This window comes from Acinonyx jubatus, chromosome C1 (genome assembly GCF_027475565.1).
Source record: "Acinonyx jubatus isolate Ajub_Pintada_27869175 chromosome C1, VMU_Ajub_asm_v1.0, whole genome shotgun sequence".
NCBI lineage: Eukaryota > Metazoa > Chordata > Mammalia > Carnivora > Felidae > Acinonyx > Acinonyx jubatus.
The window spans coordinates 167,640,427-167,784,605 of record NC_069381.1 but is presented as its reverse complement, the minus strand read 5'-3'; the positions used below and the strand labels follow the sequence as shown (position 1 = coordinate 167,784,605).

The 144,179-nt window shown below is 37.0% G+C and overlaps 1 protein-coding gene across 2 annotated transcripts; it reads right to left on the bottom strand.

The window, feature by feature from the left end:
- Nucleotides 1-77,351: 77,351 nt before the first annotated feature.
- Nucleotides 77,352-129,838, bottom strand: DNAJC10 (DnaJ heat shock protein family (Hsp40) member C10). 2 transcript variants are annotated; one of them, XM_027055234.2, is made up of 23 exons: nt 129,379-129,838; nt 127,559-127,907; nt 125,956-126,121; nt 124,316-124,366; nt 111,095-111,177; nt 110,674-110,805; nt 110,190-110,283; nt 109,050-109,127; nt 105,749-105,792; nt 104,960-105,097; nt 101,286-101,375; nt 100,419-100,532; nt 97,873-97,987; nt 92,923-93,050; nt 92,513-92,629; nt 89,363-89,464; nt 88,184-88,339; nt 87,097-87,230; nt 85,967-86,020; nt 85,557-85,704; nt 82,147-82,266; nt 80,209-80,313; nt 77,352-78,661 (listed from the first exon to the last, which is right to left on the bottom strand). In XM_027055234.2, the coding sequence occupies exons 2-23, from the start codon at nt 127,760-127,762 to the stop codon at nt 78,650-78,652; spliced, it is 2,385 nt and encodes a 794-aa protein (XP_026911035.1). In that variant the 5' UTR covers nt 127,763-127,907; nt 129,379-129,838; the 3' UTR covers nt 77,352-78,649. The 2 variants fall into 2 exon arrangements, with proteins under 2 accessions (XP_026911035.1, XP_014942396.1); XM_015086910.3 differs by lacking the exon at nt 129,379-129,838 and adding an exon at nt 128,645-129,357.
- Between the last annotated feature and the right edge of the window lie 14,341 nt (nt 129,839-144,179).

Sequence of the window (144,179 nt, the reverse complement as noted above, 5' to 3'; positions counted from 1 at the left end):
TTGTGCTTAAATAGGACTTTGCCTTAAAATTTTACCATTAGAGAGTAATCTATTGGGTAGAATATTGTTCTCTTCAGGAATAAAATGCAAGGGCTTGGGAAAGATATCAAATTACCATTTCCTAGTATCAATCTAGAACTGAAAGAGGCCCTAGAAGTTGCCTAGAGAATAGGGGATTGAAGGAAGCCAGAAAAGGGAGACGTTAGTTGCCCCATTTAAGAAGTTATTCATAGGGCCCATTTGACCACCCAGTAATATTTCGTTGTTGTTGTTTGCCTGCAAAGGCACATTCTTTAGGATGATCCAGCAGGGAAAATCCATGTATAATACAAGATGGTAGAATCTACGAAAGAAATAAGAACAAAGAGTAATTCTTTTAAAAGTCCCTCAAACTGCTGGTCTCATTCCTCTCTTACCTCCCCTCCCATTCATTCTAGTTTAGTGTATTGAAATGTATTCCTACTGCTAATTAGCCACTATTTTTAAAGCTGGCATGCTTGTAATAATGAAAAACTATAAATATGGTTGGCAGTTGCTATTTTAAAAATATTATTAAAAAAAAAAAGGATACTAGGAAGAGTTGCGCATGTACTAAAACCCTCTTGTGTGCTTAACCCATTCACCAGAAGCTTGATTTACAACTGCGTTCCCTGCCTGATGAATCCCACATGCCCCATAACTTAAACATCTTAATGTGCCTCTCACTGGAGTCCCTTTTTATTTGAATGTAAATTGATTCTGAAACTGCTCCCAGCCAGAAGTTTGTGTTTGAAATACTGTAGCTTAGAGGCGAATATAGTTATACTAGGTTCAATCTGCAAGGCATAGGAATGAGGTTCAATTGCCAGCATAATTAACCTAGCTCAGGTTAATTTAACCATGAAATAGCCAGCTGACTGCTGAACCTGTCATAAATAAATGGCATAGATCCTGAGCCATTCAACAAATGGAATGTATCGTATAAATATAAAAGAACCTTGAGTTCATTTCTAGGTTTGTGCAGTTTATTCTTTTTTGAGGACTTTTAGGGACTTTCAGTGGAAGGCAGACAAGATTTTCAGGCATTCTAGACCTAAGAGCAACCTCACTAATTCTTTTTTTTTTTAATTTTTTTTTAACATTTATTTTTGAGACAGGGAGAGACAGAGCATGAACAGGGGAGGGTCAGAGAAAGAGGGAGACACAGAATCTGAAACAGGCTCCAGGCTCTGAGCTGTCAGCACAGAGTCTGACGTGGGGCTCGAACTCATGGACCACAAGATCATGACCTGAGCCCAAGTCGGCCGCTTAACTGACTGAGCCACCCAGGCGCCCCCTCAACCTCACTAATTCTTATCTTGTCCAGGTAAAACCTAATATAATCTATGTAAGATAGTGGTTTATCTATCATCTATCTATCCCATTAAAAAAGAGTATTCTGGAAGACATTAAATCATCTCTTTGTAAGATAATTCTAGAATTTAATAATAATTTCTGCTATTGGCAATTTCCACTGCAGGTTTTAGCACAATAAAATGTCAAATTACATGAAATATTTAGCTACAATTATAAAGGTTATACTTTTTTAAAAGTACTTGTTCAACACCTCACACTTAAATAGGCAGATCTAGAAGTATTTTAGACTTAGATTGGATATTATCTTAATAAGTCTTGGTATCTTTAGAAGTCCTACTCTTCTCCTTTCCACTCAGGAAGGAATGTGATAGCTTCAAATATGCCTGGGTTCAGGTGTTAGCCCTCCTTGGAGACAAACCACAGGCCCTTGACTTGATCCTTTTCTCAGAGCCACAGCCTGGACAGTGGGAAAATGTCTTGTGTGATGAGGCCAGGCTGACTAAAAAAACCTCATGAATAAATGAGACAATGGCACGCAACTGTATGCAAAGATAGGCTTGAGCCTAGAAAAAGTCCAGAGCTCCATGGAGAATGCTAATACCCTGGCCCCTGTTTAGTGTCAAATAGTCAGAAGCCATGTTGAAGGAGAGATCTTCCTCCAAAACACAGAGGATGGTGATTTTGACCCAGGTTACCAACCCTCTTGGAAAACTGCCTTTTTTTTTTTTTTTTTTTTTTGTCTCTGGAAATTAGGTTGTGGTCTTAAAAATTCCTGAGGATTTCTATAAAGTTGTAATTATCACGACAGTATGGTATTGGCACAAAAACAGACACAAAGACCAATGGAATAGAATAGAGAATCCAGAATTGGACCCACATATGTATGGCCAACTAACCTTTGACAAGGTAAGAAAGAGCATCCAATGGAAAAAAGTCTCTTTAACAAATGGTGCTGGGAGAACTGGACAGCAACATGCAGAAAGATGAAATTAGACCACCTTCTTATACCCTACACAAAAATAAACTCAAAATGGATAAAAGACCTATATGTAAGATAGGAAACCATTAAAACCCTAGAGGAGAAAGCAGACAACAGTCTCTTTGACCGCAGCCACAGTAATTTCTTACTTGACACATCCCCAAAGGCAAGGGAATTAAAAGCAAAAATGAACTATTGGGACCTCATCAAGATAAAAAGCTTCTGCACTGCAAAGGAAACAATCAACAAAACTAAAAGGCAACCGACGGAATGGGAAAAGATATTTGCAAATGGCATATCAGATAAAGGGCTAGTATCCAAAGTCTATAAATAACTTGCCAGACTCCACATTTGAAAAACAAATAATCTAGTTAAGAAATGGGAAGAAGACATGAATAGACACTTTTCCAAAGAAGACATCCAGATGGCCAACAGACAGATGATGCTCAACGTCACTCATCATCGGGGAAATACAAATCAAAGCCACACTGAGCTAACACCTCACACCGGTCAGAGTGGCTAAAATGAACAAATCAGGAAACTATAGATGCTGGTGAGGATGTGGAGAAACGGGAACCCTCTTGCACTGTTGGTGGGAATGCAAACTGGTGTAGCCTCTCTGAAAAACAGTGTGGAGGTTCCTCAAAAAATAAAAAATGACCTGGCAATAGCAATACTAGGAATTTACCCAAGGGATACAGGAGTGCCAATGCATAGGGGCACGTGTACCCCAATGTTTATAGCAGCGCTTTCAACAATAGCCAAATTATTGAAAGAGTCTAAATGTCCATCAACTGATAAATGGATAATGAAGATGTGGTTTATATATTCAATGGAATACTACTTGGCAACGAGAAAGAATGAAATCATGTCATTTTCAGCAATGTGGATGGAACTGGAGGGTATTATGCTGAGGGAAATAAGCCAGTTAGAGAAGGACAGATGTTAGATGTTTTCATCCATATGTGGGTCTTGAGAAAATGAACAGAAGACCATGAGGGAAGGGAAGGGGAAAAAATAGATACAGTGAGGGAGGGAGGCAAACCACAAGAGACTATTGAATACGGTGAACAAACTAAGGGTAGATGGGGTGTGGGGGAGAGTGAAAAATGGGTGATGAGCACTGAGGAGAGCACTTGCTGGGATGACCACTGGGTGTTGTATGTGTAAACCAATTTGACAATACAATTATATTCATAAAAAAATTCCTGAGGCTTGTTGCAGATGAAAAGGCCATAACAATTGTTTCCTCTGCACCAGGAATTTTGCGATGCTGTAAACAGTTCTTATAAGGGAAGAAAGAGAAGGAAAACAAGCCTTCTTTAATAACATGCAAATTTAAATTTATCTAGTACTTTACATTGATCTAGCACTGTTAATCTTAAAGGACACTTTGTCATTTATTCATTTAAAGGCAAATTTTTACTGAGTGCTACTGTGCCAGATGCTGTTTGGTGGTGGGCATTCTGGACGGTCTCTGTCCTGTTGTACCATCGGATACAGGAAGCAGATAAGGCAAGTGACATATTGTGAGAAGTGCTAAAAGGAAAAATAAGATGCAATAATATTAGGGGTGCAGGTGGAGGTGGAGAGGGAGGTGGCAGGGAGTAGGTGACTTTCTGCTGAACAAGGGTAGTCATAAAGGTAGAATCAGTGTGAAGCTAACAAGACTAAGCTTCAGCATCCTTCACATGTCCTGGCCTCTCCCAAGGTCCTGAGGCATCCCATGATCATATGTTTTTGTAAAGTTTGCGAATTTAAGATTAAAAAAAAATTACTTTCCATAAATAGATTCTTCCAAACTGCATAGGTTTTAGGGCTCAAAAAACATGAATTAGTGGTTGGTGGTTAGGGAAATGTTCTCTGTGGAAGAAATATTTGAATTGATTCCAACAGGATAAGAAGGAACCTGCTCTGCTTGACTTGGGGCTAGCGGTCCAGTGGGGTTGCAGGGTCATTCAAAAAGTCTCAAGCTGGAAATTACCTTGCCCGTTGGAGGACCTGTGGAGGTAGTAGAATGGGGAATGGAGAGAGAGGTGGGCAATAGGTTAAAGAAGTTAGCAGGGCATGTATGGAGAGTCGTGGTGGCCATATAATGCAGTTGGGTTTATGCAATGTGATATGCAAAACCATTAGCATGTTCAAAGCAGGAGAATAACAGGATCAGATTTGTTTTTAAAAGATGACTGATTCTATAAGAACGATTGGTATGAGGTTGGGAGCATGATTAGAGAAAGGAGCCTGTTGCAATATTCCAGGTGAAAGATGATGGTGGTTTGGATTAGGGTGGTTATGGAGGGAAGTGGACAGACTTAAGATGCATATTAGATTTTGGAACCATAGGACTAGCTGATGGGTTGGATGTATGGAGCTGGAAAGAGACAAGAGTCAACAGTAACAAGTAATTTTCTGACTTGAGCCACATTGATAGGTTTATTTACTAGGACGAGGAGGGCCTAGGAAAAGAGGAAAATTGGGTGGGTGGTTGTGGGGAAATAAAAGTTCTGATTTGGCTGTATTGAGTTTGAAATACTTATTACTCAACAGGAAGATGTTGAATAGGTGGTAAGCTACATAGTCCAGAATTTAGGAGAAAGCTATATACCAAATTTAAATAACAAATACAGGAGTACAACAAACAAATAACAAGTAAATAATAAATTAAAATAACAAATTTAGGAGTCACCAACACATATTTGATAAATAACATATTTCCAAACTATATAAGATTCCTATTTCTGTTCCTTTTAGTGGTTCTTCATCCCATAACTTACTTAAATGAGACAGGACAAAGCATCTAAACAAGATTAAGTAGAAATGCTCAGTTGAGAAGTTACTATATGTGGAAATACAGGATTCTTGTTGAAAGATGTTGGAGTCTGGGCCAAAGTACTGCCAGAAGTTTGCAATAATCACAAAAGTTGTATTAGGAGTATCTAGAAAGGCATTTATTAGTATTATAATGGATATGGTTTCATATGTGTAAATATGTCAATGTTGACATCTCTTTGAAGGTGATATCAAAGCAGGATTACAGAGTTAACGGTGATGCTGCATTATTTAATCCCATTTGAGTGTGCAGGAATGAGTTAGGTATGTGAAATATGTATGCCGTCTTAATAAATCAGACTTTAACTTTGTTACCAGAGTTAGTTTACATTTCTTAGTGGCCTGTGAGAAACAATTATATGGCTACCACTGAATCATTCCAATCAATGAACAGACCAGGCTTTTAAAACATACATGAAATGTGGCCAAACGTGGTGTTTGCCTGTGGATTAAGACCTTGACTTTAGGTTTCAGCTGGGAGATGTTTTCCCAGAGTTAAAATCACATTTTTGCAAATAAGCAAGGAACAGAAGTGCTGGCTAATCTGGCTGAAAAGTTCTAAGTGTCAACTATAATTAGACACAATCTGAGGGTTTAGGATCCTGACAAGACCATATTTATGCATGGTGTCAGCCACATTAGAGACAATTTCAACAAGGTGTGAGAAACAGATACTGTACTGTAAGGGGAAAGTAATTTGTTATGCTGGCCTTCCAAAATTTTTTACCTGTTCCTTATGGAATATAGATCAGTATACATAATCAGTACTTGCAAATGCAGTGAAAGTTGTATTATTCTTAAACAATTTCATTCATTCATTCAGCTTTTAAAAAATACACAGGTATTGAAATAACTTTGGAATTCAGGAAGGAGATTATTAGGCTACAAGGTAAGATTTGTAGGAAATGACATCTGTAACTACGCAATGTGAAGAATGCCAGAGTCAACTCAGCAGTCGACGCTATAAGAAATTTTCCATGAGCAGATTTTGTATGAATGAGTTTCCATCTTATTTCAGACCGCTTTCTTCAGATTCTTCTGTTTTTAACAAGGGTCAGTGACCTAGAAGTTTTTGTATCTTATCTTTATGGGATTTCTGACCTCTACTACCCTCATACATATAATTCCTGAAATACTTCTTTTGAAGCTTGGTAGTATTTGAGTAAAAATCTAATCCAGGGAAAAAAAGGTAGGCATGAAGAAGGTAGCAGAAAATGATAAACAAAACAGATGAGCCAACATAAGCACTTTAAGGGTTGAAAAGAATACTTTTTGGTTGCTTGACATTAGAGTGTTAAGCCCTAAAGGCCTACATTAATGATAAAACAAAAACATTTTAGAGAAAAAGAGGCAAAGACTAGATTAGGATTATACTGGGATGATTCAAGAGACCTTGCTGATAGCGCCGGAAGAAAATGTCATGGCAAATTCTTCTCCTTGTAAAATTTTTGGTAGGTAAATGAAATAGGGCAGGTGGAACAGTCGGCAGGACAGCTGTTCACTTATGAAGTCTGCTTTCTGCAGTCCTCGGCCAACAGCGATGTCCACAATCAAATCTAAGTCGTTAAGAAGTGTTATCATGCGGGAGGTCCACAGTGCCAAGCCTGAACTCTGCAAAGTGACCCATCCCTTCCTCCTTCTGGCTGGGACATGCCAAGCGGCTGCCATACAGACCCATCCCTCCTGCCGTGGCTCATCTCATGGCCCAATTCCTGGAGGTGCCACGGTGAGCTCTGAGCTGTCACAGGCACTGGTGCCAAAGGGCTCCAGGGAAAGACTGTGTCAGCAGGACAGGGAGCCTGTGCCTGGGAATTGCCTCAGAACTGCCTCTTACAGAGCCAGAGTCCACCCCAAGACCTTCTTGCACTCTGCCCTCCCGGTCCCATCAGTTTACCTGTGTGTCGTTATTCACACGTTTGGGGTTGTCTCTTACCAGTTGCATTTGAACTACGATGAGCAGCTAAGCAATTGAGTATGCTGTGGCTGCCCAAATACCGTTGTTGACTATGTCACCCACAAAATACCCTTGTTTGATACTTAGCTTTGTTTGCCTGCCTTTGGTTAAAAAAAAACAAAAAAAGATGACCTTTAAATAAGAAAACCTTGAATGAATATGAGGTGGAAGAAAGTCTTTATTTTACTGTTACCAACCAAGTATTGTTTTGTGAAAGTTTGCAGAGTTGAGAAAATGGATAACTTTTCATCAGCCACTAATGGAAAACAAAATAGCTTAAATGTGTGACTTTCCACAAGATTTAACTCAACTTCGGGAAAACTGGCTAGACTTTCCCATCCCTCGTGTTCTGCTGTAAGTACACAAGGCAAATACATCACAACTAATTTCGCCCTTCTGTTGCGTATACTGATAAAAGTAGTTGTGCGTGCAGTTTGGTTGACCCTGCCTTCTATGGCCCGAAGCTGCTTTGGCATGCTCATGGAATTGTCAACAGTAAACACAGGAAAGGGGGCACATTCGGCTTACCATTTCCACAAAATCTTCACTTAAAGGCCGCCTGCTATTTCTTCCAACTATGCATAAAAAGCAATTAAGAAAAGTCTTGTATAACTGTCATCTGCTAAATTAAGTATAAGCTGTATGTTGGAACGCACGAAAGACACAAAAAAATCTTACAAATCTTCTCAGAACCAAACTGTGTGCAGTGGTGCTTATAAGAATGTGTGGCCCAATTAATGGAAAACCACTTAACTAAAAGTTAAATTGCTCTGTTGCCTTTTGCCCTATAAACTGGTGTCTAGCCTTGAGCATGAGAATCCTAGCTGCATGCTTATTTTACTAAGGCGGTAACACAGTGAACCAGATATGAACCAGTCTAATAACTTTAGCAGTCCTGGGCCAACTATTAATGCTAAGAATTTATAAACTGAGTGAATACATACCTCTTTGTTATTTCTAATTGTGGCGGTGAAAAGGTTACTAAATTCCCATACCTGATGGTACAAAAGACACTGTACCAACACAACGACTCCATTTGACACCCGTGGAGGGAAGGGACGGCGGGTGTGCAAGCTGAGTTTAAAAAAAGTAACATAAAATAAAGGTTGCATTTGCAGGCAAGTAGATGTGCCGTGGTAACACGAACCTAAGTTACCAGATTTTAAAGTTGTGTGAAGTTATTCTCTTGTTACTAAGAGCTTACAGTTTTGACATCTATTTTACCTCTTAAAATTATTCACACATTTTTTTAAGACCCAAGTGACATTGCAGTTTGAAGTGTTATTAAAACAATCTCTGGGATAAAATACCTACAGATTCTTTTGCCCCTAAAGCCCTTGCCCTTCCCTGGTGGTACAGTGTGTGCAGAAGTGACATCCACCTTAATCCAGGAGGGGCCACAAAAAATGGGCCCATGGAATCTGGAGGCATATTTAAAGGCATCTGTCAACATTTTGTGAAAAGTAAGATTTTGAAAGGAAAGTGCGAATTCATCAAATAGACATCGTAAAGTAAAAGCTTGAAGACTACTCAAATAGTTCATCAAATAGACATCGTAAGCGTACATTATAAAATGGAAAGTAAATAATAATAGTGAAAATATATACAAGCTCTAAAATGCTGATTTATCCGTTTTAAAATCAACATCATAGCAGGCTAGAGTTTGGGAAGTGTATGTGTGTATATTCACATATGTATATGGCTATTTATTATAAGTGAAAATATTTTCATCAGCTGATTCCAATTGATCCCTAATTATGTTTTAAGTTAGGGTATGCCATACTGTATTATTTTAATTTTTTAAGGATTATTTTTGTTATTTCAAGTGTGGACCGTAAGTGCCTTTACTGTAGACAGCAGCATCCTTTGTTCTGTCGAGTAGAAAGCAGCTGTCATAAGACTGGGTTCTTTGCTTCTGTCTCTATTTTTAGTAAATCAAGGATGTATCCTAGAAAATATTTCCTATGATCATTTTTTTCCCTTTTGCTTACAGTGCCTAGTGAAAACCAATCACTGGAAATTTAGGAAAATTAAAATCGAAATCACAGAATAGCTTGATTCAAATTCTATGGATTGTGAGGCTCGAATGGATTTGACATTTCTTTCTAATAATGAAACTATTGCAGCTACGAATGCGGAATGGATAAGCATGATATTAATAAAGCTGCACCACACACACGTTCCCTCATGGAACACTTTTGTGTTTAATCAGTTAACTCGAGTAAAATATGGTGACTATCAGGAAGAGGTTGTAAACCTACATGGTAGGAAAAGTTTTTATTTCTTTTTTGCTCTTCTCATTTTTTATTTCATTCTTGTTTATAAAAATCTTGTGGCAAGAATTACTGGTATTCAAAACATCTACTCTGAAATGACTGTCCTTGCTTACCGATTTGAAGCAGCTGTAAAACCTGAGGGGATCAAATGAGTTTCCAATTTCCATAGGCATTTAGAAATGCCTATGATATATCCCACATGATCAGGATTGTTTTGCATTCTTGGAATAAAGCTAGTTGGGCTCCTGGGTTCTTCTTGGGCCTCAGTAAAGGCTATGTGATTCCTCTGTGTACTTTTGAAAATATTCAGATACCAAATGGAAAGTTAGCAAAGAAGTTAGGCAGCACAAGACATTGCCCCTAAATGTTTGCAGTCAATTAAAGCCCTGTTCAAGGTTAGGCTGGCATTCCTCCAGCTGTGGTGCTCCATGTAAAATAAAATATTGCCAGCTGTGGTCAATTATTTGCTTTCTCTCTGAAACTCGAGAAATGTGTAATTACTGTTAATATGGTAAAAATTGATCAAGTGTGACATGCTATATAATTCACTGATTGCAATAGCCTTTTAGGTACCAACTCTGAGAGCAGTACCCAGTGATTAGTTCCTAGGTCTCTAGAGCTGAAGTAAGATTTAGGTTAACCTTTATACTTCAAATGTAGCTTTAGTCACATGATGGTGAGTTGGTTACAGACCTATGATTTATCCACCTGAGAGAATAGAATGAACTATTAAATGTTTTTGTAAGTGTGTTTAATAATGTCAGAAATGCTTATAATTTGAGTGAATAAAGCAGGACTCAAAGTTGTATATATAATGATTATAGTTGTATAAAAAAATCTGAGGTTAAAAAAAAGTTTAGAACATCAAAACATCTTTTTTTTTCTGGTTTCCATTTCTACTAAGCCCAACGTATAGATTCAGAAAGTACAACTGGCAGTCTGCATACGATCTGGGGAAAATGAAGAGGAAAAAATAAAGGATTAAAAGCACCAAAAATTGGGACCACCTGGGTGGCTCAGTTGGTTAAGCATCCAACTTCAGCTCAGGTCATGATCTCATGGTTTGGTTCGTGGGTTCAAGCCCCGCATTGGGCTCTCTGCTGTCAGCACAGGACCTGCTTCAGATCCTCTCTACCCCTTACCCTGCCCCCCCCAAAGTAAATAAAAAATTTTAAAAAGCACCCCAAATTGTAAAGAACCAAAACAAACATAAACATTAAAAAAAAATTTAAAAAGGGGTGCCTGGGTGGCTCAGTTGGTTGGGCAACTGACTTTGCTCAGGTCATGATCTCTCGGTCGGTGAGTTCGAGCCCCGTGTCGGGGCTCTGTACTGTCAGTTTGGAGCCTGGAGCCTCCCTTGGATTCTGAGTCTCCCTGTCTCTCTGCCCCTCCCCCATTCACAGTCTGTCTCTCTCAAAAATAAACATTAAAAAAAAAAGAAAAGAGGGGCGCCTGGGTGGCTCAGTTGGTTAAGCGGCCGACTTCAGCTCAGGTCATGATCTCGCGGTCCGTGAGTTCGAGCCCCGCATTGGGCTCTGTGCTGACAGCCCGCAGTCTGGAGCCTGTTTCAGATTCTGTGTCTCCCTCTCTCTGACCCTCCCCCGTTCATGCTCTCTCTCTGTCTCAAAAATAAATAAATGTAAAAAAAAAAAAAAAAAAGAAAAGAACCAAAACAAACAGAAAACCCAAAAAGCAAAAAAGTGAAAAAGATCTGAGAGCCCAGATACACACTTTTACAACTTGTGCCAAGACGTTAATTCTGGGAAGACGTTTATCTCTCCTTCTATTCTAAATAACAGACTTGCTGGATAAAGGATTTTTGGCTGCATATTTTTTTCTGTTCATCACATTGAAGATCTCCTGCCATTCCTTTCTGGCCTGCCAAGTTTCAGAAGAGAGATCAGTCACGAGTCTTATAGTGACCTATAGGTCACGAGTCTTATAGGTCTCCCTTTATATGTTAGAGAACGTTTAGCTGTTTTCAGAATTTTCTCTTTATCCTTGTATTTTGCCAGTTTCACTATGATATGTCGTGCAGAAGTTCAATTCAAGTTACGTCTGAAGGGAGTTCTCTGTGCCTCTTGGATTTCAATGCCTTTTTCCTTCCCCAGATCTGGGAAGTTCTCAGCTATTATTTCTTCAAGTACACCTTCAGCACCTTTCCCTCTCTCTTCCTCCTCTGGAATACCAATTATGCATAGATTATTTCTCTTTAGTGCATCACTTAGTTCTCTAATTTTCCCCTCCTACTCCTGGATTTTTTTATGTCTCTTTTTCTCAACTTCTTCTTTTTCCATAATTTTATCTTCTAGTTCACCTACTCTCTCCTCTGCCTCTTCAATCCGAGCCATAGTTGTCTCCATTTTATTTTGCAGCTCATTTATAGCACTTTTTTAAGCTCCTCCTGGCTGTTCCTTAGTCCCTTGATCTCTGTAGCAATAGATTCTCTGCTGTCCTTTATACTGTTTTCAAGCCCAGTGATTAATTTTATGACTATTATTCTAAATTCACTTTCTGTTATATTGTTTAAATCATTTTTGATCAGTTCGTTAGCCGTTGTTATTTCCTGGACGTTTTTCTGAGGGGAATTCTTCCGTTTCGTCATTTTGGATAGTCCCTGGAGTGGTGCGGAACTGCGGGGCACTTCCCCTCTGCTGTCTTGAATAACTTGCGTTGGTGGGCGGGGCCACAGTCAGACCTGATGTCTGCCCCCAGCCCACCGCTGGGGCCACAGTCAGACTGGTGTGTACTTTCTCTTCCCCTCTCCTAGGGGCGGGATTCACTGTGGGGTGGCGTGGCCCGTCTGGGCTACTTGCACACTGCCAGGCTTGTGGTGCTGGGGATCTGGCGTATTCGCTGGGGTGGATCGGCAAGGTGCACAGGGGCGGGAGGGGCAGGCTCAGCTCGCTTTTCCTTCGGAGATCCGCTTTGGGAGGGGCCCTGCGGCACTGGGAGGGAGTCAGACCTGCCGGAGGGATGGATCCGCAGAAGTACACGTTGGGTGTTTGCGTGGTGCAAGCAAGTTCCCTGGCAGGAACTGGTTCCCTTTGGGATTTTGGCTGGGGGATGGGCGAGGGAGATGGCGCTGGAGAGCGCCTTTGTTCCCCACCAAGATGCACTCTGTCGTCTGGGGCTCAACAACTCTCCCTCCCGTTGTCCTCCAGCCCTCCCGTTCTCCGAGCAGAGCTGTTAGTTTATAACCTTCCAGATGTCAAGTCCCACTTGCTGTCAGAACACACTCCGTCCGGCCCCTCCGCTTTTGCCAGCCAGACTCGGGGTCTCTGCTTGGCCGGTGGGCTGCCCCTCTGCCCTGGCTCCCTCCCGCCAGTCCGTGGAGTGCGCACCGCCTCTCTGCACTTTCTACCCTCTTCCGTGGGCCTCTCCTCTGTGCTGGGCTCTGGAGACTCCGTTCTGCTAGTCTTCTGGCGGTTTTCTGGGTTATTTAGGCAGGTGTAGGTGGAATCTAAGTGATCAGCAGGACGCACGGTGAGCCCAGCGTCCTCCTATGCCGCCATCTTCCCAGGATCCTCAAGACGTTAATTCTGGTATTTTATGTGCTTTGGTGATAAATATTCTTGGGGATCTTAATATGTTGATTATCTTTGGAGAAAGTGATATCTATGAGGCCATGTAATGATGTATAATCATAGTCACGAGGGTGAGTTCAGGAGCTAGTCATAAATCCAGCATCAAGTCTGTCAGATTTCAGCTTTCTCATTCAGAGTGGGGGAGTAATAACGTTATTTACCTAGCAGGACCACTAGACAATCCAGTGAGGCAACTCATGGAAAACATTTAACGTGCTGCCTGGCCACTAGTAAAAGTTCAGTGTTACCTATTTTTATGATTTTCAGAATGTCTACATTTGTATTTTTCAACTTATAAACTATAATCTGTAGGTTTTGTTTTTGTGACACAATATATAGTCAGCATTAAAAGATACTTTTGTGAGCACAAAATATTTTTACATCTCTCTGATGAAGATCCCGGGATATTATCTTTTATGGCCTCTCTGGGTCTAAGTAATCCTGCCCTTTGTTATCCTGACTAGTTTACACACATCCTTTGGGATTCACTCCAGCATTGCATCCTCTGTGTTCTGCTTTTGGCCCTTTAATTCTACCAAATTCAGAAAATCATTTTGTTGTATTCAACGATCATATAATTTTGGAGCAGAAAAAGTCCAGTTTTTACTTTGGCTCAATATATCTAATAAACAGGCTTCTGAGAAAAGGGCTAAGGATTAAGGCTGAAGTTCATGTTTCATCTTCTAGGGGTGACAGTGCCATTCAACTTCAGTAGAGGCTCCTAAAAATCCATCATTGTTCTTTTCTTTTTATGTTTATTTACTGAGGTGAAATTGACATGTAATATGATAGTAGTTTCAGGGGTTCTATGTAGTGATACATTGAGCAATGTTCACAAGAAGTCTAGTTACCATCTATCACCTTACAAAGTCAAGTAAATGTTTTTGACTATATTGTGCATACTATACATTGCATCCCCATGCTGTATTTATTCTATAATTAGAAGTTTGTACTTCTCAATCCCCTTCACCTGTACTCCCCATCCCCTGTGCTAACCACTAATCTGTCTGTATCTATGCATCTGAAGCCCACCATATTTTAAATTCTATTTTTTACTATTTTATCACTCCTTACACCTAGAATTTTATTAGTAATAATTATTCAAAAGGGGAGTAGGGGGCACCAAGTCTTTGAGCTTCTTGTGCATAAGTGGTCCTTTTTAAGAAGTCAAACAAAACATCTCCGTTAGAGTTCACAGGCCCTCAGTCATGCCTCAGAAGATGGCTAGAACAAACCGTCTGACTACAGATGCTTTTACATGTCTAACAAAGATCACCACCTTGGTGCTACTTCAGCCAAGAGGGTTCCTCACAGAGGTCACCTCTCTGGGTCAGGTCAAGGACTGGAATCTGCCACCATCGTGGCCTAGAAGCTCTGTCTCTCTTTGATGACTGGGCTGGGTGCAGTGGCCATGCTCCTCATCTGGTCTCTCTACTACCACAGTGTGTGTTTGATTTCCTACCGCTGGGCCTTTTGTCAAGACTTCCTGGGTCCTCTGACAGGGGTTGGTCACCTGCCAGCTCAGAAGGGGTTGGAATCACTGTGTGCAAATTTGTCCACTTCTTGCCCAGCTACTTTCAGGCTCTGCACATCAAGAGTGTGAGGGGGAGGGGTGCCTGGGTGGCTCAGTGGGTTAAGTGTCCGACTTTGGCTCAGGTCATGATCTCACAGTTTGTGAGTTTGAGCCCCATGTCGGGCTCTGCACTGACAGCTCAGAGCCTGGAGCCTGCTTTGGATTCTGTCTCCTCCTCTCTCTGCCCCTTCCCACTTGTGCCCTCTCTGTCTCTCAAAAACAAATAAATGAAAAAAAAAAAATAAAAAAAACCAAAAGAGTGTGTGGGGGAAAGTTCAAGGTGAGCACTCTAGTACATGTCTAAAAACACTGACAGCTTGGTGACACTTTTAAAGGTGTATGACAGTATGCGTCAAACATGGACCAGCGTTCCAGTTGCCTCCACAGTGTTTCCTTCCACTTTTGTTTTCCCCGAGTTTTGCAAATAACTTCAAAGACGAGAGTCAAGGTTTTAGGGAATTCTCAGCAGGTAGTTTTTGCAGTGAGTATCCATTCCCAGCAAGAGTTTAGAATATCGTGAACAGAAGAACAGATGTGTTTTCCCTTGGAGGATACCCATAGTGCCCGTCTCATGTATTTCCTTTATGCTCATTCAGCCTCTTGCAAGCACAAAATAAATATTTAAAATATTTTACTGTTGTTGGGCATAGAGACAAGCTGGCACTCCAGTTCCTTATAAATACCACATGCCTTTTGGTGATTTTTGCTGAACTGTAGGTAACTAAATGTTCCTGGGGTAACCAGATAACACACTGGATTTTTGGCTAATTGTAATTGATTTTCTAATCAAGGTAATTCATGCGACCAAGATGAAAACAGTGAAACTTGAATATGTTGGTCAATCTTTTCTACCACTTCCAACTACATGCCATATGATTACTTAAAAGAAACCTCCCCAATCCAATCAGCTGGTGGTAATGAGGGCAAATTATACCAGAAAAGGTAGAGATTTGTGTGATTGTGTTATTTTATCTAAACATAAACTTTCCTGGTGAACCCCCACAGCAGTGCCTCATTTCCATTTGGAAAATTGCAATTGGTGTTTTTCCCATTGTCTATTTTGGTCCTTATGAAAAGAAAGTGGAAAATGGCCTGATGAGGTGGCATAATGCTTAAATCCACACACGGTCTCTGACTTGTCTCCCCACCGGGTTCAGTCTACAAAGTCTCCAACACTTGCTGCTATTAATAAAAACGGAATAAAATGATGCCTTTGTCTGAAGACATTAGCAGAATTGCAGTCGTGTTCCAAAGCATTGGGGGCAGAGAGGAGGGTGTGAGGAGGCCAGTCGCCCAGGGTGCAAACCAAAAGGGCCCTGCTCTATTTGTTAAGGGGAAAGGCACCCCGCCAGCCCTCCGTGAACCACAAGGGCTCTGTCGTCCAGCTAGGTGTCCATGCTGCTCAAACAGCGCTGCTTGCTTTAAGCAGTTCTACCACATGTGCTCAGAGATTCTAAAGACCATTTATATATTTTACTGAAACAAGTTTTAAAAAGTTGGGCAGGCAGTAGCGCTCTATGCTCATGTGAATGACTACTTTAGAGTTAACGTTATAAAAGTATTAAACATGTTGGACTTAAACCAGGAAACTAGCACCATATCCTCCCTCCCCACACCTCCCCACCTCCCAAACCCTCCACAATAGAAAAATTCTTGTCCTATTCTTATTTGAGGATACTGCAGTGGTGTCGCACCCTGGCTGAATGGTAAAATCCGGTGATTTTACTCTGGGCAAACTCTGGGCCCCATCAGAGCCCACCTAAATCTGCCTTTTAGGTTAGTCTCCCAGGAATCTCTACGTCGTAAATGTTCCCCAGGTGATTCTGATCTACAGCGAGGATGCAATGAGAACCACGTGACAGTGCTTACTGTTATACCCTCAAAGTTTCGCTCTCATCAGAAACACCCAAAGAGCTTGGGAAAACAGATCTCTGGGCTCTCCTCCCAGGGTTTCTGACCAAGTCTGGGGTGAGTTCTGAGAATTTCCTTTCTATCAAGTTCCAATGCTTCCTGATGCTGCTTCAGGGATCACACTGGAAAAAACCACTGCTCTGATATGAATCCTGAATTCATTCTGCATATCCTAAGGTATTTTCAGCCCTAGAAAACATCTAGAAGTGCTACTGTTGTTCATAATGGAGTTTTGGAGAAGGGGATAGAGTCAGTGCTACAGGGAAGGAGGTGGAGGAAAGGGAGTTTAAGGGGAAAAAAGGGTGAGAATGTTATAAAAATTGAAGAGAGGGAAGGTTTGAATTTGAGAAGTACTAAGCTTTTTTTTTTTCTTTTTTAAGATTCAGATTTTATTTATTTTTATATTAAATATAATTTATTGTCAAATTGGTTTCCATACAACACCCAGTGCTCATCCTAACAGGTGCCCTCCTCAATGCCCATCACCCACTTTCTCCTCTCCCCTGCACCCCATCAACCTTTAGTTTGTTCTCAGTATTTAACAGTCTCTTATTGTTTGCCTCCTTCCCTGTCTGTAACATTTTTTTTTTCAGAGAAGCTTTATCAGAGAAATTTGATGGGAGAAAACTAGGGGAAGCTATAATGGATGTAAGAGGATTTAAGGGAAACTTTTAAAAAGTGTATTGGGGCCTCCCTGTCTCTCTGAATGTGCCCAGAAATATAAGAACAACAGGGTTTATGATTGTGTCACCTAACATCAGTGCCACCCTCTCTCGGATGAACTATGAGGCACACTTTTATAAGCATTGAATTCTCCACACTTTTTTCCTTCCTCATTCTCCTCTCTAGAAGAACAACAACAAGCTAGCTTCAACAACTCCCCAAGAAACAAGAATTAGAAGGAATGGGGTTTCAAAGACTCTAAAGACTGAGCTTTTGGGGCCTAAGCAGAATGAGATTTGCTTAAGTCTATGCAAAACTGTGTTCTGGGCGATAATGGGGATGAAGGAAAATGTGGAAAAATTTATCCAATGGCTCTTCATCTCCATTTGGTCAAAAGAAATCTTGGGGTGTGAGAGTCCCCTGCACTTCAGTTGTGTGTGTGTATGGCGTGGGTGGGAATGAAGAGGTGCCCAGGAGGGCCTTATATAGGCAGGGTACCTCAGGTGGAGGTGACTGCTCCAACCATAGGCAGGCTATCCCCAGGGAGTTGTCAGAATTGACACAGGGCTGGGACAAGATACATGAGGGCTGAGAGAATCTAGGGGGTGCAGAAGAGGCTGTGATTTGGTCATTGGGGTCGGGGCACGGATGCTTATGGAGTGGCACATGGTACCCACCCACAATTGCTCATATGACAAGAATCTACACATGAAACAAAAACAAATCACAAAATCTCAATAGACCATTTGTCTCAAAGTTCTATCTAGATTCAAAGACTCTGCAAATTCACCAGACCAAGGTAGTCTTCCCCTTTGTTTGTAGTGCCCATTCTCACTACAGGAAGCATTAATAAATGATATAGAATGACTCAAAAGCAAAATGGGAACATGGTCTCTGGTTATCAATGAACAGGTTCACTGATTTCTGAATTAGTGAAAGAGGGTGACATTGAGTGGGAAAGAAGTGGAGTTTGAAATTTACTTCAGACGAATCGGATTGGATTCACCTTACCTTTGTATCACAGTTAATTTCGTATCCACAAATATTTGCAAATGCTTTTGGCACTCCATGGTTAGTAGGAAATGAACTGGTTTAGCAGTCACAAAACCTGAGATCTAGTCCTAATTTTGTTGATATTGAGTGGTATGTAACCAAGTTCCTTTGACTTCCTGAGCCTCACAGTCTTCTTACAAAATGGTGATCTCTAGAGGGCAACCCTGACACGGATCCTATGAAACAGAGAGAAAGAATCTCATGTTGTGTCCTAGTTACGCATGAAATAAATTTATCCACTTTGCCTGTCTTCAGCTAAGATTCAAATTAGAGAAAACTCCGATTTCTTTCCTTGGGTTGGGGGGTGAGGCCAAAATAAGGTTTAAGAGAGCACAAAGAAATCAGTAGAGCCTTGTTCTCTAGGTAGGAACATACGGGACGAATGTTATGACAGTCGAATTTTGGTAAACAAGAAATTTGGCTACATTACTACAACACCACATTAGAGTTTAGTAACTACTTAGTTTCTTTTTCTTTTCTGGAAGTGGAGGGGAGTTTACATTCCTCAAAGGACATTGACTAAAATAGATGAGACTTAGGCTGGAAACTTTTTTTTTAAATAACAAACAGCAAACCTTATTTCTTTCTTCTGTCTCCCTCTATTCCTTCTGATACTGGCAAAGCAAAATGACAGTTGTTTTTTTTTTTTTTTAGATTCAGCCATTTATTTGATGTGAAAATTAAATTTTCTTTTCCTTATTCTTGGTCCTATTTCTACCTCACCTTCATAGGTAATGCATTTTATAGCTAAAGAAGAAATTTTTTTTCTAAAAAATTAAAATTCTAATGGAACAAGTACAAACTCTAACTGGGTTTTTAAAGATTTAATCAAGAATTTAAACTCTGATATTAATGTTAGCTATATAATTGCATTATCAAGCCAATCAGAAAATGATAATAGTATTATTAAATAATTGAAAGTTATCCTGTACAGATCATTTGTGATTTATCAGTGACATTCTGCCAGTTTCACTGAGACTTAATTTTTGTTGGATTATCAATATAAAATTTATCCTTTGACTAGTTCCTGGTCCTACCTCCCACCCTCTCACAGAGCTTTCTTTTCTTTTTCTCTTTCCTGTGTCTTAACACTCTCCCTATGGGTTATTTTTGCCTCCACATATAACCATACTCAAGATGTTCCCAAACTGAAAACCTTTAGATCCTGTCCACTCACTGCTGTATCTTACCTTGTCTTGCTTTCTCTTTTTTTTTTTTCCCTTCCTGTCTCCATTTCTCTTTTTCTCCACAGCCCCCCTTTCCTTTCCCCCTTCTCTCTTCTCCCACAATGTCTCCCTTTAATTCACTCATTAGGTAAGTACTGTTGAAGGTAGGGGTGCTGACAAGGTATCTACCATTGTAGTGAGTTCTAGAAAACAGGAATATACTGGAAAGACTGGGCTAATTGACATCATGGGGCCTAATTGACAAAGAAGACAAACATTCCATAAAGAAGCAGTCGAAGATCCTCGCTTCACTTCTTACCTCATATCTGTTGCAACTTGGCTTGATGCTCCAGCCATCAATGACCTCTCAGTTCCAAAAGCAATGAACCCTTTTTGTTCCACTTAAACTCTGCTATGAAATTAAAAGTTTATCACTTTATTCTTCTGGAAACTTCTTTCTCCTTTGCTTTGCATCGCCATTTGTCAATGGCTTTCTTATTCTTTCTTATCCCCCAGGGCCTTTCGGTAACTTTTCCTATGCTCATCAATAAAATGGGTCGCATTTCATGATGTTCTATGATTAGTCCTTTTATAATATTTCTTTTCTGATTTCCTGAGGCAAACCTTTCATTCATTCTGCTGCAAACAATGCACTGGGAATTACATATTCAACCATACCTCTTTCCTAAAGACGAGTTCCATCAATTTAACTGCTTGGTAGCATCCTGTCTCAAACTCAGCAGGTTATAAGTTGAACTCATTTTCTTTAAAACTGTGTTTCCTGGGGTGCCTGGGTGGTGCAGTTGGTTAGGCCTCTGATTCTTTGTTTTTTAATTAAAAATATTTAAAATTTTTATTTATTTTTTTTTTTGAGAGAGAGAGAAAGAGAGAGAGAGTACATGTAAGTGGGAGAGGGGCAGAGAGAGAGAGGGAGACATAGAACCTGAAGCAGGCTCCAGGCTCTGAGCTGTCAGCACAGAGCCTGACATGGGGCTTTAACTTGTGAATTGCTAGATCATGACCTAAGCTAAAGTCAGCTGCTTAACTGATTGAGCCACCCATGTGTTCCAAGCCTCTGATTCTTGATTTCGATTCATGATCCCATGGTTGTGAGATCGAGCCGACATCAGGCTCTGTGCTGAGCATGGAGCCTGCTTAAGATTCTCCCTCTCCTCCCCTCTTTACCCCTTCCCCAACCCATCTCTGTCTCTAAAGAAAACAAAAACAAAAACAGAAAAACCCCTGTGCTTCCTGTCTCATTTTAGAGAATCACTGTACACACAATCACCTAAACTAGACTGGGTTCTTGTAAAGAAGAGCAGCAAGATTTTCAAGAACAGACTTTTATAGGTAAGACTCAGACTGAGATTTAAATGACAAGAAGGAGCCAATTACATAACTACCTGAAAGACAAAGTATTCTAGGCAGAAGAAACACAGTGCAAAGGCCCAGAGGTTGAGAGGATGATTCTGAGGAATTCACAGGACAGAAAGAAGGCCAGGGTGGCTGGAGAGTAGTGTAGAAGAGGGAGGCCAGTGCCAGAGGAGGTTGAGAAATTGGCAGGGATTGCATCAAAGTTGTTCTCAATCGCTGAAAAGGTTTAATTTTATTCTACATAAAATGGGTTGCCATTGAGGGATTCTTCAGCCAGAGAATGACATTTGATTATGCTTTATGAAGATTACTTCTACTCAACAAATAACAAATTGTGGAAGGGTAAGAGTACAAACATGATGTCCAGTTAAGAGGCTGTTCAGTAATACAGGCAAGAGATGCTGAGAATTGTAACTAGTAGTACAGTATTTCCTTTTCTTCCAGGGAGGAGGAGGCAGGATATATTTGGGAAGTAGCATTAAGAAGATGTGCTGACAAATTAGACAATAGAACCTGAAGTGAACATAGGCATCAAAGATTATTCCTGGTTTTTAGCATGAGCAGCTGTGAAGCCATTTTGCTGAGATAAAAAGAACATGGGAGAAATAAGAATTTGGGGCAAGGGGAAGGGAGATAGAGTTTTGTTTTGAATATGTAAAGTCTGAAATACCTTTAAGATCTCCAAAAGGAAATGTCAAATAGGCGGTTGGATAAATGAATCTGGAGCCTGGTAGAGAAGTGAGAGCTGGAGACCTAAACAAGAGAGCCATTGACAAATAGATGGTATTTGAAGTCCTGGGAATGTATAAGATTGTGCAACAAGTGAATGTAGGCAGAACAGAGGACAGAAGGACTGAGGATGGAGTCGTGTGTTACACTGATGTTTAGAGGTTTGGTAGGAGAGAAGCAGGTGGACTAGAGACAGGGACAGTGAGGAAGCAGAACAGGAGAAGGTAGGGTCAATGAAACCAGAGAGCAGTTTGCTTTACTGGAGAGTCATCAGTGCTACTGAGAGGTTAAGCAAATGGAGAGCAGAAAATGGAGAGCAAATGGAGACCATAGGATAGTTTGTCAGTGACCTTGACAAAGCAGTTTTGGAAAGAGGTAGTCCCACCTTTGAAAGTGAGTTCTTCAAATTGCCCTGATATACTTCACTTGTATTCTTCTTCTCTAAGTTTACAAAAGGTTGTATTAACATTGTTATAGTCCTTTAAATAGCTAATAATAGAATTAATGAAAGCTTATTAGAATAGTGTGTGCAAAGGCATAGACACCTAGAAATTGGTATGGTCTTTCAGGAGCTGAGATGAGGTGAATATGGCTAGAGGCTATAATATGTAGAGGAAAATGAAGGTGGAAGAGGATCAAAAAGAGTGAAAGTGAGGTTGGAACATGTAGAGAGGACAGATAAAAAAGGATAAAGTTTTATAGTTTTTCATTGTTTTGTCATTTTCCTCCTATAGATCTTCTGTATATTTTGTTAGATTTATACCTAAGTATTTCATTTTTAGAGTGTTAATATAGATGATATTGTGTTTTTTTTTAATTTTTTTTTCAACGTTTATTTATTTTTGGGACAGAGAGAGACAGAGCATGAACGGGGGAGGGGCAGAGAGAGAGGGAGACACAGAATCAGAAACAGGCTCCAGGCTCTGAGCCATCAGCCCAGAGCCTGACGCGGGGCTCGAACTCACGGACCGCGAGATTGTGACCCGGCTGAAGTCAGACGCTTAACCGACTGCGCCACCCAGGCGCCCCGCTATTGTGTTTTATTTCAAATTCGACTTGTTCACTGCTGGTATATGGGAAGTGATTTACTTTTGAATAGTAACCCAGTATTCTGCAACCTTGCTATAATTGCTTATGTGAGCTTTCTATAAGAAGGTATTATTTGTTGATTTTTTAGGATTTTATACATAGATGATCATGTCATCTGCAAACGAAGGTGTTTTATTTCTCCCTTCCCAACCTGTATGTCTTTTCTTATTGCATCACTAGGACTTCCATTACAGGGTTGAAAAGCAGTAGTGAGAGGGGAAATCCTTGCCTTGCTCCTCATCTTAGTAGGAAAGCTTTCAGTTTCTCACCATTGAGTATGTTAGCCATACATTTTTTGTCTAATTTTAAAAATGAGGTTGAGGAGCTTTCCCTCTATTCCTAGCTTACCAAGACTTTTTATCATGAATAGGTGTTGGATTGTTTAAGATGCTTTTTTTTTCCCCTGCATCTATTGATAAGATCTTGTGATTTTTCTTTTTTAGCCTTTGATGTGATGGATCACATTTACTTCTTTAACTTTTAATGTTCATCCTTAACTTGATTTTTGAATGTTGAACTAACCTACCTGGGATAAATCATATTGGGTTATGGTGTATAATTCTTTTTTATACATTGTTGGATTTGGTTTATTAATGCTCTACTGAAGATTTTTATATCTATGTTCATGAGAAATATTGGTGTGTAGTTTTCTCTTTTAAATATTTTTTAACATTTATTTTTTGAGAGACAGGAGACAGAGTGTGAGTGGGGGAGGGGCAGAGAGAGACGGAGTCACAGATTCCAGAGTAGGCTCCAGGCTCTGAGCTGTCAGCACAGAGCCTAACGTGGGGTTTGAACTCACAAACCGCAAGATTATGACCTGAGCTGAAGTCAGATGCTTAATCAACTGAGCCACCCAGGGGCCCCATTGGTCTGTAGTTTTCTTATAATGTCTTTGGTTTGGTATTATGGTAATGCTGGCCTCACAGAATGAGTTGGAAAAGTGTTTTCCCTGCTTCTATCTTCTGAAAGAGATTGTAGAAATGGCATAATTTTTTTTTCCTTTCATGTTTGGCAGAATTCACCAGTGAACCTATCTGGGTCTGATGTAATCTGTGTTGCAAGGTTATTGATTATTAATTATTGATTCAATTTCTTGAATAGATACAGGGCTAGGCAGTTTATTTCCTCTTGTGTGAGTTTTGGTAGATTGTGTCTTTCAAGGAATGGTCCATTTCTAGGTTATCAAATTTGTGGACAAAAAGTTATTGATAGTATTCTTTATTATCCTTTTAATCTCCATAGGATCTGTAGTGATGTTTCCTCTTTTATTTCTTATATTATTAATTTTGGTTTTCTTTTTATTTTAGTCAGGTTGGAAGCTTATCAACTTTATTAAATTTTCAAACATATTTGGCTTTTGAATTTTAAATTTTCTTTATTTTGTGTGTTCAATGATTGCTGCTTGAATTTTTAATGTTTCTTCTGATTATTTTAAAATTAATTTTCTCTTCCTTTTGTAGTTTCCTAAGGCAGAAGCTTAGATGATTGATTTGTAGATCTTCTTTTTTAATGTGTACATTCAATGCTATAAATTTCCAACCACTGCTTTTGCTGCATCACACACATTTTATGAAGTTGTGTTTGCATTTTCATTTAGTTCAAAATATTTTAAAAACTCCTCTTGAGATAACTTCTTTCATTCATGTGTTGTTTAAAAGTGTGTTCTTTAATTTTCATATATTTCAGAATTTTTCAGTTATCTTTCTGTGACTAATTTCTAGTTTAATTCCATTGGGGGTATGACAGAAGATATTGTGTGATTTATATTGCTTTAAATTTGTTAAGGTGTGTTTTATGACCTTTAATATGTTCCATCTTGGTGAATGTTCCATGTGAACTTGGAAGGTGTATTCTGCTGTTATTGGATGAAATAGTCTATAAATGTTTATTATATTTAGTTGATTGATGGTGCTTAGTTCTACTATTAGTGATTTTCTCTCTGCTGGGTCTGTCCATTTCTCTCTTTTTAAAAAAATTTTTGATGCCTATTTTTGAGAGAGAGAGAGAGAGAGACAGACAGAGTGTGAGCTGGAGAGGAAGAGAAAGAGAAGGAGATACAGAATCCGAAGCAGGCTCCAGGCTCTGAGCTGTTAGCACAGAGTCCAATGCAGGGCTTGAACTCACGAGGCCTGAGATCATGACCTGAGCCAAAGTCGGATGGTCAACCAACTGAGCCACCCAGGCACCCCTGTCCATTTCTAACAGCAAAGTGTTAAAATCTCCAACTCTAATAGTAAACTCCTCTATTTCACCTTGCATTTCTATCAGGTTTTGATGCATGTATTTTGATGCTTTGTTGTTATGGCACATACATATGAAAAATTACGTTTTCTTAGAGAATTGAACTCTTTGTCATTATGTATTGCCCCTCTTTATCCCTGATAATTTTCATGGCCTGAAGTCTGCTGTGTCTGAAATTAATAAATGACTCCTGCTTTCTTTTGGTGTTAGAATGGTATATTTTTCTCCATCGCTTTACTTTTTTTCCCCCATCAATTTATTTTTAATCTATATAGAATTTTATCTTTAAAGTGGGTTTCTTGTGCACTTAGCTGGCTCAGTCGATAGAGCATGTTACTCTCAATCTCAGGGTTGTAAGTTTGAACCCCAAGTTGAGTGTAGGGATTACTTAAACATAAACTCTTTAAAGTGGGTTTCTTGGGGTGCCTGGGTGGCTCAGTCGGTTAAGCGTCCGACTTCGGCTCAGGTCATGATCTCGCGGTCAAGCCCCGCGTCGGACTTTGTGCTGACCGCTCAGAGCCTGGAGCCTGTTTCAGATTCTGTGTCTCCCTCTCTCTCTGACCCTCCCCCATTCATGCTGTGTCTCTCTCTGTCTCAAAAATAAATAAACATTAAAAAAAATTTTTTTAAAAGTGGGTTTCTTGTCCGGTCATTATGATGTATATCTTAAATTTCTATAGTGCAGTGTGTCAATTACATCCCAATAAAATGAAAAAACAAAAAACCAAAAAGAACAAGTGTTCAGGATGTGGAGAAAAGAGAAAAGGGGGGTGTCTGGGTGGCTCAGTCAGTTAAGCATCCGACTTTAGCTCAGGTCATGATGTCACAGTTTGTGGGTTTGAGCCCTGCATCGGGCTGTGTGCTGACAGCTCAGAGCCTGGAGCCTGTGTCAGATTCTGTGACTCCCTTTCTTTCTCTACCCCTCCCCTGCTCACGCTCTGTCTCTCCCTGTCTCTCAAAAAATAAATAAACATTAAGAAAAATTAGGAAAAAATAAGAAAAGAGAAAAGGATGTGCAGTGTTGGTCAGAATGTGAATTAGTGTAGCCACTGTGGAAAAACTGTATGGACTTTTCCACAAAAGTTACAAATAAAACTACTTTATGACCCATTAGTCCCATTTATGGGTATATATCCAAAGGAAAAAAACCCCACTATCTCAAAGAGGGGAGAGGAATAATAAAGTGAATTTCTTGTAGACAACCTATAGAATATTTAATTATTGCCATAACTTTGTCTTTAACAAATTTAAGTCTCAGCCATTATTAAAGCATGTTAAGTGCTTAATGTGAGAGTTAATGAGTGATGTTATTGAATTGTCATCGAAAATTTTGAATATCATTTTGAATGAATGTCATTACTGAATGAATATTATTAATGAATTACAAATGTCTTTAAAAATACTGTTTTTTTTAATTGCTAGGTAAAAAAAAAGGTATTGTGGTTATATTAATGAAAAGGACTCCCTACATGAAAAACATGTCAAAATATAGTTGATTATTTGTGGATTCATATTTATGTATTTGCCTACTCACTAAAATGGGTTTGTAAACCCAATATCAATATTCATCATGGTTCCATGGTCACTCCCAGACATGTGCCGAGTAGCACAAAATTAGAGAGGTCTGATGCACACATTTCCAGCTGTCGTTGAACAAGGTGGTTCACTGCCTTGTTTCAGTTCTCATACCATAAAGAAGTGTCCTCATAGTCTATTTAGTGCCATGTTTTTCACATTTAAGTGTTTTTAGTTATTTTGCTGTTTCAAATGGCCTCCAAACATAGTGTTAAGGTGCTGTCTAGTGCTCTGAAGCACAAGGAAGCTGTGATGTACTGTACAGAGAAAATACACCTAAAATAAGGTCATATATTGACCAGTTGTCAAAAATGTGACCTGAGGCTCTCAGGAACCTAATCCTATGTTCCCCTGGGAAGAATAGTTCAGTACTAGGTAATACAATGTGATGAATTTATAGAAAAAAAAACTACACAGAAAAGAGAGAATTGACTGTATTTACTGATGAAGTGTGAAGTGATGGGGGTTGCTTAAAATAATTCAGGAAGTACAGGCAATTGTGTTGAGGCATAGATGAAACACACAGGTAATGGGTTGAAAATTGGTAAAGCTGTGTGATGGTACCTGAGGACTCAATACATTATTTCCTTTCTCTTGGTATATGTTTGGCAATTTCAATCAAAAAAAGTTGTCTTTAAATTTCATTATAAGTATTTAAAGACTGGAATTACAAATATTTTCATGAACATTTGATGTTTCCAGTCAATATCAGTACTTAACAAAATTTTCATAAAATTTTTTTGTCATCCTGTTTCCTCCAGCTTTATCCCATTGTGCTGTTAAAAGAGAAAGTGAGAAGAAGTTAGAATACAATCTGAGGTCTTTGAAAATAGTGTAACTGAATTGCACAGACCCAAAAAATTATGTCTTGTAAGGTTCTGTCTGGCTCTCTAGAACAGTTGACACATTAAACAAGGTGCTGCCACAGCTGTTGTTTACGTAGCTCTTTTGCCTACCAAGGGCTTGGTGACATGCTGTGTTCTTTTGCTTTTCTGAGAATACAGAGTCTCTAAGGGAACTCTCCTAGTAAGCATTAACCCTTCCACACTGGGTCCAGCAATAACTGACTGAGAGAGTTTGTTTAACTTAAACTACAGAACATTTTCTTCTTAGTTTTTTGTGGACCTTGACCAAAAGTATAGAGGACAATCTCAGGACTGTCCTTGATAGATGAAGAATGTATAAACTAACCTGTAAGGTTGACTCACAGAGAGGGAGAGGGTTAGGCTACCAGTTCTGTTTGTTTGTTTGTTTGTCAATCGTCATCATCATCATCATCATCATAATACAGAACTGAGAGAAACAGAGAAATACAGTGGAGAAAACCTGTAATTACACCTTGTGCTTTCTAATGTTTCTTGCCTGTAGGGTTCAAAATAATCTCTAAACATTAACTCAAACTTCAGTAGCTCTGAGGTACAGACAAGACAAACATTATTACCTTCATCTGAAAGATGAGGTTAAGCAGGGCGGGGAATTGATAGCCAAGATTAGGACTCAGAACTTGGTTGCTGTTCAGCAACCAGCAAAGTTAACTCCAGAGCCCCTACTCTCTGGGTGGTTCTTCCTTCCTCTCCTTAGTTGTAATCCAACCCTCACCACAGGCCTCTTGTGATCTCTCTTCTCTCATCAGTGAGGCCTTCCCAACTACCCTAAGTAGTGTCCCTCCATCCCTCACAGCCTCATCCCTCTCTCCCCTTCTCCAGCTTTGATTTCTTTTTGCCTTTATCATCTGGTACATTGTTTATTCCTTGTTTCCCTTCATTAACATGCTCTATGAGGGAATACTGCAATAGTGTGCATCCAATACCTGCAGAGCCCAAAGTGGGTGCTGAGTAAATATTTATTAACTCCCTTCTTTTATTAAAACCTGTTTTTAGTTAAAATGCAATAGTTACCTCAAGGTGCTTGAGACAACTTAATATAAGGCCTCTTCTGGGGATAGCTTTCATCATAGTAGGAGAAATCTTGCTGTGAGTTAGCCAAAGGAACAAAGCTCTAATTCGTAGCAACTGATAGTTTCAAGAAAGTATTTTTGCACAGCAAGGGATCCTTTTGATAATCTCTGGGCAAAGCCCAAGGCTAGTGTTCCCAATAGCTATCATCAGAGACAGAGTGAGAGGAAAAAAGTAGACGATAAATAGACTTTGCGTAATGCACATCAGCGGTGCTGAGAAATCAGAGGGATGCTCCTTTAGAGGCCCAGACCCTCACTCATCAAGGATAAAGCAAAGAAATCCTTTTCCTATGGCTTATGTACTGATTAAGAGTTTCATGCAGTTTCCCAGTGGCAGTCTTTGAACAGTTAGGTGGTAGAAAGGGTGAATCTTTTCTCACAGAAACTCATCAGGACAAATTGTAATTAGGAGCAAATCAGAACATGATCATACTTCTAGCAGCTTCTAAAAGGTTGACGTGCCAGGTTCAAGCCTACTTAGATGCTAATCCATACTATGGTTACTGTGTAAGTTTATTTTTCTAAAAATTAATACTTTCATATTGATTACTTGTAATTGATTCTTAATTGCTACATACATGTTGGCATTTTGTGTTCATCTGCTTTTGTTTACACCCAGCTTTGTTCAAGGAAGCATTTAAAAAGGCTTACATACAATAAAAATTTTAAATTGGTGAAAGAGGAAACCAGTATAAAGGAAACCCCACATGATTGGTACTATTATTCTCTCCATTTTATGGATGAAGTAACTGAGGCACACAGAAGTGATGGAGACTATACAGGTAATAAGTGGTAGAGCTCTGGAGCTCAAACTCAGCCATTCTGGCTCCACAATACTTTCCTGATTTAACAATGAAGCTGCAAGTGAAGATAATACACAAAGTAGAAATTGTAAGATCCTGCAGTCCTGCTAGAGACCAACCACAAATTTACCTCTAAGATTTTTGGCAGACAAGATCGAGAAGGAAAAATGATCAGTTACATGATTCACAGTGTTTAGGAGATAAAAACAAGCTAGTTGCTCAAGGGTAGCATAATTATTTCTGGTTGGGAGACCAGGAAGAAAATTCTCTTACAAATTCTCACAAAGAAGTCACTATGTAATGAAATGGACACTATTCTCCAGAAAGGCTGTCATATTTTCATAGGGCTGTTTCTTACAACATCCTTCACTGTGTCATAATGTATAACTAACACCAAAGCCAAGTTCAGTAAAAAGCAATTCTACAGGGGTGCGGATTTCAGAAGATGTGGTCAGGTTTGTGGAGCTCTGCTGGTCTGGCTTAATTTAGGAAAACATTTTAGACTATTTAGAGGGAAGAATGGACCGTAGATCCTGCAGGCCACTGTCCATAATTATTATTTCTCTCAATTGAACTTTTGTAAAATTTTGAGTGGTAGTGAGTTGGAGGTTATTTCCTGACCAGGACCTGACTGCAGCTCTTCTGTGCTGCTGGTTAAGTGTGGAGCTTTACCAGCCAATGGAGTTGGGTGAGGAAAAGATTTTTTGGTAAAAGCTGGGGACATGCAAGAATACTGTTGAAATAAAGGGCCACCCAGTCTGCACAGGACCAGATTCAAAGGAATAGAATCTGAGGCCTTGACCACCCCCAAAATATTAGAGCCAGAGTGACTTTGTGGAGATCAAAAAATTCCTCATAGAGAATTTCAATCTGGAATTCTTGAAAAAAAGTTTTATTGAAGAACCATTGACATACATTATTGCGTTAGTGTTAGGTGTGCAGCATAGTGATTTGGTATCTTTGTGTATAATACGATGGTCACCACAGCAAGTCTGGTTACTATCATCATATTACAATATTGTTATGTTATTAACTATTGCTCACTATATTCCCTATATTCCTTATGCTGTATATTACATCCCCATGTCATAGTTATTTCATAGCTGGAAGACTGCATCTCCTCTCCACTTATTTTGTCATCCCCCATCCTACTGTCCTCTGGCAACCATACACTTCTCTGTATCTATGATTCTGTTTCTGTTTGTTTGTTCATTTGTTTTTCAGACTCCACATATAAGTGAAATCATAGGGTATTTGTCTTTCTCTGTCTCACTTAATCCGCTTAGCATAATACCTTCTAGGTCCATCCATGTTGTCAAAGTGACAAGATTGCACTCTTTTTTTTTATGGCTGAGTAATATTCTGCTGTGTGCATATACCACATCTTTATTCATCTGTTGATGGGCATTTAGGTTGCTTCCATATCTTGGCTATAGTAAATAATCTTTCAATTAACATGGGGGTGCATATACATTTTTGAATTAGTGTTTTCATTTTCTTTGGATAAATCCCTAGAAGTAGAATTGATGGATTGTATGGTATTTCCATTTTTTGTTTTTAGGGGAAGCCTCACACTGTTTTCCACAGTGGCTATGTCAGTTTACATTCCCACCAACAGTGCAGGAGGGTTCCTATTCTCCACATCCTTGCCAGTGCTCATTATTTCTTGTCTTTGTGATACTAGCCATTCTGACAGGTATGAGGTGATAACTCATTGTAGTTTTGATTTGCATTTCCTTGAAGACAAGTGATGTTGAGCACCTTTTAATGTGCCTATTTGCCATCTGTGCATCTTTGGGAAAAAAAATGTCTATTCAGGTCCTCTGCCATTTTTAAAAATGGAATTGCTTGGTTTTTTGTTTGTTTGTTTGTTTTTGGTGCTGAGTTTTAGGAGTTCTTTACATATTTTGGATGTTAACCCCTCATTGGATACATCATTTGCAAATATCTTTTCCCATTCTGTAGGTTGCCTTTTGATTTTATTGATGGTTTCCTTGACTGGGCAAAGTTTTTAGTTTGGTGTAGTTTCATTTGCTTATCTTACTTTTTTATCCTTGTCTGAGGAGACCTATCCAAAAAAATATTGCAAAGACCAATGTCAAAGAGCTTACTACGTATATTTTATTTCAGGAATTTTATTGTTTCAGATAATTAAATCTTTAATCCATTTTGAGTTTACTTTTGTGTATGGTGTAAAAAAGTGGTCCAGTTTCATTCTTTTGCATGTTGCTGTCCAGCTTTTCCAACACTGTTTATTAAATAGACTGTCTTTTTCCCATTCTACATTCTTGCCTCCTTTGTTGTAGATTAATTGACCATAGAAGCAAAGGTTTATTTCTGGGTTCTCTATTCTGTTCCATTGACTTATGTATCTATTTTTGTGCCAGTACTATACTGTTTTTATTACTGTTGCTTTGTAGTATAGTTTAAAATCTGGGAGCATGATATCTTTAGCTTTGTTCTTCTTTCAGTTGCTTTGGCTCTTCAAAGTCTTTTGTGGTTCCATACAAATTTTACGATTATTTGTTCTAGTTTTGTGAAAAACGTCATTGGTATTTTGATAAGAATTGCAATGAATATGTAGATTGCTTTGAGTAATACAGACATTTTAGCAATATTAATTCTTCCAATCCATGACAAAGCATTTCATTTATTTGTATCTTTTCATCAATCTCATAGTTTTCAGGGTACATGTCTTTCACTTCCTGGTTTAAATTTATTTCTAGGTATTTTTTTCTTTTTGATGCAATTGTAATTGTGATTATTTTCTGAATTTCTCTTGATAGATTGTTATTAGGTTGTAGATATGCAATAGATTTCTGTATATTGATTTAATATCCTGGAACTTTACTGAATTCACTTATTCTAATAGTCTTGGGTGGAGGCTTTAAGGTTTTTTATATATAGTATCATGTCATTTGTGAATAGTGACACTTAAAAATTTTTTTTTAATGTTTATTTTTGAGAGAGAAAGAGACAGAGGGGCAAGGAGAGAGGGAAACACAGAATCGGAAGGAGCTCCAGGCTCTGAGCTATCAGCACAGAGCCTGACATGGGGATCAAACTCAAGGGCCATGAGATCATGACCTGAGCTGAAGTCAGATGCTTAACCAACAGAACCATGCAGGTACCCCATGAATAGTGACACTTTTACTTCTTCTTTTCCAATTTGGATACCCTTTATTTCTATTACTTGCCTAATTTGTGTGTCTAGGACTTCTAATACTAAGTTTAATAAAAATGGTAAGACAATCCCTATCTTTTTCCTGATCTTAGGAGCAAAGCTTTCAACTTTTCACTGTTGAGTATGTTAACTATGGGTTTGTCATTCATGGACTTTACTATGTTGAGGTATATTGTATACCCAATGTATTGAGATTTTATCATGAATGGATGTTGTACTTTGTCAAATACTTTTTCTACATCTACTGAGATGATATGATTTATATCCTTCATTTTGTTAATGTGGTGTATCATGCTGATTGATTTCCAGATATTAAATCATCCTTGCATCTCTGGAATAAATTCCACTTGATCATGGTTTATGATTATTTTAATGTATTGTTGAATTTGGTTTACTAATATTTTGTTGAAGATTTTTACATTATGTTAATAAGGGATACTGGGCTCAAATTTTCTTTTTCTATAGTGTTTTTGGCTAGTTTAGGTGTCAGGGTAATTCTGACCCCATAGAATGAATCAGAAGCATTAGTTCCTTATCAATATTGTGAAATAGTTTGACAAGGATAGGTATTATTCTTTAAATGTTTGGTAGAATTGACCTGTGAAGCCATCTGGTCCTGGAGCCATCTGGTACTGGACTTTTGTTTCTTGGGACTTTTTTGCTTATTGATTCAATTTCATTACTAGTGATTAGTCTGTTCACATTTTCCATTTCTTCTTGATTCAGTCTTGGAAGATTTTATGTTACCAGGAACTCATACATTTTTTTCTAGGTTGTTCAATTCATTGGCATGTAATTGTTCATAGTAGTCTTCCATGATCCTTTGCATTTCTCTGGTTTCATTTGTAACTTCCCCTCTTTAATATCTGATTTTATTTATTTGGGGTCTTTATTTTCCTTGGGGAGTCTTGCTAAAGGTTTATCAATTTTATCTTTTCAAAAAATGATCTTTTAGTTTCATTGATTTCTATTTTATTTATTTCTACTCTGATCTTTTTTTTTTTTTTTTTTTAGTGTTTGTTTATTTTTGAGAGAGAAAGAGAGCATTGGCAGGGGAATGGCAGAGAGAGAGAGGGACAGAGAATCTGAAGTGGGCTCTGCATTGACAGCAGATGGCCCAGTGTAGGGCTTGAACTCACGAACTATGAGATCACGACCTGAGCCAAAGTCAAACAGCCTCAAACCAACTGAGCCACCCAGGTGCCCTCTACTCTGATCTTTATTATTTTCTTATACTAACTTTGTGCTTTGCTCTTCTTTTTCTAGTTCCTTCAGGTGTAAGTTTAGGTTGTTTATTTGAGATTTTTCTTCTCTTTTCATGTAGGTGTCTGTTGCTATAAACTTCCTTCTTTAAACTGCTTTTACTGCATCCCATAGATTTTGGAGGATTCTGTTTTCATTTTAATTTGTCTCAAGGTACTTTCTTTGTTCCTTTTTTGATTTCTTCATTGGCCCATTCGTTATTTAATTCCATGTTGTTTAGTCTGCATGTGTTTCTTTTTATTTTCCAGCTTTCTTCTTATAAATTGATTTCTAGTTTCATAGTGTTGTGGTCAGAAAAGATGCTTGATATGATTTCAATCTTCTTAAATTTATTGAGACTTGTTTTGTGCCTCAACATGTGATTTATCTTGGAGAATGTTTCATGTGCATTTGAGAAAAATGCTGCTTTCAGATGGAATTTTCTGTATATTTCTTTTAAGCCCATCTGGTCTAATGTGCCATTCAAAGCCAATACTTTCTTATTCATATTCTGCCTGGATAATTTCTCCATTGATGCAAGTGGGGTGTTAAAGTTCCCTATTATTGTATTGCTGTCAATTTCTCCCTTTGCAACTGTTAATATTTGCTTTATATATTTAGGTGTCCTATGGTGGGTGCATAAATATTTACAAGTTTTATCTTCTTGCTGGATTGATTCTTTTATCATTATGTAATTCTCTTCTTTATCTTGTTACAGTCTTTGTTTTAAAGTTGATTTTATATTATATATTACTACCCCAGCTTTCTTTTTACTTCTATTTTCATGGACTATCTTTTTCTATCCCTTTACTTTCAGTCAATGTGTGTCTTTAGATCTTAAATGAGTCTCCTGTAGGCAGCATATACATTGACTTTTTTTTTTTTCATCCATCAGCCACTCAGTCTTTTGTTTGGAGAATTTTGCCTATTTACGTTTAAAGTAATTATTGACAGGTATGCATTTATTGCCATTTTGTTAATTGTGTTCTAATTTGTATAGCTCTTCTTTCTTCTTTTGTTCTCTTGTGATTTGGTAACTTTCTTTAATGTTTGGATTCTTTTCATTTTTTATGTATCTATTACAGGTTTTGTGTATCAAACCACAGGTTTTGTGGTTTCTGTGAAGTTCATATATAACAACCTATATGTATAGAAGTCTATTTTAAGTTGGTGGCTCTCTAGTTTGGATGCATTCTAAAAGCATTACATTTTTTACCCCCGACACACATTTTATGTTTTTGATGTCATATTTTATATCTTTTAACTAATTATTGTAGATAAAGTTTATTATACTTCTTTTGTCTTTTTTAATCCTTATACTACCCTTATAAGTGTTGACCTGTTACCTTTTCAGTAGGTTTGCATTTACCGTTGAGATTTTTCTTTCATATATTTTCTTTTTATTTTTTAAGAATATTTATTTATTTAGAGAGAAAGGGAGAGAGAGAGAGCATGCAGGGGAGGCGCAGAAAGAGGGAGAGAGAAAGAATCCAAAGCAGGTTCTGCACTGTCAGTGCAGAGCTCGACATGGGGCTTGAACCCATGAAGCAGGAGATCATCACCTGAGCTGAAACCAAGAGTCTGATGCTTAACTGACTAAACCACCCAGGTGCCACTCTTCCACGTATTTTCTTATTTTTAGTTGTGACCTTTTATCCATTTAAAGAACTCTTTTTAATTTTTTTTTTTTTTTTTTTTTTTTTTTTTTTTTTTGTAAAGCTGGTTTAGTGGTGATACCCTCATTTAGCTTTTGCTTGTCCGGGAAACTCTTTATCTCTCCTTCAGGTCTTAATAATAACCTCATCAGGTACTGTATTCTTGGTTGTAAGTTTTCCCTTTCAGCACTTTGAATATATCATGCCACTGCCTTCTGGCCTGCAAAATTTCTCTTGAAAAATCAGCTGAGAGTCATATGGGGAAATCCCTTATATGTAACAAGTTGCTTTTCTCTTGTGGCTTTCAAAATTCTCTATCTTTAATTTTTGATATTTAAATTATAATATGTCTTGGTGTGGATTTCTTTGGGTGCATCTTCTTTAGTACTCCCTGTGCTTCCTGGACGTGGAAATGTGTTTTCTTCCTCTGGTGAGGGAAGTTTTCAGCTATTATTTCTTCAAACAACTTTTCTGCCTCTTTCTCTCTCTCCTCTTTCTGGGAGAAGAAAACTTTGCTAAGAAAGCTTTAGCTGAGAACTTTGCTAATCTGGGGAAGGAGTAGACATCCAAATCCAGGAGGCACAGAGACCTCCCATTAAAACCAACAAAAGCAGGCTGAGAGCAAGATACATTGTAATTGAATTTGCAAAATATGGCAATAAAATAAACAGACTAAAAGCAGCAAGACAAAAGAAGTCCCTAACTTACGAGGGAAGATCCATAAGGCTAGCTGCAGGTCTATCCACAAAAACTTGGCAAGTAAGAAGGGAGTGGCACATATTCAATGTGCTACCTGGGAAAAATATGCAGTCAAGAATACTCTATCCAGTAAGACTATCATTCAGAATAGAAGGAAAGATAAAGAATTTCCCAGACAAACAAAAACTAAAGGAGTTTATGACCACTAAACGAGCCCTGCAAGAATTATTAAAGGGCACTTTTTGAGTAGAAAGGAAAGACCAAAAGGGACAAAAGAACAGAGAAAAATCTCCAGAAACAATGACAAAACAAGTAATAAATGGCACTAAATACATAACTTTCAATAATTACTGAGTGTAAATAGACTAAATGCTCCAATCAAAAGACATAAAGTGTCAATAGATTTAAAAAAAAGCCCATCTAATGCTGCCTACCTGAGACTTATTTTAAACCTAAAGACACCTGAAGATTCCAAGTGAAGGGATGGAGAAACATTTATCATGAAAATTGATGTCAAAAGAAAGCCAGAGTAGCCACACTTACATTCGACAAACTAGATTTTAAACCAAAGACTGAAAAAAAAAGAGTGTCTCAATCAAAGACAGTGCCAAGAGATGAGGAAGGGCACTATATTTTAATAAAGGGACTATACAACAAAAATATCTAACAAATGTGAATATTTATGTCCCCAACATGAAAGCACCCAAATATATAGAACAATTAATAACAAACATAAAGGAACTAATTGATAATGTCCCCTACTATTTTTGTGTTATTAACACCACACTTACCGTAATGAACAAATCATCTAAGCAGAAAATCAACAAGGAAACAATGGTTTGAATGACACACTGCACCAGATGGACTTAATATATTCAGAACATTACATCCTAAGACAGCAGAATATATATTCTTTTCAAGTGCATATGGGACATTCACTAGAACAGATCACATACTAGGTCACAAATCAGGCTTTAACAAGTACAAAAAGATTGAGATTGTACCATGCATATTTTCTGATCATAACACTATGAAACTTGAAGTCATCCATAGGAAAAAAAAAAATGGAAAGACCACAAATAAGGAGATTAAACAACATGCTACTAAATAATGATGGGGTGCCTGGGTGGCTCAGTCGGTTAAGCATCTGACTTCAGCTCAGGTCATGATCGCATGGTTTGTGAGTTCAAGCCCCGCGTCGGGCTCTGTGCTGACAGCTCAGAGCCTGGAGCCTGTTTCAGATTCTGTGTCTCCCTCTCTCTCTCTGACCCTCCCCCGTTCATGCTCTGTCTCTCTCTGTCTCAAAAATAAATAAACGTTAAAAAAAAAAAAAGAATGAATGAGTCAACCAGGAATCAAAGAGGAAATAAAAAAATACATGGAAACAAATGAAAATAAAAACACAATGGTCCAAAACCTTTGGGGTGCAGCAAAAGTGGTCCTAAGAGGGAAATAACTAGCAATATAGGTCTCCCTCAAGAATCAAGACAAATCTCAAAAAAAAAAAAAAAAAAACCAACCCTAACTTTACATCTAAAGGAGCTAAAAAAAGAACGAACAAAGCCTGAAGCCAGTTGAAGAAGGGAAATAATAAAAATTAGAGCAGAAATAAATGATACAGAAACTAAAACAACTAATAGAACAGATCAATGAAACCAGGAACTGGTTCTTTGAAAAAATCAATAAAACAAATTAACCCTTAGCCAGACCCATCAAAAAGAAAAGAGAAAGGACCCAATAAATAAAATCACAACAGAGGGAGGAGAAATAACAACCAACACAGCAGAAGTAACCATTATAACACAATATTATGAAAAACTATTTGCCAATAAATGGGACAACCTGGAAGAAATGGGTAAATTCCAAAAAGCAAATTCAGCAAAACTGAAACATGAAAATACAGAAAACTTGAAATGACTTATAGCCAGCAAAGAAATTGAACTAGTAATAAAAAATCTCCCAACAAACAAAAGTCCAGGACCAGATGGCTTCACAGGTCAATTCTACCAAACATTTAAAGAAGAGTTAATACCTATTGTTCTCAAACTATTCCAAAAAATAGAAAAGGAAAACTTCCAAATTTATTCTATGAGGACAGCATTATCAGCAAAGCCAAAGACTCCACTTAAAAAGAGACCTATGCAACCAACAGAATGGGAGAAGATATTTGCAAATGACATATCAGATAAAGGGTTAGTATCCAAAATCTGTGAAGAACTTATCAAACTCAACACCCAAAAACCAAATAATCCGGTGAAGAAATGGGCGAAAGACACGAATAGACACTTCTCCAAGGAAGACATCCAGATGGCCAACCAACACAGGAAAAAATACTCAACATCATTCATCATCAGGGAAATACAAGTCAAAACCACAATGAGACACCACCTCACACCTGTCAGAATGGTTAACATTAACAACTCAGGCAACAACAGATGTTGGCGAGGATGCAGAGAAAGAGGATCTCTTTTGCATTGTTGGTGGCAATGCAAGCTGGTGCAGCCATTCTGGAAAACAGTATGGAGGTTCCTGACAAAACTAAAAATAGAACTACCCTATGACCCAGCAATTGCACTACCAGGCATTTATCCACATGATACAGGTGTGCTGTTTCGAAGGGATACATGCACCCCCATGTTTATAGCAGCACTATCAACAATAGCCAAAGTATGGAAAGAGCCCAAATGTCCCTCGATGGATGAATGGATAAAGAAGATGTGGTATATATATACAATGGAGTATTACTTAGCAATCAAAAAGAATGAAATCTTGCCATTTGCAACTACACGGTTGGAACTGGAGGCTATTATCCTAAGTGAAATTAGTCAGAGAAAGACAAAAATCATATGACTCCACTCATATGAGGACTTTAAGTGACAAAACAGATGAACATAAGGGAAGGGAAACAAAAATAATATAAAAACAGGGAGGGGAACAAAACAGAAGAGACTCATGAATATGGAGAACAAACTGAGGGTTGCTGGAGGGGTTGTGGGAGGGGGGATGGGCTAAATGGGTACAGGGCACTAAGGAATCTACTCCTGAAATCATTGTTGCACTATATGCTAACTAATTTGGATGTAAATTTTAAAAAATAAAAAATAATAAATAAACAAATAAAAAGAAGTAAAAACCAAAAAAAAAAAAAAAAAGAGAGAGACCTATGGACCAACATCCATGATGAACTGATACACGAATTCAGTAAAGTCACAGGATGCAAAATCAATATACAGAATTCTGTTGCATTTCTTACCAATAATGAATTAGCAGGAAGAAAAATCAAGGAATTGATCCCATTTACAATTGTACCAACAATTATAAGATACCTAGGAATAAACCTAACCAAAGAACTGAAAGATCTGTACCCTGAAAACTGTAAAGCACTGATGAAAGAAATTAAAGATGACATAAAGAAAGGAAAGAGAGGTGCACCTGGGTGGCTCGGTCGGTTGAGCATCTGACTTCAGCTCAGGTCATGATCTCATGGCTTGTGGATTTGAGCCCTGCATCAAGCTCAGTGCTGACAACTCCTAGCCTGGAGTCTGATTCGGATTCTCTCTCTCTTTCTCTCTGCACTTCCCCTACTCACACTCCTATCTCTCTCTTCTTCAAATATAAACAGATATTTTTAAAAATTTTAAAGAAATTAAAAAAGACATTTCATGCTCATAAATCAGAACAACAAATATTATTAAAATGTCTATACTACCCAAATCAAAATACCAACAGCATTTTTAACAGAGCTAGAACAGACAATCCAAGAATTTGTATGGAACCACAAAAGATTCTGAATAGTCAAAGCAATCTTAAGAAAAGTGAAGCTGGAGGCATCACAATTACGGATTTTGATTTATACTACAAAGTTGTAGTGATCAAGAAAGTATGGTACTGACACAAAAATAGACAAATAGATCAGTGGAACAGAATAGAAAACCCAGTAACAAACCTGAGAGTATACGTAAATTAATCTTCAACAAAGCAGGGAAGAATCTCCAATGGGAAAAATCTCTTCAAAAAATGGTATTGGGAAAACTGGACAGCAACATGTCAGAGAATGAAACTGGCCCCCTTTCTTACACCATACACAAAAACAAATACAAAATGGATGAAAGACCTAAACGTGAGACAAGAAATCATCAAAATCCTAGAGGAGAACGCAGGCAGTAACTTCTTCAATATTGGCTGTAGCAACTTCTTACTAGAAACGTCTCTTGAGGCAAAGGAAATAAAGGAAAAATATACTACTGGGATAAAAAGCTTTCGCACAGTGAAGGAAACAATCAACAAAACTAAAAGAAAACTGATGGAATGGGAGGAGACATTTGCAAACAACATATTTAATAAAGGGTTAGTATCCAAAACCTATAAAGAACTTATCAGACTCAACACTCAAAAAATAATCCAATTTAAAATTGATAGAAGACATGAATAGGCATTTTCCCAAAGAATATCTATAGATGGTCAAAAAAGCACATGAAAAAATGCTCAACATCATTTATCAGGGAAATACAAATGAAAACTATAAGATGTCACCTCATACCAGCAAAATGGCTAAAATTAGCACAGGAAACAGCAGATGTTAGTGAGAATGTGGAGAAAGGTGAACCCTCTTACACTGTTGGTGGGAATGAAAACTGGTATAGTTACTCTGGAAAACAGTATGGAGGTTCTTCAAAAGTTAAGAAAAGAACTACCCTATGACCCAGCAATTGCACTACTAGGTACATACCCAAAGGATTAAAAAATACTATTTTGAAGGGATACATGTACCCTAATGTTTATAGCAACATTATCAACGATAGCCAAATTATGGAAAGAGCCCAAGTGTTCATCAACTGATGAATGGAGAAAGAAGATTTGCACACACACACACACACACACACACACACACACACTGGAATATTACTCAGCCATAAAAAAGAATGAAATCTTGCCATTTGCAATGACATGGTTGGAGCTAGAGAGTATTATGCTAAGAGAAATAATTCACTCAGTAAGACAAATACCATATGAATTAATTCATATGTAGAATTCAAGAAACAAACAAAAAAAATGAATATAGAAGGGGAAAAAAAGAGGAAAACCCAGAAACAGGCTCTTAACTATAGAGAACAAACTGATGGTTACCAGAGGGGAAAGCAGTAGGGGAATGGGTGAAATAGGTGATAGGAATGAAGGAGTATACTTGTGGTGATGAGCACTGGGTACGGTATGGAAGTGTTGCATCACTATGTTACACATCTGAAACTAATATTACACTGTATGTTAAATAACAAATTTCAATAACAATGTAAATAGAAAAAGTATGGCTAAAAGTAAGTGACAATCCAATAAGATAAAGGGATTCCAAATGAAGACATTTTCAATGCATGAATCTTCTTCATACAGAAATTAAATTTATAAAATAAAAAATAAAAATAAAACCAAAGTAATAAATATATCAGAATTTTAATAATAAAATAGTGTAAAGAAGCTTAACCAAAAAAACAGTAATCCTTTATACCAGTCCTTTCCTTTCTTGTCTTACCAGACGTGGCCACTGAATTTTTTTTTGTTTTTACGTTTTACGCAGATTCACCAGTTTTTCATGTTTTGCTACATTTGCTTGATAATTTTCCCACTTTACATACAAATATGAAAATTGATAAAGATAGACATTAATTTTTGAACTACTTGAGTGTAGTTTTGTGGATTGTAGCCTTTTACCCTTAAATACTGTAGTATGTGTATTCTAACCGCAAGTTGAATATTCTTTTACATAACCACAATCCACATAAAAAGTCACTCTTCAATATTTTATTTATTTTATTTAATTTATAGTTTATATTCCAGTTTCATCAATTGTCCCAGCAGTGTCCCTTAGAACATTTGTTCTCTTTTAGTGCAAGATTAAATTGTATTTATTTGTTATTCTTCTTAACCTGTTTTTCTGAAATAATTCCTCAGCCTTTCTCATTCACAGTGTTAACACTTATTTTTATATTACTTTAAAAAATTTTACTGAGATAAAATTGCCACACAACTAACTGTATATAAATTGTATGATTTGGTAAGTTTTGAAATATGTATACAAGTTTCCATATGTCCATTGTAATTTCTTCCTCCAGCCATCCGCTGTCTCCCATTTTCCATACAACCAGTGATAAGTTTTCTGCTATTTATATTTTTAGTCTTTTATATAAATGGAATGATGAAGTGTATGCTGTTTTCTTCCAGCATAATTATTTTGAGAATCATACATGTTTATGCATGTATCAGTATTTTGTTTTTATTGTTGAGAAATACTTCTTTGCATATTAGCATAGATTGTTTACCCATTCTCCATTCTCCTGTTGTTGGACATTTGGATTGTTTGCAAGTTTTTGCAGTTACATATAAAGCTATGAACATTTATGTACAAGTCTTGTGTGGACATATTTCCCTTCTAGGTGTACAAGGAAATATGTGGATTACATGGTAGGTATATGTTTGACTTCTTAAGAAACTGCCAAACTTTTCCAAAGTGGTTGAAATATTTTACATTCCAACAGCGTTATAGAAGTGTTCCAGATCCTCCAATTTCTAGCTAACCTTAAATGGTTATTACTTTTTCTTTTCCTTTTTTTTAAGAAAGAGAGAGAGAGAGAGAGAGAGAGAGAGAGAGAGAGAGAGAGAGAGAATCTAAAGCAGGCTCCACACTGAACTCAGAGACTGACATGGGACTTGATCTCATGACCCTAGGATCACAACGTGAGCCAAAATCAAGACATTCAACCAACTGAGCCACCCAGGTGCCTCTAAATGGTTAGTCTCTTTAATTTTAGTTAAGTGCATAGAAATATCTTATTGTGGTTTTAAGCATTGCCCTAATAACTAATGACATTGAGTTAATTTGTGTGTTTGTCATATATATATATATATATCTTTTTATATATATGTCTATATATGTCTTTATATATATATATATATATATATATATATATATATATATATATATATCTTTTTGGTTAAGTGTCTTTTCAAATATTTTCCTTGATACTGAGGTTTTTTGAATGTTCTTCAATCTAAATTTGTCTGATTTCTTTTTTTAGATTTAGGTTATATGTATTCAGCTGGAATACTATAAAAGTAATATTTCCTTCTCAGAGCATCCTGTCTGGAGGCATACTTTATTTCTCTGCTCTACATTCATAATATCACCTCATCAACATGTGGCCCATTCTTTCCACTTCATAGTTCCTCTTTTCTTCCTTGGAACTAATAAGGAATCTGTGGGGAAAGACTTTGAGACCCTGGAAATTGTCCTGCTCTTCATCAAATTTCCCCCTGGATTTAGTATCCCTTGATGATTACTTCCTGAACTAGTCTTTACTAGTATTATTGCAAAATGTTGGTTTTAGGGGCTCCTGGGAGGCTCAGTTGGTTGAACATCTGACTCTTGATTTTGGCTAAGGTCATGATCCTAGGGTTGTGGGATTGAGCCCTATGTCAGGCTCTGTGCTGAGCATGGAGTCTGCTTAGGATTCTCTCTCCCCACACCCTCCCCACCCCATGTCCCCTGCCCCTTTGCTCTGTTCACGCTTGCTCTCTCTCTCTCAAGTGTGTGTGTGGGTGTGTGTGTGTGTGTGTGTGTTGATTTTATAAGCACTCCTTCTACATTTATTAGTTCATATTCTACTCTAAGAGCCTGCTAATGTCTCTCTCTCACTCTTTCATGTGCACACCCTCCCTTTCTCCTCCCTTTTCTTTCATGGATTTCTTATGTTTTCAGTGAGTTAAAATTCATTACTGTCCTTATACTGATGCCCCAACTGATGCCCCAGATTTGGACAGGGTGTGACCTCTCAAGCTACCTTATGTGTCCTTATGAGAAAGGCCCTCATCGTTTTTAAAAAAATTTTTTGTTCATTAATTTTTTTGAGAGAGAGAAAGCAGGGGTGGGGGCAGAGAGAGAGGGAGACACAGAATCTGAAGCAGGCTCCGGGCTCTGAGCTGTCAGCACAGAGCCCGACGTGAGGCTTGAACTCACTAGCTGTGAGATCATGACCTGGGCTGAAGTTGGATGCTTAACCTACTGAGCCACCCAGGCGCCTGGCCCCCATCATTTTTTGATCACTCCTTACTTTGTCACAGAAAGATGTTCTAAGCTTACCATGTAACTTTCCTGTTGCAGCCCTGAAATTAGTCATTTTTCTAAGTGGAGAATGATATTTAGAAACTAAGATCTGAACAGTACATGTTCTTATTTCCACTAGCATGTAATTGCTTCTAGGCCTTTTAAGGAGATAGAGCTAGGAAACCTATTCATCTATCATTTATTAATGAACTGGAAAGTTTAACAACTACCCAGTGGGGGAGGGGCAGGTAGGGATGGAAAGCCTTGATTTTTAGCATTTGCCAATTTTCAAGGTATAATCACTCCCACTGTGGGTGGTTTCAAGCTACCATTATGAAATCACTAAATGTGTCTGTGCAAAGAAATGGACGATTGACTTTCATGAGCCAGTAGAAGTGAACTCCAATATACCAGCAAAGAAATGGACGATTGACTTTCATGAGCCAGTAGAAGTGAACTCCAATATACCAACCTAGATAATCTAGTTAATCTATCCAATTGCCTATCTATCCACCCATGTACCTAATTCCAATCCAACCCCACAGGGTTTTTTCTTGACTTCACTCATTCCATATTTATCTTACCTTCTTCCATAGTGAGAATCTTGTCTCCCAATAACATTAACATGTGAACTCATTTGCTCATTCCTACCAAATACAAAGAATTATTTAAGAATGGCTACATCCATATCACTATCTAAAACAAACCAGTTAAAAATAGTTCAAGATTTATTTGCATTTCCCCTAGACTGTAGGCGTATAGTTGAATCAATTTTTTAAAGTTCCTACAGGAGTGCCTGGGTGACTCAGTTGGTTAAGTATCCCACTCTTGGTTTTGGTTCAGGTCATGATCTCACAGTTGGTGAGTTTGAGCTTCATGTTGGGCTCTGTGCTGACAGTGTGGAGCCTGCTTTGGATTCTTTCTCCCCCTCTATCTCTCTGCCCCTCCCGCCACCCTCAAAATAAATAAACTTAAAAAAAAAGTTTCTAGGATTTGTTCTCCCTTCTCCTTCAATTCAGTTATGTAGTTTATTTGAAGTATATTTGGGTTCATTTATATTTGTATTAATTTTGAGGGTTTTCATTTCATCTTAGACAATTCTATTTTTTGAACATGTGGAACATTAACATGATTTCAAAAGTACAAAAAGGTATACTCGGAGAAGGTTACTGTCTCCTTTATCCATTCTACCCCATTCTATCATACCTCATTTAGGTCTCCAATTACCTTAATTTCTCATTTATCCTTCTTGTGTTTCTTTTTGCAAAAATAAACATGTATATTCTTAATTCCTTGTCTTTCTTAGACAAAGGTAACATAATACAGATAATCTTTTGAAGTTTGCATTGTTGTCTTTATAATATATCCTAGAAATCACCCCATATCAGCTTATTATAAATCTTCCTTTTAAAAAAAACAATTTTTTTTTCACAGCCAACTAGTGCTCTATTGAGTATAAACTATAGTTTATAAATTTGGTTTCCTATGTGTGAGTATTTAGGTTGTTTATAGTATTTTGAAATTACAAATAATGCTGTAGTGACAAAATTTGTGCATATCTTCAGTGTAGATTTTCTAGGAGTAGGGTTGCTGGGCAGAAGATAAATGCAAAAGTAGTTTTAGTATATGCTGGGAAACACATTTTTTATGTTTATTTACTTTGAGAGAGACAGAGCAACCAAGAGAGGGGCAGAGAGAGGAGAGAGAAAGAATCCCAAGCAGGCTCCACACTGTCAGTGTAGAGCCCAATGTGGGGTTTGAACTCATGAGTTGTGACATCATGACCTGAGCGGAAACCAAGAGGTGGATGCCTAACCACCTGAGCCACTTGAGTGCCCCTGCTGTGACATACTTTTTAATTAACTTCCCTATTGTAATTCATCCTCAGATACTTAGCATGCTTATGGCACTTTAAAATACATTAATTTAGACATTGACATTTGATTTCTCTTACAATAGGTGAGGATTTAGCACACCCAACACCTCTTTTCTTCCTCCTCTTTTCTTCTACAGTCTTATCACTGCTCTCTGACCTAGTTGTGGCTGAGGGAAAAGGAATGTTATCTTTTGTAATTTCCCCTAGTCTCTTCCTGAAGTAGACACAAACAGTATGCTTGCAGTGTCATTGCAGCCTTAAGACAGATCCCCTAGCTTGATTTCAGTAGATGGCCCTATAGTGTTCCAAAGCTGCTGATGCTGGCTCAGCTTCTCCACTGGTCAAGTATGTACTTTCAAACACCTTTTTTTGCTCTCTGCTGTAGCAGTGTCACAAACTGGAAACCCCAGGTTGGGTCTGGCATTGTTTGACCTTTATAATATTTTTTAATGCTTTTTAAATTTTATTTGTTTTTAAGTAGGCTCCATGCAGAGGAACTCCCCAACAGAGGGCTTGAACTCACGACCCTGAGATCAAAAGTCAGATACCCAACTGATTGAACCACCCAGGCACCCTAATATTTTGTAATATTTTAAAGTAGTTGACAACATTTGAAACATTTTTCATAAAAATCCAGACTCTCACTTTTCTTGGGAAATTGAAATCTCTAGGTCTCGGTTTCTACATGCCCATAATATTTTGTAGCTGAGAAACTGCTGCCCCATTTAGATAGGGCATGCACTAATGGCCTTCACTTATTTCACCTACTGGGCTATGTGACTTTGCAATCCCTGAACTACAAAGTCTCCCTTCTCTCTGGAAGGTAAGGACATTAGTCCTTTCCCTTTATCCAAGCCAATGTATATTTTATATTGTTAAGCTGAAAGTCAATAACAGTATTTGCATTTTTATGAAAAATTTATTTGCTTTATAAAAAAAAAACAGCCCACTGAAAAGCCAAGTGGTAGGCTAGAATTAGATTTTCTTACTCTGTAGGTTTACTGGCATCATCACTTAGAGGAGAGTCTGAGGGCATTCTTCAATTCCACATTTATTTTCTATGTACCCAAGTTTTTCTCAAGCCTACAGATACAGATGTGCCCCAGTACTTCCTCCTTATTACTAAGAGACTTCTTTCCCAGGTCCTGTCTTTCTGGCTCCAATCCAACCTGGATCATTTTTAGTCTTTCTTGCTCCGTTATTGTCCTGTGATTGTGCTTCATTGCTCTATTGAGTTAGAGCCATTGTTAACTGGATTTTATGTATCTTTGTTTAAGCCTTCATTTAGTGGAGGCATACTGTTAACTAGCCACCTAAGAAAAAAAATCTTCATTGTCCGCCTGCTATTTGTGCCTGGGTAAGCGTGTATGGAATTTTAGATTCAAAAATTTCTTCTCAGAACTTTGAAAGGCTTCCTTCCACAGTTTCCCAACATATCCAGAGTTCTAATTACATTCTGATTCTTGTTCTTCTGAAGGTAGCTGCGTGTGTGTGTGTGTGTGTGTGTGTGTGTGTGTGTGTTTCTTCAGAAGATTTTAGGATCTTCTGTTTGGTTCTAGAATTTGACAATTTCACTTTGAGTAAAAGTTTAAAATGACCTGCAGAGCCCTCTGTGATCTGCCTTCTGACTCTCAGTTTCTCCTCAACTCCTATCATTCTCCAACTAGGTCACTCCACTCTGTGGGAGGCTACTGTGAACTTGAACTTGCCAAGCATTTTTGGAGCCTCTTCTTTGGCTATTCTTACTTTGGATATTTTCCAGCAGCAGATATCCCTGTGGCTATGTTTTTCACCTCCATTGATGTCCTTTTCTCCAGGAGACCTACCCTGCCTACCCTGTTTAATACTGATACTCTCTTGCTGCTGCCCCTGCACACTTGATTCCTCTTCCCCGTCCTGCTTTTTTCTTTATTCCATAACCTATCTCCTTCTAATATGCCATAACATTTCCTTCTGCTAGGACTTTATTGTCTGTCTCTCGCTGCTAGAATCAAATCCTCATGAGGTCAAGAAATCTAATTTACTACCTGAAACACATGAACAAAGCCTAGTCTCATTTAAGTGCTCAGTGAATTTTTGTTGAACAATATGGGTTCATGTTGACCTCATGCAGCTGGCTCATAAATGACATCTATTCAGGCAGGCCAAAGGAAAGGTGACAAAGAGGATCACAGTGTTCCGTTAGTGGAAGAGTTGAACCTAGCATCTACTCACTTTGCAATTACAGGCCTGCAATTTATCAAGAAAGAAACTGGGATGTATTTTAAATAGACTGTTATAAGCCAATTGGTCTACAATCTGTGGGTGCAAGGAATTGTTCTTTCAAGAAATGAGATAGGTGAAACAATCCATTAGATGGGACTTTTTCAGATATTAACTTGAAGTGCCAAATAGGAAGCTATTGAAGAAACCAATCAACTCTACCAAGGTTGAGAACAGCCCTAATGAAAAGTTTTTTAGGAAATAAAATTGAATAGGTCCTTTACGTTATTTTTGGGCTTTAAATTTTTCTCCTGTTCCACACCCTCTAAACCCCCCTTACAAAGATCACCAAGCACACTAGTATAATCTTAGTTAGTTCAGTAAACAATATACTTCAGTTAGTGCATTTAATTATAGTGAAAACTATGAAAGATTATAGCAGACTTTGAAGAACAATTGTTCATTGATAATTTATGTATATTTGTGAAGATTGCTTATAAGTGGACTTCTACACCTATTTTTCTTTTATTCATTTAATCTCCAAATAAATATTGAGTGCTGAGCCCATGTCATAAAAAATGAACAAGATACAGTCTTGGTGTTCAAGTTTCATTTAGTCTAGGTCAGGGAAACAGACAAATAAACAGGCCTAAACTTACAAGGTAAATGTTTGAATCTAATTTTCTGATTCTCTAGAATATCGTTTAGGAGTATTGATATCAAATTTAAAATTTGTGCCTTCTACACTTTGCAAATGCAAAATATAATTTAAAACACTTTAAACATTCACTGTTAAAGTGCACTTTTGACTTTTAAACATCTGTTCTATACCCGTGTTAGAATTAATTAAAATGTGATACTAAAAATTCTAACTAGAAATCTTATTACTTAGTTATAACGATTAAATTCCTGTTTTTAAATTGTCTTATATATATTACATTGGAATGTCTTGAAACACTGCATACAATTTGTATGCCTGGATGCTAATTTATTAATCAGAAAAGAAATGAGAGGAAAAATAATGTATAGTTTTCAGTAAACAAAGTACAGCACTGTAAATATATTTTCCTTCTGATTTTTTAAATAAAATTTTCTTTTCTCTAGATTTATTGTAAGGATACAGTATATTAATACATATAACATAGAAAATGTGTTAATTGGCTATTTATCAGTAAGGCTTCTGGTCAACAGTAGGCTATTAGTAAAGTTAGTAAACAAAGGTTATTCAAAGATTTTTCTTTTTTCTTTTTCTTTTTTTTCTTTTCTTTTTTTTTTTTAGAGAGAAAGAATATGAGGGAGAGGGGCAGGGGGAGAGAGAGAGAGAATATTAAGCAGGCTTCACACCCAGCACAGAGCTGGACACAGGGCTCAATTCCCCAACTGTGAGGCCCCATATTCATTGATTTTTTTTTTTTTTTCTGACTGGGTGGCGGGGGGAGTTGGTGTCCCTGGATCCTTCATTGTTCAGGGGTCAACTATAGTCATTATTGGTGCCAGGTTTCACTTGTTGAGAAAAATTTCATTGGAGAGGCCAGTTTGAATAGTGTCTTGAATATAAGACATGGAATAAAATCAAGTTGGAATAAAAACCAGTTATATACCTGGTTCTGCTAACAGGTATAAAATCATCATGGGCAAATCTGTTTACCCCAACATAGTGTCGGGATATACATTGGCATCTAGCTGGGCTGAACATGCAAGATGTTTATGTATCTTTAAAATTTCACTGGATTGCAACTCATTAGATACTAACTTGGGCAAAATAGTATTGAAAAATACTGTGTATAAATGGCCACCTGAACACATTTCTCTCTTAAATGCTAACTCTGGAGGTTGGGGGAAGATTTTTTATGTTAAGGCTTATTCACACCAAAGCATTCCAGCTTTTGTCGCCAAAAAATTATGATTCAGTAGGACTGAAAACTAGGCTGTGGAGTTTCTTTAATTGGAGAATTACTACTTGGATTCAGTTTTTATGGCTTGATCCCATCATGGATGAATTGGCCTCTTCTGACAGAACTCATTTCATGTAAGGTAGATCTGTGTGTGGGTATTTATCCAGTGGATTTATAGAGTTTATACTTTATCCCAAAGAAAGAATGTTAAAAATATTTACTTGAAAACAAATCATAAAGTTTAAAGACTAGAATAGAAGTGTAAATACTAGAATAATGAACAAGGGTAGAAAGAGACAGGAGAGAAATGAATATGATTAATTGGAAGAAAAAAATAAAGGCAATGTCAAGAAACAAATCATATTAGCAGGCAGTGTAACTGATATATTAAGCAACTAAGGTTATTTGATATTTGGTGCTGGAAAGTGTAATTATTACTGTTGTAACCTGAGAGAAGGGAAAATATGCTTCATTAAATAATGGCTTTTACTTTTGCCATTTTATATACCAGATTTAAATGCATGTAAGTATTCAGGTCTATAAAGCCAAAGTATTTACATTGCAAACTTTTCAAATTTCACATGCAGGAAGTCATGCAAATTAAGTGAACAAGCTACCAAGTATTTAGTACCCGAAAGTATTTCAGTGGCTCTTGAAGGTTATAAGTATAAAACAAATTTCTTTTGCTCTTGAAGACCTAACTATCTTGGAAGACAACATATGGAATAATTGGAGAATAATACAGGGCTGAATAAAAGCTAATGCTTTCTTATAAACAAAAACAAAGCTATGTGGTAGAGAGTGAAATATTTTTAGAAATTTAGAAATCAATATAGAATAAGGAAGTCAATAAAGACTTCATAAAGGAAGATGGAGTTTCTATTTCAAGGATGAGGTGAAGGATGTAAAAGGGATCCACGTTGGACAATAGTATGAAGCAAGAATGAAAATATAACTTAGCTAACTTCCCATAAAATATTTTGGTATGAAAAAAGTAATAATTAAAAAGCTGTAAATGTGCAAATTAAAACCACAGAGTTATCACCTCACATTCATGAGGGGGCTAGTATGAGACAGAAAATAGCAAGGGTAAGTGAGGATTTACAGAAATTGGAATACTTGTGAACTGTTGGTGGGAATGTAAAATGGGGCAGCTACCATAGAAAACATTATGAGATTCCTCAAAAAACTAACAATAGAATTACCATATGATCCAGCAATTCCAATTCTAGGTTTATATCCAAAAGAACTGAAATCAGGGCATCAGAGATATTTGTATACTCATGTTTATAGCAGCATTATTGACAGTAGCCAAAAGGTAGAAGCAATCCAAGTTTCCCTTAATGGATAAAAGGAAAAACAAAATGGGGTACATAAATATAATTGAATATTATTTAGCCTTAAAAAAGAAAGAAAACTCTGTGGGGCACCTGGGTGGCTCATCTGATTGAGCGTCCAACTCTGATTTTTGTCTCAAGTCACGGGATCAAGCCCTATGTCAGGCTCCATGCTCTTGTGGAGTGGTTCTCTCCCTCTGCCCCTCTCCCTGACTTTGCTCTCTTTCTCTAAAATGAAAGAAAGGAAATAAAAACTTTGATACATACTACAATATGGATGAATCTTGAAGACACGCTAAGTGAAATAAGCCAGTCACAAAAGCACAAATAGTGTATGATTCCATTTATATGAGATACCTAATGTAGCCAAGTATATAGACACGAAGTGTCTGATTTAGAAGTAGGACTCACAGTTCTAGGAATACTGAGGGGTTAGGCTGAGGCTGGTGTTTAGGTGAATATGTTCTCTAGCTGATTCCAGCTAATATTTTTTTCAATGAAAAAGATTTTTTTAAAGATAATTCTTTTTTGGCTGGAACTTTACCATGTGCATCAGCTACCACCCCTGTTTAATATTTTGTATTGCAAAATGAGACAGGTGAACATTATCAAATTACCACTATCACTAATTCTTCCAAACCCCTGGTCCCTATTGCAGACCTGCTACTCATTCTGACCCTTTCATTCCCACTATTTCCATTGGAGCTCTCATCTCCTGATTTGAGTGGCACTATGAAGAGAACTTCATAGTAACTAAAAATAATTATTCACAGACTGTTGTGAAATCTGAAAACGATATTATAGCAAACATTAGGTGTTTGAATCCTTCTCAATTTTCTCCTCTCAAACCAAAGGAATGTCCTCCTTGATCACTATTAAACTTACAGGACTGAGTTTGTGCCTCCAACTTGGGGCATATGGCTTACCTAAGAATGTCTCTGGGCCCAATGTGTATAGGTGCATCTGTACCTCACACTGGGATATGAAAGAAATCTTGAACGTTGTTCCTAGGTTCTCTGGAGGATTGAATTCAGGTAACATCAAGAGGAATAATGGGCTGTACTCATTAACACAGGGAGAGGGTAGGAAGACTGTACATTCCAAGGATTATGGAAGCACATTCAACGCCAGAGGAAGGTCTGTGCTCTGCCTTGGAACACAGAAAGGAATTAAAGGGGCAAGGGGTGTATATTACAGATCAGAATCCATGTGAGTCCATTTCATTCATTAATTATATAACTATGTACTGTTGTATCTATAGTGCCTGTGGTGTACCATGTTTCTTAAATAAGCATTATTATTCAGAAGTCTTCAGAATCATCTGTACAATTCACAAAAGTCTCTTAAAGAGCTGTTTAAAGGAAAGCCTTGTTTCTTAGAAATACAAGTTTTCATATAGAAGCAGTACTGTGATAATAACACAAAGGTGTTGAGCTGCAGAGAGAGAAAGAGATTGATTGATCCAGGACAGGAAAGAGCAATTTAGATTAGGACAAAGCATCCCTGAGATGAGCAACCACTGATGGTGGCTCTTTGAAGCCATGGTATCCATCCAGGATGCTGTGGTATATCCATCAAGGACAAGTGCTAGGTGCTGCCAGCCAAAGAAATGGTCCTTGGGAACAGGAGGAATGGTTACTTTAGGGCCATGGTGCCCTGCCTTTTCAGGCAGATTCAGTTAGATTGCCCGTGCAGAGGATGGTGAACCTTTGTGTATAATCAGTCTTTAGTTTTGTTAGTGTGGGTTGACTGGAAAATCTCTAGTTAATTCTGTTGGAGAATTCAGTCTTATGACCTGAGGAGGAAACAGGATCACAATTTTCAGGCATTCTGATAGCTGGAGCCAATTACATAGGCTCTAAATAGTGAAATGGCTCTCAGGTTCCAAATTGGGAGAGAGTAATGAAAGGAAAATAAATTGCACATACTCTCTTCCAAAGTAGTCCTACTTAGTGCCAACCAATTCCATTTTTATTCTGTAATTTTCCTACCTCTCCTAATACACTGATTTACCTGGCAAACAGATGATTATAAATTTGTCATTTGGAGTTCTGCATAAAATTTCAATAACATCTTAGTTATAAAGACAACACTTTGCCTTTTAAAAGCTAACCTTAGTCATTAAGCTTTATTATGGAAACTTTCAAATAGAAAAAATAGAATTACATAATCAACCCCTATTTATCCATTATTCAGCTCCAATACTTAGGATACAGTCAATCTTGTTTCAAGAGGTGTTAATAACCACCTCCAATCCCTGGATTATAATTTTTTCCCTCCTCTACATCACCTCCCTTCAATGTCCCAGTTAGGGATTATTTTATTTTAAATTAAAATAATTTTTTTAAATTTATTTTTGAGAGAAAGAGCATGAGGAGGGGATGAGCAGAGAGAGATCTGAAGCAGGTTCTGGGCTCTGAGCTGTCAGCACAGAGCCTGACTGACACAGGGCTTGAACTCGAACTGTGAGATCATGACCTGAGGTGAAGTTGCCCGCTTAACGGACTGAGCCACCCAGGTGCCTCATATTTTATTCTATTTTAAAGTTTGTTTAGTTTGAGAGAGAGAGAAAGAGAGAGAGAACAAGTGAGAGAGGGGCAGAGAGAGAGAGAGAGAGAGAGAGAGGGAGAGAATCCCAAGCAGGCTTTGCACTGTCAGCGCAGAGCCTGGCATGGGGTTCAAACTCACAAACCATGAGATCATGACCTGATCCAAAATCAAGAGTCTGACGCTCAACCAACTGAGCCACCCCAGGTAATCTGGTCAGGGATTATTTTAAACCAAATTCCAGATATTGTTATTTTGTAAATATTGTTGGCACACCTGAACACCATTATTCCCTCTTCCCAAATAATATTTGGTTAATATCAAATATCCTGTCAGTGTTCTAAATATCCTCAAATGTTTCATAAATTTTTTGTGGTCTGTTTCTTCAAGTCAAAATCCACATAAAGTCCACACATTGCCTTTGACTGATAGGACTCAAAAGTGTCTCTATTTAATTTCTCTTTTAATGTAGAAGTTACTCTGTCCTCTTTTTTTCTTAAAAAAATTTTTTTTAATGTTTATTTTTTTCAAAAAAAATCTTTTTTAATATTTATTTATTTTTGAGACAGAGAGAGACAGAGCATGAATAGGGGAGGGTCAGAGAGAGAGGGAGACACAGAATCTGAAACAGGCTCCAGGCTCTGAGCGGTCAGCACAGAGCCCAACCCGGGGCTGGAACTCACAGACCGCGAGATCATGACCTGAGCTGAAGTCGGATGCTTAACTGATTGAGCCACCCAGGCGCCCCTTTAATATTTATTTTCGAGAGTGAGAAAGAGTGCAAGAAGGTGACGGGCAGAGAGACAGAGAGAGAGAGAGAGAGAGAGAAGGAAACACAATATCTGAAACAGGCTCCAGGCTCTGAGCTGTCAGCGCGGAGCGTGATGCGGGGCTTGAACTCGAGAACGACAAGATCATGACCTGAGCTAAAGTTGGACATTCAACCACCCAGAGCCACCCAGGCACCTCTTTCCTCCTTTTTTTCTTACCTTTTCTTTTTTTTTTTTTCCCATTAAGAAAACTTATCGAGGCTCCTGGGTGGCTCAGTGGGTTAACCTTCTAACTCTCCATTTTGGCTCAGGTCATGATCTCATGATCTTGAGATTGAGCTCCCTGTTTGGCTCTGTGCTGGGCATGGAACCTGCTTAAGAATCTCTCTCTCCCTGCCCCTCTGCCCCTCCCCACTCCTGCGTGTATGTGATCTGTTTCCTACCTTCCCCCACCCCGCTCCACTCTACTGCCACGCAAAAAAGAAACTATGTCGTTTATCCTGCAAAATCCTCACATTCCTGATTTTTGTTGCTTGCATAAATTTTTCTTGAAAAGACATGTTCTCTCATTTTATCTACATGACTACTTGATTAACTAGTTTTGTTTTTTGGTTTTTTTTTTCTTTTTTTTTCTTTTTTGCCATTTAGCATATGAGTTTATCAGGGTATGGAGAGATGAGGTAAGCAGTTTGTCCAAACTTAGAGTTACTAAGTAGTTGAACCAGGGCTAGACTGTAGGAAACCCATTTCTTTGACCAGAGAGCTCTTTTTATTCAAACAGTGGGCCTCATGTTTCATAAATTATAGTAGTAGTAGAAATACCAAAATCTCTGAGGAGAATTTTGAATATTTAAAAAATGAGGTATTATCAGTATAATTTAATAAATGTTTTATGGCTTCTTAAAAGTAATCTATGTACACTTAGTTATCCGGGCACCATTTTTGTGACTGGGAATCCAATCAGGCCTAATATAGGTCCATATGTTTATCTGTCTACAGTAGTATATGTGCCTGTAAGACCTTCTTGAATTTATTCTTTCATATCATTCATTCATTTACTTATTTTTGGCTTGTTTGTTATACTAGACTATACATTTTGGGATTCAAATTACAGTGTTAGTTTCTTTGCAGTTTCTTATGGTCAAATGTACATGACTGATATTCAGGATCTTGATAGTGAAAAACAAAGGCAAATTAGGCTGTGTAAGTCTCATTCACTTCTAAGGTAGAAACAGCATTTTCTAGGAGTAATGAATTATCTTCTATGTCTCTGCTTATTTTTCACTGCCATCTGCTGGTGCCTGATGTTGCTTTTCACTAAAATCTTTTAGGGAAATTTATCAAATGGACTTCTACAGAGAAAAAAATTATGAAGTCATAAAAATCAATTGAGAAAATGCCCATTGAAGGAATAATTCCTTTTTTGATAGGTAAAGCTAACTTAAATATACAATAGAAAGCACTAACTTCTAAAAAGTGTCGATTATATCTACTGCAATACTCCCTAAGTATTATAAGGGTTGTGAATTAAACATACAGACAATCACCTACAACTTTTAGGCATTAAAATATTTATAACCTCTGGCCAACAATTCTTAACGCAATTGAATTGCTGACAAATTAATTTTAAACAGATTTAACAATATTGTACAATACTTCTGGTGGTTAATTAGAGTATACACTTTGTGTGTTAAGTTCTAAAAACAGAGGAGGACACAAGAAAGCCCTGGCTTATCCTCAGAGAAGATAATTGTAAATTATGGGATGGGGGGGTGATGGAAGAGATTTCTTATCATTTAGATTTTTTCTAACTTTATTTTTTTATTTTTTATTTTTTTAATATGAAATTTATTGTCAAATTGGTTTCCATACAACACCCAGTGCTCATCCCAACAGGTGCCCTCCCCAATGCCCATCGCCCATTTCCCCTCCTTCCCACCCCCCATCAACTCTCAGTTTATTCTCAGTCCTTAGGAGTCTCTTATGGTTTGGCTCCCTCCCTCTCTAACTTTTTTTTTCCTTCCCCTCCCCCATGGTCTTCTGTTAAGTTTCTCAGGATCCACATAAGAGTGAAAACATATGGTATCTGTCTTTCTCTGTATGATTTATTTCACTTAGCATAACACTCTCCAGTTCTATCCACATTGCCACAAAAGGCCATATTTCATTCTTTCTCATTGCCACGTAGTATTCCATTGTGTATATAAACCACAATTTCTTTATCCATTCGTCAGTTGATGGACATTCAGGCTGTTTCCGTAATTTGGCTACTGTTGAGAGTGCTGCTATAAACATTGGGGTACAAGTGCCCCTATGCATCAGCACTCCTGTATCCCTTGGGTAAATTCCTAGCAGTGCTATTGCTGAGTCATAGCGTAGATCTATTTTTAATTTTGTGAGGAAGCTCCACACTGTTTTCCAGACTGGCCGCACCAGTTTGCATTCCCACCAACAGTGCAAGAGGGTTCCCGTTTCTCCACATCCTCGCCAGCATCTATATAGTCTCCTGATTTGTTCATTTTAGCTACTCTGACTGGCATGAGGTGGTATCTGAGTGTCTTTTGATTTGTATTTCCCTGATGAGGAGCAACTTTGAGCATCTTTTCATGTGCCTGTTGGCCATCTGGATGTCTTCTTCGGAAAAGTGTCTATTCATGTTTTCTGCCCATTTCTTCACTGGATTATTTGTTTTTCGGGTGTGGAGTTTCGTGAGCTCTTTATAGATTTTGGATACTAGCCCTTTGTCTGATATGTCATTTGCAAATATCTTTTCCCATTCCATTGGTTGCCTTTTAGTTTTGTTGGTTGTTTCCTTTGCAGTGCAGAAGCTTTTTATCTTGATGAGGTCCCAATAGTTCATTTTTGCTTTTAATTCCCTTGCCTTTGGAAATGTGTCAAGTAAGAAATTGCTGCGGCTGAAGCCAGAGAGGTTTTTTCCTGCTTTCTCCTCTAGGCTTTTGATGGTTTCCTGTCTCACATTCAGGTCTTTCATCCATTTTGAGTTAATTTTTGTGAATGGTGTAAGAAAGTGGTCTAGTTTCATTCTTCTGCATGTTGCTGTCCAGTTTTCCCAGCACCATTTGTTAGAGACTGTCTTTTTTCCATTGGATATTCTTTCCTGTTTTGTCAAAGATTAGTTGGCCATACTTTTGTGGGTCCAATTCTGGAGTCTCTATTCTATTCCATTGGTCTATGTGTCTGTTTTTGTGCCATAGATTTTTTCTAACTATATACAAAACTTATCAATAAAATAAATTCAAAATTTACTCAATGTTTATTGTAAAATAGTTTTCTTTCTTTGTGTTTTGAGCTTTTTATGGTTAACAGAATTGAATTAACTTTACAAAGCCCTAATATGGTGATTTAGATTCAGACTTTTGATATATCCTATTATTGAGTCTTGTGTTCTTTTGTGACTATCCTAGGGAGAAAAAATTGCTGAGGTATTTTTAAAAACAACAGTATAGTTGACATATTAATATCCTCAGTTTTTTTTAGTAAACTACATGAGATGTTCCTGTTCTAAACCTGGACATTTTATTATATAAATTTACATATCACGTTTATAAATCATTAAAAAGTTTTTCAATCCTATAGCAAAATAGAAAGGAAAGGATATTTAAAACACAGAACTAAGGAGAGTAAGCTGGAGACTAGTTAACATAAGTCTAAATTTACTCAGAAACAATGGAAAGATGGTACAGACTTTACCTTTATAATTTTCATGGTAACTAGAGAAAGAGAACATAGGTGTTTTATAAATTAACTAGTCATTTTAACACATGTAGGATAAATTGTCTTATTTTCTTGTGTTACTGCCTCCATTGGTGATGGCTCCTGATACATACACATACACACCCACATACACATATATTACATATATATATATCAAATACGTATATAGTGTCAGAGCCAAATACTTTATCCAAAGACCTGCAACAGATACTTCAATGCATAGGTGGATCTCTTTGCAGGTTAACTGGCCTCAGAACCATGTTTTTATTGCCCAGAGTTTTATCGTTTTGTAATATGGTCACAAAGGATTTGAGTTTTTTGAATACTGATTTGATATCTTCCAAAACACAGCACGAACTCATTAAAAAATGAGATATAATGACATATAACATTGTATCAGTTTTAGGTGTGCATCATAATGATTTGATATATGTGTGTTGTGAAGTGATCATCATAAGTCCAGTTAACACCTATCACTGTACATAGCTGAACTTTTTCTCTTATGATGAGGACTTTTAAGATTTACTTTCAGCAACTTTCAAATATGCAATACAGTATGGTTAACTACAGTCACTATGCTGTACATTACAACACCAGGACTTATTTATTTTATAACTTGAAGTTTGTACCTTTTGACCACATCCACCCATTTCAACCCCCTCTTCCCTGCACCCTGCCTCTAGCAGCTACCAATCTGTTCTATGTATCTAAGATTTTCTTTTTTTCCTAATTGCATCAATTTGATATATGACATTTGCATAAATTTAAATGTTACTTTGATACATTTGTATATTGTAATATTACTGCCAGTGTAATGATATATATTACATTATTATAGTACAATATTGTCTATATTTACCTTACTATGCATTAGATCTCTATACCTTGTTTAGTACCTGTTAGAAGTTTGTACCTTTAAATGACATCAGTCTTCTTCCCCCACCTCCCACCACCTGATCCACCAGTTCACTCTGCTTTTTTACAGGTTCCTTTTTACAGACCTTTTTAGATTACACACATTTAAGTGACAATCACATATTACTTGTCTTTCTCTATCTGACTTATCTCACTTGCCATAATGTGCTCAAATTCCATCTATGTTGTTGCAAATGGCAGGATATCCTTCTTTCTCATGAATGAGTGATAATCCATTGTGTACATACACCACAGCGTTTTGGTCCATTTATCTGTCGACAGGCACTTAGGTTGCCCTCATACCTTGACTACTGTGAATAATGCTGCAATAACAGAGGAATGCATACATCTTTTTGAAATCCTCATTTCCTTCAGTACATACCCAGATATGAAATTGCTAGACTATATGGTAGATATATATTTCATTTTTTGGAGAATCTCCTTATTGTTTTCCATAATGGTTGGACAAATTTATATTCTTGAAACAGTGTATAGGTGTTCCCTATTAACCACATCCTTACCAGCACCTGTTTTCCCTTATCTTGATGACAGTCATTCTAGCAGATGTGAGGTGATATCTCATTGTGCATTTCCTTGGTGATTAGTGATGTTGAGAATCTTTTCATGTGTCTCTTGCCCCTTTTGATGTCATCTTTGGAAAAATTTCCACTTAGTTCTGCCTATTTTTAATTGGGTTTTTTAAAAGTTGAGTTCTTTATATTTTGGATATTAACCCCTTATCCTATATATGGTTTGCAACGTTTTTGTGCCATTCTTTGGTTGTCTTTTCATTTTGTTGTTTCTTTTGCTGTGCAGAAGCTTGTAGGTTTGATGTAGTCCATTTATTGGTTTTTGCTTTTGTTGTTTGTGCTTTTGGTGTCATGTCCAAAAAAAACCATCATTAAGGCCAAGAATGAGGAGCTTCTTCCCTATGTTGTATGGCATCAGATCTTATGTCTAAGTCTTTGATCCATTTTGATTTAATTTTTATCAGTGGTGTGAGATAGAGGTCCAATTTCATCGTTCTGCATGTGTTTTTCCATTTTTCCCAGTACCACTTGTTGAAGACGTTATCCTTTATTCATCGAGCTCCTGGCTACCTTGTCAAATATTAGTTGACTCTATATGTCAGAATTTAATTCTGGGCTTTCTTTTCTGTTCCTTTGGTCTATATGTTTGCTTTTGTGGCAGTACAATACTGTTTTTGTTACCATGACTTTGTAATATAATTTGAAATCAAGAAGCAGAATTCTTCTGGCTTTGTTCTTTTTTTCTCAGGATTGCTTTGACTATTTGGGATCTTTTGTGGTTCCACACAAATTTTATGATTGTTTCTTCTATTTCTGTAAAGAATGCATTTGGTATTTTGATGAGTATTGCATGGGATCTATAGATAGCTTTAGGTAGTATGGACATTGTAACAATATTTATCCTTTCAATCCATGAACATAGGATATCTTTCCATTTGTTGTGCTGTCTTCCGTTTTTTCCAGCAAAGTCCGGTAGTTTTCATTGTACAGATCTTTCACTTCTTGGGTTGAATTTATTCATAAGTATTTTATATCATAAATGGATTTTTTTAAAGATGATTCATCATTAGTGTAAAGGAATGCAATTAATTTCTGTATGTTGATTTTGTATCCTGCAACTTTACTGAAATTGTTACTTTTTTTCAGCAGTTTTTTTAACTCTTTGGAATTTTCTATATATCACACATATCATCAGCAAATAATAATAATTTTATGTCTTCCTTTCTAACTTGGATGCCTTTTATTTCTTTATGTTGTCCAGTTGCTCTAGCTAGAACTTCCAGGACTATAGTAAATAGAATTGTGGGAGTGGGAATCCTGACCTTGTTCTGGATCTGAGAGGAAAAGTTTTTAATTTTTTTCCATTGAATATAATGTTAGCTGTGGGTTTGTCAAATATGGAGTTTATTAAGTTGACGTATATTTTTTGTATACCCAGTCTTTTAAGATTTTTTTTATCATGACAGAATGTTGTATTTTGTCAAATGCCTTTTCTGTGTCTATTGAGATGATTATGTGATTTTTGTCATTTATTTTATTGATGTGATCTGTTATATTTCTTGATTTGTGTATGTTGAACCATTCTTGCATCTCAGAGATAAATTCCACTTGGTCATGGTGTATACTCCTTTTAATGTGTTCTTGAATTCAGTTTACTAATATTTTGTTAAGAATTTTTGCATGAATATTTATTGGAAATAGTGGTCTATAGTATAGTGGGTTTTTTTTTTTCTTGTGGTGTTCTTATCTGGTTTTGGTATCAGGCTAATGCTGGCTTCATAGAATGAGTTTGGGAGTGTTCTCACCAACTCAGTATTTTGGAAGAGTTTGAGAAGGATTGGTGTTAATTCATCTTTAAATGTTTGGTAGAGTTCCCTTGTGAAACTGATCTTGGAGTTGGGTTTTTAATTTTTTTTAAATTTTAATAGATTTTTTTTATTTTAGAGAGAGAGTGTGAGGAAGGGTAAGGGGCAGAGGGAGAAAAAGAGAGAATCTTAAGCATTCTCCATGCTCAAGCAGAGACCGATGTGGGTGGGGCTTGATCCCATGACCCTGGGATCCCATGACCTGAGCCAAAATCAAGAATCAGACACTCAACCAACTGAGCCACGCAGGTGCCACTGTGTTGGGTTTTTGATTACTGATTTAACCTCTTTAATCATGGGTCTGTTCTAAATTTCTTTTTCTTCAGGATTCAGTCTTGGTAAGTTGCTTATTTCTAGAAATGTATGTAGTTCTAGGTTATCTCATTTGTTGGCATGTAATTATTTGTAATAGTTTTCTATGACCCTACGTATTTCTGTTGTATCAGTTGTAATGTCTCCTCTTTAATTTCTAATTATAGTTGAGTCAAATTCTTTCTTTTTTTGTCTTTATTTTATTTTACTTTATTTTTTTAAAATAATTTGTTGTCAAGTTGGCTAACATACAGTGTATACAGTGTGCTCTTGGATTTGGAGGTAAATTCCCATGGTTCATCGCTTACATACAACACCCAGTGCTCATACCAACAAGTGTCCTCCTCAATGCCCATCACCCATTTTCCTCTCTCCCCCACCCTACCGCCATCAACCCTCAGTTTCCTCTGTACTTAGAGTCTCTTATGGTTTGCCTCCCTCCCTCTCTGTTTATAACTATTTTTCTCCTTCCCTTCCCCCATGGTCTTCTGCTAAGTTTCTCAATTTCCACATATGAGTGAAAACATAGATATCTATCCTTCTCTGACTGACTTATTTTACTTAGCATAATACCCTCCAGTTCTATCCACATGGTTGCAAATGGCAGGATTTCATTCTTTCTCATTGTCAAGTAGTATTCCATTGAATATATAAACTACATCTTCTTTATCCATTCATCAGTTGATGGACATTTAGACTCTGCATAATTTGGCTATTGTTGAAAGTGCTACTATAAACATTGGGGTACATGTGCCCCTATGAATCAGCACTCCTGTACCTTTTGGATAAATTCCTAGTAGTGCTGTTGCTGGGTCATAGGGTAGTTCTATTTTTAATTTGTTGAGGAACCTCCACACTGTTTTCCAGAGTGGCTGCACCAGTTTGCATTCCCACCAACAGTGCAAGAGGGTTCCCATTTCTCCACATCCTCGCCAGCATCTGTTGTTTCCTGAGTTGTTCATTTTAGCAACTCGGACTGGTGTGATATCTCAATGTGGTTTTGATTTGTATTTTCCTGATTATGAGTGGTGTTGAGCATCTTTTCATGTGCCTATTGGCCATCTGGATGTCTTCTTCCCATTTCTTCACTGGATTATTTGTTTTTCAAATGTGGAGTTTGCTGAGTTCTTTATAGATTTTGGTTATTAATTCTTTACCTGATATGTCACTTGCAAATATCTTTTCCCATTAGGTCGGTTGCCTTTTAGTTTTGTTGACTGTTTCCTTTGCATTGCAGAAGATTTTTATCTTGATGAGGTCCCAATAGTTCGTTTTTGCTTTTATTTCCCTTGCCTTTGGAGATGTGTTGAGCAAGAAATTGCTGTGGCTGAGGTCACTGAGGTTGTGGCCTGCTTTCTTCTCTAGGGTTTTGATGGTTTCCTGTCTCACATTTAGGTCTTTCATCCACTTTGAGTTTATTTTTGTGTATGGTGTAAGATAGGGTATAGTTTCATTCTTCTGCATGTTGCTGTCCAGTTTTCCCAGCAACATTTGCTAAAGAAACTGACTTTTTTCCATTGGATACTCTTTCCTGCTTTGCCAAAGATTAGTTGGCTATACATTTGTGAGTCCAATCCTGGGTTTTCTATTCTATTCTATTCCATTGGTCTATGTGTCTATGTTTGTGCCAATACAATACTGTCTTGATGATTACAGCTTTGTAGTAGAGGCTAAAATCTTGGATTGTGATGCCTCCTGATTTGATTTTCTTTTTCAATATTAATCTGGATATGTGGAGTCTTTTATGGTTCCATACAAATTTTAGGATTGTTTTTTATAGCTTTGAGAACAGTGCCAGTGCAATTTTGATTGGGATTTCATTGAATGTGTAGATTGCTTTGGGTAGTATTGATATTTTAACAATATTTGTTCTTTCAATCCATGAGCATGGAATGTTTTTCCATTTCCTTGTGTCTTCTTCAATTTTCTTCATAAGTTTTGTATAGTTTTCAGCATACAGAGCTTTTACATCTTTGGTTAGGTTTATTCCTACATATTTTATGGTTCTTGGTGCAATTGTAAATGGGATCGATTTCTTGATTTCTCTTTCTGTTGCTTCATTATTGGTGTATAGAAATGCAACCAATTTATGTGCATTGATTTTGTATCCTGTGACTTTCCTGAATTCATGGGTCAGTTCTAGTAGCTTTTTAGTGGACTCTTTCAGGTTTTCCATGTAGAGTATCATGTCAGTGAAAACTGAAAATTTGACTTATTCTTTGCCAATTTGGATGCATTTTATTTCATTTTGTTGTCTGATTGCTGAGGCTAGGACTTCCAACACTATGTTAAACGATAGTGGTGAAAGTGGACATCCCTGTTGTGTTCCTGGTCTCAGGGGGAAAGCTCTCAGTTTTTCCCCATTGAGAATGATATTACCTGTGGACTTCTCATATATGGCTTTTACGACGTTAAGGCATGTTCCTTCTATCCCGACTTTGAGGGTTTTTATTAAGAAAGATGCTGTATTTTGTCAAATGCTTTTTCTGCATCTATTGATGCATCTATTGCATCATATGGTTCTTATCCTTTCTTTTATTAATGTGATGTATCACATTGATTGATTTGCGAATATTGACCCAACCCTGCAGCCCAGGAATGAATCCCACTTGATCATGGTGAATAATTCTTTTAATATGTTGTTGAATTTGATTTGCTAGTATCTTGTTGAGAATTTTTGCATCCATGTTCATTAGGGATATTGGCCTGTAATTCATCTTTCTTGTGGGATCTCTGTCTGGTTTGGGAATCAACGTAATGCTGGCTTCATAGGATGAGTCCAGAAGCTTTCATTATGTTTCTATTTTTTGGAACAGCTTGAGAAGGATAGGTATTAACTCTGCTTTAAATGTCTGGTAGAATTCCCCTGGGAAGCCATCTGGCTTATGACTCTCATTTGTTCGGAGATTTTTGATAACTGACTTAATTTCTTTGCTAGTTATGTGTCTGTTCAAATTTTCCATTTCTTCCTGTTTGAGTTTTGGTAGTGTGTGTGTGTCTGGGAATTTGTCCATTTCTTCCAGGTTGTCCAGTTTGTTGGCATTTAATTTTTCATAGTATTCTCTGATAATTGTTTGTATTTCTGTGGTGTTGGTTGTGATATGTCTTTTTCATTTATGTTTTTATCTATTTGTGCCCTCTCTCTTTTCTTTTTGACAAGTCTGGTGAAGAGTTTATCAATTTTGTTTGTTTTTTTCAAAAACAGCTCTTAGTTTCACTGATCTGTTCTACTATGGGTTTTTTTCTTTTTTTTTTGGATTCTATATTGTTTATTTCTGCTCTAATCTTTATTATTTTTCTTCTGCTGCTGGCCTTGGGGTTTCTTTGCTGTTCTGCTTGTAGTTTCTTTAGGTGTGCTGTTAGATTTTGTATTTGGGATTTTTCTTTTTTCTTGAGATAGGCCTGGATTGCAATGTATTTTCCTCTAAGGTCTGCCTTTGCTGCATCCCAAAGGGTTTGGACTGTCGTGTTTTCATTTTCATTTGCTTCTATATATTTTTTAACTTCTTCGTTAATTGCCTGGTTGACCCATTCATTCTTTAGTAGGATGTTCTTTAACCTCCATGCATTTGGAGGTTTTCCAAACTTTTTCCTGTGGTTGATTTCAAGTTTCATAGCATTGTGATCTGAAAATGTGCATGGTATGATCTCAATTCTTTTATATTTATTGAGGCCTGTTTTGTGACCCAGTATCTGGTCTATCTTGGAAAATGTTCCATGTGTATTTGAGAAGAATGTATATTCTGCTGCTTTAGGATGAAAAGCTCTGAATATATCCGTCAAGTCCATCTGGTCCAGTGTATCATTCAGGGCCATTGTTTCTTTATTGATTTTCTGCTTAGGTGATTTGTTTCTTGTTGTAGTGGAGTATTAAAGTCCCCTGTAATTTACTACATTCTTACCAATAAGATTGCTTATGTTTGTGATTGTTTTATATATTTGGGGACTTTCAAATTGGGTGCATAAACATTTATAATTGTTAGCTCTTCTCGATTGATAGACCCCGTAATTATGATATAATGCCCTTCTTCATCTCTTATTACAATCTTTAGTTTAAAATCTAGTTTTCCTGATATAAGTACGGACTCTCCAGCTTTCTTTTGACTTCCAGTAGCATGACAGATCTCCATCTCCTCACTTTCAATCTGAAGGTGTCCTCAGGTCTAAAATGAGTCTCTTATAGACAGCAGATTGATGGGTCTTTGTTTTTTTATCCATTCTGATAGCTTGTGTCTTTTTATTGGAGCATTTAGCATTTAGCATTGGACTAAATAATAATACATTCAGCATTATTATTGAAAGATGTGGGTTTAGAGTAATTGTGTTATCTGTAGGTTTCATGATTGTGGAATGTCTCTGGTACTTTCTGGTCTTTGCAGCATTCCACTCACAGGGTCCCCCTTAGGATCTCTTGCAGGGCTGGTTTGGTGGTCATGAACTCCTTCAGTTTTTGTTTGGGAAAGCCTTTCTCTCTCCTTCTATTCTGAAGGACAACCTTGCTGGATAAAGGTTTCTTGACTGCATATTTTTCCTATTGAGCACATTGAATATCTCCTGTCACTCCCTTCTGGCCTGCCAACCTTCAGTGGACAGGTCTGCTACTACCCTTAGGTGTCTACCCTTGTAGGTTAAGGCCCGTTTATCCCTAGCTGCTTTCAGAATTCTCTCTTTATCTTTGTATTTTTCCAGTTTCACTATGATATGTCGTGGAAAAGACCTATTCCTGTCACTTCTGAAGGGAGTTCTCTGTGCCTCCTGGATTTGGATGCCTGCTTCCATCCCCAGATTGGGGAAATTCTTAGCTATAATTTGTTCAAGTAAAACTTCTACCCCTTTCTCTATTTCTTCTTCTTCTGGAACTCCTTTGATACGGATATTATTATGTTTCATTGACTCACTTAGTTCTCTAATTCTCCCCTCATGTTGTAGCACTTTTTTATCCGTTTTTCTCAGCTTCATCATTTTCCATAGTTTTATCTTCTATTTCACTTATTCTCCCCTCTACCTCTTCCATCCTCACTGTCACCACATCTAGTTTATTTTGCACCTCATGTACAACATTTCTTAATTTGTCATGACTATTTTTTAGTTCCTTGATCTCTGCAGCAATAGATTCTCTGCTGTTTTCTATGCTTTTTTCAAGCCTAGCAATTAATCATATAATTAGTATTCTAAATTCTTGTTCCATTATATTGTTTATATCTGTTTTGATCAATTCTTTAGCTGTCATTTCTTCCTGGAATTTCTTTTGAGGAGAATTCTTCTGTTTCATCATTTTGGCTAGTTTTCTATCCCTTTTATGTTTTAAAAGCTTGTTATGTGTTTCTGTTTCTGTTCCTTATGTGCTTTAAAAGCTTAATATAGTGCACCTGTAAGCACTACTATATTAAAGAGGGGTCATACACTGTCCAGGGTCTGGCCCTTCAGGAGGTGTGTTTGGAGTATGTTACATACTCTTTGTTGTTGGGACTCTGGTTGCTTTATCACCCTACTTGTAGTGGTGGTTTGGACCCTCTACCAGGTGTGTTTTGATTTGTTCATTGAAGTATCCCTGGAAAAAAAATTAAATAAGAAAATGGGGGCAGTGGTAGAGAAAAAGGCCTTAATCCATTCAAAGAGAGAAATGACAGGGGTGGGGAAAAATAAAATAAAATAAAATAAAATAAAATAAAATTGACAAGGCAGAGAGACTATACAACTTAATCCAGAGAGGGAAAAAAAAGAAGGAGATACATAACAGGTATAAAGAGAATAGATTAAATATGTCTGCTTGAACAAACCGACAACCAGAATAACCAGACTAGAAGAGGGAAGAAATAAAAGGAAGAAAAGGAAGAAAAAAAAAAAAAAAAAAAAAAAAATATATATATATATATATATATATATATATATATATAATAAGAACTGATCAAGAATTAAATCAGAAAATGCAAAATTTGCTGGGTGCCTTGGAACCAGTGGCTGTGCTGGTCTAAAGTGGGGGCTGTCTGGTTGGTGAGCGTCGATCTTGCTCTGGTAGATACAGGGTTACCAGGCTTGGAGGGGCGTGGTTTGGTATAGGCTGGTCCCGCCTGCACTGTAGCCCCTTGTCTGTTCCCTGAAGCCCCACCTTGTTGGTGATGGGGAGAAAAAAGGTGACACCCCAGTCTCTCCTCCCTGGACCAGGTGTCCCAAACCACTCCGTTCAGGCGGTCCTCACAGTGCTGCACCCTCGAACAGGCCATTTTTTTTTCTTCATTCTACAGTCTGCTGCCTCTCAGGCACTCTGCTGGGATTCAAACCCTGATGTCTGAAAGGATCCCGCTCCACGCACCCTAGTTCCAAGGTAGAGCCACTCTGGCCCGCCAACTAAAGGCCTCTGGCTCCTCACAGCGCCACAAGGGCGGAAACGAGGTGGTTTGTCCTGCTCCAACGACTCCCGTGCCTCCCTGGAGCTTGGCTGGGATTCAACTCCCCCCCCCCACCGGAATTGTGTTAAAGGATCCTGCTCTGCAGGCCACAGTTCTGGGGAAGTGCTGCCCCACGCCCTGATCGAGGACCTCTGGCTGGCGGGTGAAGGCAGTCTTTGTCCTTGGACCAGCTATATACCTTCCTCCCACAGCACTCAAAGGAGGGGATTGCTTTTTCTGACTACGAGCTGTACCTCTGAGCTAGTTACCAAGCCAGGGTCTGGCTCCCCTTCTCCCCAGGCACGTGAACAGGGCAGCCGGCCCCAGTCTGGAGAAAGCCCCACAGTTAGAAACTGGGTCTTTCTCCGTTTCTTCTGATCCCGGGTCCAGGGTTTTTCTCTTGTCCAAATACATTCCTACACTTCCACAGCCTCTGTTTCTTTTCTTTTTGTCTCTCCTAATTTGTCTTTCTAATTTCTGCCCTCCGTGCCTATGCTGCCTATTTTATCTCTCCCAGTTCGCAGTCATGCACCTATGGCCTGCCAGGTTGTCCCCGTGGGCTCTTGGAGATGTCTCTGTCACTCTGCAGCACAGACTCTTGGAATTCCAAGTCCTCTGGCCTCAACACTGCTGTGTTTGAGAGACAAGGGAACTTCAGGTCCCCCTACTTCTCTGCCATGTTGACCATTCTCTCGAGACTTATTTTTTTCTTAATCTAACTAAAGTCTTGTCAAATTTGTTTATCTTAAAAAACTTTTTTTTTACATTTATTTATTTTTGAGAGACACAGAGAGACAGAGTGTGAGCAAGGGAGGGGCAGAGAGAGGGAGACAGAATCCTAAGGAGGCTCCAGGCTCTGAGTTGTCAGGACAGAGCCCGATGCAGGGCTCAAATTCATGAACTGTGAGATCATGACCTGAGCTGAAGTCGGATACTTAACTGACTGAGCCACCCAGGTGCCCGGAATTTGTTTACCTTTTTGAAAAAACAGGTCTTAGTTTCATTGATGCTTTCTTTTGTTTTTCTGGTCTCTATTTCATTTATGTCTGCTTTGATCTTTGTGATTTCCTTCCTTCTGCTAGCCTTAGTTTGTTCTTTTTTTTTGTTCTTGAAGGTGTAAAGTTAGGTCATTTATTTTGGTTCTAATTTTTTAATATATGTGTTTATTGCTATAAACTCTTTTTTCAGAACTGCTTTCACTTCATCTTACAAAATTTGATATGTTGTATTTCCATTTTCATTTTTTTCAAGATAAATATTTATTTCTCTTTGATTTCATCTTTGACCCATTGGTTGTGTAAAAGTGCACTGTTTAATTTCCACATATTTGTAGATTTTCTCGCTTTGCTCTTGTTGATTTCCAATTTCATACCACTCCTGATCAGAAAAGAAAGTTGGCATTATTCCAGTCTTCTTACATTTGCTAGGATTTGTTTTGTGTCCTATCATATTATCTATCCTGAAGAATGTGGTATGTGTACTTGAGAAGAATTTGTATTCTGATGCTATTGGATGGAATGTTCTCATGCATTATTCCATTCCAATGTTTCCTTGTTGACTTTTCTATCTGGAAAAGGTCTATCCATTGCTGACAGTGGGGTATTGAAGTCCTCTACTATTAATGTATTGTTGTCTATTTGTCCTTTAAGATCTGTTAGTATTACCTTAATATATTTCAGTGCTCAGGTGTTGGGAGCAAATATATTTATAATTGTTGTAGCTTTTTGATATATTGATCCCTTTATCATTACATAATGACCGTTGTCTCATTACCATTTTTGGCTTGAAGTCTATTTTGTCCAGTAAAATTATGGCTAACCCAGTTTATTTGTTTTATTTCTGCTTGCTTAGAATGTCACCTTCCAGCCCATCACTTTGAGTCTACATGTGTTTTTAGAGTTGAAATAAGTCTTCTGTAGACAGTCTATACTTGGGTCTTACTTTTTTACCCATCTATCCACTGTGTGCCTTTTTTACTGGTGAGTTCAGTCTAATCATACCTACGGTGGTTGTTGATATGTAAGGATTTGCTACTGCCTTTTGCCTCTTGGCTATTTTGTTTCTCCGTTGTTCGTTTTCCCTTTTTCTTTATTTCTTTTTTGATGTTTATTTATTTTTGAGAGAGAGAGCATGAGTGTGTGTGCACAAGTGGAAGAGGGGCAGAGAGAGAGGGAGACAGAAGATCTGAAGTGGGCTCTGCACCGACAGCAGAGAGCCTGATGTGGTGCTCGAACATACCAACGGTGAGATCATGACCTGAGATGAAGTCAGACACTTAACCATCTGAGCCACCCAGGCACCCCAAGCCTCCTCCAAGGTCCAAAGTCACCCACATAAGATGCATAGATGGATGGATCTCCTAGATATCCTGGAATGCTTTGTATAGGTGCTTTTGTTCAGTTATGGATGTCAGATTAGTTGTAAATCATAGGAGAGAGAAAAACAAGGAAAGACTCACATTGCCATGATGCTAATGTCACCAAGTTTGTTTTTTAATTCCACATAGAATGAGACGATAGGGTATTTTCCTTTTTTTACCATTTTTTTGAACTTAACTTTTAGTTAACATGCAGTGCAGTATTGGTTTCACAAGTAGAATTCAGTGATTCATGACTTATATACAACACCCAGAGCTCGTAGTAAATGCCCTCCTTAATAGGTATTTGTCTTTTTAAGTCTAACGTATTTTACTTAGCATAATGTCCTCAAGGTCTATCCCATCAAATAGGATGACAAGATTTCCCCTTTTATTGTGGTTGAATAATATTCCATTTTGTGTATATATATATGTGTGTGTGTATACACACATATATATGTGTATATATGTCTACATATATGTATATATGTCTACATATATGTATATATGTCTACATATATATATGTATACACACATATATATACGTATATATACATATATATGTATATATGTATATATACGTATATATATGTGTGTATACACACACATATATAATGTAGTATATACATATATGTATATACTACATATATATAAAATGTAGTATACACACACACACACACTACATTTTCTTTACCCATTCATCCATCAGTGAACACTTCGTTTGTTTCCATGTCTTGTGCTATTATAAATAATGCTGCAAAGGAGGTACAAATATATTTTCTAGTTAGTGTTTTTGTTTCCTTCAGATAAATACCCAGAAGTGGAATTATTGGTTCTTGTGGTAGTTTTTAATTTATATTCATTTTTACTGCTTTTGTGTATCCTACCTTCATACTGTGATTTTTGGTCTTTTCTTTCCACTCAAAGAGTCCCCTTTTATATTTCTTGCAGGGCTGGTTTAGTGGTCATGAACTTCTTTAATTTTTGTTTGTCTGGAAATTCTTTGTCTCTCCTTCTATTCTTAAATGATAGCTTTGCTGGATAATCTTGGCTGCACGTTTTTCCCATTCCACACTTTGAATATATCATGACGCTCCTTTCTGGCTTGGAAAATTTCTGCTGAAACAGCTGTTCATAACTTTATGGGGTTTCCTTTGTATGCAGCTGTCTTGTCTTGCTGACTTTATTATTTTTTTCTTTATAACCATATTTTGCCATTATATGTCTTATGGATATAAGTCATATGTCTATATGGATCTGCTTCTGCTGATTTTGTTGGGGGTTCTCTGTGCTTGTTGGTCTGGATATCTGTTTCCTTCCCCAGATTAGGGAAGTTTTGAGCTATTATTTCTTTAAATTGTCCCCTTTTCTCTTCCTTCTTCTTTGGGACTCCTACAACATGAATGCTATTACATTTGATGGAGTCACTGAGTTCCTTAAGTCTATTCTTCTTTTGCATAATTCTTTTTTTTCTTCTCTTTGGTTCAGCCTGATTACTTTCCATTACTTTGTCTTCTAGCTTATTGATTCATTCTGCTTCTTTAACACTTTCCACAAAGTATGTTTTTCATTTTGTCTATAGAGCCCTTTATCTCTGCTATGTTATTTGTGTCTCTGTGTTAATGGTCTCACTGATAGTCTCCACTCTTTTCTCAAGTCTGGGTAGTATCCTTATAATAATCATTGTTTTACACTCCCCATCAGGCACGTTACTTGTATCTGATTCACTTAGATCCTCAGTCATAACCTTGTCCTGTTTTTTTTTCATGTGGAAAAATTCCTCTGTCTTCACATTTTGTGTTTCTGTGCCTGTTTCCCTGTGTAATGAAAGTCAGCTACGTCTCCCCTTCTTGAGGGTAATGGCCTAATGAAGGAGAGGTCCTGTAGTGCCCTGTATTGTAGTATCCCTTGTTCCCCAGGACCTGCTGCTCCTGGGAATGTCTGCAGTGTGTGTTCTGTGCTCTGCTGTTGTGTCCTGACTGCTTTATCCTCCAGGCCAGCCATCTGCAGAGGCTCTGCCTGTCTGTTGTAAGTTGTGTTTGGTCCCTGGCCCAAATGTGGTGTATTTTAACTAGGTGTGCTCTGGTCTATTTGTGAAATAGGAAATGTCACCACTGCCACTGGAACCAAGGCCTTGGCAAATTTGTGTTGGGAGTGTGGCATTGGCAGGGGTTTGGGCCAGCCTTCTTGGGGGAGATCCCCACCATGCTGGGACTCAGACAAGTATGACTGGGAAGGGTGGTTCCACTAGGGTGCAGGAGACAGGGCTTGGTGTAAGCAAGTTAGGGAACAAGTTCCCTGGGTACTGCACTGGTTCCCACAGGTAGTCCTGTGCTTATGCTGAGTGGTGAGTGAAGGAAATGGCTCTACCAGCTCCTTTATTCCTGGAGAGGTCTCTCTGTGAAGGCTGCCTCTTTGCCACATGGTCAAAGATAAACTAACCTCCCTATTATGTACCCCATGTTCTCATTAGATCGCTGTTTCCACACTGTATGTCCATAGGCTGTTTGTCCTTCCTTTCCTCCGGGAAGTAGTCCCAATGTCCTCCAAGCTTTCCCAGAACCAAACACACTAACCTTTAACACTCCAGGCTTTAAGTCCCTTTGGTTGTAAGAACTCATGAAATTCAGGCCTTCTCACATTCCAAGCAAATTGCTATGGGGATTAGTTTTCCCTGTGTGTTAGTCTCTTGCCCTTCCCTGGGACTCTGGCTCCCTCCTTACTGCAACAGCCACAATCCATTTCTCTCCCAAGCTGAATCTCCACACTTCCTACTTTCTTTTATGTGGCCTCTTTTCTACCTTTAGTTGTGGAGCATTATCAGTCTTCAGATTGATTTCTGGGGTGTTTAACGACATATGATAGCTATGTCATTGTGTTCATGGGACATGGTGAGTTGAGGGGACTGCTACTCTGTTGTCATCTTCCCCTCTTAGATTGTTCCTTTTTCTTAATGTAGGTTTTTGACCACTATAAACTTACACTGGAACTGCTTTTGTTGCATCCCCTAAGATTTGGTAGGTTGTATTTTCATTTGTCTCCAGGTATTTTGTTTGACCAATTGATAGTTCAGTAGCATGTTTAGTCTTCACACATACATCATTTTTCTCGTTTTTTTCCCTTGTATTTTACACCATCAGAAAAGATACTTGATAGGATTGAAAACTTCTTAAATTTATTAATATTTGTTTTATAGCCTAACATATGATCTATACTGGAAAATGTTCCCTGTTCATTTGCAAATGTCTATTCATCTGGTCTAATGTTTTCTTTTTGATTTTCTGTCTAGATGACCTATCTACTGATGAAAATGGGGAGATATACCCTATTATTGCTATTTCTACCTTGAAGTCTTAACATTTGCTATTTATATATTTAGTTGCTCCTAATTTAGGTGCGTAATTGTTGGGTTGATCCCTTTATCATTATATAATGAGCTTGTCACTTATTACAATCTTTCTCTTAAAGTATATTTTGTCTAATAAGCATAGTTAGATCAGCTTTTGGTTTCCACTGGTAACAACTTCTTCCTTCTCTTCACTTCTGAGCTAATGTGTGTCCTTAGAGCTGTAGTGTTTCTAGTAGGCAAGCAGATCATTGGGTCTTGTTTTTTTAATCCATCCAGCTATTCTATGTATTTTGAATGGAGAATTCATTTATATTTAATTATTGATGGGGAAAGCCTTACTATCATTCTTATTTGTTCTCTGGCTGTTTTATAGTTCTCTTGTTCTTGCTCTCTTGCTGTCTTGTGAGTGTAGAGATTCATTTTATTCTATTCTCGTTAACTTTTGTGCATCTATTACAGGTTCTGCTGTGTGATCACCAGGAGTCTTACATAGAACATCTTTATATATATCAGTCTGATGCTAACAAATTAAATTTTACCCTCCTACAAAAACTACCCTTTTACTCCTTTATTTGATGTCCGAATTTAAGTCTTTTTAGTATGAACAATTATAGTTTTACGACCTTTGTCTTTCAAACTTTATACTAGATTTATAAATGATGGAACCACCAGCATCACATTAGAGTGCAGTGATTTTAAGTATATACTTTGGCCAGTGAGATTTATATTTTCACGTTTTGTATTGACTAATGCCTTTTCATTTCAGTTTGAGTCCCATTAATATTCCTTGTAAAGCTTGTCTAATGGTGATGACTTCCTTCAGCTTTTGCTTATCTGGAAGACTCTCTCTTTTAATTCTGAAGGACAGTTTTCTGGGTGTTCTTGGTTGGCAGTCTTAAAGTTTCCTCCTTGTTGTGATAATGCACCAGGGGATGGGGTTAATGATGAGATTGTGCCATAGCTTCTCTTGCCCACTCCAGTGTGTGTGTGTGTGTGTGTGTGTGTGTGTGTTCTCATTTACCTGATGTGTAAGAGTCACTTGGCTGGTGTCTGGATTTCTTTCAGAGGGAATAGTTTTGTACATATCTGTATGTTCAGTGTGTCCATGGGAGAAGGTGAATTCAGGAGCCTATCTATCTCACTACCTTGTTGGAACCGATACATATATTTTAGTATTTTACCTCCTCACATAAAATGTTTGGAATAGCAGTTATTTAATGAAGAGTTCTCTATCAGTAATTAACATGGAAAAATTTTTCATAGACATTAGCACAGGTCTTTTTGAATAGGTCTTTTGATCTTTTTTGAAGAGGACAGCAGGTACTAAAGAATGATCAAGTGATCAGACAATGCAATGAACTGATCAAGATACCATATCAGCTAGTCTGGCATCAGCCTCTAGCTGTACTTTGGGTTAATCACCTTTCACAAAATGGATCCAACTCCTTCCTAACAAGGGGACGGGGTGACAGGATATGAATCTAAGTGCAAATCTACTGTTAAATATAAAAGAGACTCAAGTTGTGAATTACTAACATTTTTAGATATGATAATACAGTTCTATTTAGCGTGGTGGTTGACCTGTCATTACTCTTACCGAAAATAAGGTATTCACCAGAGGAATCTGGGTGTATTTAAAAGTTTCAGTATATGAGGTGCCTGGGTGGCTCAGTTGGTTAAGCGTCCAACTCCGGCTCAGGTCATGATCTCGCGGTCCGTGAGTTCGAGCCCCGCATCAGACTCTGTGCTGGCAGCTCAGAGCCTGGAGCCTGTTTCAGGTTCTGTGTCTCCCTCTCTCTCTCTGACCCTCCCCTGTTCATGCTCTGTCTCTGTCTCAAAAATAAATAAACGTTAAAATAAAAAAAAAAAGTTTCAGTATATGTGGAAGTAGCATATTACTACAAAGATCATTTCCTTTTCATCTTCAGAATCACTTATAGGAATCACTATAGAAAATTTAAAATGCACTTTGTTAATTTAAACTTTGTACTATTTAACAGTTAGGATGGGCCAAATAGGTCTAATTTAAGACATTTACCTGAGTTTGGTAAACCTGTGGACTAATTATACAAAAATTCTCTTAAAATGGCTTAAAAATATTACCTCATTAAAGACATAAATGTAAATGTGTCCCATGGGAAACAACACAGCAATTCTGATAACTGTACCTAAGAAAATGCCTGCTTTGAATACTGTTAGAAAATGCAAAAATTTAAGGAAAACTTTTACCATATAAAAATAATCTCATTTTTTTATCTTAATCATATACTTTAAGTAAAAACGATATAAAAGACCTTAAATAAAATTTGGGTAATTGGAATAAGTAAGCACATTAATGTAAAAAACACAAACTCCAAATTTCCTATAGTCACATATTTAAATGTATCTAATTTCCAAATACAGATGCCTGATAGAATACTCCCTGGTCTGCCAGATATGGTGCTGTGATACCCAAGGCCAGCTGCACACAAAAATGGTGTTTCTGAGAGAAAGGGCATGTTTTATCAGGCACTCTTCAGAGTGCTCTACTTACATGGCTGTTAAAACCTTTAATTCTGCCAGCTGTTTTCGACACTGAGATGACTGTAGACAATAGCCTCGTGATGGATACTGTAGGATATATATATATACTATTTAACATGACTACCAGCAGCCCTGGCTTTAGAGCCAATTCCACAGGCACATACTTAGACCAAGTTACAGGATACATATTGTTTACTAATTTTTTTTTTTTTTTTTACTGCCTAAAATGTTTCTTAGTAAGTCGTTTAGGTACCTTTAAACCTGTTTATGGGTTCACTGTCAGAACTGTGAATTATAGACACACGGGAGACAGGGACCATCCCTTGGATTCCTTCTACATATGCTTCACTGTTCAGCACAGTGGTATTCAAATAATTGGTACATTAATTCAATAAATATTTACCAAGACTTCTTTAGGTCTTCGATTTTGACATTCTTATAGAAAGCAAGCCAATTTCGAAAGATTTCTAGGCAGTGAAAATTTAATAAATGAAAGACACTTGCCATTACTGATCATAATTCAGAAAGGTTGAATTAAGGTTAGAAGTGGTGGGTGTTCTGAAACTGCCCACGTATATGATGTGGAATCCAAGGTTAGGACTCCAAGGATACAACTGAAGCAAAGTAGGAGAGAATATGAGGGATTGGGTTAGATTTGAAAATAAAATCTGTTTTTGTAGAAATTACAGTGATAAAATTATGAGGAAATATTGGGGAAGGAGATAAAGTAACATTAAAAAAAATAAAACGCTTCCAATATAATAAAGTAGAATCCTAGTAAGTTTTTGAGAAAACTGTTGTTGTTTAATTCACTGACATCTTTTTTGATCAGAATTTTTACCATTCCATAAACTCTCAACTGTAACTAAATTACTGCACTTTACTGACAATGTTTTGTGAAAATGCGAGCAAAAACTTCTTGGATTCTGTTAGTCTGAACAACCGAGAAATTAAAAGATCCCATCCTTAGATTTATATAATTGATTTTCTTAAAAAAATAAGTTCAGTTATGACAATATTTATCTGGAAACAGCAGCCTCCAGCAGCAAACTAACAATTGGAATAACCACAATGTCATTATGAGTCATAGTGAAACAAGCCTGCACACTTTTTGTATCTGAGTAACAAATCAGACAAGAGTGAAAAACCTCAACTATGGGGAAGGCAAATAGAGGATCTACGTCAAAACAAAGTCCAAAAGGCAAAACCATAAATATTAGAACAATGCTTCAAAAGTCAATTGCTATCACAGGGAAAACATTTATGAAAGCAATTCAGAAAATAAATGAACATAGATCTTTAAAATATAGAACTCTAAATACTGATATATTTGGGATACTCTACAGTGCCCAGTTAATAGCTATAAATATTGTTTTCCTCAGGTATTTCTAGATGCTGTAGAAATCTATTGGATTTATTGTTAAAAATTTTTTCTCAATTGTGAAAAATTAAAATCAGTTCTTCAGCCTTTAGAAAGGAAAGAAAAAAGAAAATCTCTTCACTATAATACAGCATGAAAATAGGGTATCTGCTTGCCACATCATGTGTTTTTTTTTTTTTAAAGAAACTATGGTCAGAATCCATTTCACACAATCTTTAAAACAGGTAACTAAATGCCAAGTTTTTCTTTTCAGGCCAGGCACAAAACTTGAGGGAATAGATCCCAGACATATATGTACATGACAGAGCAGGCTGCTGTTTGAGCCAGCCAGTTTTAGTATCATTTCCAGGGGTCAGCAATCTATGGCCCATGGACTGAATGTGGCTTGGCCTGTTTGTGCATGGCCCTGAGCTAAGAACAATTTTTAACTTTTTAAAGGGTTGTAAACAAAGCAAACAAAGGAATATGTGACAACTGTACATGGTCTACAAAACTTAAAATATTTACGATCTGGCCTTTTACAGAAAAAGCTTGCAGACCTTTCATTTATACCAATGTTGTACAGAATTCAGACAGTGCAATTACAATTCCAATGTTCATTTATTCCGACCCAGAATGCAGCAACGTCCTAAAGAGGTCTTCTTGATGTCATTTGTTAGAATTCCTTTTCTCTTTTTTCTTCATCTTCATCATCATTAAAGTTCATCCTACAATAATATAAAAGTGATTGAAAGAAAATGTATGAATTTACATTAAAATGTTGGTTATAGTACTTTATTTTTTTATTTTTTTTTCAACGTTTATTTATTTTTGGGACAGAGAGAGAGCATGAACGGGGGAGGGGCAGAGAGAGAGGGAGACACAGAATCGGAAACAGGCTCCAGGCTCTGAGCCATCAGCCCAGAGCCCGACGCGGGGCTCGAACTCACAGACTGCGAGATCGTGACCTGGCTGAAGTCACACGCTTAACCGACTGCGCCACCCAGGCGCCCTACTTTATCTTTTAAAAAATAATTATTTAATGGATCACCATATGAAATATACCTTGCCTAAATGTAACAATGGAAAGGAAAAGGGATATCTCTTAGTTCTTACCTGCTCATGCAGATACTATCAATTACAGTTTTACAGTCATATTTTGGTACCTTTCTAAACTGAATTTCAATTCTGATATTCTGGCTATGACTAATGACATTTTCTGTTTCAGATGCTTTTTTTTTTGTTTTTTAAATTTTTTTAATGTTTATTTATTTCTGAGACAGAGAGAGACAGAGCATGAGTGGGGGCGGGGCAGAGAGAGAGGGGGACACAGAATCCGAAGCAGGCTCCAGGTTCTGAGCTGTCAGCACAGAGCCTGACGCGGGGCTCGAACTCACAGACTGTGAGATCATGACCTGAGCCAAAGCTGGACGCTCAACCGACTGGGCCACCCAGGTGCCCCTCAGATGTTTAACTTAAGATAAAAGTCACACTTTAAAACCTCCTGAGGAAGCGAAAATAAATCAAAACACCAGAAAAACATTTTTGTTCCCTAAACCCAAGGAAATAATTGTAACCATCTCTTTCCTATCTTTTAGATTTGGATAAAATGTAACCCTTGATACAGGATGTAAGGCTTTTTATACTGGAGTGTGCAGTTCTAATATGGTTCTATAAAGCCAGACATCTCTAGCCCTCTCCAGAATATGCGCTGGTTCTTTTGTTCTTCTTTCACCTTATAGGGAAACAATCCAAGAAACTTCTATGTGATTTTATTAAGTTCCACTCAGAAAGCATTCCAGCATTCACGGACTCTTTGGTCTGTTTGTATGTCCTAGAATGACAATGACTTAAAAAAGAAAAAATGAACACTTCTTCCAAAGAATAGCAGAGGTTGCACTGTTTGACTGATAAAATTCTAGGAGGGGCTGAAATGAGTATGGGTTCTGATACATCCTGACTATACCAAAAGAAAATCTGCTATGCAAAGTATGTTACACTGGAGCCTCATATTTACTCCTAAGAAGTCAAAACTTTATTTACATTTTAACAAAATCTAAATAATTTATGGCCATAGTTCACTATGTTTTAAATGGTTGTACTTGTGCAAATTTCTACACTTTTCAATATACAGAGGTTACATTCTGATTGTCCTATTTCTGAATTAAGAAACTTCAACTTTACTATTTTTTGAAGCTTCCATTGTACCTGTTTATTGATAAATATAAGGTACAGTATAAAGCTGGCTGAAGTCAGCTCTAGATTTAGTCCTTACCTTATCTCTCTTTCCATGATTTTGAAGATTTTTCAATTTTTCATATATTAAGGTAGCAATCTCTTTTGCATCTCTGGTATCTATTTGCTCTCCCCAAATGTTTCTCTAAAATAAAAAACATTCTTCTTATAATCTTTTAGGTGTCTAATCAAAACATGACATTTGCATCTAAGAAACTTGATTATTCCTTAAAGTTCTAAATGTTTAAAACTCAAATTTCTTCAAGGAAATAATGCTACAAAGCAGTTAACTCATAATTTACTTAAATATGATACTGTTATGAACACATTTAAAGTATTTCCTTGGAAAAAATGCATTGCCAGCTCTAACTAATCTAATCTAATTCAAAACAACTAAAATATAAAGAAAAGCCATCCCCCAGAGGACTCAAATCATTCTAATCTTATACATATGTCATTGGCACAGTTAAAATCCTGACCAACTCCAACACTAGAAAGTAATGTGTTATCTCCTGGTTTTCATCTGCCCACAGTAGAAAGGTGGCTGAAAAGCAGTGAAGGTGGCAGGTCAATATATCAAGCTTTACTTTGGATCTGGAGTCATTTGCTTCCTGCTTCCTAGTGGAAACTCCACACTATCTGTTAAGATCTTGCTTTTGTGTGTACCTGCCCACCTGGTTTGTACTGCTGTTAACTCCAATCATTATTCTGCTTTGGTTTTCAAATCTGGTCTGGTCTTCTGGATGCCACCTGTCTCGGTTTGTACAGGGATATTTTGGTGTCTAATGTCCTCGGGGCTCCTTTAGACACATGGTAACATCATCTTTTCAAAGAGCTCCTTCTATGGCCAGATTAATTCTGTGACTGCTCATTATATTGATACTTTGCTTACATCATTCTACTTGAGACCCCTACTTATGCTACCCATTTCTCAGCTATTCTGAGAATCAGAAAGCAGAGCTAGTGATTCCAAAGGGATGAAGTGAATTCAGATCCTGATATAAGCTCCTTTACTCTCACTGAGATGTTTACCCTAGGCTGTTCTTAAGACAGAATTAGCCTCTTGGACCAATCAAAGTCCTTCACTGAAACATCTAGTTGACAATTCTAGACTTCTAAAATCCATCTAATTTCTTTAACTCTATTTTAAAATATAATTTCCAATAAATAACCTGACATGTTAAGCTGATACTCCTTCTCAAAAAATATATTTACTTGAAATGTTTTACCATAAAACATGAATACATGGCAAATCCTTATTTATTTAATTACAATTCTATTGTCAAAAATATCATTCTTTTACTCAGGAAGATAGCAAAAGTCATGAGTATTTTCAGTTAGCAATTACAGTGGTTGAAAGATATATGCATTTATATAAATGACAGTAGAGGTTATCGCCTGAGTTTTAAGATCCATTGGTAAATGTCTAATTTTCTTTTTGGGGAAAAAAAAAAAGCATATCGTCAGTGGCCCAAAGAAGGGAGTTGTGATCAAGCCATGGACCCTAACTTTTATTTTGCAGTCTAAACCACTAATAAATATTCCTCAAGACAAATGTTCAGGTACTAGTCTACTTCAAAAGTATGATAGTATTCTTTTAATTTTTTCCTTTCCTGGAAAAAATAATAATAAAGGTAATATGTTAATTGTATAAAAGTAGAAAATATAGAACTTCACAGAATATAATTATGTTGACTTCTCCACTCAGAAAAAACTACTCTAGTATCCTGCTATGTGTCTTTAGTAGTTTCTGTAATTCATTAGTATAAAAATTTTAAGGAGTGGATCATATCAACTTTGAGACAGAAAAACCTTTGAAAATCACTTGATGTATATGTGAAAAGAAGCTTCAGCAATATGCAATAAAATAAAACATGACAAAGGAAGGAGAAGCTAATGAAAACCTTCACACTAATAACAAACCTTTTCAACTGGGTCTGCTAAAAGAAAGGCACATACGGGAACGCCAAATACATACCTTTGCTTTTTCGTAGGGATAAAATTTAACAGTTGGATAGGCTCTGATACCAGCTTTCTGGCATGTTTGAGCATAAGCCTGACAGTCTACTTTTCCAGCTTTCACTTTTCCTTTAATCATCTGAAAAGAGAGAAGTGGGGTTTGCCATTCACTGTGGCATAAACTATTTTGGCAACCACAAGGCAACATGATACTAAAATTTTCACATCTTTGTAATAATAAAGACTTATTTCAAAAACTTAAGTTTTAATCCTTTCCATACTAATAAGATTGCTTCCAAATTTTTTAGTGGCTCTTATCAAGAAAAACTCCTTCCTGGTCCCCATACCTTGTCCATCACACCACAAACTCCCGATTCTGTCCTCAAACGCCTTCTCCCATTCTCTGGTCTCACCTGGTGAGGTAACACTCTTCATTTTGCAGAAGGCTGTCGACACCCACATTCTCCAGTTCCTCTCTGTCAGGTGTCTTACATGCTCTTTGGGGTATGTGCATGTGGTCAAAACAGGATTCTTTTCTTAATTGTACTGGTTCCTCTAGCTACCTCCTTCTCTTTTTTTTTTTTTGAGGTTAGTCTTTCATTGCTTTTCCTCCCTCATCATCTCATTTATCAACAGATTTTAGCCTACCTTCTGTTTTTACCGCTCCCTCCACTGAAACTGCTGTAAGTTCTGCAGTGACTACTTGACCAAACTGAATGGACACTTTTCAGTCTTAATGGGTACCTGACATTGCTAAACATGCCTTTCTTTTTTCTTTCTTGGCATTTATCACTATTCTCTCTTGGCTTTCTTACTCCTCAGGCTGTACTATCTCATTCATAGCATGGGGACCTCTTTCTACACCTGCCTCTCAAATTATAGTATTTAATCACAGTTGCATCTATGGCGAACCCTTTTTTCACTGTGAGCAATCTCCCAAGGGAGATTTTATATATAAATGTGCCGAGATGTGCTGCTCAGCCCAACCTCCCCTGATTTCACACTCACCTATGTACTGGCCTGGTTCAACTAAATAAGCATACTGCACAGATGATTTCTAACACGGATCCTTTCCCTTTACCTACTCTTCCTTCTGTCCTACTATTCCCTCATTCAAGCCAGAAACTAGGGCCATCTTACACTTCTTTCTCTGTCACACTTACCACAATTAATTGGACATTAAATCCTATTCTTTTATCTCTTTTACATTTGTCCCATTCTTTCTATCACCATTACCTTTATCCTGGTTCAGATAACATCTCTCACTTCAGGACAATTAAAATACCTTTGCTGCCTCTAGTTTTGTGGCCAATGCCGGCTTACTCAAGAGGGGTTAGGGCAGCAGCAAAGCTGCATGCAGAAACACACTTATACTGAAGGTCAGAGAAATTTACAAAATGTTTATCTTTAACATTAGTTGACTTGTATTTTTAATTGCTTATAAAGGAACACCATATTGTTTCTGGTGCTCTCATATCGTTCTCTGGCCTTCCTGGCCTGTGTACAGTTCCATCCAAAGTGCTCTTTCTAAAATGTAAAATGGATCCTACCATATCCAATAGTTTTTCCCTAGTGCTTATACAGAACTTATTCTGAACAATATGAAATCACAAAGAAAGAGGACCAAACCTTCTTCCTCCTCAATTATTTACTAAGCCTGAGTTTTTGCCATTCCCCTTCTGTCTTTACACTCTGGTAGTCTGGACGAACAGTGAAGTTGACCGAACATGCACCACTCTCTTGCATCCCTGCATCTCTGCAAATACTGTCCTCTCTGCTCGGAGGACTCTCTAGCCAAACTCCTGGTCATGTGCCAGACTCCTGGTCATGTTGTAATTCTCATCTCAAATCCCAAGTTTTCGGTGGAGCCTTTTGTCTTTTCCTGGCAAGACTCTTTCTTCCTCCCATGTCCTTGCTCCCCTCTCATTTCACTAGATCAATGATCCTGCTGTATTAAATGTATTTATTTGCATGTTATCTTCCCACTAGAATAAAACCTCAGACATGTAACTTTTGTCTTTCAATTTCTATAGCTCTAGTACTTACCGTAATGCTTCTCACCTAGTGCTTAGGATTTGTTGAATGATCTTTTTCATATTTAATAACTTTCTGGCATATCCAAGATATAGGTGTGTTATAAAATATATAACTAAGCTAAGTTTTTCAGTATACAAGGGAATGAAAACATTTTGTTAGAATTACTGGAGAAAAAGGAAGCACAAGGGGAAAAGAAGATCAAGTAAGCGGGAAAGATGAAGAACTTATTTGAAGGATGATCCAATAACAAATAATCTTTCATGACACCTAGGAGCTTTGAAGTCCCTTTGCTAAAAAATCCTGATGGGTTAGGATTGTCAGCTTTTGCTTTAGACTGGTGAAACTGGAGCTTTCTCATTCTAAGTGAGTGTTTTGTAGCCCAGGCAAAGCTCCCTGAAGCAAGAATGCAAACAATCTGGATTAGGTCATTAACAGGATGATGGGGACAGAAACAAGAAAAAATTAGACTGTATTCTGTTTATGCATTCAGTTAAATTTTATAAGCATTTCCTGAGTTAGACTCAGATAAGACCTGTACCTGTACCTTGCCCTCAAGAAGCTCCAGTCTTATGGAGGAGATAGATATCTAAATATTTATTCACTGTGTAAGTACACCAAATGGAGTACAAGACATCAAAGTGACACTGAGAAGGACAGAGAATACAGAAGTGCCAATGTAGCTGGATTTTGTAGGATAAGGAGAGAAAGATTCAGATGACTAATAACGAAAAGGCATTTTAGAGAGAGGGAACAGTATCTGCTCAGCAAACCTGGAGTATTTTGCTGTGTCTGAACTGTGAGGTGTGGGGTGGTGACAGAGATAAAGCTGAAGAGGTAGGAAGGGTCCCACCAGAGACCTGCAATCAAGGTCGTAAGTCAAGAAACTTGGCTAACAGGAAGCCAGAGAAGGCAGTATTTTAGAAAGATCAGCAGGGCAGAACTGAATAAGGCAGACTGGCAATGTGAGACTCGTTAAAAGGCACACATGAGAAGTCTGGAAGAGATGAAGAGGGCTTGAAGAGAAAGGCTAGCAGAGGACATGACGAGGAGATGACAGATTTGAAAGGCACTTAAGAGGCAGGACAGGATCTAGTGATGGGCTGGTGGGCAGCAGAGTAATGGTGGAGGAAGGAAATAGGGAATAAGCAAGAGAAATGAGTTGTCTCTAATGGTTAGATGATGTCATCCATCAAGATAGAGATGTTAGCCAAAAGTATTAATAAAGAAGGAAGAAATCTACCACAAAGATGATACTCATAGAAATGAAATGGGATTTTTAAAAAATTCACAGGAAACTTCTTAGAAAAAAAGAATCATATATACCTTTACCTAATTATTTTATCTAATTTTTAAATAATCTAATTTTTAAAACATGCATGTAACAAGACTTACCCTAGCCAAAAGCTCAAACTCTGGAGCAAAATTTTGGCAAGGTCCACACCAAGGAGCATAGAAATCAACCACCCAGTGATTTTTCCCTTGTATAACTTTTTCATTGAAAGTCTGAGGCGTTAGATCTATGGATGCTTGAGGTAAAAATCTGTGGCAAGGGATCAAAATTACTTTTCATTATGTGAAACCAAGGAAAACATCTAAAATATAGCAAAAGTTTCTAAGTTAAAACTGACTTCAAAGAATGACTATAAAGCACAACCCTATCTTGGTAAATTATAATTCTTTACTAAGTAGTTTAAAATGTGAGAGTCTTAAAAAACTTACAGTAAATTTAACTGCAGACATAAGACGAAGGTAAATAGCACTGAATCTATTTTATGCAATGATGCATATTTTTAATTACTCACCCTAGACCCCAAATCCTCAGGGAATAAGCATCTCTATTCCAACCATTGTAACTACTGAAAGAAGAGCAAATATGAAAGTTGTAAATACTATTTTCTATTATTGGATATGTTCAGAAAACAATCTCATTGCAGCAGTTTAAAAGTTTGACTGACTACTTAGCATCTCTCTTCAGTTACACCTAGCTACAAACGCTGCTTACATGGCTTCTCAAATACATTTTTCTCTAGTCTTGATGTTTTTTTGTGCTCCAGGTAGTCCTAAATGTTTAGCTGCCTGCTGGACATCTCCTATAGGAGCACGGGAATGGTAAAACTCAAAATGTCTGAGACTTCAGTTTCTGAACATTTACTCTGGTTATTATGTCTATCAAATTCCTATGTACTTTTTAAGACCCATGTCAAAAGCCACCTCATAAATGCAGCCTTTCGTGATTTCCTCTCATAGTTGTGATCCTTTCCTTCCTTGAAATTCATGGTCTGTTTTTACTTTTCAAAGAATATTCCTTATATTCTGCCTTGCACTGGAGTTGTCTACCTCAAATACCATGTGGTGTTGTAGAAACAAGTATGGGCACTGACACAGACCTGGGCTGAAACCCCAAGCAGCAGTGTGACTTGGGAAAGTTAATGAAAGTCTGTGGATCAGTTTACTTATCTGTAATAGTAGGAAAGGGTAGTAATTCTTATTTCTCAGGGTATATGTGAGGACCAGTGGAAATAATGTGAGCAAAGGATCAAGTACAGTACCTGAAACCAAACACTGACTAAATAAATGTTAGTGCTTCCTCTCTTTATCTTCCTCTATACTGGAGTGCCAGCTTCATGAACATTGGGATTGTTCAATTCTTTTTTTTTCATCTTCTGAGGTTCTCCTTAGCACACTATCTTAAAACATGGTGGACTCCCCAAAAATGTTTGTTGGGTTAACTTTTATTTAGTTAAGATAAACAAATAAATAAGCTTTAAAAAAAAAAGTTATTTATCTCTACACCCAACATGGGGCTTGAAGTCATGACCCCAAGATCAAGAGTTACATGCTCTTCTGGAGAAGCCTCTAAGATAACTTTTAAATTTTAACTGTCTAAATAAGTGGTTATAATAAATGTCTTTAAATTTTAGGCAACACTTACTGATACTGAAAAGCTTTATTTGATTTTTGGGGAAAAAATCTTATCTCAGGGTATCTCCGAACATTTTCTTGGGCACAAAAAGAATGATACTGTTGGCAGTCTATACTGCCTACATTGATCAGTCCAGTTAATGTCTATAAAAGAGAAAAAGGAGAGATAAAATAGATCAAAGTGATTACAATAAAACTACCTCCATAACTATGTTTACAATAGAAAAATCATCATTTTGAGATGGTTCTTATATTATTTACCAGTCATTTTCACCAAATAAAAATGGGTAAGGGTTTAAAACATAACAGAATATATATAGTAATGAACTGAAAATGTAATGTTGCAGTTAAGACCTTACTACAATTACTGCAGATTAAATAACAGATTTCGTACATGTACCTTATGGGGGGAAATGAAGTATTTCTAAAACTTAAGTGTTCGAAACCAGGAACTAATGAAGACCTCTGCAATGGCATTTCAAAGAGTTATTTTTCAAATAGAGACATGCACTGCAGCACACTGACTCATGCCTGAATTTAAAAATTTTACTGAGAAGAGCACAAAATTGTATTATCTTAAATGTTAAATACTAGAAATCACTTTTAACTCTTCCGTTTGTTCATTTTTTCTTAGAAATATAAAAGTTGATTTCATTTTCCATTCTCATATTGAAATAACTTTTCCCCAATCTTTCATGATTTATAACACTATGTCTATTTGTAGGAAATCTTAAAATTCCAAATGTTTTACTGATCAAAGCTATTTTTTAAGTCCCACAATATTGTGAAGAAACTGTACTGTTAAGCTCTAAAAATAAAGGAGTAGAAAAATTTTCATAGAAAATAAAGGGATCTTTGGGTTGACTTTGGCAGAAATTTGGTCAGATACATACCAAACAAGTGACACAGGAAAAAGTAAGGGTAGATTATTCTATACCACTCACCTATCAGACAGAAACAGAGTTGAAATCTAAGTGGTGTAATTAAAGCTATTGGGAGTGATAATCTAGAGGTGAGTTCATCTCCGTTTTAAAACAATTCTGTTAAATACACATTAATGCTAAATGTTAAGATTTAAATAAACTACTGTAGTATACCCGGGCCATTCTTTTCCACTCTGGCATTAGGACTTGACATGGATGACACCATGGAGAGTAGAAATCAACCATCCAGACTTCATCATGTTTTCTTTGTTTAACTAGTTCACTGAAAGTGGTGGGTGTCAAGGAGATCACTGAAGGATTCATAAGATCCTAAAGAGAATTTAACTTTCATTATAACTGATATAAAAAGGTATTGATACATTCTTGGCAAACTGTTATCACTTAGAAAAGTTCCTGGTTTATTTTTGTTTCTGTTTTTAATTTTAGAGAGAGCACAAGTGGGGGAGAGGGGCAGAGGGAGAGCCAGAATCCTAAGAAGTCTCTATGCTCAGCGTGGAGACCAACACAGGGCCCGATCCCACAACCCTGGGATCATGACCTGAGATGAGATCAAGAGTCGGATGCTCAACCGAGACACACAGAAGCCCCCCAAAATTCCTGTTTCTGAAGAATCAAAATATACTTATTTATATTTAAAATACAATCTAAAGTGAATTATTTTAAAAAGGACAAATGATTCCTAATTAATTTAGACTTTGCCCATTAATCTTCTGAAATCAAGGTATATTTTCTTACTATTATGTATCATTAAAATCATCTTAGGTAGGGAAAAGAGGCAACTGTATTTAAGGTGACAGGAGATGGGACAAAAAGCCTAGAGGTGCCTAGATGTCTACAAAGGCCATATAGTTCTATTCTAGAACCAATGAGTGGTTTGGAAATAACCCTCTATTACTGAAAAGCCTACTATTCTATTTTCCTGACAGTCTGAATGGAGATACTGCACAACTTCCCTAACAGCTCACTTGCTCCAAATACTGTTTTAACAAAGCTTTAGTCTACAATGATGGGGTAATATTAACAAAAGTGTTAGCTTCACTGGGGAAATAATAATAAATAATACAGCACAAAATGAAAAACTATTTAAAAAAAATTTAGGGGCCCCTGGGTGGCTCAGTTGGTTAAATGTCCAACTCTTGATCTTGGCCCAGGTCATGACCTCATGGTTCAAGAGATCAAGCCCTGCATCAGGCTCTGCCATGACAGCATGGGGCCTGCTTGGGATTCTTTCTCTTCTTCTCTGCCCCTCCCTCACTTGCTTGCTGTTTCAAAATAATGATTTAAATTACCTCTACAATTGACAATACTATAAATTAAATTAATTTAAAATACCTCTATGAATTCCAAGATCTGTTCAGCAGAGTGATGTCCTTCATATTCATGAACGTTGGACTGGTTGAATACCACTGTTGTTGGATAAGCCTGAATGTTATACTGTTAGGAATGAGAATACAAATGAAAGATTTTATGCATTTTACCTATTGGTTTCAAATTCATAACCAGCTTGCTTTTAAGTAACAACATTTAAAAAGTCCATTGCTAAATTGCTGGGTTATTGCAAAATTTTAGCCTGGCCAAATTTGGCAAAGAAAATGGATTTACAGTTGCACTGATAAATTACCCTTTTTATAGCCACTCCATTAGCCACAGAATCCACGGGCAATGAAACACTGAAAAGTGAGCAAGGCTAATTGAGTGTGGGCCCTTTTGACTCCTGAACCAAGAGGATAAGGCTGTAAAGAGCAGGCTAATCTCTGGCTTGAGTCTTTTTGAAACCATAATACTCCAATTTGTCTAGAAGAAAATAAGCAAAGGAGCAAGGATAATAATGTGTATACAACCATATTTTAAGGAATTGTGACTCATTTCCTAAGAATATGGTCATCTTTTATTCATCATTCAAGGTAGTTTTTATAGTACAAAATACTGTAAGTTCCTCCTCAAAGTAACATCAACACTGGCCCAGGAAGCATTTCTTCGAAGTTTTAACTTTTCTAAAAGTTAACAAGGCTATCTTGTGAATTTACTATAGCTAAACTTTGCATCCTTAAAGTTGATAAGCACTCAGTAAAAAATTGGAATTTTTCTGAAATTGACTAGGATTCAAAAATAATTTTAGGAAAAACAATGGAAATATTTATCAAAATTTGTAAAGTGAGTGTAAATTCAAATAACTCAGATATAATTGTTGTTTTGTTAATCTACTTAGCGATTGATTAGCATGTGTTGGGAATCTTTTTAGCACTTAAACATGTAGTTTCTAGTCTATTCTCCACAACAATTACTCATTAGTGAGTAATGACCCCTGGCCTCTACTGCAGGTGAATTTGACACCACAGTTTTAAATCCTTACATTTTACTCAATTATCTAAAGAATATTTAATAGTTTAGATAAAAAGAAAAACTAGAAGAATTCAAATTAAGATAATTATTGTTTATCACATTAAGTTTGTATCTTGCTTAGCATCTTTTCAAAGTCACATATAAGACATTCAAAACCAAAGGCCTTATTGTTTAAACATAGTTCAGTTAAATTTCAAACAGAATGAAGAGAGAAATCATCTAACAAATACCCACACATCCCCTTCCCTATATTTAAGGAAGATTAACTTCTTTAGCACACTGGTATTACTAGAAGGTCTTTTTTCTTGATCCTATTTGCTTTCCTTCATGAAAGTAGGAGCAATCGATGTCCTCAAATAAGTTTATGTCCATTCTACTGATGTTTTCCTCCTTTGCGATATGTTTATGTATCCCTGGGCAGTATAGTAAAATGTTTGAGCACTTAAAAATTTTCTGTAATTCTGTCATACTCTGTAAGCTATTATGCACTTGTTTTTGTCACCTTACATTGTATTTTTGAGACTTACCCATGCTGGTAAAGATAGACCTAGTTTAAATGCTCTATGATATTACATTGTGTGACTGGATAATTTATCAACACACTTGTAATGTCAGATTTCTAAATTTTTGTATATTTGATGGATTGCTGTAATTTGTACTTTCCTGATGACTAGTGAAATGCAACATTTTTTATGCTGGAATTCTTTTTCTAAAAAAAAAGTCTACAAACTTTCTTATTTTGTCTATTTAAAAAAATTGATTTGTAGCCTTGAAATATTCTGGCACTAATGCTTTATCAGTTACAAGTACTACAAATAGTCTGTTGTCTTAACTTCATAGTGTCTTTTTCTTTGGTAATAGTTTTAACATTTAATATAGTTAAAATCATTCACATTAATTTTTACCTTGTGTGTGTGGACTGAGAGATTACTCCTCACACAGATGCCATAAAGATTTCACCCTACATTAACTTCTACTATGTTTTTAAAACCTATTGTTTTCTTTTCCCTTCCCTTTCCCCCTTTCCTCTATCTTTTTAAAAAAGTTTCCTCTTATAAAATATTTAAAATACACACAAAATCAGAGAGCAAGAAGTTCTCAAGTACTCTTGTAGCTACAATCATCTGCTCACCACACTTATTTCATCTATTCTCCCTTCCAACTCTACCCCTACACCAAGATTATTCTAAAGCAAACTCCAGATGATTTATCATTTCATCCATATTTCAGTCTATTTAAAATACAAGGACTTTCCCTGAAATGCAACTACACTGTCATTTTAATATCTAAAAATGAACAATTCTTGATAATCATCAGATACCCTGTCAGTGTTCAAATTTCCCCAGTTATTGCTTGCTCATTTTTTTGCACTTGGTTTGAGCAGCATCCAAACAAGAAGACCTAAACACTTCATTTGAAGGATATGTCTTTTGAGTCTCTTTAATCTCTTCTGCTTTTCAATGTCATCTGTCCAATACATTAGGTGTTTGTCCTGTAAAATCCTCTACGTGCTGGGACTTGAAGAGTTCATGCCCATGGTGTCGCTTAACATGTTCCTCTATCATTAGATTTCCTTAACACTGATGTCACAGCTTGATTTGATTTAGGTTTCATATACTTGTTCCAAGTATGTTCTAAGTGGTATTATATACTTTCATCATGAGGTATACAATTTCTAATTATTCTTGGAATGAAGAATGAATATTAATTAACCTAAGAACATATTTTTATGTATACAAAAGTTTCAAAAAGCTTGTTCATTTTTAAAATTTCTAGCTACTAACTATACTTAGAAGAGAATTATGAAGAAAACCTAGAATAAAACTATAGACTGCCAAAAGTGATATTACATCAAAAATTATAAAGATTTTAAATACTTGAATGACCATGTATTTTATCAAATAAACAATATTTTCCCAAGTTTGATAAATAAGACCATGTCTACATTCACTCAATTATGTTGTCTACTCATGTTTTAATCCAATCATAATTTTATATCATTTTGTTGAAATTATTTGTTCAAATAATGTTACTCTTCTAAATGTAGATATACATTTGAAAGACAGCTTTTGTCAGTCTAACTTAAAAACTATTTTATAAAAATGTTGATTAGAATAACTATTTAATACTCAGCCTTACCATGTTACAGAGTCCCTCATGAACCGTACAATCTAGTGTACCAAACTTGAGCTGACCATAAAGATGCTTTGATGCTTTTCGTAACTCTGGCAACAAAGCTCGACATGGTGGACACCACTACGGAAGAAAAAAATATTCATAAGCGCTGAGCTAAATGAAACAAAAAGCCACATTTCTGCAACAATCAATATATGCTAGATAAATCATACTTAGTGGTAAATCGTGTGTGTGTGTGTGTGTATTTTATCCCTAGAGGGGCAAGTACAACCCTGCTCTCATAGAAGCAATATGAGATAGTGGCCAAAATTGAGTAACACAATTCTAGTGTTCAAGATTATATAGCAAATGTCTTTTTGCTGTGACAAGAGAAAATTTGGAACACTGACATTTGACAGATAAAAATAACTTACTGGTGCAAAAAAATCAACAAGCCATGGTTCCTTGTCATTGGCAGGAAAATTTTGAGGTCCAAGTGTGGTAACATGAGAATTAACACTTTCTTTGGCAAAGGCAAGTATATCATATAGAATCTTCTTTCCTTTGAAAGCGAATAAGAGAAAAATTAAAATTCACGTACTGCCTTTCTATCCATAGAAACATTTCAAAGTTTTTAGACTTAAAATATTAAAGAAAGGAAGATAAACTTATTGACCAAATTGATTTTGGTGAGGTTTCATCCTCAAAGGCAGAGTAATCACTTCATTGCAATATTTGTTGTGTTCTTTAAAAAAAAAATTTTTTTTAATGTTTATATATTTTTGAGAGAGAGAGAGACAGAACGCAAGTGGGGGAGAGGCAGAGAAAGAGGGAGACCCAATCCGAAGCAGGGTCTGAGCTATCAGCACAGAGCCCAACGTGAGGCTTGAACTCACAAACTGTGAGATCATGACCTGAGCTGAAGTCAGATGCTTAACCGACTGGGCCACCCAGGTGCCCCTATTTGTGTTCTTTATGCTTACCCGAGCTATTACTGTTGCCTAATTACTAAACCTGTTTCTTCCAACTCAACCTCCCTTATGAATTTAAAACCTGTATTACCAACTGCCCAGTGAAGATATTTACGTGGATGTTATGTAAACATTTAAAATATATTAAAATCGGAGTTATTCCCCCCCAAACTTGCTCCTTTTCTCACCTTCCCTATGTTGGCATTGGCATAATCATCCACCAGGTGCCTAAGATTTCCCAGAGTGAAACTTGCCTTCTTTCTTTGCTGGTGTACCATGGACCAAGACCAATTAGACTAGTGCCTAAATTCCGTCTTGCCTATTACAATAACCAAGCTGGTCTTTGCGTACTATCTTTCGTAACTAATCCATTTTTTCATTGCTACCACAGTTAATTTACAAAAACATTTGTCTGATTACACTGTTCCTTGCTGAAAGGACTTTGATGATTTACTATTGCCTAAAGAATATACTCTTTGGTTTGACAAATAATGATTTTTTCAATTAGCACTTGGTCCATTTTCCCATGTGCCCTTTGACTTATTCACTTAATAGGCAATATTAAGTCAAATACCGATTATGTGTCATCCTTGTTTTAAATGTCATAGGGCATGCAAGAATAAAGATACAATCCTCAGAGAATTCACAGCACAGAAGAAATATTTTCACAATTATTTAAATACAATTATAAATCATACCACATTCTCCTGCTTTTTTCTTACTCTGTAGCTGCAGCTTCTTGAACTGGTTTACACATTCCTCTATCTTTGATCATCCTTAGGGCCCTGATCTTGTCTCTCTACTCACTCTTCCACAAGCTCATTCTCACTGAAGGCTTCAACTATCGTTGATATGATGATTATTTACATCTACCTTTTTCAGCCCAAATTCCTCTCCTGAGGCCTAGGCCTACATTCAGCTACAGATTGGGGATGTCTACTCCCTATCAACTCCTCCCCTCAGTGTTCTCTTCTTCACTCAATGGTACAGTCACTCAATTGCCAAGTGAATGTCAGAAACTTGGGCTTCTTTCTCTTACTTCCCCACATCTAAACAATTGTCAAGTTATACCGACTTTATATATAAATACTGACTTTGTATTTAAAGGTTGGTCCAAGTCCCTTCAACCACATTACCATTATTTAGATAAGGCAGCTGTCTTCTCTTAGATGAATGACTGTATCAGGTTTCTATCTGCCTTCCCTTCCTCTAATTGTGCTTCTATCCATTCTAGGTGGCCAGTTGCTTTCCTAAAATGTAACACTAGTTAAATCATATGTCTGCATAAATCTGAGAGCATTTGCTTTGCCCTCAGGATAAAGTCCAAATTCCTTTACCTGACAGATGATACACAGAATTTGGAACTCTGAGGCCTTCTCCAGCCTCAAGTCTCAATCCTTTCAAACACTCAAAATTCCGTCTTGAAATCCTCCTTTCTAAGAATGGATGAGGCTCTCTCTTATCTCAGAGTCTAAGAGAACTTGTGCTGGTTCCTGTGCTTGGAACATGCTTGCTACTCTTCATTTGGTCAACCATTACTTACACTTTAGATCTTGACAAAGAGATTGCTTTCTCTTACCTCAGAAGATTGTTCCTCCTAAGTGTAACCCATACTTAGCTCTGGTGGTAGCCAGTCTCCAAGGCAGTCCTCAGTGACTATTACCTCATGTACTCACACCATTGTTGTAACAGGGTACAACAAATGGTGGATATGATGGTGTGTCCTGTCTGACATTAGATTACATAATAGATATTGCTGTTACGTCTGTGTATCTCTCTCTGATCATTATTCTGGGAGAAGCCAGCTGTCATTCTGTGAGCAGCCCTACAGAGAGATCCAAGTGATAAGGAACTGAGGCTTTTGGTTGACAGCCAGCAAGGAACTAAGTCTTGAAGCCAGCTGTGCCAGGAGCTAACCGTCCCCCCATAAAAATGACCACAGCAGCTACGGCTGGGTCTCTCACCTAGTCCACCAGCATACCCGCAGCAAATGTGGCTCAGCCCAACAGAAGGGCACACACAGCCACACAGGGGACGCCCCCCTTGAATACCTGGCTCTGGTGGCCAGGAGGGATTGGGCTTCTGGGCCCAGCAAGACACTCTACAGAAGCCCACTCCTTCTAGACCAGATGTAACTGATCTACCTAAAACACAAAAACAAACATGAAGAATCAGGCCAAATGAGGAGACAGAGAGAGATAAAGTAGTCATAGAAATATTTAGTAGTTTAGTGGAAGAAAAATCTGAAAAATGCCCATAGTTGAGATGCTACATTTGGCACACTAGAAACGAAAACTATAGGTGTTGTTTACTTTTGTTCACAAGACCCTTAAAGTCTGCACTAACCTGATATGTCACCAGCATTCTTGCTCAAACACTAAAATAGCAGAAAAAAGTGAATTATTTTATTTTTTTAATGTTTATTTTTGAGAGATAGAGCACATGTGCATGTGCGGGAGAGAGAGAGCATGAGTGGGGGAGGAGCAGAGAGAGAGACAGAGACAGAATCTGAAGCAGGCTCCAGGCTCTGAGCTGTCAGCACAGTGTCCGACATGGAGCTTGAACCCACAAGCTGTCAGATCATGGCCTGAGCCGAAGTCGGAAGCTTACCCGACTGAGACACCCAGGCACCCAAAAGTGAATAATTTTAAAAAGAAGAGTAAAGAGAATAAAGCAACTAAATACAATTCAAAATATCTTTCTCCAAAAGAAACCTATTTACTAATAAAAGCAAAGTTATTTATAGTGAGTACGTTTATAGAAAGCAAGGTAAAAAGAACCACAAAAGACCCCAAAGAGCCAAAGCAATCTTGAGAAAGAAGAACAAAGCTAGAGGTATCATGGTCCCTCATTTCAAGATACACTACAAAGCTGCAGTAAACAAAGCAGTATGATACTGGCACAAAAACAGACACTTAGTTCAAAGAAACAGAATAGAGAGCCCAGAAATAAACCCATGCTTGTATGGTCAATCTCTGACAAAGGAGGTAAGAATATACAATGGAGAAAAGACAAGTTTCCTCAGTAAGTGGTGCTGGGAAAACTGGACAGCTACATGCAAAAGAATGAAACTCAACCACTCTCTTACACCATACACAAAAATAAGTTCAAAATGGATCAAAGACCTAAATGGGAAACCGGAAACCATGGAAGTCCTAGAAGGAAACATAAGTGGTAATCTCCAACATTACCTTAACAACAATTTTTCTAGACCTGTCTACTATGCAAGAAAAACAAAAGCAAAAACTATTAGGACTACACCAAAATAAAAAGCTTTTGCACAGTGAAGGAATAAAAAGGAAAAAAAAAAAAAAAGCCAAGCTACTGAATGGGAGAAGATATTTTCAAATAACGTACTTAATAAAGGGTTAATATCCAGAATATATAAAGAACTCCTACAACTCTACACACACACACACACACACACACACACACAATCCAATTAAAAATGGGCAGAGGACCTGAAGAGACATTTTTCCAAAGAAGACACATACATAAATGGACAACAAACCAATGAAATGATGCTCAACATCATTAATCATCAGAGAAAGCAAATCAAAACCATGATGAGATATCACCTTACACCTGTCAGAACAACTAATACCAAAAAGCAAGAAATAGAGTTGGCAAGGATGTGGAGAAAAAAGAACTGGTAGGCAAACAGTATAGAGGTGGAAAACAGTATAGAGGTTCCTCAAAAAATTAGAAATAAAAATGCCATACAATCCAGTAATTCTACTGTTATTTACCCAGAGAAAACAAAAACACTAATTTGAAAAGATATATGCACCCCATGCTCATTGCAGCATTATTTACAATAGCCGAGATATGGAAGCAACACAAGTGTACATCAATAGATGGGTAAGAGGATGTGTATATACACACAGACAACACACACACAAATGGAATATGATTACTCATTGATGAAAAAGGAGATCTTGCCATTTGTGACAACACAGATGAACCTAAAATGAATGATGCTAAGTGAAATAAGTTTGAGAAGACAAATACCATATGATTTTACTTTTGTGGAATCTAAAAAACAAAACAAAGTAGAAACAGACTCATAGACACAAAGAACTAGTGATTACCAGAGGGGAGATAATTGGAGGGATGGGTGAATTGGAGTGGGGGCTAGACTTCCAGCTCTGGAATTAAGTAAGTCATGGAGTACAGAGCAGGGAATATAGTCAAAGGTATTATTAGTACCACCATACAGTGACAGATGAGAACTACACTTGTGGTGAGCACAGCATAATGTACATAGTTGTGGAATCACTGTTGTATACCGGAAAGTAATGCAATACTGTGTGTCAACTACATTTCAGTTAAAAAATAATTAAAGAGGTAGAAAGTACAAATAAAAAATTATTTGAAAATACATACACATTTTTATCATTTTTCCCTTCTTACCATGATGAATTTCATATTCTTTGGTTCCTTGTCCTTTAAATACTGCTAGACATGGCTGAAACACATAGAGATTACTACAGATGTCTGGTGCAGAGGAACAGTCAAACTTGCCAACCTAAAGGAGAAAATTTAATTTGATGAAAACAAAATCTTATATATTCATTTTTTAAATATTCATAAAGAAATGCCATTGCTCTAACAGTTTCTAAACAGAAGTTAACTGGCCATGAAAATAAGAGATAGAAATAATTTACATTGAACACTGAAACTAAGTCTAGTGAAGGAAAAACAAAGCCTCCTAGAGACTTCAAAAACTTGAGAGAAAATATTCTAGAAAACATGAAGTTGCTTAAGACATCCACTCTTCTAACAATGCAGAAGACACTTATATAATCTTGGAGTGGGAGAGATAGAAAACTTTTTAAGACCTCAAAAGCAGAAATAAGAAAAAGGTTGAGAATTTCATACAGTGTGAAAGAAAATTGAATAAAGAATACTAACAGGCAAATGATAAACCATGAAAAAACATTTGCAAGATTTTAAAGGATCCACTAAGAAATAAAAAGATAAATCTCCTTTCAGAAGAAAGAAAACAGGCCAGAGACAGAGAGAAAATAGAAAAATTATGATTTGTTAATAATCACAAAAGATTTTTTCAACCTCACTAGAAAGCAAATAAATGAAAATGAATATTATTAATATATCACTTTTGGCCTATAAGAATGGTGATTACAAAAAATGATACTATCATGATTGGCACAGGTGTGGAGAAATGGCTACTCACATGTTGCTAGTAAGAATACAAAACGATATAAACATTATGGAGGATACTGGTAATGAGGACAATTAAAAAAAAATCTTGATTAAGAAAATTCCTCATACTGCATTTTTACAGTATGTATTTTTGACATAAAATAGAAAAAACATAAGATGGATCTGTTAAACAATTATGGTGTAATCATATAGTGAAATACTACCTAGTCTTTAGGGATGATGGTATCTATATGAAGATAAATATAGATATTTATTATCATATCTATATTCATCATCTATATTTATCATCATATATATATTTAAATATGATATTTATCATCTATTTAGCATAGATTAAATATCTAAATATATTTATCATATATATTTAATAATATATATTGATCACCATCCCTAAAGGCTAAATTCATACACACACACACACACACACACACACACACACATACACATATACATATGCATAATAAGAAAAGCATAAGGGGCCTTATAAGGCATTTAAGAAAATACATGATATCGTCAAATGGAAAATTCTACAAAGGAGAATATAGTAGTTCCTCACTTATCAGTGGTTTTACTTTCTGTCGTTTCAGTTTCCATTTGTCCAACTGTAGTCCAGAACACAGGATTCTCTTCTAAAGCACTGTCAGGTCGGGAGTAACTTAACAACACACCATGGTGCTTACATTATTCACCTCACTTCATTTCATCATGTAAGCATTTTACGGTTTCATATCAATTCACGAGAGTACAGTACAGTAAGATATTTTGAGAGACAGCCCATATTCACATAGCTTTTATTTTAATTATCCATTTTATTATTATTGTTAATCTCTTACTGCACCTAATTTATGAATGAAACTTTATTATAGGTATGTATGTATAGGAAAAAACAGACTATATACAGGGTTTGGTACTCTCTGTGGTTTCAGGCATCCACTCGGGATCTTAGAACATATCTCCTGCAGATAAAGGAGGGACTACTGTAATAGTGAATCCATTTTTATTTAAAAAGTTCGTATACAAATTTACATGTATGTCTATCACAAAGGCCATTACAATATGTATGTATGTGCACATATATCCCTATGCCCACATACTACAACATATGTAGAAAAAGTCTGAGAGGTTACACAGTAAATTTTGTAGGAGAGCCATTAATAGTAGTGAGAATATGGGTAATTTTTAAATATTTGTTTTAATTCATTTTGTTCTTTATATATCCTAATTTTTAAACTATGATTACAAATTAAAGAAATACAAATTTTACTTTATTTTTTAAAAATGTTTATTTATTTTGAGAGAGTGCATGCGTGCATGAGAGGGGGAGGGGCAGAAAGCAAGGGAGAGGATCCTAGGCAGGCTCTGTGCTAGTGCAGAGCCTGACACGGGGGCCCGAATTCCTGAACCATGAGATCACGACCTGAGTGGAAATCAAGAGTCAGATGCTTAGCCGACTGAGCCTCTCTGATGCCCCAAGAAACAAGAATTGTAAAAAGGAGAAGACATTCTTCTATAGTATGCATTTCAGAAAAATTTTCTGATACAGATATATCACATGCCAACTGTCCAAGAGAAATGAAAGTTAACTGCTTTTAGATATCGCTGTTGGTTTTTAACAGAAAAACAAAACTACAAAAGAAGAACAAAAGCATTTAGGAGTTTCTTAACCTAGAATCTCAAATAAACATTTTTACGTTCCTTAAAATATAACTTTATATATTAAATTAGTAGGAAAGCACACTAGCAGAGGGCTAGGCAGAATACATTTTCCTTACTTGAATATGTTCACTTTTAAGTAGAGTTTTTAGTTTCTTCAACTCAGGATCGTTTGAATTTTCATGTTTTCCAAAATTAAAAAATAAGAGCCACCGATGATGAGCCAATCGATCCTTAGAAGTGATAAAAAGGGAGGAAAAAGTGAAAAATAATGTCAGGGTCAAGAAATTCCAAGGGTTCTAATCTTTATTTCTTTGACCTAAATTTTAGCCACCTACCCATTACTTCAAAATACTGTCTAAAATTCAGACCCATTTATGCTTATTGTGTATTTCTTTGCAATAATGCAATGTAAATCAATCCTCTATTAAAGAAGATAAAAATCACTAAGTTATAAAATCTTAAAGCAGACAATTGTACCAAAAAATGTATCTAATTTTAATGATATATAGCTAAAAATTTGGGGGTAGGGAAGTAAACTGTTTTTAGGCTTAGCAGTTTGGTAGGGATATGACTTGGAAGGCTCTGGGATCAAGAAGTAGAAAAAAAAAAGTTGATTCTACTGCAAACTGAGTATTGCTAAAGCTGCTTAACTCTCAGTGAACAATATAAATAGTTCTATAAGCAAGAACATAAAATTCCAAAACAGATCCACAGTTGCTTTGTGATAAAAAATCTTGACTTTTCGGACACTCCTGCTGAAAGACGTCATTCAGGACTGGTTAAGTTTTCCTGAACTCTACACCCACCATGAAGTTGCAACTCCAGCAATTAGAGTTTAATATAGAATAACTGATATGTATATGAAATCCTTTGAAACTGCTACTTTCTGTCTAGTGATGAATGAGACAAATGCTGATTTTAAAATGTTAACATGTGAAATGCTACCAACATTTACTACCATTTATCATTAATGGAAATATTACCTCTAGTGTATTTGCCGAAAGTAGTTCAAAATCTGGAAGATTATGCATTATTTCCAAATATATTTCTTTAGCATCCAGTGAATGAAGGAACTAAAATAAAAGAATTATACTGTAATCTTTTTAATCAACACCCATTTATTTTAGTGTCCTTTTTTACAGAGAACTCTTTTAAAAAAAATCACAAAAGTTAAAAAGTTTTTAAGCTATTTATTCTAAATGTTGTATTTTTAAAAAAGTGTACCATAGTTTGCCAATCATTAAAAAGCTGTGTAACTGGGCTGTTTCTTAAAAACACTGATGTAAAATTACATTATATGGAATTTTCTGTTAATTGTGGTGCGCATTCTATAATAATCTTCATGATAACGTGGAGTAACCTCTGAATTACTGGGGAAAAACTGTATCATGTTCAGATTAATTTTAACGCTCATCATGTCTTGTGGAAGGCCAATGCTTTATAAACTTTACAACTCAAGTACTACTTGAAAGATCTGAAACTCCAGTACAAACTTGTTGGAACTACCATGGTGTTCAGGGCTTAACTGTGCTCAACATGGGAGTACCATTTGGATAGAAATGACGAGTATAACATAATAGAAAATGGTTTTTTCTAAGTTTCTTTCCTTAAAGCTTGTTTTTCTTTTCTTAGATTTTTAGCATATTGTTAAAGATCTATATGAAATATTTTCTGTTACCAAAGGGCTTACAAGGCCCAAACAAAACTTTCATGCCATGGTACTACAGTTCACTGACATCAGTCACATTTATTAGGAAGGTTTTACTAAAAATACTCCTATAGCAGCTTATATAAATATGTAAGTGACTAATCCACTAGAATCTCGTTATAAACCTGTTTGTTGTAGAGTAAAACGTGGTACTTACATTTATAAAGGATATTGTCTAACCTCTGAATTTCTTCCTTCCTCCCTCCCCTCCCTCTTAAAAAAGTTCTTTATTCATTATACACAGAACATGTCTCCTATAAAATATACACATAAATCACTTTTAAAAAGTGTCATTTGGTGACCATTTTCTCAATTACAGAACACACTAAATCAGTTGGGACAATAGCTCTGTCTGCCTCAAAATAACCTAATTATAGTACCCAAAGTCCTCTTTATATCTAATGCAAAGTTACAAACTTGTTTTTGGGATTATTTCCCAATATGTGTTTGAGGACACAAAATTAATAATTTAATATAACCTAGTATATTACAGTCACTGCACAATAAATCAGTTTATTACAAACTGAATTTTTTTCATTATTGATGGAATGCAAACAAATACTGGGTACTTTTAAATGGCAGATAGCCACAAAATTACCTTTGATAATGGCATTTTGGGTTTTAGAATTACATTAGGATATGAATGGTGTAAAACATTGTTATAAATAACACATCTTAAAAAAATGGGGGGCCATACTGTAGTGACTCACTATACTGTGTGGACATTTATCAAATTAAGTGAATTTTCTACCCAATTACCCAGTACAATTTTGTTGACAATAAGGACTCAGTAAATAAATGTTTGCTGAGTATACGGGTTAGGAAAGGGGGAAAAGATGGATGTCAAGTACTATAACTGAAATTTACCTGGGAAGGAGAGTGTTTAAAGAAGATATAAACTACATATGTCATACAAGTAAATAAACTCAGAGGCCAACAAAACAAACCAGCAAGCAGAAAACACTGTTGCTAGAATACATAAGGCAAGATTTGCCAATAGTGAAAACGGGACGGTATTTAAGAGATAACCAAGAAGATGTTTATGCTAGACCATATGTTTTCTCATAGACCATATGTTTTGTCAATCAATTCACTTTGAGACAGACCACAAGATATTTTACTTTTTTAAAAACTTGAATGCTTTTAAGAGAGACAAAGACTTTAATTCATCACTCTCTGTTACTACAGTATTACAGTATTTCCAGAATCACTGATGTATGTCTCCTAGGGTTGCATCTGAGCTTGCAGTTTTATATTAAAAAGCAGAAAGATCTCACTAAAACATGAGACTGTGGTACTGAAGGCAAGAGCCTATGTTAAGGGAAGAGGCATGCTCATACACTGTGGCACAGTATAAATAGAAATTTTCTGTAGGGGCAATCTGGCAAAACAAAATTAAAATTGCCATGGCTATTTCATCTAAATAGGTAATTGAAGAAGTGCACAAAGATGAACAAACATTGTTCATTACAACACTGCTTATAATCATGAAACAGTAGGTAACTTAAATATCAAGAGAGCACTGATTAAGTAGGTCACATTTAGTCAATGGATTGCTACTTAGGGATTGTTGATATGTATATATATCTCTAGCACATAGCATATAATATACATAGGCATTATATATATTGTCCACTTACATGCCAGATAATCTTCTAGGGATCTGACATATAACAGTAAAAACATCCAAATTTAAAAATGTATTGTGGGAGAAAAATAAAAATAAAAAGGTAAGATAATAGTGCATATTATAAGGTGATAAATGCTCTAATAGCAGTGGGAGTGGATTTTAGAAAGATTTTAAAGAACCACAGATTCTCCTGACATAGGTTACAGAATATGAGAAAAATAAGAATTGAGAAGGACTCCAAAGTATTTGGCCTGAATGATACTGGATGGGGTTTTTATCACCTGAGATTGGGAAAACTGTGGGTAGAGCAGATTTATGGGAGAATACTAGGAGTATAGTTATAGCCATCTAAGTTTGAGACATCAATTCATATCCCAGGGGAGATGTGGAATAATTCAGGCAGTAGGATATATATATATATCTGGAGTGGAGGCCAGAGGTCTGGGCCACAGATAAAACTGGAGAGTTGTCAGCATAAAGTCATAATTCAGGTATATGTAAGTAGAGATCTGGAAGAGTATTTATCAAGATTTGATGGTGCTTGTCTGTGGGTGATTTGGTTTTAGTGAATTTTCCATCTGTCTTTACACATTTTTTTTTTAAGATATTATTTTTAAGTAATTTCTATATGCAACGTAGGGCTTGAAGTCACAGCCCTGAGATCAAGAGTCACATGCTCCACTGACTGAGCCAGCCAGGTGCCCAGCCTGTATACATTTCTATACCTATTAATGAATTTCAGTAATGAATATGTTATTTTTGTCAACATCAAAAAAGCAGAATTAAAATACAGAGACATAAACTTATGAAAGTTTGTCTTTTATTATTTTCTTTTGAGGTTCTTTAGGGATCTATCCAATATCCCATTATTTATCTCAGCTTCTTGATAACTTGCTTGAACCTTGGTCTCCTCATTCATAAAATTAGGGAGGTGAACCATACTGGTGATCTCCATACTAAGTGTATACCAGAAAATCTAACAGGGTGCTTTAAAAAGAACAGATACTGACTCAGAGCCAAACCTACAAATGATCTATATTTTAACATTAGAAAATACACACTTAAATGAAAACCAATGAAAATTCATACAACCTAAGAATGTTTTCCACACTTTTGGGCTGTAAATTTTAATGGTTGATACCATTGTAAAAAATAATCCTTATAAGTAGGCTTTACCATTAAACAGAATCCCAAAAGTTAAATATTTGTTCTAAATAATTAAACATTATAAATGGACTCGTTTCCTTGTTTACAAAATGGTGTATTATGTTTGAATGTGTGTGCTCACCTATATGTAAAGAAATTAAAGTAATTCATACCAAAACACTGCTTTTCTCTTTGTTATTTAATGTGGCGCCAGGAGGAAAATAGGCAGTAGTACTTGTCGTAATATCCAAACTTTTACAAAGGTTGTCCTGGGTGGCACAGTCCATCCATCCTATGTTAACAAGACCATCCTACAATGGAAAGCAACAAAAAATAGGTCGCGTGTAAGTAAAAGAGAAAGTTCGAGGGATTTAGCTTTATTCGGAAAGCCCCAACTTTTGTACTTTAAATTTAAAACTTTCAAAAAAGTTTACTTGGAATATAAATGATGCAGATTGGAGTAACATGATTAATAAAGTTGGTCTAATAGATAAAAAAAATTATACCTAATATACACAGAAAACATATTGAGCACACACAGATCTTTCACAAATTTCCTAACTGACAAACTCCCAGGCAGCAAAGGGAACTTCAGTAGTGTTACAGTATCAACAACACACATATTATGTCCTCAACCATAGCATGATGAGAGCTAAATATGCAACAAAATAACAAAACATAACAGTACAAAATACAATTTGGAGATGATACGAACAATAAATATAAACTCCTTTGTTTAAAGAAGAATTCATAACTAAATTACAGAATATTCGAAGTGAATAAAAGCACCAAAATTCTAGTTAGGAAGAGAAGTTTTATAGCTATGAATACACTTATCAAAAAACAAAATTTATAAATAAGTGAGTTAAATGTTCAAGAAACTACAAAGAAATATGTGGAATCAATTTTTAAATGTCTTTCTTAACATGGCCATATAGTTTTGCAAAATAGCTGATGCTTACCAACATGCCACTGAGCCTGAGTCGTGTCTGTGAAGTTAAACAATCTAGGGAGGAAAAAAAAATTATGACATAATTTTAGCTTTATTAAGTCTATACTTCCTTTTGACTTTCCTTCCACAAACTACCATGTTGATTCTAAGGCAACTGACTGGACTCCAATGGCAAGAATGACACATTTACTAAGTTTCATACTACACATGTGCATATCACACACACAAGCACACACGTGCATACGCACTCTCACACATTTTTCCATTCTCTCCTGTTAATTTCCCAAGGTTTCTAGTTAAAGAGAATCGCTTTTGGATCTTACTCTCAAATCTGCTCCTATCAACAATCCCCTTTATCAAAGAGATCTCATGATTTGGGGGAACTAAAATGTCACAAATCTATATAATAAAAACATATAAAGAACCTTTAAAATATAACAGTCTTTTATTTATTTAATTTTAATTACAGTAGTTAACACACAGGGTTAATTTCAGGTGTACAATATAGGGATTAAACAATTAGTGTTTATCATGGTGTACTAAAGTGGTTTTCTCAACACTATTTGTTGAAGGGACTGTCTTTTTCCCATGTATATTCTTGCCTCCTTTGTCACACACTGAGCATATAAGCATGGGTTTATTTCTGGGTTCTCTATTCTGTTCCATTGACCTATGTGTCTTTTTTGGTGCCAACACTACATTGTTCTGATTATTACAGCTTTGCAGTATAGCCTGAAATCTGGGATTGTGATACCTCCAGTTTTGTTCTTTTTCAATATTGCTTTGGCTATTTGGGGGTCTTTTGTGGTTCCATACAAACTTTAGGATTATGTGTTCTACATCTGTGAAAAATGCTGTTGGTATTTTGAGAGGGACTGCATTAAATTTGCAGATTGATTTGGATAGCATAGGAGATTTTAACAACATTTGTTCTTATAATCCATGTGCATGGAATACCTTTCCATTTGCTTGTATCATCTTCAGTTTCTTTCATCAGTGTTTTATAGTTTTCAGAGTACAGGTCTTCCCTTAGTTGAGGGAACTAAACTTAGTTCCCTCCTCCTTAGTTGAGATTATTCTTAGGTATTTTTTTTTTTTTTTTGGTGCAATTCTAAATTCTTAATTTCTCTTTCTGTGGCTTCATTATTAGTGTATAAAAATGCAACAGATTTCTGTATACTAATTTTGTATCCTGTGACTTACTGAATTTATTGATCAGTTCTAATAGGTTTTTGGTGGAGTCTTTAGGGTTTTCTATATATAGTATCATATCATCTGCAAACAGTGAAAGTTTTACTTCTTTCTTACCGATGTGGATGCCTTTCATCTCTTTTTCTTGTCTGACTGCTGTGGCTATGACTTCTACTGGTATGTTGAATAAAAGTGGTGAGGGGACATCCTTGTCTTGTCCCTGATCTTAGAGGAAAAGCTCTCAGTTTGTCATCATTGAGTGTAATGTTAGCTGTAGGTTTTTTGTATATGACCTTTATTATGTTAAGGTATGTTCCTTCTAAACCTACTTTGTTGAGAGTTTTTATCATGAATGGATGTTGTACTTTGTGAAATGCTTTTTATGTACCTACTGAAATGATCATATCTTTATCTTTTCTCTTGCTGATGTAATGTATCACACTGATTGATTTGCTAATGTTGAACCACTCTTGCATCCCAGGAATAAATCCCACTTGATCATGGTGAATGTTTTTTTTTTAGTGTACTGTTGGACTCGATTTGCTAATATTTTGTTGAAGATTTTTGCATCTATGTTTATCAGAGAGATTGGCCTGTAGTTCTCTTCTTCTGTAGGGTCTTTTGGTTTTGGTATCAGGATAATGCTAATCTCACAGAACGAATATAGAAGCTTTCCTTCCTAAAATATTATACAATCTTAAAATAACTTTGTCTTCATTTTCACGGAAGCTCTTAAAATATGAATATTGGGATACAATGAGACAGATTTAGAAGGAAACTGTAGCACCACAGAGCCTATAAAGACACGTAAAATCAATTTACCTGGGATGAAAAGTAAAAGAATATCAGAAAGTTTAAGTTTTCTTAATATGTGGAATGAACAGAAATTTGTGCATTAGGCCAAAATGGAACAAAATCCCTCACTGTTAGACTAAGGGTTATTTTTGCTTGAAGGCAATACCTTCCTAACATGGGTCTTACAGGATAGGGTGAGTGATTCATTTTAGCTGCAAGGCAATTCATTTGCAACAGAACAGTATAAAGCTGATAGGTAAAGTTTGGGTTAAAGACCCATGTTAGGATTAAACGTATAAAAACATGTTAATGAATTTTGTAACACTGGGCCAATCTCATTGTTTGAATGGAGTTTGTGGTTTGGTACATGGGGTACTGAATTTTCAAGTTAATTTACTGGTGGAAAGGTTCCTAGAAATGGAAAGTTATCATCTTCAAATATATAATTTTATAAGGCAAACATACATACATTTTTTATATGTTAAGTATGAACATAATACCAAAAAATTATTATTTGGGGAGGGTTACATCTGTCAACAACTACAAGTGGGAGAGGGGCAGACAGAAAGGGAGACAGAGGACCCAAAGCAGGCTCCACACTGTCAGAACAGGGCCCCGATGCGGGGCTTGAATTCACGAACTACAAGACCATGAGCTGAGCCGAAGATGGAAGGTTAATCAACTGAGCCACCCAGGCGTCCCAACGACTAATCATTTTTGCAAACTGCCAAACACATCTGTGGCTATCTGAAGGTATAATTATAATGAGTGTAATTAAGCTGGAAAACTTGTCCACCAAACAAAGTTATAAATGAAACTTTAACAAATTAATAATTTTATAACAAGTGTAAAATAACAAAAAAAGGTAGATATTCATTAAATAAAAAATTATGCTCAGATATATATTATAGTTTGAAGTACTGAATAATCAATTATGGTAGCATACTTAAGACTGACACCTAGTCAAAGGGTACAAACTTCCTGTTATAAGATTAACAAGTTCTGGGAACGTGATGTAGAGCATCGTGATTATAACTAATACTACTATATTATACACTCAAAAATTGCTAAGAAAGTAGATTTTAAATGTTCTTATCATGAAACAGAAACTGTCCTTATGTGACAGGTTGGAGATGTTAGCTAATGCTATGGTGGTAATCATTTTGCAATATATCAATTTGTAGTATATCAATAGGTTGTATACCCGTAAGTTACACAATGTTATAAGGCAATTATATCTCAATAAAACTGAAGAAAAAAATATTGCCACCTAAAAATTAAGTGTTATGATTTCTTCAACATAACAAAGTAACAAATAAAATTACCTCCTCCTTTGGAACAAAAAGTGATCAGCCAGCCAACACCAGCAGCAAAAGCAGTTTCTATGGAGTTAACAAAATTTCCTTAAAAGAAAATAAAGCAAATTACCTATTTTTTGAATTCCGGAATTCATAAAAATCCTCTTGAAGCATGTCAAATTCCTACACTAACTCTCCATTGTTTTCATCACATAAAATCTAAATTCATCATTAAGATGATTCATCATTAATAATAATTCATCATTAAGAAAGAAACTAAAACTGGCAACCAAGGCCCCTGTGGTCTGAGCTTTGTCTGCCCATTCAGCTAGCCATGTCTCCCCCCAGGCCACTCCACTCACTGCCCATCTTTTTGTCAGATTCATGATGAAGCACTGCCAGTTTACCAAGTTCACAGTGATCTTTACAGGCTTCATTTTCATGACAGGTTGGGTCTGACTTCATTCAAGAAGTCTTTTCTAACCCTTCCTCTCTTCCACATCTGAGTTCTTTTATGTTCTTCATGTTTCTCTAAGATTGCCTCTATCATAGTAGTTACTACATTGCATTTTAATGGTTTTACTCACGCCTTACTTGCTAAAATAATGAGGCCCTTGAAGCAGGGATTATATATTTTATTACTGCAGCTCTAACATTTAACACAGTTTCCAAGACGTAACTTGTATTTAATGAATGACATAAACACCTTACTAGATGTGAATACTACCATTTCATGGGTAGCACAGAGTAGTTAAATAATCCACCTAAAGTCACTTGATAAGTCAGAAGTCTAAGATTAGAAGTAAGAGTTTTTAAACTTTAAAATTACACTGGATGGGCAGGAAGTGATGGCCTGATGCAGTACACTTATGAGAACAATAAAACACTTCGTTAACCAGACATTCAGTTCTACTTTGAAAGTTGTTTCACCTCACATCATATTCATTTCCCACATCTTAACTGTTTGTTCTATACAAATAAGATTCATTTGTTAAATGCCAATTATTTAGCAGAGGTCAGAATAACAAAATTCCCTTCTAAAAAACATGGAAAAGATACGTTAAAATTGCAATATGACCAAAATGTTAACCCTGTTACTGGAGAAAACTTAAAATACCATTTTCAAAGTATCCTTGAAAATAAAACAAATGAAGAAAATAAAATTACCTGTCCATAATTCTGTCACTGTGCTTCTAACATGCTGCATGGCAAAATTCACCAAACTTTCCTTTGATCTGTCACCATGATATTTCACTGCGGCCTATTATTTTTTTTTTTTTGTAAAAAGAGAAGCATCTTTTACTATTTCTTTTAAAAATTCCCTGAAAGTATTACTGAATACTTTTAATTGTACATTATTTTATATACAATAAGCACTCTCTCTCAAAAGTACAACATTTATAATGGTTAAATTGTGTTAAGACAGAAACTGATGGCAAACATTTAATTTTGAAGTAAAAAAGGTCAAAGTAATGGCATTGAATGTATTCATAACATAATCCAAAATGTTTACTATGACTAGAGCCTAGGTAGATGGCACCTAAAATAGGATTTAAAAACCAAAACATTCTACAAAACGACATATTGGTTTTTCACTAGTATTTTTATCATTAAGGTTCCAAATGAAAAAAATGCCAACTTTACCCCTTACCATTCCAGACCTAAAAATGAAGAGGCTGGGATAACTGTTGACTCCTTTCATTCGGCAAAGCATTCTATCATCGCCACAGTTAACAGCACCGATTCGAAGTAATCCATCTACTTCTTTAGCAAAGTCTCTCCACTATAAGAAAAAATGAACAAGTATTTCTCTGATAAGATAATCTGTCTTTGCTTGAACACTCTCCAAGCTATACATTTTTAAAGGAGAGTATTTTATTTATTTATTTATTTATTTATTTATTTATTTATTTATTATGTATTATTAGTATTTTAAAATCATACAAGTATGCAGTATTTGATAATTGATAGTTATCATTACTATTAATAGAAAAAATCCTCATACATTAAAAAAGCACTCAACAGATTAGAAGTAATAAAACTTTAATAATCAGGATGTAAAAAATACATACTGTGGGAGCTAAATCATGGCAGTGTGAACATCCTGGGGAGTAAAAGTTCACAAACCACAGTTCTCCAGAATTAACAGCAGCATCTAAAGTATATAAAACCAAAACAACTTAGAATTATTTATTAAAGGTTTATACATACTTTAAAGTTTTGTTAAGATCAGAATGAAAAAGGCAGGCCTATATCTTTCATACTGCCTTTGTCATTTTCTATACAAGTTTTTCTATAAAAAGAGAACAGACTACAGTTGACCCCTGACCAACATGGATCTGAACTGTGTAGTCCACTTATATGTGTATTTTTCTGATACAGTATAGTACTATAAATGTATTTGCTCTTATGATTTTAATAATTTATTCTCATTTACTATAAATATATAGTACATAACATATATGAAAAATATATGTTAACTGTTATGTTATTGGTAAGGTTTCTATCAACAGAAATCTATTAATAAGTTTTGGGAGAGTCAAAAGTTTTATTTGGATTTTCAACTGCAGAGGCAGGGGGCTCAGTTCCCCCAACCTCCTCATTATTCAAGGGTCAGCTGTATATCAGCTATCAAACTGACAATACCTTAAAAAAAAAAAACTTTTAAGCACATACTTGAATAAAGAGCGACCCTGAGCTTCAGGACACTTGTCACCGTGAAACTGTGAAAAGAGGTGGCACAAGGCATCAGCAGCCAAACCTCATCCAGGAGTTTGTGTGGATGAGAGAGATGAAGAAGAGAAACAGTGAGAGATGGGGACTGAAGTTCATTTACTATCTGCAGCACAGCTTAAATACCTGTGTCAGTCAATTCCAACAGCTACTTCAAATTCTGAGGGGATGAAAGACGAGAACTACACAATATAGTAGGACTGTGGGGATTAAATTTAAACTTTGCCCTTAAGTCATTTACCTTGGAAAACTGTATTATTAAAAAGTATTAGATCAAGGTTTTTAACAATTTAAAACAAATATGTATTTGTTAAGCTAATGGATCTGAATACCACATGATATCCAGCCAACAACACGTTATGCATTATAATCTATAAAATGACCGATGCAAACTCTTAGAGAACACAGGCAGTAATTTCTTTGGACACTGGCTGTAGCAACACTGTTCTACACATGTCTCCTAAAGCCAAGGAAACAAAAGCAAAAATAAACTACTGGGATTACATCCGAATAAAAAGCTTTTGCATAGCAAAGAAACCATCAACAAAAGAAGCAACCTCCTGAATGGGAGGAGATATTCACAAATGATATATCTGATAAGGGATTAATATCTACAATATATAAAAAGCTTATCCAACTCAACACCAAAAAAGCACACAATCTGATTAAAAATGTGCAGAGAATCTGAACAGATGTTTTTCCAAAGAAGACAGACAGATGGCCATTAGCCATATGAAAATCACTAATCATCAGAGAAAAGCAAATCAAAACCATTATAAGATATCACTTTACACCTGTCAGAACAGCTAGAATCAAGAAGACAAAAAATAACAAATGTTGGTAAGGACATGGGGAAAAGGAACACTGGTGGACTGTTGATGAGAATGTAAATTGGTGCAGAGGGGATCCTCAAAAAATTAAAAACAGAAGTACCATATGATCTGATAATTTCACTACTGGGTATTTACCTAAAGAAAACAAACACACTTATTTGAAAGATAACATGCATCTTTTTGGTTATTGCAGCATTATTTGTAACAGCCAAGATGTGGAAGCAGCCCAAGTATCCATTGACAGATTAATGGATTTAAAAATGTGGTGTACATGGGGGCGCCTGAGTGGCTCAGTCAAGCATCCTACTTCGGCTCAGGTCGTGATCTTGCAGTCCGTGAGTTCAAGACCCACATTGGGCTCTGTGCTGATGGCTTAGAGCCTGGAGCCTGCTTTGGATTCTGTGTCTCCCTCTCTCTCCGCCCCTCCCCTGCTTACTTTGTCTCTCTCTCAAAAATAAACATTAAAAAGGAGATCCTGCCATTTATGACAATATGGATGAACCTAGAGGGTATTACGCTAACTGTAATAAATCAGAAAAACAAACACCATAGGATTTCACTTTTATGTGAAATCTAAAAAACAAAACAAATGAATAAACAAACAGCAGAATCAGACATATAAGTACAAACAGACGGTTTCCAGTGGGAAGGAAGGTGTGAGCAAAGGGTAAAATGGGTGAAGGGAAGTGGGAGATACAGGCTCCCAGTTATGGAATAAGTCACAGGAATAAAAGATAGTTGTAGAGAATATAGTCAACAGTGTTGTAATAGAGTTACACAGTGACAGATGGTAGCTACACTTGTGGTGAGCGCAGCATCATACAGAGTTGTTGAATCACTTTGTTGTATACCTGAAACTAATATAACACTCTGTGTCAACTATACTCTAAAAATAAACAAAAACTTTTTTAACCCTGTAAGGATGCACTCTAACATTCAAGGTAAAAAGGCAAAGACAATTTGCTTTTGGTATAAGTGTTTCTGTATAATTCCATTATCAAAATCAGTTATTAGTAATTTTAAGTAAATTTCATAAATTATGTAATTATAGTAAGATACCAAAATAAACATACCATTTTATTATTATTTTACTATTTATTTTTGAGAGACACACAGAATGTGAGTGCAGGAGCGGCAGAGAGAGAGGGAGACACAGAATCCAAAGCAGGCTCCAGGCTCTGAGTTGTCAGCAGAGCCCCATGCAGGGCTTGAACTCAGAGACCGCAAGATTATGACCTGAGCCAAAGTCAGATGCCTAAGTGACTGAGCCACCCAGGCGCCCCTCAAACATACTATTTTAAATATGCATAACTAATTTAGGTTAGATAGAAACGCACAAGATTCAATGTTTACCTTCAATTTTAAGACACATGGATCTATGGAAAAAAAAGTTAATCTGTATATTACAGGTAAAGTGTGTAATTTAGGATAAGTTGTTCCATGGCAATGTTTAGAAAGTATGACCAACAGACCACTCTAAGTGGTTGAAATAATTGCCACCCTGACTTAGGCCCCCAACTGGTAATAATTTAGGTGAAATTTAAATAAACTTAGTGCAAACTTTAACAGAAATGGGATTATTTCATTAGCTATAAATAACTAATGAGGTGGGTATTTATATATGAAAAGATAACGTAATGATTAGACAAAATAGGACTGTTATAAGTCTTCAATAAAAATATGACATATAACAAATCTGAATGGCATTTGACACAAAACCTTGTTCAGAGGGAAAAAATGTCTATTTGGTACTTCGTTTTCATAGAGCACTTCTATCACGTTTGCTCGGTTCCCACTCTTGTTGACTAAGATTAAAAATATTCTTAATGCCATGTTATTAAAGCTCAATGGGATGTTTTTCCAAAAACCCAGCAACATAGAATAAAACAAGTATATTTTAAAACGTGACACAGCTAATAACTTTGTGGCCCAGAAAAATGTCAAAATAGGATGAGGTCACAAAGAGAAGAGATAACAGAGATAGACCTAAGAGTGAAAAGCATAAATTACAAAGAGAAAACTAAAGTATAGGGTATAGGTCAATAAGAAAACATTGATGAATAACTCTTAGGCTAATAGGTTTATTTCCCTTAAAAAAAAAAAAAAAAAAAGAGTAGCACAAGCATGGGCTTTGACATGAATTTGAGCGCATGTCCTGTCTTGTACTGTGTCAGTCAGGAAAGGTTAAGCTACAGAAAACAGATGATTCCAATTATGTCATGGGCTGACAATAAAGGTTTATTCTACCATCTATCACAATCTTATACTAAGTTGGCTGCAATGCTCTTCCAAATCATTTCACCGCTGACCCCTGGCAGGGAGAAGGCTCTATTTTGAACATTCTTATTTCTCACGACAGACAAAATGGTGAACACATGCTAGCTTTTAAAGCTTCTGCCCAGGGGGCACCTGGGTGGCTCAGTCGGTTAAGCGGCTGACTTCGGCTCGGGTCATGATCTCAAGGTCTGTGAGTTCGAGCCCCGCGTCGAGCCCTGTGCTGACAGCTCAGAGCCTGGAGCCTGTTTCAGATTCTGTGTCTCCCTCTCTGACCCTCCCCCATTCATGCTCTGTCTCTCTCTGTCTCAAAAATAAATGTTAAAAAAAATTAAAACAAACAAACAAACAAAAAAAAAACTTCTGGCCAGAAGTGACATCCATCACGTCTGTTCACATTTCATCAGCTAAAGCAAGTCATATAGTCACGCCTGAGTTCTACAGAGTGGGATGTATAATTCTCCATCACAAAGGAGCACCTCAAGGATAAACAATCAACATAGATAATTAAAATAAAATATACCACAAATACCTATTAGCTGAACTTAAGCATAGGTTTTCTTCCTGAAATGCAGTTTGTAATTTCTGAAAATAAAACTAGTAATATCGAGGACTGTTGTGAGGATTAAATATGATAAATATTAATTGCCTGGAATAGGAACTTTTGCTCACTAATTATAGCAGTATTTTAATATCATTCTCTTCTACTTACCTACAAAACATTCTAATATGACCACATATTAGTTGACAGGACTTTGTTGTAACAACTCAGAAAGAGGCAGCACAGGGCCTGCTGGCAGACAGCACTCTTTTGAAACAACAACAGCTCTATGACACTATACTTTAAAAAAAAACTTTGCCACAATTTTTGTCCCTCAGAATGAAGCCTTTTAGAGGATATTTAATTTTTCATTGATTCATTTTATTGACTGAGGAATAATTCACTCCCTGATATATTATGGAAAAAAGGTAGAAAATGTAGTATATTAGTTAAAGGAAGTTTGTGTAATTGTTTCCAATGCTAGAATTTCATCATTCTTGGTCCAAGGAAAAGGGTTCCAAAAAAAAAAAAAAAAGCCTACATCGATGAGAAGCAATCCAGTATAGCCCACATTCCTGAGATTCTTCAAAACCTAACTAAGGATCCAGTTATTGCACCTACTCTAGCAAACAAGGCCCAGAATATTCAGAAATTCACCCTTTATGGGCTGTGCTTTGCATCATTTCCAACACACTGAATGGAAAGTTTTGCTGGATGCCCTTATACCTTGTGTTAACTAGCGTAAGTATGTCTGGTTCATGATAAGAAGACCCTGAAAATAACACTAACTACTCTCCAAAGAAAAGTTTTCTGACAAACTCTAATTGAACAAAATCCTAGATTTCTCTTTATTAGGAAATGATGGGGATGTAAAAAAAGAAGAAAAAGGAAAAAAGAGGCAGAGGCGCCGTGAGCTCCTCTGTCATTTCTTGAAGCATTTCTTCCAAAGGATGCCTATACTGTGTAGGCACTACTCAGAGTGACTAGTATAAGTGCAAGATGTCCTCTGCTCCTGCAGATACTGTCTAGAACCTGCTTATCATGACAGATATCATATTCTTCTGTGACATATAAAAAGATAATATGCACCATGTTCAAGGGGAAGAAGAACATTTTTAAAGCTTTCAAAGTAAGTTTATTAAACACATTGTCTCTTCTGTACTATAGTTAAGCATTCTGGAGTTCACTCTTGATAAAAGTGAACTATGTAATTTGGACTGACTCCCAATACAACTGCAAAACTGGACAAAATATAAAAGATTTCTGTTGAAAGCATCAGAGAATTACCAATGTAGTAAAGAATTAGGGGGCCAAAGTATGGGAGGAGGTGGAAATCACAGAGCCAGTGTTAGAAAAGGTAGTTGATAGGCAAGATACTGAGCAGAGTTTTCAATACATTCAGGAGGCTAGAGGGACAAAAATGGGAGTGGACACATAGAAGAAAGGGTCCTGTGAATAAAGATGAACTGGAAAGTGACCAGTCCTCTCAAAGTCCAAAAAGCTCAGCTTTTCAATCGCAGTCCCTGCTTGGATAAAGCTGATCTGAGATTGTTAGTGACCTCACCCTAGAAGATAGCGTAACTCCTCTCAAGAGACAGAACATACATAACTTTAAAATATCTTTGTAATTATACGTGTGATTAGTTATACAAAAGACAAGCCTGAGTAACCCAAACGAATAGAAATAACTGGTAATAGAAAGAGACCCGCAACCAAGAAGGCTAATGTGGTATTTATACAAGTACAAATTGATACTACTCTCTTGCCACCTCACCTCAGCTTCTTCAACTAAAACTTCACTCAGGACCAGCTAGTCTCACCCCAGTAACACACAAAGTAGTATCAGACATGAGATGCAATGGCAACAACTACACACTGAACCTATCAGTATTATTTATTGCTTTTGAAAACTTACCTCTAAGGTTTTGTGGCTGTATTTTTAACTACTCCTTGGGGTTCTATATGAAATATTAGCAGTTCTTAACTGTTCCATAGTGACACACTGAAAAAAGTTTGAACCCATATACAGTGTACATCAGGGAAGTCTCCCCTTCCTGGGTGGGCTCGTTAGCTTGCAAGTTCTGTTCAGTGCCTCCAACTATATCTCCAAATCCAGTTTTCTGCCCCATTGGTCCACAAAACACTCACTGGCAGACTAACAGACGAGTGATAATAATAACCATACAGGAAGGCTATAGGTTCCTACAACTACATGCAGCTCATACTATCAGTTCTGTCTACCAACAATCTAAAATAATCAAAGTTTCTTCAATCTCCTTTGGATGGAAGGTACGTTTTCTAGTCATTCCACTCAGAACTTGTTCAAGCGTTCATGTGTTGAGTCTATGGACAAAGTGATGTACTAGATAGCTCTGTGTAGGCTGGAGCTTACCGACAGGATGTAAAAAATAAGAATAAAATTCTTGGTCAGAAGAAACTGTTCAAAATCAAGTAACTATAATATATATTTTTATAATGATGTATGTGAGAAACATACACATACATTTATTGCAGCTAGGTGCTATTTTTCATTTCTAAATTAGAGATTATAAAACAAAACAATTAAAATTTGAAATAAAATATACTGATCAAAATAGAAAAGAGTAAACCTATTTCATTATACTTGTACAAACTTTGAAAAGTGTAAGACTAATCCAGTATTTAAAATTTTCTAAAATGCAATGGAAAACTGCAATAGAACTGTATTTTTGTATCCATTTTCACATAAATCAAAGTCAAAAGAAATCTGCTTCCAAAATAACCACAAAGTTACCCCTAACTCTGCAATCCAAAAGCTCCCAAACTGGAAGTTTGCAAGTTCGCAGCAAGCTCCCCGGGCTTCCAAACCTGTCCTGACCTGATCTGAGGCTATGTATTACTTTTACTTTTTTTTTTTTTAGTATATATATACTTATGCATTTTTTGGCAGAAATTATAATGTTTTAGGAATGCCTAGGTGGCTGAGTCGGTTTATCTCAGCTCAGGTCATGATCTCACGTTTCTGATATGGAGCCCTGTGTCAGGCTCTGTGCTGACAGCAAGTGGCCTGCTTGAGATTCTCTCTCTCCCTCTCTCTCTCTCTCTCTGCTCCTTCTCTGCATGCGCACGTCCCTCTCTCTCTCTCTCTCTCTCTCAAATAAATTAAAACACTGTCTTAAAAAAGTATACTGCCCCACATTCTGCAGAGAACATTATTTGATACATGGTGTATTCTGTGAAAATTATTATTTAAAAAAATTAAAAATCTGTTTTAACATGTATTCATTTCTGAGAGTGCGAGTAGGGGACAGGCAAAGAGACAGGGAGACACAGGATCTGAGGCAGGCTCAGCTGTCAGCTCAGAATCCACAAACTGCGAGATCATGACCTGAATTGAAGTGGGACGCTTAACTGACTAAGCCACCCAGGTGCCCCTATACTGTGAAAATTATTAAAGGGTAACTTCACTGGAGTCAGAGACTAGAATGAGGAGCCATACCTCTCAGCATCAATTACAGGAAGAATTGTCAATTACAGACCCCAACAGAATCATCATCAACAGAAAAGAATCATCAATTATAGGCCTCAACAAGAAAAGATGTATTTGAATTTCCTATAAGAAATTGACTATTTCTACATATCAGCCCGTGAGAAACTGTCATTACCCTGAACTCTTGCTTTCCTCCAATGGATTTTCATTCAGAACCCCTCCCAACTTCCTCCTTCTCCATAAAATAACGTTCTTCTCCTTTGTTTATTGGACCTTGCCTACAATCTTGCCCTAGCTTGCATATCCCAAAATGCAGTTCTCTGCTATTCCTCAATAAACCCATTCTTTTGCTAGTAAAACAACTATTTTAATGTTACATTAATATTACTTGGTGATCAGCCATGGGATCCAGACAGGACCCCAACAACCAGGAGACTGGTGAGGAAACAAGTGCAGGTATCCACAGAGCCAACTGAGCATACTGCTTCCTTACAAACCTGGAGTTTGAGGTTAACTTTTTTCCTGGATTTCAAGTTCTGTTCTCTGTGTTCTAAGCTCTCCAAGCTTTATTCAGGATTTGTTTCAAGGCTTTGCCCTTAAGAGTACTTGTTTGGCCTTTGGTCCAACTCCTTTTTAGAACCAGACCGCTCCTGTTGGAACTGTGTCGACCTTTGGCTCAACTCCTTTTTGTGACATACCATTTCTATAGAAACTGTTTTTGTTGGGAAAATGCTAGCCTTCGGTCACCTCTTTTCTGGAACTGGACTGTTCTGTTGGAACTGTGCTGGTCTTCAGTCTGATTCCTTATGGAATCAGGCTGTGTCTATTGGAATTTTTCTTTTTGCCTTAGAAAAAAAAACCTCTAAGAAATGGGATCCCAGTCATCAAAATGTTTTTCTAGGGCACCTCCACTTCTAGGACCCCAGCCGGTTTTATGTTTAAAACTACGGTCCTGGGGCGCCTGGGTGGCGCAGTCGGTTAAGCGTCCGACTTCAGCCAGGTCACGATCTCGCGGTCCCGTGGGTTCGAGCCCCGCGTCGGGCTCTGGGCTGATGGCTCAGAGCCTGGAGCCTGTTTCCGATTCTGTGTCTCCCTCTCTCTCTGCCCCTCCCCCGTTCATGCTCTGTCTCTCTCTGTCCCAAAAATAAATAAAAAATGTTGAAAAAAAATTTTTAAAACTACGGTCCTTCCTCATGCCTATTTCTAACTAAATGGACCCACTTAACTAAACATAATTTAGAACTTCAATGGCCATTACAGTGAACTTTTGATTTCCTTAAACCAACTTTTCTCAAAACTAAATTGGATAGACATGGCTCTACAACTGTCAAAACTGAATGAGATGTCTACATGGATTGGCATTTGGAAGCATCCAAACGTTATCAGGAACCTAAAATTGCCTCTATAAAATATAATTTCTACACTAACTGAGGCAAACAACTAAAAAAAGACAAAAGGGTTCCAAGGCCTCCCTTCCCCAACCCATCTGGTCTCAAGACTCCTGGCAGCCCCCCTCCTGCTCAGGCCCAACTCCATTGCCATCATCCTCCCTCATGCCTCACCTCTTCTATACCCTTGGTTTCCTCATTCAAATTCTCTCACTGAACTTCTCTTCCTCAGAATCTCTCCCAGCTCTCTCCTCTCCTAAACCTTTTAAAACCTGCCCCATTAGAGACTTCTGAGGATCCAAATAACCCCCAAATTTCTTCTGTTCCCTGGACTAAGGCTGAATTCACAAGCCATAGTTAAAGAGTTTCCTAAAGTGACTGAGGACCCCCATAGATTTGCTGAAGATTTTAGCAGTTATTCAAACTTACCAACCTGGTTTCTCAGTTATATATCAGTTAGTCTACATGCTTGTAGATGAACTGGGCCAGACCAAGGAGTGGAGAAACTAGCCCAGTGGAAACATCCTGAAAGGGATTCAATCACACAAACAGATCCCTAACTTTTGGCAAGACATTAGAACACTTGGCTGGAAACCTCCACGGAGAAATTACAGTGGCCTTTCCTAGGCCTGTTGATTGGAACTAAATTTAGGCTTGCACAAAAGCCTGATGAATCTATTCATGACTATTACAATCATTCAAACTGTCTTTAAAGAAAATTCTGATCTTGCTGTAGATGTTGAATCCACACAGGTAGCATTTATGTTTATTAGCAGGCTGAACTGGGGTCTTTCTCTTTTAATTAAAAGAACCAAGATGAATGTGAAACTATGTCCACTCTAGATTTAATTTGGCAAACCAGCCTGCTTGCACCCTAGACAAATTACCTGAAAGACCGCTAAAATTATTAATTTTCAACTCCAGCAAATGAAAGCCCCTAAGCAAAACCAAAAATCTCCTACTTTCTATTACTGCAAAGAGCCAGGACATTGGAAAAAAGATTGTTACCCTCTTAAATGCTTCAGACATCTTCAGCCCTCTAGCCAGCCTTTCCAATGTCCTCCTAATTCCCAATGATGGGACTCCAAGGAACTACAAGTGGTCTTCCCAATCTTCCCACTTAATCAGGTTGGGGAAATGACTCTCCAGATTGGGAATGCATTTCTCTCTGCCCTTGACACCAGAGCTACAGTCTGGAAGCTCCATCTCCCTGCTATGAAATAGACCTGCTTCAGCATACTAAAACAGTTCAAACAGTGGGGGTCTTGAATCAACCTCTGCAGGTTCCTATCTATCATCCTATCCCCTTTTGTCTAGGCCCTTTAAGGAGTACACACTTTTTTCTCCTTAGTTCTGCCACCCCATTCAGTTATCAGGCTGAGATTTCTTAGAAAATATTATGCCAGAATTCCTTTCTCCCAAAAGGGGGAAATAATTTTACAATTTGACATAGGTAATTAAAATACCCAACCAGGTAAGTTAAACGACCCTTCAACATCTTTTATTAGATCTGATGGTACCACAGCGGAGCCTGGGGACAATGATCATTTGTTCCTATTGGATCGGCTACCATCCTCTTTATATGCAAGATCTTCCACTGATACTGGCAGAATCTACAGTGCATCTCCCATCAAGATTCAAACAGATCCCTCAACCCCCTCCCCAGAATTAATGAATACCTTAAAGAAGTCCTTCAAGGCATCCAGCCCACACAGAAGATTACAAGGCTCAGGGTCTCATTATTCCCTGCACTAGTGCCCATGACATCCTTATTTTACCTATGAGAAAACTAAATGGCCAAGAAAGGAGGTTTGTTCAGGACCTCCAACCAATAAATAACATTTTTATCACTTGGCACCCTGTTGTTCCTAACCCCCATAGGCTACAGATATCTGTTCCCACACAAGCAAATGTTTCACTACTATCTATATAGTACACTTTTAGTATTCCAGTTGGTAAGGCTAGCCAATTTATTTTGTTTGTATTCTGGAAGAACAGAAATATACCTGAACAATAATGCTCTAAGGTGTCACAGAGAGTCCTTCTCATTTTTTCCAAACCTTAAAAGCTGATTTGGATGACATAGTTTTCTCAGGTTCTACTTTGTTACATTTGCTTCTCTGCTGCCCTCCTCAAACCTCTTCACAGGAAGACAATACCTACCCCTTAAAACTTTTGGACTTGGACATAAAGTCTCCAAAGAAAAAATGCAGTTTGCTCAAACTCAGGTTCTACACTTAGGGTGTAGACAAACAAAACCAGGGAACAAAACCTGATTTCAGAATAAGGGCTACATTTGGATTCTGGGAGGCTTCATTGCATCCTGACTTCCCTCAAATCTAAAACTAATATTTAATTACAATGTTTTCTTGGACTGACTAGCCAATGTTGAAACTGGATTCCAAACTTCTTATAGCTCAACCTCTACATGCTTTACCAAAAAAAAAAAAAAAGACAAACCTGACTCTATTATTTGGAAACACCAAGCACAGCTTTTAGGACTTAAAAAAACAAAACAAAACAAAACCTGATGAAGTCCCTCGCTTTTGGACACCCAACTTCCCTTTTTTCTCTTTGTATGTGAGAGAGAAGGGAAGACTGCCTGCATTTCCCAAACCTCTGCAAAAAGGGGGAAATCTCTTCTTCTGATTATGGCCTTTCAGAAACACCCTCATCATGATTCTGTGATCACATTAATTCTTTAGCTGCTTTTTCTGAAGGATTAGAAGCTTTGGAATCCACAAGTCTTTCTTTCATTTGATTTATTATCTGACTCTAAAACTCTTATCTAAATTCATGGCCTCTCAATTTGCAACCTTACAGGCTGTATTATTAGGTAACATTTGTTTCCAAACAGTTCTTTTGAGATAACAATACTGTTTTAATACATCTTTGAGGTTTTGCTATTTTTTTTTTTGAGGTTATTTTTTTGCAAGAAGTTCATTAGCTATTACTTCATGTTTATACTTGCACAGTATCCTCCCAAATGCACTTGGTTAATTCAGTGTCCTTTGCAGTATTCACCGTTTTGCTTTCATGGCCACTTTAAGTGGGGACTTCCAGAAGGCATCCATAACTCTGCAGGGAGAACTTTTCTCCCTGAAGTTGGAGTAAATGCCAATAAATATTTTCAGTTAGCTACTTTCAGATCTCGGGTCTTGGTTTAGAACCAATAATTTTGTTACTTCTTGTTTTGCATATATCTTAAGTTTTGTATTTTGCTGTCTGCCAATCTTTTGTAACAATCATGTACCCAATAAAGAAATGATCTCCAATGTTTACGATCTTTATAAATATGAAATATACATGAGAAGTGCATGAGAGTTCTCTTTCCTCGCCTTCCTCATTAATGAAATGAGGCCATAAGTGGTGTCTAACTGCTATGTACCTTCCTGAAAGATCCTTCTTGGCATTGAGGAACAAAACCATTAAATATGAAATAACTGACTCTTGATTAGGTATACTTTCAGAAAAAGATCTTGATCAAAAGGGGGAAATGTAAAAATTAACACAGGAAAACCTCACTAAAGTGGACTGGGAAAGTGAAAAGGTGGAAATCACATGACTCAAAGTCAATTACAGGAAAAACTATCAACTGCAGACCCTAACAGAAGAATTATCAAAGGAAAAAATGATCAATTATAGGTCAGAACAGGAAAAGATATACACTGAATTTTTATAAGAAATTGACTATCCCTGCAAATCAGCTAATGAGAAACTGTCCTCACTCTGAATTCCTGCTTTTCTAATGGACTTACATTCAAAACAACCCCCCTGAACTTCCTCCTCCTCCTCCATAAAAGAACATTACTTTTATTTGCTAGACTGGCCTTTGGTTTTGCCATAGCTTGTGTGTCCTGAATTATAATTTTCTGCTATTCCTGAATAAACCTATTTTTGCTAGTAAAACCATTATATTTAAAAAGTTAACAATACCACATTATCTTGCTACAATCAAAAAATTTTCTAAATTTCAAATATATCTGTCCTCAAGAGTTTTAGGTAAGAGACTGGTCTTGGACCAGTTTTAGAAAATCATATGCCCACAAACTTACCAAACTCTCTTCTATCCAATGTTATGATTTCAGGATCATCATCATAAATACCTAATTTAAAAGTAAACATTATAAAATTAACAGTTTATCATAAAAATAAATTACCACATAGAAACAGATTACTTAGGTCTTGTTTTAAACACCAAAAATCAGATTACTATACTAAATGTCAAAGTTGAAGAAAGTGCAATAAACAGAAAGACCAAGAGTAAATAATACCACTGGTAATGCATCTAAAGAATGATAAAAAACAAAAAATTAGTTTCCCGATATGGACTGTTGCAGCTATGTTTGGGGGTTCCCAATACCCATAATTTCATCTCCACAGAAAATTTCTATTATTATTTTTTAATTTTTTATTTTGCAATAATTATAGACTACCAGGAAGTAGTAAAAATAGCACACACTTCCATGTTCCCTTCACTCAGCTTCCCCTAATGATGACTTATGTAGTTTTAACAAAATCTAGGAAATTGACACTGATACCTTACTGTTAACTAGAGACGTCACTTCCTTTTCTGATTATGTTTTTTTTTTAATAAATAGTATCACTAAAGTATTTCCCACTGTTAAAAGTCTTATTAGAATGTTTATAGAGACAAAGACCAACTTAATTAATACAAATTTTACTTATTGTAATTAAAACCAGTGTGAGAAAATTTGTTTCTATATAAGATACCAAAATAATACTAGTGATGGATATAAACCAGGTGTCAGTAAACTTATTCTGCAGAGGCCAGTTAAACAGGTCTTGTGGGACACATGGTTTCTGTCACAACCATTCAATTTTGCCCCTGAAGTGAAAGAAGCCACAGATAATATGCAAATAAATGAGCATAATTTTATTCTAATTATCATATTCTCATAATTCTATGATTAATTAAAACCTTACAAAAACAGGTGGCTGGCCAGATTTTAGCCCATGAAATGTAGACTACTGATATCAGATATATACTATTGAGCTGCAGTGATATATTAGAAAATACTATTTTGAAGGAAAAAAAAAGGCAGTCTTGAGAAACAAATACTCCAGATATGAATTTAAAATATTTTATGTAGTCTAATATAAAAGCATACCTCAGTTCTTAGTGTGCATTTGAGGCTAATCAATAACGAAGAGAAATACCGGGTAAGCAAATGCTCCCTCTAGCCTTGCTGGATACCTGTGTTTACTTTACCTGCCCTTGATTTCTTTAACTTGCTTCCTCCCTCCACACTTCCCTCATTTCTTATTCCTGTCAACACGTCAATCCTATTATTAATAAGGATTCCACAAGAGAAGGATGGCATTTCTACTGAACTGACCACTATTAAAGGAAACTTTAGATTTTCTTGGAAAATATGATGCTTTAAAAATACCAAAAGGCTTTAGGATTTAACATCTACTGCAAATATTTTTTTAATTAAACTACAATCCTTATTTTAAAAGTATCTAACAAGATCATAACCAAAATACCTTCACATCTGTGCAGACAATATCTACATACCACCTGACTTTCCTTTTGAACGCAGCTCCCATGTTACATTAAACAGTCAAGGTGACACATATTAACTGCCTATGTTAAGTGGTGAAACAAAATTAATTTTCTAAATTTACTCAAATAAAAAACAAAATTTCACAGAGTATCATATCACCTTACCAAAATCATAACGATAATAATTCCAGCTTTCATATTGGCCACCTTCTTGATTATCTGCAAGTCCCTTTTCTCCGTATTTGTCATACTTTTTCCGCAGATCTTCATCTTTGAGTACTTCATATGCTCTATTTATTTTTAAAAAATCACTATGTGCGTTTGGGTTATTCTATTAAAATATTAGACATAATAGTTGTTTCAGATATGTGATCAAGTATCTCCAAAACCTCTACGAAGTTTTAATTTAACCTTGAAATTTCTGGGAGAACAGACATCAAAATAAGGAGGAAGAATACAGTATGAAATGGGTTATTATGGATTGAAATTAGAAAGTATTTTGAAGAACTATAATCTTCCAAAAAAAAAAAAAAAGAATAAGAAAAGAACAGAGAAATGAGAATTGAGGCCTCAAAAAGCTGAAAGATATGGCCCTACAATGTAAGTCATTCCTTACATGAAATGCAATTGAGAAAAACTAATAAAACCTTGAAACCTTTAATTTTGTAAATATTATTTTTTATCCCAAAACAATTACAAAGAAATTTGTAATTTTTCTATTTGAAGCAAAATCAACATATTAACCAAAAACAAACAAACAGAAATGTCCCCCAATCCATCAAATGATTAAATGAGACTAGTATCAGAGTAAAACTCAAAACTGGATTGGAAATGTTCCTCATTCGTTACTCTTTCACAGAACTGGTTTTTGAAGAATGCTTTCATCTAAATAATAATTAGGTGTAAAAGGTCTACTACCTTTCATATGGAAACTTAAAAATCATATTTCTGAAATTTTAAAGAAAAATATGAAAAAATAAAAATTCTAAATATAATAGAAGGTAAATCTCCAGGGAAAGATAACCAACTAACAAGTTTTAGTGAAATATTGATTCTACTGCTGAACTTTATGCAATCAAAATAAAATAACCCTCTTTTAGGCATTTTATATAGAAAACAGAAAATTATAAACCATACCTTTCAAATCCTTGAGGAGTTAAATCTCATTAAAATAATTAGATAATTATAAAAAATACCATAAGTATTAAAACTAAATTAGTTTTGAAAGATGATGTAATTGAATATATAATCAAATATTTATGCCTGGAATTACCTGGATTTGGCTGCTCTTAAGTTTTCATTTGTAATAATTTCTGACTCTGGTGTGGGATTTGTGCATGGAGAAAACAGTACAAGTTGAAGCATGTTATTATTAGTTATTACTGCCATTTTTAGCAGGAACCTTCCAAGTTCTAAGGGAATAATTTTCCTATTACAGTTATAAAATACTTGTTCTTAACTTACTTTACTAAGAAAACTACTTCAACTACCCCATAGACATTATCGTTGGTTTTGGAATTAACATCTGTAATGGAACTGGTACAACTCAGTTTTCAAATTAACAGGGAATTGCATTTTTGATATCAATATTCTTTCACACTGTTCTCAACCAGAATATTTTGCTGCTTCTGTTTTTTAGTACAGAAGCTAAATTGTGACTTTTGACATGTGATTGTTTTTAAGCATTTTGAGCACTTAAAATTTAACTATGTATCAAAACTTCACTGAAATACATTAATCAGATGTATTTAAAGAGAAAACTACTTACCGGGTTTTTATCAGGATGTAGCTTCAACGCCAATTTCTTAAAAGCTTGTCTTATTTCTCTACTGCTTGCAGTTTTGGATACTCCAAGTAAACTGTAAAAATCCTGATCTGTGCCCACTAAAACGGCCATATACACTATTAGAAAACACAGAATGACCCTTTTCAAGTCTCTGACGTAGTCATTTTTATTTAACCAGACTCCCATTCTTTTTCTTACACAAGTTCTGATTTAAGTGAACATTAAGATACACGCTGGTTCCAACTGATAGAATATGCAGGTTTGAGAACTTCTGTTCACATTACTCCCAGGGCGAATCAAGCATCATGAAACTTCCTCCCAAAATTTCAATCTAAAGAGAGGAAACAAGGTAGTTAAAAATATATTAAAAACAAACAAACAAACAAACAAAAAAAAACCCAGCAATAACGCTGTTAAATAACATGGCCAGTAATACAAGCTCCATTTGATGGCAAATCAGGGTGAGTGCCCAGGCTCTATTCTTTGGGGGTCCCTTCACTGCTTCCATATCCAGGTAGCCAGATTTGTGAAACCACTCAAGATAGGAGGTAAGTGTAAAGGGTAGTGTGCGGTTGTAGCTAGCTAGAACACTTTGAAAACAAATTCAATGATTTGCTCTGATCAGCACCAGAACACAAGTCTGGGAAAAAAACGTTTCCTTCCTTTTCTATCTAGCTTAATTAAGCACAGCTCTTTTGTAAAACCACTTCCTTTTTGGCCACTTCTTTACCACTGTAAGGCTACATCGTTTTCATTTTAATCAGATTTCACTTGTAGAAAATATCCTTTGGAAGGACTAGGGAGTCCTTTCAAAGAGTATTTTTCATACACCTCTTCCAACAAGGGCAGTGAATTTACATTGTTAGACAACATACTTAGTATGGCCGGTTTGTTCCGAATTTTCCCAAAAGGTCCTTACACTACATGTAAGTAGGGACTACTTTATAGAAATAGTCGAATAATAACTACAAGTTAACAGTAATTTTATCGCAAAGTTTACATCTAAGATAAATAAAAATGAAAAGGAAACAAAAAAGGAGAAGGAATCAGTTATTTTAACATGCTCACCTGTGTAGGGTCAATAATCTCCACTTCATCAGATCACAAAAGATACCAAAACACTTTGAAAAATCTAACCTTCTTAGCATTGTTTCTCCTTTCTTCATTTAATCCTAAATATCTAAATCTTCTCCTTACCTGCGGTCTTTGGCTCATTTCTAACTTGTTTCATGAAACCAAAACATAACTTTGTAAAGCATAGTGATGGAGAGTAACAAGTATCAGACTAAAAAACTAGAGGAAAATAGAGAACACATTCTCCAATACCCCTATGGGACAAGTGGTGTTGCTAGCGGTCGTTCTCAGTCAGCGTGGGTGTGGTTGACTTGATCTCCGCCAAGCTTCGGGGACAGGTGGAAGCTGCAGGTAAAGGCAGAATGAAGGATTTCTGGCTGCCATCACCCCAGAATAGGATGCGGGGAGAGGGGAAAGTTGGGGAAGTCCCGTGAAAGAGACCAATAAGTGCTGCTGGTGTGTGAAGTCTCCGGCCGGGTTAGGGTGAAAAGAGACTGAGTGACTGAGGCTTAAGTGAGAGAAACTGTAGCAAGACGTGCGGAGACGAGGTCAGAAGGGTGATGATGTAGATAATCAGAAAAAGATGGGGAGCGAGAACACAAAACCCGTCGCAGGGGCAAAGAGGAAGGGAGGGGAGACTGAGGTGCACAGGCATTGCGCTCTCCCTTCCAGGAGGGCCCAGGCCGCCGCCGGCTCCTACAGAGCCCCGGGCCCCGGCCCATGCCCACCTCAGTGTAGCGGGGTCGCCTCCTGCAGCTACTCCCCCATCCTCAATTCCCGGCGGCGGACCCCACCCGGCCGAGCGCAAGCTGTGCGCGCGTGAACAAAGCGCGCACTCTCCGACCGCCGGGCCGCCGCGCTCGGGATGGGGGAGGACGAGCCGCACCGGCAGCAACGAGCGCTGCAGTTCCAGTCGGCTCCTCGCGCCCCGGTCCCCACGGCGAACCGGGGCGGGGCCTGGCGCGGGGCACTGTGGGAAAGGCGGAGAGGACGCGGCCTGGGAACACCCGCAGCAACTCGGCGGGCGCGGCGGCAGCTGGGTGGGGAGGGCGGTTTAGCTTTAGGTTGACGTGGCCATCAGCGTTGAATCCGGCTCCGGCTCCGGGTCCAACCCGGAGCTGAAAAACCTGTTCAACCCCAGAAGCTCGCGCCCCCGCATTAAACCGGCTGGCGCACGCGGCAGGCCGGACGTAGGTTGAGGGAGCCCGCCCCTTCCTTCTCCCGTTGCTATGGTGACAGGGAAACCTGGGAGGCGGGTTTAGGCGTGCAATTTCCGAGTGGCCATATTCTTAAAGGGAAATTAGAGCTATAGAGCGTTTTTCTGGTTGGTGGGTGGGTGTGGCAGAGAGGGGAAATTTTGTGGATAAAGGGGAGCTTTATCTAGCGGGCTGAAGAGTCAGTAGGAAACTTGGGAGAAATAAAAATATTTGTGTGTGTGTTAGAACAAACATTTGAGCATTCTACAGTATTGTCTGGTTTCCTAGTCATTCACGCTAGAAACTGGGGTGTTATCCATACTTCTCTCTCTCACCTTTACATTTAAGTGGTTTGGTACAAAAACTTCAGTTTTGATCTGCGAAACACAGAATAGTGGAAGTAGCTACATTTGCAACCATCAAAAGAAAAAAAAAACATTGTGAGGATGCCTGCTTAAGACATTAACCCTAATATGAAATACGTTGTAATTGGTAACAATTTCATGGGTAGTAAATCAAATGTAAGCTTATAAAAAACTGACTGAATGGGATCCCTAGCTGAACTAATACATTGCAAGAAAGAGAAGGAAGGAGGTGAACAAAGGCAGAAATATTAGAAGAGCCTAATGTAATAGTAAATATGTGGTAGGAACTAGTCTAAGTATACACGTATTAATTCAGTCCTCCAAATATTCTTATATTATTTTGACTATAATTATATCCATTTCACAATTGCGGAAACAGGTAAATATGTGATAGACCTGGGATTCACACTTAAGCAGCTTGACTCCAAAGACTGCGATGCTAATCATTATGTCACACTGTGTGTGTACCAACAAAATCTTTAGAGTAAATTGGAAAGCAAAATAGAAAACTGGCGAATCAAGCAGGGAGCTGATCACAGTGGGTTTTATGCTATGATGAGAACATAGACTATCTTTTTGGTAATGAGGAAGCCCCTTAAAGCTTTTAAAGTAAGGGACTCAGGCTGTATTTTAGATTGTTCTGGTAGCTTTTGGAAAGTGAATACAAAGGGAACCAGATGAGAAAGGAAGAACAGTTAGAAGAGTGAGTGCTAGAGAAGGTAAATTTGGCAAGAAATGGTTATTGCTTGGATATGGGAAATAAAGGAGAGGAAGGATCTAAGGTTAGTTCTGGTTTAGGTAGCTGAATACATGCACTGAATGAGGATCGGGGGAAAAAATAAAGGGTTCTGATTTGGATATATCTATTTCAAAGATCCTAGATTATGTCCGAATAAATATATCTGGCCTAAATATCATGGGGAATATTTAGACTGAAGAAAAAAATAGGAAATCATCAAATAATCTGGTAGTTGGAGCCATGAGTATAAATAAGAGTACCCAGAGAAAGTATGCAGAATAAAAGCTGTGAGCCAAGGATAAAATCTTGGGGAATTCTGATACCTAGAATTTACACAGCAAAGGAAACCATCAACTAAATGAAAAGACAGCCTTTGGAATGGGAGAAAAATATTTGCAGGTTATATATCTGATAAAGGGTTGATATCCAAAAAATATAAACACCTATAAACTCAATAGCAAACACCCCAAACAATTTAATTTAAAAAATGGGCAGAGTAGGGCACCTGGGTGACTCAGTCAGATGAGTGTCCAATTTAGGCTCAGGTCACGATCTCAACAGTTTGTTTTGTAGGTAGGTTTCATAGCCCCATGTTGGGCTCTGGGCTGACAGCTCAGAGCCTGGAGCCTGCTTTGGATTCTGTGTCTCCCTCTCTCTCTGCCCCTCCCCTGCTTGCACTCCATCTCTCTCTCTCAAAAATAAACATTAAAATTTTTTAAAATGGGAAGAGGATCTGAATAGACATTTTTTTAAAGAAGACATATTGGTGGCCAAGAAGCATATGAAAAGGTGTTCAGCATCATTAATCATCAGGGAAATACAAGTCAAAAACACAATGGGATATCACCTCATACTAGTCAGAATGACTGTTATCAAAAAGAGAAAAAAAATAACAAGTGTTAGTGAGGATGTGGAGAAAAGGGAACCCTTGTACTGTTGATGAGAATATAAATTGGTGCAGCCCCTATGAAAAACGGTATGGAAGTTCCTCAAAAAATTAAAAATACAACTACCATATGATCTAGCAATTCTATTTCTGGGTATTTACCCTAAGAAAATGAAAACACTTATTAGAAAAGATCTATGCACCCTCATGTTCGTTGCAGCGTTATTCACAATAGCCAAGATATGGAAACAACCTAAATGTTGATTGATAGATGAATGGATAAAGAGAATGTAGTATATATGTAAAACAATATTATTTAGCCATAAAAAAGAATGAAATCTTGTCATTTGTGACAACATGGATAGATTTTGAGGGCATTATGCTAAGTGAAAAAGGACATAAAGAAAAAGACAAATACTATTTGACCTTACTTACATATGGAATCTAAAACACATGCGCACACACACACACACACACACACACACACACACAGAACACCAAACTTATAGATACAGGGAGCAGATTGTTGATTGCCAGAGGCTGGGAGTAGGGGGTGGGTGGGATGGATGGAGAAAGTCAAAAGGTACAAACTTCCAGTCATAAAATAAATAAGTCCTAGGGATGTAATGTACAGCATGGCGACTGTAGTTAATAATGTTGTAATGCATACTTGAAAGTTACTAAGAGAATAGATGCTAAAAGTTCTCACCATAAGAAAAAAAATCTGGGGCGCCTGGGTGGCTCAGTTGGTTGAGCGTCCAACTTTGGCTCAGGTCATGATCTCACGGCTCATGAGTTCAAGCCCTGCGTCGGGCTCTGTGCTGACAGCTCAGAGCCTGGAGCCTGCTTCGGATTCTGTATATACCTCTCTCCTGCCCCTCCCCCGCTCATGCTCTGTCTCTCTCTCTCTCTCAAAAATAAATAAACATTCAAAAAATTTTTTTAAAAAAGAAAAAATTCTGTGACTATGTATGGGATGGATGTTAATTAGACTTATTTTGGTGGTCATTTCACAACATATATAAGTGTTATGTTGCATATCTGAAACTAATATTTCAATTATACCTTAATAAAGAATTTATAAATTAAAAAACAGAACGTTTTTATTAGTGCAGGTGCACTATGACGGAATTAGTGCAGGTGCAGAGAAATAAATAGATTCAAGAAAAAAGTAAGAGTATATATATATATGTGTGTATATATATATGTGTATATATATATGTGTGTATATATATATGTGTATATATATATATGTGTGTATATATATATATATATGTAATTTGGTGATGAATTGGTCATGGTAGGGTAAGAGAAAGACATTTGAAGACACATTTCTACTTCAGATAATTGACATCAGGGATGTACACCTGCTTTAGGGAAACCAAAGCCTTACCAGCATCAGTATAATAAATCAAAATTTGATACCCTTGTTCTATCATATCTGCATGAGATATGTTATAACAAGGGGACTGTTTTCATTTCTTTTTTTTTTAATTCCATCTGGGGCATTGCTACTCATCTTTTAAGACCTGTTCATGTTTCTTCTAAAAAATAATTTTCTGTGAGCCATTCAAGCATATTTGAGAATTTCATCCATTATTATTGCATTTATTATTCCATATAGTAATTATGTTTCATTGGTTGGTCTATTACAATGAATTCTTTCAGATCAGGAATTAGATTTTATTTACTTTTTCCCTCAAGGTCTAGCTAGAACAGTGCTTGGTGCCTATTCAATGCATGCATTATGATGGAATGAAAAGTCAATATTTATCATGTGCAAAGAGGAAAGAATGGACCTTTGTTCCTAAAGTCATTATCATCTGGCCAAAGGGGAGGGACATGAAGAACACACATTCACATGTAGAAATATAATATAATAATAAATATCAAATGAGTGGTATAAACAATAAGTTCTATAAAGACTCAAGTTGGGGCTTAATGGCTCAGAATCAAATGAGGGTGCAATATGGGTGTTTCTGAATTTCAAAAAAAAAATACATAATAAATTTGGAGTTTCAGAACCAGGTAAAATCTTTGAGGTGATGGAGTGCATTCTTTAAATTTGTAGGGGAGGAAACTGTGGCCCAGGAAAGTTGGTGAGTACTTGCCAAAGACACTGAAATGTAAATGGATGAAATGAGAATATAACCTATGTTTCCTGTCTTCCCAACCAGTGTGAAATGATAATGATCATCACAATAAAACTTACATGTGCTTTATATGTCCTAGACACTCTATCAAGCACTTTACTTGTATTAACACATTTAATTGTCATAACAATTCTGTGAGGTAAGTGCAATTATTACATCAATTTTACAGATGAAGAAACTGAGGCTAGAAGAGGTTAAGCTACTTGACCAACGTGACCCAGTTAGTAAGTGGCAGATGTTGGATTTCAGCCTGGGTGGTCTAGATCTGGAGTCTGTAAGGAGCACCACAATCAATTAATTGAAATATTTTTGACAGCATTTATTTAAGCTAAAATTAGGTGTTATTTCCATATATTTTTTTCAAAACAACATAATAACCTGTCACAAGTGTTTCATTTTGGGGGTAAATTGTAATAGCTTATTAGACCAGATCAATTATGTAAGGACACAATAATTGATAACTTAAAATCACCTACAGCATCCACTAATGGAATTGGTATTTGATATATGTGTTGAAAATATTTGAATTTGTGGTTGCTTATATTTCCGTGACGATTATAATTTCATATTCTCATCTCCAACAAGTAGGTCAAACTTTAGCTGTAGTTAACCTTTCTTTTATGCTTGTTTCCCTACATCTCAATTATTTTGAGACTACAGTTTTTAGTGTTAAAAAGAAGTTATGTGGTAACTAAGCCCTTAAACTAAAAGTCAAAATAAAGCAGACAGGAATGTACACACGCATACACACACAAACACACATATGTATGTGTATTTTGTAAATGATGGTTTTTCTTGGCACTAATTCCTACATAAATACTTGCTAAATTGAAATGAAAGCAAATACAAAGCAAATATGGGTTGACAGTCCCAAATATGGGAAATATTTTGTCTTTCCATTTTACTCGATAAACAATAGGGGGCCAGGAGATCAGATTATCAATTGATAAAATGTGCCTGCCAGCCTACCTACATCCCAGGTTTTTGGAGATGATAGAGAAGTTTATTTAAAAAAAAAAATCCACATCATTGTTGCAGAACAAGTGCCCTCTTCATTGGACCAGAAACTTTGAGGAATCCCTGAAATGTGTATCGACAGAAGAAATCACTGAGTAAAGCACAAGGAAAAACACTGTAAAATGTGAGAATGGCTCTGGCTGTTTGTAACTAATGAAGAGAAGGACATGGGAATGAAGGAGCTTATAGGTGTCTTTTGGTTGAGTCACTGCATTTAGGGTAGCTATGCAGGTTGTCCCCTGTGTGGGATGCCCCCAAGACCATCCCCAGGCTTGACATTTCACTAGAATGACCCATTGGAATAAGAATATAATTGTACTCATGGCTGCGATTTAATACAGGGTAAGGGAACAAAGCAGAATCAGCAAAGAGAGGAGGTTCACAGGTTGAGTCTGGAGGAAACCAGGTGGAAGCTTCCAAGGGTCCTCTCTCAGTAGAGTCACATAGGGGACACAACTCCAGCAGCGAGTTGTGGCAACACGTGCAAAGTGCTGTGACCACATGTGCAAAGGGTTGTGTTCAAGGGAAGCTCAGTAAAGACTAAGTGACCAAAATTTTTACTGGGAGCTGGGAATGTAGGCATCCTTTGCTTAGCATGCACCAAAATTCTAGACCCCCAGAAGGAAAATAGATTTTCAGCACAAACTACATTGTTTTTAGAGTTCAGCCACAGCAAGCCATTCAGGAAAGGTGTCCCCGCCCTGCCCCCTCCTCCAGAAGTTATCAGCCAAATTCCCAGACACCAGGCAAGGACCAACTTTCCAAGCAAGACTTTCCAAGAACGAGAATCTCAGGTTTACTATGATAGCTTTTTTCTAGCTTCCTCTAATACTCTACTTCAACCAATCAAGTAGTGCATAGTGGAAGCATCTTCTGCCAGACAGGTAGAGTGAGGCAATGAGCATTTTTGAGGTGTCAAGGAAAGACCCTAGTTTGCTAAGGTGGAAGAAGATGACATATTCAGAAAATTAGTGATTGGCACCATTCTCCCAGCAGCACATTTTGCCTTCTTTGTCAACACAAAGGAGATCGTATAGTGCATAGTAATAGCAAGGGGAGTTAAGGAGTGTACGCAGAGTGGGCTATGTGCATCCCAAGATGTACACAGTTGATTTTCTGGGAGTGGGCACAGGGAGAAAATTTTTTAAGTTCTTTCTTTCTTTCTTTCTTTCTTTCTTTCTTTCTTTCTTTCAGGAGGAATTTTTATTTATTTATTTAAAAAAATTTTTTTTCTTTCAACGTTTATTTATTTTTGGGACAGAGAGAGACAGAGCATGAACAGGGGAGGGTCAGAGAGAGAGGGAGACACAGAATCGGAAACAGGCTCCAGGCTCTGAGCCATCAGCCCAGAACCTGACACGGGGCTCAAACTCACGGACCACGAGATCGTGACCTGGCTGAAGTCGGATGCTTAACCGACTGCGCCACCCAGGCGCCCCTCAGGAGAAATTTTTAAAAGCTCTTTTATTTTTGAGAGACAGAGAGAGAGAAAGGGCGCAAGCAAGAAGGGGAGGGGCGAGAGAAAGGAGAGAAAGAGAATCCTAAGCAGGCTCCTCACTGCCAGCATGAGCCCCAGATGTGGGGCTTGAACTCACAAACTGCAAGATCATGACCTGAGCCGAGACCAAGGGTCAGTCACTTAACTGGCTGAGCCATCCAGGTGCCCTGTTAACTCTTTATTTAAAAAAATTTTTTTTTATTTGAAAAATTTAACTTGTATTACTAGAATGTCAGCTACTTGGAGTCAGGGATCCAGAACTCTGATCATGACAGAGAGGGGCTAGTGTTTTCCCAATCAAAATCCCCACAGCACTAGGACAAGGGTGCCTTTTCTGAATCTGATGGGTGGCCTTCTAAATCCCTGGGTCCTTGCCCAGAATGTGATAGGCAATGGAGGACCTGAACAGCTACTGCTTCTTTCTCAGGAGTTTTATCACAGGCCTGGTGTGTTTGATGTCTGGTTGTTTGACATTGTTCACTCAACAGTTGGCACAAAAAAACGGGGCATCTGGGCCAGCATACCAAGGTCTGCAGATCAAAGACCTACTCTAGAAATGGGAAAAGCCCAAATAGGGCAGTATGACTAGTTTCAAGGATTGGGAAGGATAATTACTAACATTACAAGAACTAGTCCTTTGAAGTCTCAAGTTTCTTAAATAATAAATTTGCTGAGAATGCCAAGATTTGGGGACAAAGATTGCCAATATCCCATGGCTGTTATTAAGGGCTTCGAGGGAGTTGCATAAGATGTGACACAGAAGAAGGGTGATCCAGAACTGCAGGTGAAACTACTAGTTGAATATTCTGGTGGGTGGAATGTGCAAAGAATTTTAGATAAAGTAAGACCAAATAAATAGACCATTTCTCTAATCCACTTTCTATAACTAGAGCAGTGAAGGTTGTCATGTAACCAGCATAAACAGTGTTCTGTCAACACTGTGTAATATGAGATAGATAATGCTTTTAGGTCACTATGTAGAGCAAGAAGAGGGGGAAGTTTAAAGTGTGTGGCCATTAGTATCATCCCATGTGCTCCCTGCTTCCATGAAAGTGATAACCTTAAATCAGACCAAGTGAGTGATAACCTTAAATCAGACCAAGTGAACTAACAGAATTTCTGGGTTGGCCTCCATAATGAGGTTACTCCTTGGAAGGCTATGTGTTTATGGCATTTAGATAAAGGGGCCAAATGGTAGCTGCTAACCAATCCCACCCCACCATGATCCCAGACTTGACTGATGATTCATTTATTAAAGCTCTGCAATTGCAGATGCTCACATAACACTGTTAAAGCATTGAGAGTATAATACTGTTTACTTTGGGGCTATCCAAAGGCCCTCCAATCAGACATGGATTACACTTTATGGCCCAGAAAATGATAAGCTAGGCCTTCCAGCGTAGGATCCTATGACTATTGCATGCACATATCATCTGCAGAGTGTGTGGCAATAAAGTGCTGGAACAGGTGCCTAAAAAAGACAAATTTCAATAGTCTGTTGCTTACCATGCAATTGGTAGACTGGCTGGACCACCTACGTAATGCTATATCTGCCCTAGGTACATCTCCTCAAAGATTTATCCATTCTTAGCCATGTTTTAGCAATCCAGAAAATTTGGGACATGGAAGTATCTGGAGTGGAACAAATACAGTGCAGGACCTCAGCCTACATACAACTTCCCACAATCTCTCCTTTTCTTTCCTACCCTGACTTGATCAACTAGTTAAGAAGCCCAGACTGCATCTTATGTGAGTGGGTGGGTAGACACCAACCTAGATGCACTGTTGTGGCCCCTCTCTCTACCTTGTCCCTTGTTATATTGCACTTCTAGATGCAGACATTGCACTTCCGCACTTAGGCAGACACTCTATTGTGTGGTCACTGCAGTTATCATTCTTATGATACATGTACTTATTATTAGCTCCATGAAAGGTGGGAGAGTGTGGTGACAACAGGGAAAGTCCTAGATCCCAGAGAAATTGATTTCTGGTTTGGTGGGTCAGATAACAACTTATAACTGTTTGAATTGCATAATCATTTGGTAACCCACAGTCAGGCATTCACTCTCCTCCAGGGTCTAGTAGAAAGCTGAGGACTACTTTCATGTTGATAATTGTTATGAAAGGACACCATTGCCATGTAAACTCTAAAGGCCTAGGCTGTGATTTTCCTAGTGGGGCATATTAGAAGCACCTTACAGTATTTCAGTCTGCCACAGGCATTTCAGTATCATTTAGGTCTATTGCTCATCAGGTTCAAGAGAAAGAACCATTTGCATCACAGCTTAGATCTACTTATTTCAGACTCTGAAAGGGCGGGCCTACGCCGCCGACTCCATCTTGTTCTGTGTCCTTCACCTAGACCACGCCTCCTCCCCTTGAGTAACCTCCCTCTCACCCATTCAAACTTCCTGATCAAAACACACCCAGCGACCTGCGTAACAGGACTCTGACCCTTCCCCAGCCAATTGGCCGAGGCCACGCCCCTTCCCCAGCTAATCGGCTGCCCCTAGACCCCTATAAAGCCTTTGTGCTTTTGAAACTCGCTCTCTCTCCCTGGTATCTCACCGCTGCGTCGGTGCAGGTAGGGGACTGAGCTCGAGCTAGCTCGAATAAAGGCTCTTTTGCTTTTGCATCGGACTCGGCTCCCTGGTGGTTTTTGGGGATCACGAATTCTGGGCATAACAACTCTTTCTTAATTCAGATCCATCAAAAACTGGCCAGTCTCATGAATTACTTGGCAAATGAGTTGAAGTAACACATCTATATATTGTAGACACTGCCTCCAAAATTTGAGAAACCACCCAATGTTGAATCTTTTCCTTCCATGTTGATGCAGCAACCCATACCTTTATGCCACTTACACTACTTATACCATTATAACTTATATCAACTCATACCATTATACCACTTTAAAAGAGATATTACAGGGCACCTGGGTGATTCAGTTGGATAAGCATCCAACTTTTGGTTCCAGCTCAGGTCATGGTCTCGCAGTTCGTGGGTTCAAGCACCACATCAGGCTCCGTGCTAACGGTGTGGAGTCTGCTTTGGATTCTCTCTCTCTCTCTCTCTCTCTCTCTCTCAAAATAAATAAATAAATTAAAAAAAAAAGGAGATATTCCATCATGTCCTCGACCACTGGACCTCTAGAAATCTTACCAATATAGCAGGGTCCTGAAGTTTATCTCCTATTCTCTGGCATATGTATGGACTTGTTACATTCTGCTTATCTGTTCCAAATCAATATAGTGGATCTGTATGATGGTCTTAGGATATTGGAATGACTAAAGTCCCTCCAAACCATATTATGACAGTAAGAGTTTTAACATAGTCCTGGAATAAGGTAATAGAGATATGCTGTTGGTGGTGCCAGGTACATGGAAATTGTTTCCGTTTTCTCTTCTATAACTAAAAAACCCAACATTTAGTAGGTTAATTACTACCTGCATACCAGGTGCCAAAGATTGTGCTAGATTTTTTTTTCAGCTATGAAAATATATTTGAAAATGTAACTTTCTTTAGCATTATCACTTTATTCTCCAAGAACCAATGACTTTTGCCCTAGCCCAAAAGGCAAGTTAAATGAGAATATGTTAGGAATCACCAGTCCTGCATGTCTCAGACTTTCAGTGGTGCTACTAATGTTTGAAATTCACCCTGAGGTGTAATTTTCCTTTTAGTTTACTTTCCTTGTGTCTGTGTCAAACAGTTTCAGATGCTTCAATTTGACCCTTTCTAGCATAAAAGCTCTACCTTCCCTCAAGGAACCAATGCTGGGATTTTGCTTGTTATTAAGCATATTTATATTATACAATCTAGGACAAGGGAAGTAACCATAGGATGGTTTTACATCCTCTTAGACTTACTATTAGACTCAGGCTAAACTCTATGAACCCTACTGTGCTTAGCAGATTATGGTGGCATTTTGGGTTGCTAGGGATCAACAAAAACTCAGAATTACTGTCTAAAAATTCCCAGAAGGTCTGGTTTGTTTTCCTTTCCCAAGGGAAGTGTAAGTCTGGACAAGGGCACTGGTTCCCCTGGGGCAGGCTAAAGGGGGAAAATTCATAGTATATTCCTGTTCTCATGTTGCAAGGCTCTCTCTCTCACTTGAAGTCTGGGAGTTGGTTCAGTCTGGGAGCTAAGGAAGTCTGTGAATCTCCACTATGGTAACTTATTTTTCTGTCCAGAATATCTAGACGTTTTTCTTCTATATCTCTTAAATAGTAAATAGCTGCCTATCATTTACATTTGTTGGGACCCTATAGTCAATGAGCCATTGCTACAATCACTGAAGATCAAAACACTTTATTTTAATTCCATTCTGTAATAATTGTACCCTCCTATCCCTGCTAGTTTAACCCTATCACCTGGGCTCTACAGTTTTGGGATCTTATTGTTCTCAATGAAATCAGCAACTCATTTCTACTGCAATATTCTCCACCATCATTTCTGCCCAATAGAGGATAGCTAACACAGAGCTCTTTAAGGATGTTACTGCCCCTCTCCCAATGTATTTGTTAATACTTTGGTTAAGTTAATGTTCTTTTGTTCCTCCTGAAGGGATGGTTTGGGAGTGGCAGAGTAGACTGAATACCATAGATCCGTTTCAACTTATCCGTTTTCCTGAGCCTTTAGACTCCTTCCTCTATAGTATTCCAGGAAAGTTCTGACATTTCGACCTCATTAACTACAAGAAATCATTTAATCTAGGCTTCATTTAGCTAACCTAACAGATTATTAACAGGTGCTGATGCCAAAATATTAGACATGATATCCTTAAGTGAGTGCACTTATGTCAGTGAATTTGGCCCTACTGAATAGTATATTCTAGACTTCTTGGTCTAAATAGAACTCATTTTTCTACATGCTTCCTGGGCTCTGGTCAATATGAATTGGAACTTCTATTATTTTTTAAATTTTTACATTTTTCTATGAAATTTAAAAAATGGAATAATTTTGATTTATAGAAAAGGTACAGCGATAGTACAGAGAGTTCCTGTATATTCTTCACCTAGTTTCCCCAAATATTTACACCTTCCATAATCATGGGACATTTGTGAATCTAATGTTTAAAAATTGGTACTATACCATTAACTCTACTACAGACTTTATTTGGATTTTGCCAGTTTCTGCACTAATAATTGGCAGTTCTTCTAACTCATTTTGTGTGCACACTATTTCTTGAGGAAGCAGGTCTTGTACTGCTCCATCCGGACTATGTTGGGCCTTGAATGAATAAGATCTAGAATGTTTTGGGCCTAGAAAGAATAAGAAATGGTAGGGATGAGTTCTGGGAGCATCATTGTGAGGAGCCCAAAATATCCAATATATAAGGGTAGAAAAAGAAAAAGAAAGTTTCAAAAAAATTCTTATTTCACTTAGCATAATGCTCTGTTCTCTAAGTTCATCTATGTTGTTGCAAATGGCAGGATATCCTTTTTTAAAAGGCTAAATAAAATTCCATTGTGTGTTTGTATGTCTGTGTGTATGTGATATTTTCTTATTCATTCATCCATTGACAGACACTCAGGTTGTTGCTATACCTTGGTTATTGTAAATAATGTTGAAATGAACATGGGAGTATATCTTTTGGAGAAAATTATTTCTTTTGTATATTCATATATCCAGAAATGGGATCGTATTAGTTCTATTTTAATTTTTTTGAGGAGCCTCCACACCATTTTTCATAGTGGCTGTTTCAGTTTATATTCCCACCAAAAAGGTTCCCTTCTCTCCACATCTTTGCCAACACTTGTTATTTCTTGTCTTTTTAATAATAGACATCCTAACAAACGTGAGGTGATATCACATTGTGGTTTTGATTTGCATTTCCCTTATGATTAGTGATTTCAATTACCTTTTCATGTACCTGTTGGCCATTTGTATGTCTTCTTTGGAAAAATGTCTATTTAGGTCTTTTGCCCATTTTATGAATTTTTTTTAACTTTTTGTTTTTATTTTTTAGAGAGAGAGAGAGAATAAGTGTGAACAGAAGGGAAGGGCTGAGGGAGAGAGAGAAAATCCGAAGTAGGTTCTGCGCTATCAGCACAGAGCCTGAAGTGAGCCTTGATCCCATGAACCACAAGATCATGACCTGAGCTGAAATCAAGAGTCATGTGCTTAACCAGCTGAGCCACCCAGGCACCCCTGCTCATTTCATTATTGGGTTAGTATTATTATTATTTTTTAGCTAGTAAGTTATGTATCTTGTATACTTTAGATGTTAACCCCTTATCAGAGATGTGGTTCGCAAATATTTTCTCACTTTCAGTAGACTGTCTTTTCATTTTGTTCATGGTACTCTTTGCTGTACAGAAGCTTTTTAATTTGCTGTAGTCCCACTTGTTTATTTTTGCTTTTGTTGCCTTCACTTTTAGTGGCAAATACAAAAAAAAATTTCCATGATTGATGTCAAGGAGCTTACCACTTATGTTTTCTTCTGTAAGTCTCATAGTTTCAGGTCTTAAATTAAAGTCTAATCCATTTTGAGTTAATTTGGAGGTATGATGTAAGATAGTGGCCCAGTTTCATTCTTCTGCATTTCACTGTCCAGTTTTCCCGATATCACTTATTGAAAAGACTGTCCTTTCCTCAGTATATATTCTTTGTTTCTTTGTCCTAAATTAATTCACCATACATGCATAGATTTATTTCTGGGTTCTCTATTCTGTTCCACTGAATAGGTGTCTGTTTTTATGCTAACACATTACTGTTTTAATTACCATAGCTTTGTTTTTTTTTTAATATATGAAATTTATTGTCAAATTGGTTTCCATACAACACCCAGTGCTCATCCCAAAAGGTGCCCTCCTCAATACCCATCACCCACCCTCTCCTCCTTCCCACCCCCCATCAACCCTCAGTTTGTTCTCAGTTTTTAACAGTCTCTTATGCTTTGGCTCTCTCCCACTCTAACCTCTTTTTTTTTTTTTCCTTCCCCTCCCCCATGGGTTCCTGTTAAGTTTCTCAGGATCCATATAAGAGTGAAACCATATGGTATCTGTCTTTCTCTGGATGGCTTATTTCACTTAGCATCACACTCTCCAGTTCCATCCACGTTGCTACAAAAGGCCATATTTCATTTTTTCTCATTGCCACGTAGTATTCCATTGTGTACATAAACCACAATTTCTTTATCCATTCATCCGTTGATGGACATTTAGGCTCTTTCCATAATTTGGCTATTGTTGAGAGTGCTGCTATGAACATTGGCGTACAAGTGCCCCTATGCATCATACTCCTGTATCCCTTGGATACATTCCTAGCAGTGCTATTGCTGGGTCATAGGGTAGGTCTATTTTTAATTTTCTGAGGAAGCTCCACACTGCTTTCTAGAGCGGCTGCACCAATTTGCATTCCCACCAACAGTGCAAGAGGGTTCCCGTTTCTCCACATCCTCTCCAGCATCTATAGTCTCCTGATTTGTTCATTTTGGCCACTCTGACTGGCGTGAGGTGATACCTGAGTGTGGTTTTGATTTGTATTTCCCTGATAAGGAGCGACGCTGAACATCTTTTCATGTGCCTGTTGGCCATCCGGATGTCTTCTTTAGAGAAGTGTCTATTCATGTTTTCTGCCCATTTCTTCACTGGGTTATTTGTTTTTCAGGTGTGGAGTTTGGTGAGCTCTTTATAGATTTTGGATACTAGCCCTTTGTCTGATATGTCAT

Bases quoted from the DNA above. Each gene is read 5' to 3' on its own strand.
- DNAJC10 (XM_027055234.2), bottom strand. From the start codon at position 127,762: ATGGGAGTCTGGTTAAATAAAAATGACTACGTCAGAGACTTGAAAAGG. The intron at 89,465-92,512 runs GTAAGGCTGAGT...CATTCCTAACAG, and splicing joins ATGAGGGACTCTGTAACATG to TATAACATTCAGGCTTATCC. The intron at 85,705-85,966 runs GTGAGTAATTAA...CCCTTGCCACAG, and splicing joins CTGAGGATTTGGGGTCTAGG to ATTTTTACCTCAAGCATCCA.